The sequence below is a fragment of the Myxine glutinosa genome, chromosome 1 (genome assembly GCF_964187855.1).
Source record: "Myxine glutinosa chromosome 1, kmMyxGlut1.1, whole genome shotgun sequence".
Taxonomy (NCBI): Eukaryota; Metazoa; Chordata; class Myxini; order Myxiniformes; family Myxinidae; genus Myxine; species Myxine glutinosa.
The window spans coordinates 424,845,331-424,973,750 of NC_136261.1; the positions used below are offsets into that span (position 1 = coordinate 424,845,331).

General features: G+C 45.7%; 2 protein-coding genes across 4 annotated transcripts in view; one reads left to right on the forward strand and one right to left on the reverse strand.

Annotated features, from left to right (window-relative positions):
• The first annotated feature begins 15,295 nt into the window (after nt 1-15,295).
• On the forward strand, nt 15,296-84,658 carry LOC144888186 (uncharacterized). Of its 2 annotated transcripts, XR_013621944.1 has the most exons (5): nt 15,296-15,420; nt 56,610-57,042; nt 68,990-69,130; nt 79,762-83,195; nt 83,281-84,658. XR_013621944.1 is itself a non-coding variant. In XM_078770624.1 (4 exons), the coding sequence occupies exons 2-4, from the start codon at nt 56,622-56,624 to the stop codon at nt 81,333-81,335; spliced, it is 2,136 nt and encodes a 711-aa protein (XP_078626750.1). In that variant the 5' UTR covers nt 15,296-15,420; nt 56,610-56,621; the 3' UTR covers nt 81,336-84,658. The 2 variants fall into 2 exon arrangements, 1 of the variants encoding a protein (XP_078626750.1); XM_078770624.1 differs by having other exon boundaries at nt 79,762-84,658.
• A 16,566-nt stretch (nt 84,659-101,224) lies between these two features.
• LOC144888258 (uncharacterized) overlaps nt 101,225-128,420 on the reverse strand; it is a 68,072-nt gene continuing 40,876 nt past the window's right edge. Inside the window, exons 6-9 of one of the 2 annotated variants that reach the window (XM_078770642.1) lie at nt 107,454-107,513; nt 102,265-102,422; nt 101,877-102,146; nt 101,225-101,633 (exon numbers count right to left, since the gene is read on the reverse strand). In XM_078770642.1, the coding sequence (XP_078626768.1) occupies nt 102,421-102,422; nt 107,454-107,513 (62 nt within the window). In that variant the 3' untranslated portion in view covers nt 101,225-101,633; nt 101,877-102,146; nt 102,265-102,420. The remainder of the gene's footprint in view (nt 101,634-101,876; nt 102,147-102,264; nt 102,423-107,453; nt 107,514-128,420) is intronic. The other variant, XM_078770643.1, reaches the window with a different exon arrangement.

Here is a 128,420-nt window from a genome sequence, read left to right on the forward strand (position 1 = left end):
TCGGTCTTTTCGGAGAGACATCATAAGAGTGTGAGATTTATCAGGATTGAAAGACATGTTCCATTTGTTTGCCCAGTCTGTGATTTTGTCCAGGTCTGCAGAGAGTGAGGAGGCTGCAGACTGCCGATCTGAGGGATGAGGAATGGAGCGACAGAGAGTAGAGTCAGTCAGCAAAGAGATAGAGAGGATTTTCAAGAGAGTCAGAGAGATCATTGATGAAGACCAGAAAAAGCACAAGGCCAGAACACTACCTTGGGGAACTCCAGCCTGAACAGGAAGAGGAGATGAGAGAAACCCATTCAGGGCCACACATTGACTATGACCAGAGAGGAAGTCCGCAAGCCATGCGTGGAGATTTCCATGGATACCAAAGGAGGAGAGTTTGGTGAGCAGAGCGGGGTGCCAGACCGTATCGAAGGCACGTGAAATGTCAAGGGAGACAGCTCTAATTTCCTGTTTAGCGTTGAGGACCTCCATCCATTGTTGAGAAAGCAGAAGCAGCATGTCCAGAGTAGAGTGACCAGGTCTGAAACCAACTTGATGATCAGAGATCAAGCCATTGGAGAAGAGGAAAGATTTCATATCTGAAGCAATGATGGATTCCATGACTTTGATGATAATTGGGAGAAGGCTGATTGGTCTGTAGTTGCTGGGATCGGTTTTTGCACCTTTTTGTGCAAAGCGGTGATGTTGGCTGATTTCCAAGCAGATGGCAGATGACCTTGAGCAAAAGAGAGGGTGAAGAGAACAGAGAGAGGGAGGTGAAAAAGCGGAGGAACAGGATTTTGGACCCGTGGGCTGATGCCGTCAGGACCAGTTGCAGAATCAGAGTCGAGGGTTGACAGAAACTTTTCCACCTTGTCAGGAGGAAAGGACACAGAGTCCAGGAGCAGCTGGGTACGACTGGGTACGGTGGGTACAGAGAGGGATGGTTTGGGACACAAGATTTAGAGGCAAAACACAGAGTTGAGCATTCAGCTTTTTCACGTGCGGAGTCAGCCGTTAAGCCGTTTGAAGTGAGGGAGGGGATGGAGGGGGAACAAACACCAGAAACAGATTTGACCAGACGCCACCAGGATTTGGAAGAGGGAGACAGATAAGAGAGTTCAGTCTTGAGAACGGTGAGATATTGTTTTCCTGGCTCTCGTGGGGGGTGGACACACACTTGTTTCGGGCTTTGTGAAGGAAATGAGATTTCCTTCCATTGGATTTGCTTTCCACGAGACGAAAGCAAGTTGTTCAGGGCACCAGCCTCGCCACAAGATTCTGTGTACCATGGACGGAGGATGGGTATGACAACTGAAGACGAGATGGGATAAATCTGTGCATGAGAGAGAGCAATTTACCTTGAAAGAATTCCCAGGATGAGTTGATGTCAGAGGCGGTAGAGATGGGAGACCAGGCCAGATGATTGATGCTGCTTGAAGACCGTGCCAGAGTTGGCCTGAGTGAAATGCCAGACTCGTCGACGCTGAGGAGGCTCACTGAGAATGGTCAGAGAGATGTCCACTTTGACAAGCACATGATCAGATGAGCCGATTGGAGCAGAAGAAGAGCAGCAGACATTTTCAGGGAAGTTTGTCATAACCAAATCCAGAAGAGCAGATGCTCCGTTGACTGAGATTTGGGTCGGGAAATTGACAGATTGTGTCAGTCCCAGTGAGTCGCAGAAGTCCTTTGCTGAAGAGCCATGGCTGGTGAGAGAGGTACCCACACCCAGCCAACTGGCATGGTGACAATTGAAATCACCACATATGAGGAAGAGAGAGTTGGGATGGGTAGATAGAAGTTGGTCCATATTATCAGACAGCGAGGTGTAGATGGAGTCATCGCTGTTTGGTGGACGGTACAACACACATATGAACAAAAGGTGGGAGCGAAGTGGAAGCCGTAGCCAAAGGTTATTCCTGGGGGTGAGGTGGAGAGAGGGCAGTGGAGGGCGAATGAGGAAGAGAGTTTTTTTATAAAGATAGCAACCCCACCTCCAGGACGAGGCTCAGGTCTATCATATCGGAGGAGGGAGTAACCTGGGAGAGATACCAAGGCATCAGAGACATTATGAAGGAGGAAAGTTTCTGTTAAGCAGCTCACATCTGGTTTGTCAGAAGCAACCTGTATGGAGAGATCAGTCAAGTTTGAGCGGAGGCCCCGGATGTTTGAGGTCCATACCGTTAATGAAGAGGAAGGGGGAGCATCGGGTCCAGAACAGGGGGGTGGAGGGGTAGGGTAAGATGTGGAAGAGGAGGAAGAGGTAGGGAGAGCTGTTGAAAGTGTGTCAGAGATTTCAGAGATTTCAGAATAGCTTGGAGAAAGGGAAGAATGGGGCGGACAAAAGGTTTGATGAAGATTGGGTGAGTTTGGTTTGATGAAGACGTTATCTCTGATTATCCCGTTCAATAAACAAACTCGTTCTCATCTCGTTATCATTTATCAAAACAAACATCATTCCCGAATCCCGATCCACGGATTTCTCTTATCGATGTTCGAGGAGGAGGAGGAGGGGGAGGAGGAGGTGGAGGAGGTGGAGGAGGTGGTGGAGGAAGATGGTTGAGGAGGAGGAGGAGGGGGAGGCGGGGGGGAGGGGGGCGAGGAGGGGGGAGGAGGGGCGAGGAGGAGGGGAGGAGGGGTGAGGAGGAGGGAGGAGGAGCGAGGAGCGGCGAGGAGGGGGAGAGGAGGAGCGAGGAGGGGAGGGGGGAGGAGGAGCGAGGAGGGGGAGGGGGAGGAGGAGGGAGTGGGAGGGGGGCGGAGGGGAGGGGAGGAGGTGGGGAGGAGGAGGGGAGGTGAGGCGGTGGGGAGGGGAGGAGGAGGGGAGGGGAAGGAGAGGAGGAGGGGAGGGGAGGGGGGAGGAGGAGGAGAGTGGAGGGGAGGAGGTGGGGGGGAGGTGGTGAGGAGGAGGAGAGGGGAGGGGAGGAGGAGGGGAGGGGAGGAGGTGGAGAGGAGAAGAGGTGGGGAGGAGAGGAGGTGGGGAGGGGAGGAGGAGGGGAGGGGGAGGAGAGGAGGAGGGGAGCGGGAGGAGAGGAGGAGGGGAGGGGAGGGGGATGAGGAGGGGAGGGGAGGCGGGGAGGGGAGGAGGTGGAGGGGAGGAGGAGGCCGTGGGAGGGGAGGAGGAGGACGTGGGAGGGGAAGGAGGAGGACGTGGGGGGAAGAAGAGGAGGAGGCGGAGGAGGAGGAGGGGGTAGGAGGAAGACGGAAGACGAGAAGGAGGGGGAATCATCAATGATCTCTCTGACTCTCTTGAAAATCCTCTCTATCTCTTTGCTGACGATTCTACTCTCTGTCGCTCCATTCCTCATCCCTCAGATCGGCAGTCTGCAGCCTCCTCACTCTCTGCAGACCTGGACAAAATCACAGACTGGTCAAACAAGTGGAACATGTCTTTCAATCCTGACAAATCTCACACTCTTACAATGTCTCTCCGAAAGGACCGACTGGACAACCCTCCCATCTACTTTCTCAACAATCCTCTCCAAGAAGTTCTGTCGCTCAAGCTTTTGGGTCTCACTATCTGCCATGATCTTTCTTGGGAAAACCACATTTCCAAGCTGTCCTCCAAAGCCAGTCGCCGACTGGGCATCCACCGTCGTGCGAAGTCCTTCCTTGGCACACCTGAGCTCCTCACCACATACAAGGCTTTCATCCGCAGCTCAATGGAATACTGTTCCCCCCTCTGGGCTGGTGCTCCTGCCTCACACCTTGCTCGGCTTCACGCTGTTGAGGCCAAAGCTTTCAGAATCATTGGAATCTCCTGCGATGTAGTCAACGCCGAGGGCCTTTCACTCACTCACCGCAGGCAGGTTGGTGGTCTTTCTGTCTTCTACCGACTCCTCTCCGGCCTTGCTCCCCCAGCTCTCTCTGTGCTCTGTCCCCCCAATATTCCTTCAGGTCGCACAAGATCTGCCTGCAACCCTCTTCTGGTTAAACTGCCAAAGTCTAGGCTCTCTGCTCACCTTCACTCTTTCATTCCCCTTTTCTCCCGCCTCTGGAACAAACTCCCCCACTCCCTTCAATCCCACTCCTCCCTCCAAGTCTTTAAAACAGCTGTTCACCACCATCTCTTGTCTTCCCCCATCGAAAACCTTGATCTTTTCTACCCCCGGTAATTCACCCCAGAGTCCTTGCAGTGTTCATATGTTTTAATCCTCTCCCACCTCCCCCCAAGTCCTCCCGATGTCCCTGCTCTCAAATGTTGTGTTTGTGTCCTTCCCCCTCTCTTTTGTGTCCTTCCCCCTCTCTCCCCATCTTGTCTACCGCTCCCCTTGTTTTTTTGTGTTTTGTGTGTCGGTTTGTCTTTCTGTGTGATTAATGTTCGTTCTTTCACGAGCCTCGATCTTGTATACAAAAAAAAAGAAAAAAAAGAAAAAAAAAAAGGAGGCGGAGGAGGACGACCGCACTCGGCGCACAGTGGATGTGGCGCCAAATTACACCCTCAAAAAACCGTTTTCACGCTCCATTTGTTTGTATTGTTTATCTATCTATAATTCCAGTAATCTCTGTGTGTATGTTTGTTTGTTTGTTTGTTTGTTTGTCTGTGACCGCTGTTTCTCGACAACTACCGGTCCGATATACTTGAAACTTGCCAGGTATATTGCTGGGGACCCGAGGATGTGCCTTTTCAAGGTTTTAAATTAATCGCAGAAGTAGTTACCGAGCTATGTCCAAAAAACGATTCAACCAATCAGAGAGCAGCGAGCTATCACGTGTGCCGAACGTGGCGAACACACTCTGCCTCGGATGGCACATTTGAGAGCGTATTCATTTATTTCCCGTCGGCAAACTATGTTGCCGTTAAACTATGTTTTAAAACTAATTATAAAACTAATTAAAACTAATTTGCGATTCATCGTAACTGCGATTTGCGACCTTCCGGACAGTGAGGACTGCACTTCCGGCATCCAATCACAGAACGCGTTATTGCGTAGGCGTGGCCGATGTGAGAGCGAGCAGCGAGCCGAGCCCAGCGCGTGCGCCATTACGGTACGTAATTCGATTTCTTCCGGAGAAAATAATAATTTCTCGATTTCTTATGCGCATTATTTCTCCCAATTCAGTCAGAGCGAAGGGCGGAAGCGAAGAGCGTTGTTTTTTTTGTTTACGGGCGTACGGGCGCGGTAGAGCGTACGGGTAGCGTTTTGTTTTTTTTTGGCACATTTGAGAGCGTATTCATTTATTTCACGTTGGCAAACTATGTTGCCGCTATGTTGGCGTTAAACTATGTTTTAAAACTAATTAAAACTAATTTGCGATTCTTTCGCTTCCCTGCGCATTTGTGCACGCTATGGCGATTTCTTTACCAAACTCCGCTAGCCGTTAGCTTTGGACCAAACCATTTCATGTAAATAGAGGGGGGGGATTGTCACCGTACTCGCAAGCCGTTAGCTTTGGACCAAACCATTGCATGTAAATAGAGGGGGGGGGGGGGGGATATACTTTTAGATATATATATAGTACGGGCATGCCCTAGTCTATCTATAATTCCACTAATCTCTGTGTGTATGTTTGTTTGTTTGTCTGTGACCGCTGTTTCTCGACAACCACGGGTCCGATATACTTGAAACTTGCCAGGTATATTGCTGGGGACCCGAGGATGTGCCTTTTCAAGGTTTCATATTAATCAGACAAGTAGTTACCGAGCTATGTCCAAAAAACGATTCAACCAATCAGAGAGCAGCGAGTTATCACGTGTGCCGAACGTGGCGAACAGACTCTGCCTCGGACGGCACATTTGAGAGCGTATTCATTTATTTCACGTTGGCAAACTATGTTGCCGCTATGTTGGCGTTAAACTATGTTTTAAAACTAATTAAAACTAATTTGCGATTCTTTCGCTTCCCTGCGCTTTGTGCACGCTATGGCGATTTCTTTACCAAACTCTGCAAGCTGTTCGCTTTGGACCAAACCATTTCATGTAAATAGAGGGGGGGGGGATTGTCACCGTACTCGCAAGCCGTTCGCTTTGGACCAAACCATTTCATGTAAATAGAGGGGGGGGATTGTCACCGTACTCGCAAGCCGTTCGCTTTGGACCAAACCATTTCATGTAAATAGAGGGGGGGATATAATTTTAGATATAGATATAGTACGGGCATGCCCTAGTAAATTATAATACAACGAACTCGTGAGATCAGGAAAAGCAACTTTCAGAAACACATTTTGCAGTTTAAACTCCGTGCTTCGTGTAAATGTGTCAGGTCGATGATTACAAACTCCTTTACATCCGAATTCACTTTTCTCCGAATTCCTATTTCCATCACCTCGCACAGATGTCCGTGAAGATAACACCATTTACCCTTTACCCGTTACCCTTTACCCTTTACCCGTTACCCTTGACATTATACCCTTTACCCTTTACCCCTTACCATTTACCCTTTACCCGTTACCCTTTACCCGTTACCCTATACGCTTTACCCTTTACCCCTTACCATTTACCCTTTACCCGTTACCCTTTACCCCTTCACCCTTTACCCTTTGCCCGTTACCCGTTACCCCTTACCCGTTACCCTTTACCCTTTACCCTTTACCCATTACCCTTTATCCTTTACCCTTCACCCGATTCAAAGTTAGGTTTGTACCATTACAAATATGGGGAGTGTTGTGGATATCTTTGTGAAAAGGGTGGATGCGAATGCGAATGTGCAAATAGGGTAAATTATGGACTATGGTAATCCGATAATGGTTCGAATCGTGTAATGGACTGAATCTGGTAAACATTTGTATCAGTTATCGGTTCGAATCCGGTAAACGTTTGTATCAGTTATCGGTTCGAATCCGGTAAACGTTTGAATCGGTCAATGGTTCGAATCCGGTAAACGTTTGAATCAGTTAATGGTTCGAATCCGGTAAACGTTTGAATCGGTCAATGGTTCGAATCCGGTAAACGTTTGAATCAGTTAATGGTTCGAATCCGGTAAACGTTTGAATCAGTTAATGGTTCGAATCCGGTAAACGTTTGAATCAGTTAAAGGTTCGATTCTGGTAAACGTTTGAATCAGTTAATGGTTCGAATCTGGTAAACGTTTGAATCAGTTTATGGTTCGAATCTGGTAAACCTTTGAATCAGTTAAAGGTTCGAATCCGGTAAACCTTTGAATCAGTTAAAGGTTCGAATCCGGTAAACGTTTGAATCAGTTAATGGTTCGAATCCGGTAAACGTTTGAATCAGTTGATGGTTCGAATCCGGTAAACATTTGAATTGGTTAATAGTTTGAATCTGGTAAACATTTGAAATTGGTTAATGGTTCGAATCCGGTAAACGTTTGAATCGGTCAATGGTTCGAATCCGGTAAACGTTTGAATCAGTTAATGGTTCGAATCCGGTAAACGTTTGAATCAGTTAATGGTTCGAATCCGGTAAACATTTTAATTTTTTTAATGGTTCGAATCCGGTAAACGTTTGAATCGGTCAATGGTTCGAATCCGGTAAACATTTGAATTGGTTAATGGTTCGAATCCGGTAAACATTTGAATTGGTTAATGGTTCGAATCCGGTAAACGTTTGAATTGGTCAATGGTTCGAATCCGGTAAACGTTTGAATCGGTCAATGGTTCGAATCCGGTAAACGTTTGAATCAGTTAATGGTTCGAATCCGGTAAACATTTGAATTGGTTAACGGTTCGAATCCGGTAAACATTTGAATTGGTTAATGGTTCTAATCCGGTAAACGATTGAATTGGTTAATGGTTCGAATCCGGCAAACATTTGAATTGGTTAATGGTTCGAATCCGGTAAACGTTTGAATTGGTTAATGGTTCGAATCCGGTAAACATTTGAATTGGTTAAAGGTTCGAATCTGGTAAACGTTTGAATCGGTTAATGGTTCGAATCCGGTAAACGTTTGAATCAGTTAATGGTTCGAATCCGGTAAACATTTGAATTGGTTAATGGTTCGAATCCGGTAAACGTTTTAATCGGTTAGTCTATTCGAATCTGAACCTGATTGTATGTTCTTCCACAACAGGTAGGGTGATATCAATGCGCGTACCGTCCCTCGGATTCGCGTTAAACGGGAATCCCGTCTGCCGACCTGAATCGGTGGACGTCAAAGATCCCACGGTTTCCTTTTGAAGAGTAGGCGAACTATCGCCGGCATCCTGAACAAATTACAAATTCCTGACCGAACTTGCACCTAGTTCCTAACCGAATTCCTAACCGAGTGCAGGGGGTGCCCAGCAGAGCCTCCGTTAGGCGCCCGCGGAGCCGGCAGCCACAGGGGGTCACCCACAAAAAGGGGCCACCCACAAAGAGGAGCCACCCACAAAGAGGAGCCACCCACAAAGAGGAGCCACCCACAAAGAGGGGCCTCCGCCAAAGAGCAGCCTCCCACAAAGAGGAGCCTCCCACAAAGAGGGGCCTCCCACAAAGAGGTGCCTCCCACAAAGAGGAGCCACCGACAAAGAGGAGCCACCCACATGGAGACCCCACCCACAAAGAGGGGCCACCCACAAAGAGGAGCCTTCCACAATGAGGGGCCTCCCACAAAGAGGCGCCACCCACAAAGAGACGCCTCCCACAAAGAGGGGCCTCCCAAAAAGCGGGGCCTCCCACAAAGAGAGGCCTCCCACAAAGAGGGGCCTCCCACAAAGTGGTGCCACCCACAAAGAGGGGCCTCCCACAAAGAGGGGCCTCCCACAAAGAGGTGCCACCAACAAAGAGGTGCCACCCACAAAGAGGTGACAACCACAAAGAGGGGCCTCCCACAAAGAGGAGCCAACCACAAAGAGGAGCCACCCACAAAGAGACCCCACCCACAAAGAGGGGCCACACACAAAGAGACCCCACCCACAAAGAGGGGCCACACACAAAGAGGAGTCACCCACAAAGTTGGGCCTCACACAAATAGGGGGCTCCCACAGAGAGGCACCACCCACAAAGAGGGGCCACCCACAAAGAGGGGCCACCCACAAAGAGGGGCCACCCACAAAGAGGAGCCTCCCACAAAGAAGTGCCACCCACAAAGAGGAGCCACCCACAAAGAGGGGCTACCCACAAAAAGGAGCCTTCCACAAAGAGGAGCCACCCACAAAGAAGAGCCACCCACAAAGAGACCCAACCCACAAAGAGGAGCCACCCACAAAGTTGGGCTTCCCACAAATAGGGGGCTCCCACAGAGAGAACCCACCCACAAAGAGGGGCCACCGACAAAGAGGGGCCTCCCACAAAGAGGGGCCTCCCAAAAAGAGGAGCCTCCCACAAAGAGGAGCCTCCCACAAAGAGGCACCTCCCACAAAGAGGCGCCACCCATAAAGAGGAGCCACCCACAAAGAGGTGCCATCCACAAAGAGGAGCCACCCACAAAGAGAAGCCACCCACAAGGAGGGGCACCCACAAAGAGGCGCCACCCACGATGATAATCCACCCACATAAGGAATCCACCCACAAAGAGGATCCTCCCACAAAGAGGCTGTGATGCATGAGGCAGGTGTGCGCATGCGCGATACATGGGACCAGGAAAATGGAGCTGAGGGCAATGCTAACTAGAACGCCACCCAGTAGAGCGCGTACTCCCGCCGTGGGTGGCCGCTTCTGAGCCCTATCTTCCAATGGTAAAAAATCCTTCAAAAAATTCCTGGATCCGGAATAATATCCTGAGTTTCACCAAAAACTAATCAATTCTTCATTATCCCAAGTGCAATCATCCCACCAACTTTCATCCAAATCCGTTCAGAACATTTCCAGATATCTTGTTCACAAACACACGAACACACAAACACACGAACACACATACACGCACGCACACACACACACACACACACACACACACACACACACACACACACACACACACACGGACGGACACGGCTTGACGAATAACTCCCTAGCGGGAGTAAAAAATCGGATATAAAGTAGAGTGCTGAAGGAACTGCGCTCCAACGCGAGTCGAAAGAATTGACGCGACCAAAGACGGAATTCGTCCGAGTTGCTTTATTGAAACAAAACAGCTCAGGTATTCTGACAAGCCCGTTTTTCGGGCAACAATATATATACACATTTATGTCGGGAAGTTTGCCCGGCAAAAGCTATACCGGGCATGCCCGGGTATCAAGGGCGAGCCTTGGAAAGGCGAGTCTGGACCTGCCCGGGCGTGTTTGGCTGCGGCCTGGCAAGTCGAGGCTGGGCGTGCCCGGGCGCTCTGGGCGAGCACTGGAAAGGCGATAGCGGGCATGCCCGGACGCTCTGGGCGAGCCCTGGAAAGGCGATAGCAGGCATGCCCAGACGCTCTGGGCGAGCCCTGGAAAGGCGAGAGCGGGCATGCCCGGGAAAGATGAGACCGGGCGTGCCCGGGAGGTTCGGGCGTGCCCGGGAACAGTGAGTCCGGGCATGCCTGGGAGAGGCGCGTCTGGCCGTGTTCTGGCCGGTGCAAGGCGATTATGTACATCCAGCGGTAACCGCTACACACGCCCCTCCAGAATCGACCTGCACCGGCAGGGTCAATTTAAGGGGGGTCCGGATGACCCGGCCGAAGCGACCCCTGGAGGGTCGTGGGGAGGGGTCTGACGTGGTGGTGGGTGGTCGAGCGGGGGGAACTGTGGACGGGGGGCGGCCTCGCCACGGAGGAAGGGCCAACCGTGGTGGCCGGTCGACGTCCATGTGCGCCGGTTTGAGGCGGTCCACAGAAATCCGGTCCGGCCGGCCGCCGAAGTCGACGACGAAAGACTTGTCGCCCCATCGCAGGACCCAGAAGGGCCCGTCGTACGGCGGCCGGAGTGGCCCCCAGTGCGCGTCATGACGCACAAAGACGTACTCCGCTGTGCGAAGCGCCGGGGGGACGTAGGACTGGGGGCCACCGTGGCGGGACGTCGGCACGGGGGCAAATCGTCGGGCGGCCTCCTGGAGGTCCGAGCGCTGGCGAGCGGCGGACCAGGGACTGGTAGCGTCAGGCACGAATTCGCCCGGGACGCGGAGTGGCTGGCCGTAGACGAGCTCGGCGGCGGACGCCTGGAGGTCTTCCTTGGGGGCCGTGCGAAGGCCCAAAAGGACCCACGGCAGGCGGTCGGCCCAACCGTCGTCCTGAAGGCCGGCCATGAGTGCGGCCTTCATGGAGCGGTGAAACCGCTCGCACAACCCATTGGCTTGGGGGTGGTAGGCCGTGGTGCGGTGCAGCGTGACCCCCAACAAACGGGCGACCGCGCCCCAAAGCTCAGACGTGAACTGTGGGCCGCGGTCGGACGAGATGTCCGCTGGTGCGCCAAAGCGCGCGACCCAGGTGGCGATGAACGCCTGCGCCACGTCGGCGGTGGTGGTGGAGGTGAGGGGCACGGCCTCCGGCCACCTGGTGGTCCTGTCCACCATGGTGAGCAGGTGGGTGAACCCCCGCGAGGGGGGCAGGGGACCCACCAGGTCCACGTGGACATGGTCGAAACGCCGTTCAGGCACGGCGAAGGGTGCCAGCGGGGCCTGGGTGTGGCGGTGGACCTTGGCTCGCTGGCAGGCCGTGCAGGCGTTGGCCCAGTCGCGGATGTTTCGTCGAAGGCCGTGCCAGACGAAACGCGCCAACACCAGCTTCTGAGAAGCTTTCCGGCCCGGGTGAGAAAGGCCGTGGATGGAGGCAAAGATGCGGCGCTGCCAGGAAACGGGCACGATGGGGCGAGGCTGGCCCTGGGAGATGTCGCAGAGCAGGACGGTGCCCGCGAAGGGGATGTCGGCCAGGCGGAGGCCCGTGTCCGCCACGCGGAGTGCCTGCACCGAGGCGTCGGCGGTCTGGTCGGCTGCCATGAGCGTGAAGTCCACGCCGAGGTGGACCGCGTTCGCGCTGGCCCGCGAAAGGCAGTCGGCCACGGCGTTGTCTTTGCCGGCGACGTGATGGATGTCCGTGGTGAACTCCGACACGGCGGAGAGGTGGCGCTGCTGGCGGGCCGACCACGGCTCCGTGACCTTAGCCATTGTGTAGACCAACGGCTTGTGGTCGACGAAAGCCTTGAACGGGCGGCCCTCCAGGAGGTGTCGGAAATGGCGAACGGCCAGGAATAGCCCGAGCAGCTCGAGGTCGAACGTGCTGTAGTTTAACTCGTTCGGCCGGAGTTGCCGGCTGAAAAAAGCGAGCGGCTGCCAAACCCCGTCCACCCATTGCTCATGGACGGCGCCCACCGCGTAGTTGGAGGCGTCCGTAGTGAGGGCGATGGGCGTGTTGAGCACCGGGTGAGCCAGCAGTGTTGCGTCGGCGAGGGCCCATTTGGCACTGGCGAAGGCCGCGTCCATGGCCGTGGACCAAACAATGTCATGCTTGGCCGGCTTGCCCCGGAGGGCCTCGTAAAGGGGCCGCATGAGCTGAGCAGCGCGGGGCACGAATCGGTGATAAAAATTCACCATGCCGAGGAACTCTTGGAGGGCCTTAATGGAACGGGGACGCGGGAACGTGGTGATGGCCTCGACCTTGGTCGGCAGCGGCACGGCCCCGGTCTTGGTGATGCGGTGGCCCAAAAAGTCAACGGTCGTCGCGCCGAAGTGGCATTTGTCCGGGTTGACAATTAAGCCGTGCTCGCTGAGGCGACCGAACAGTGTTCGGAGGGGGAGGAGGTGCTCGGTGCGGGACGTGCTGGCGACGAGGATGTCGTCCAGATAGACGAAAAGAAACAGCAGGTCGCGCAGCACGCCGTCCATGAAGCGCTGGAACACCTGGGCCGCGTTCTTGAGGCCAAACGGCATCCGCAAAAATTCGAACAGGCCGAACGGCGTGATGACGGCCGTCTTCGGGACGTCGGCCGCCCGGACAGGTACCTGGTGGTAGCCCCGTATCAGGTCAATTTTCGAAAAGATGACCCGTCCCGCCAAACGGGTGGAAAAGTCCTGAATATGCGGAATCGGGTACCTGTCGGGGGTGGTAGCGTCATTGAGACGGCAGTAGTCGCCACACGGGCGCCATCCACCCCCCGGCTTTGGCACGATGTGCAGTGGCGAAGCCCACGCGCTATCGGAGCGCCGCACGATGCCGAGGTGCTCCAACGCGTCAAATCGGCCTTTGCCACGGCGAGCTTGGCTGGGTCGAGGCGGCGGGCCCTGGCGTAGACCGGAGGGCCCGTAGTGGGTATGTGGTGCTCGATCCCGTGCCGCACCGCGACGGCCGAAAACGTCGGCTGCGTGAGGGCCGGGAATTCCACGAGCAGGCGAGGAAACTCGTTCGTTGCCGGGAGGGTGCACGCCAGTTCGGTCGGCGCGGAGCTGCTCATTGTGCACGCCAGGGAGCTGAAGGTCTCGGCGTGGACAAGGCGACGTCGTTTGACGTCGACCAGCAGCCCGTGCGCGCAGAGGAAGTCGGCACCCAGCAAAGCCACGGGGACGCTGGCGGTAACAAAAGTCCATTGAAAGCACTGGCTGCCGAAGCAGAGGGTGACGACGCGTGGGCCGAAAGTGCCGAGTATGGCCGAGCCATTAGCAGCGACCAAAGAGGGGCCGCAAACTGCGTCCAGCCTGTCCTGCTCGGAGGCAGGTATGACGCTCAGTTGGGCGCCGGTGTCGCACAGGAAACGCCGTCCAGACACTTTGTCCGGAATAAACAGCAAGTTGCCCGAGTGGCCGGCGCTCATGGCTGGGAATGAACGCCGGCCCGGCCGTTTCCCGACCTGCCGAAAGTGCACGGGGGCCGGCACGTCCGAGCCTTGTGTCCGAACCTGGCGTGGTAATAACACCACGCCCGGTCAGGTGGAGGCCCCGGCCGTCATGTCGGAAGCGGGCGGTGCGGCGAGGCGGCCGCCAGTTGCACCGGCAGTTCGGCCTCCAACCGCGCAGGGCGCTCGGGCGTCGTGGGCGTCGCCTCGGACGGCGGCGGGCTCCAGGTAACCGCGCCGATGTGCTGGCCCGCCGATGAGATCTTATCGGCTTCCCTGGCAAGGGAGCGGGAATCCGTGATCAACGTGCCAGCCAGGGCGAGGCGTACCGGGTTAGGCAGCTGACGGAGGAACAGCTCCCGGAACAGGAATGCCGGAGAGTGCTCACCGAGCAATGAGAGCATATAGTCCATGCGCTCAGACGGGCGCGTGTCACCGAGCTCGGGCAGGTCAAGCAGGCGCCGTGCGCGTGCTGCCGGTGAGAGGGCGAAAGCGCCGAGGAGGAGCGTATTCAGCGCGTCGTATTTGTCAGCAGCCGGCGGGTGCTGGAGGAGGCTCAAGGCACGGGCCACGGTGGCGGAACCGAGCGCCGCCACAACATGGTGGAAGCGGGTGTCGTCCGCAGTGATGCCTCACAGGGCGAACTGGGAGTCCGCCTGGGTGAACCAAACAGCCGCGTGAGCCTCCCAGAAGGTAGGCAGTTTAAGCGTCACTGCCGTATCCATGTCGGTAGGTCACCAATGAAGGAACTGCGCTCCAACGCGAGTCGAAAGAATTGACGCGACCAAAGACGGAATTCGTCCGAGTTGCTTTATTGAAACAAAACAGCTCAGGTATTCTGACAAGCCCGTTTTTCGGGCAACAATATATATACACATTTATGTCGGGAAGTTTGCACGGCAAAAGCTATACCGGGCATGCCCGGGTATCAAGGGCGAGCCTTGGAAAGGCGAGTCTGGACCTGCCCGGGCGTGTTTGGCTGCGGCCTGGCAAGTCGAGGCTGGGCGTGCCCGGGCACTCTGGGCGAGCACTGGAAAGACGATAGCGGGCATGCCCGGACGCTCTGGGCGAGCCCTGGAAAGGCGATAGCGGGCATGCCCGGACGCTCTGGGCGAGCCCTGGAAAGGCGATAGCGGGCATGCCCGGACGCTCTGGGCGAGCCCTGGAAAGGCGACAGCGGGCATGCCCGGACACTCTGGGCGAGCCCTGGAAAGGCGAGAGCGGGCATGCCCGGGAAAGACGAGACCGGGCGTGCCCGGGAACAGTGAGTCCGGGCATGCCCGGGAGAGGCTCGTCTGGCCGTGTTCTGGCCGGTGCAAGGCAATTATGTACATCCAGCGGTAACCGCTACAACACGAATGTAGGTACACGTGGTCATCATGGGGAGTGATACATTTATTTTATATCAATAAATTATAAAAAAACGGGGAATATCAATTAAATATTTTAATTATAAAAGGAGAAAGTATCAATTAATTATCTCATAATTTCTACCTCAAATTCAGTGTTACGTCACATAATGTCGGATATGATTTTACATTGAACATTTCACAGGGAAGCACCTGATGATTAGATTCGATGAAACTTGTGTTGTAATGCAAATATACAATGTATTATACAAATGTACAATGTACAATGCAAGTATGCACGTCACGGTCGTTGTTACGGATGTTAACTTGTTACATTACGCATACACCGCCTGGTGGGTGATTATGGCATGCATGGTAATACGGTGGGGGATGTACTTCCGGCGTCACTTCCGGGCTTGCCGTGGACAATGGCTTGCTTGAACTAACATCGGCTCCGTGGCCTTTTCCGTGCATCGGCGCCTTTTCCACAAGCGGCTGAAACAGTGATCGGGTCGGAACTTCTGAGGAAAAGGTTTGTTCGGAGTTTCTCATTTTATTATATTAATACTGAGAAAGATATTCTGTAAAACGATCATTTGATGTGATTCTTCATAATATTAATGGAGAGATAGGACGAACATTATGATTATACATAGCACGATATGACGAAGAGATGTGGATGGATTATGACGAAACGAGGGAATGAGATGGGTAGCGGAGAAGAAGAAGAAGAAGAAGAAGAAGAAGAAGAAGAAGAAGAAGCTGAAGCAGAAGCTGATTAGTATTAGGTTCAGGGCCGAATCCAGATCCGGTCTATCAGTGGATACAAAACGTTACCTGTTTATCCTGGTGGAGGTTTGTGCGATACCGAGTGTCGTTATACTTCGTTACCTGTGAAACTAATCCTGTTGTTGGCTTCATGTTTAATGTGGCTGGTTTAAGATGTTAGGGTCACGCCGTTAAAATAACACTAGGTAGGTTGAGTCAGCTCGTCCTCCTTTTGAAGTCGGCAAAATGAGCACCAGGCTCCCGGAAACAGGGGGCACTGCATCAGCGGCGCGCGAAACTGGAAGTGGGTTGTTTTTGAGGCAACAAGTCTTCGGTCACGTGACAAATCATCAATTTTCAACATTCACTTAATGTGTATTTATATTTATATTCTTGGGCAAAATGCCAGGGGTATAGAAAAGGCCCCTCTATATGGTACGTGCCATGTGACAAACCATAGAAAAGGCCCCTCTATATGGTACGTGCCATGTGACAAACCATAGAAAAGGCCCCTCTATATGGTACGTGCCATGTGACAAACCATAGAAAAGAAGGGACATTCAAAAAAAAATTCGTGTACATGCTGGACTACCCTCATGTTATTAGGAGGAACCAAGTAATGCTCTCGTCTAGAGTCTAGGATAGGTTACGAAGTTCACATAAAGGGGCGCCCTACATCTGGCAAATAAAATACATTCATGTATCACGTCACTTCTTCATGCAGCTGCATGAATCAAATTGGCATTTTCCCCAAGAATTAATGCGAGCAGAACGGACAGCCCGACAAGCCCTCACCACATTGGACTAAATACAAAATAAAAAACAAACTTCTCTGTTTCTTAAAATACACAGTTTTGTCAAAAAAGGGTGACTTTTTATTAGAAAGGGGATTCTGGTGTGTGTGTGTGTGTGTGTGTGTGTGTGTGTGTGTGTGTGTGTGTGTGTGTGTGTGTGTGTGTGTGTGTGTGTGTGTGTGTGTGTGTGTGTGTGTGTGTGTGTGTTTGTGTGTGTGTGTGTATCTATGTTTGTATGTGTATATATATCTATGTGTGCGTGTATGTATCTATGTGTGTGTGTGTGTGTGTGTGTGTGTGTGTGTGTGTGTGTGTGTGTGTGTGTGTGTGTTAAAATTGGCGTATTATTTATTTATCATTGAAAAAGGAACAATTTCATTTATCACTCATTTTGGGAACTCAAATGGTGAGTGTCGTTCAAATTTGATGTGATGTTCGATAACATCTGGTGATGATGTCACGGCCGACACATTTTTGCAGGGCTTTGGTACCTCAAAATTTGGCCCAACACAACTGTGTACATTACTCATAATGATGCTGAAAATCAGGTTGAAGAATTAATACGTTTTAAATACGAACAAATTGCATTTTGTTTATCGTTCAAGACTTCATTCAAGATGATATAAAAGATTTGAAAAATAAAGAAGAAAAAAATTATTCAACACAGATGGGACTTGAACCCACAATCCCCATCTTGAAAGTCTGATGCCTCATCCATTAGACCAATAAAGGGGCGCCAATTTGATTCATACAGCTGCATGAAGAAGTAAATCTATTTTATTTGTCAGATTTGATAATCTGCCGCTTCCGGTCTTGCTGGCGAGGTTTCGTTTATTCGCAGCTGTCTATGCTCTCCATCGAAATCGAAGTTAAGTAATTGTTCCCATTTGTATTTTCGTTATAACTGTATTTATTTTATGGTGTTGTACGTATCGTGTGTCCCGAGGAAGATTTTCGGTGCAAATCTTTCATACCTGTATAGAAAATCGTGTTAATTCGTGTCGTGTCTTTTGAGGCCTTGTACAGTGTCCAACCTTGAGGATTTGTTTTCCTCTCAGTGGTCCGTCGTTTGTGCTCTAATAACTTTCGTTCTCTGCTTTTCTCAGTCTTTTCACCCCATAGCCTACTTCCTTGTTTCAAATCTCAACTCCAAAAAAAAAAAAAAAAACCCCAAAAAATTTCCTTCTCTGTTCTTATTCGTTGTTCTCATTCCTTTATTCGTTCTTATTCGTTCTTATTCGTTCGTTCGTTCTTCGACCATGGGTTTCTCCCCCATTTCCCCAGATAGTTTTCACTGTTATTAACCTTAAAATGTTTACACTTTCCCCTCAAATTCTGTAGTCTGTCGTATATTATAACACCTTTTTCTTCTTCGTCTTTAAAAGGCTGTTTTCGACTTGCTCACCAAATCTATTCATCCCAAAAAAAAATTCCATCTCTTACAGTGCCTCTTTTCTACATTCCCTAATCTCTCCTGCACTCCATCCTCCCTCCAGCGTCCTTAAACATATTTTTGACTCGAAGATCACAAGAAACTCATTTTGCAATAAATGTTCGTTTCCCATTAATCGTACACTTTCTAAAATCCAATCTCACCCCTCCCCTCCAAATCTTCCCCATAACCCCTCCCATCCAAATCTTCCCCCTTGCCACTCCCCTCCTAATCCTCCCCATCACCCATCCCTTTCAAATCTCCCCCCTTGCCCCTTCTCTCCTAAACTCCCCCCACACCCCTCTCCTCCAAGACTCCCCCTCGCCCCTTCCCTCATAGACTCCCCCCTCACCCCTCCTCTCCAAATCTCCCCCATATCCCATCCCTTTCAAATCCCTCCCCTTGTCCCTTCCCTCCTAAACTCCCCCCTCGCCCCTCCCCTTCAAATCTCCCCATCCTCATTTCTTCTCAATTTTCCCCCCTCTCACTCCTCCTCCTCAAAGCGTCCTCCCCGCTTCTTCCCCCTTCCAACTCTCACCTCCATTTCCCCCAACCTTCTGCCTCGCTCTTCCCCTCCTCAAATAACACCTCATTGTGCCTCACCCAATCACCATCAAACCTTTTGTCTGCCCCATCCTTCCCTTTCTCTGAGCTATTCTGAAATCTCTGACACACCTTCAACAGCTCTCCCTACCTCTTCCACCTCTTCCACATCTTACCCTACCCCTCCTCCCCCCTGTTCTGTATCCGATGCTCTCCCTTCCTCTTCATTAACGGCATGGACCTCAAACATTCGGGGCTTTCGTTCAAACTCAACTGATCTCTCCATACAGGTTGCTTCTGACAAACCAGACGTGATCTGCTCAACAGAAACTTACCTCCTTCATGATGTCTCTGATTCTTTAGTATCTCTCCCGGATTACTCCCTCCTCCGGTATGATAGACATGAGCCTCGTCCTGGAGGTGGGGTTGCCATCTTTATCAAAAACTCTCTTCCTCACTCACCCTGCACTGCACTCTCTCTACCTCACCCCCAGGAATACCTCTGGCTACGGCTTCCCCTTCGCTCCCACCTCTTGTTCACATGTGTGTTGTACCGTCCACCAAACAGTGATGACTCCATCTACATCTCGCTGTCTGATAATATGGACCAACTTCTGTCGACTCATCCCAACTCTTCCCAACTCTCTCTTCCTCATATGTGGTGATTTCAATTGTCACCATGCCAGTTGTCTGGGTGTGGGTACCTCTCTCACCAGCCATGGCTCCTCAGCAAAGGACTTCTGCGACTCACTGGGACCGACACAATCTGTCAATTTCCCGACCCGGATCTCAGTCAACGGAGCATCTTCTCTTCTGGACTTGGTTATGACTAACTTCCCTGAAAATGTCTGCTGCTCTTCTTCTGCTCCAATCGGCTCATCTGATCATGTACTTGTTAAAGTGGACATCTCTCTGACCATTCTCGGGGAGCCTGCTCAGCATCGACGAGTCTGGCATTTCACTCAGGCCAACTGGCACAGTCTTCAAGCAGCCATCAATCATCTGGACTGGTCTCCCATCTCTACCACCTCTGACATCAACTCATCCAGGGAATTCTTCCAAAGTAAATTGCTCTCTCTCATGCACAGATTTATCCCATCTCATCTTCAGTTGTCATACCCTTCCTCCAGTCCATGGTACACGGAATCTTGTGGTGAGGCTGTTGCCCAGAAACAACTTGCCTTCGTCTCCTGGAAAGCAAATCCAATGGAAGGAAATCTCATTTCCTTTCACAAAGCCCGAAACAAGTGTGTGTCCACCCTCAGGAGAGCCACGAAACAATATCTCTCCGTTCTCAAGACCGAACTCTCTTGTCTGTCTCCCTCTTCCAAATCCTGGTGGCATCAGGTCAAATCTGTTTCTGGTGTTTGTTCCCCCTCCATCCCCTCCCTTACCTCAAATGGCTCCACAGCTGACTCCGCACGTGAAAAAGCTGAGTGCCTCAACTCTGTGTTTGCCTCCAAATCTTGTGTCCCAAACCCATCCCTCTCTGTACCCACCGTACCCAGTCGTACCCAGCTGCTCCTGGACTCAGTGTGCTTTCCTCCTGACAAGGTGGAAAAGTTTCTGTCAACCCTGGACTCTGATTCTGCAACTGGACCTGACGGCATCAGCCCACTGGTCTTCAAATCATGTTCTTCCGCTCTTTCACTCCCTCTCTCTGTTCTCTTCACCCTCTCTTTTGCTCAAGGTCAACTGCCATCTGCTTGAAAATCAGCCAACATCACCGCTTTGCACAAAAAAGGTGCAAAAACAGATCCTAGCAACTACAGACCAATCAGCCTTCTCCCAATTATCAGCAAAGTCGTGGAATCCATCATTGCTTCGGATATGAAATCTTTCCTCTTCTGCAATGGCTTGATCTCTGATCATCAATTTGGTTTCAGACCACGTCGCTCTACTCTGGACATGCTGATTCTGCTGTCTCAACAATGGATGGAGGTCCTCAATGCCAAACAGGAAATTAGAGCTGTCTCCCTCGACATATCACGTGCCTTCGATACACTCTGGCACCCCGCTCTGCTCACCAAACTCTCCTCCTTTGGAATCCATGGAAATCTCCACGCATGGCTGGCGGACTTCCTCTCTAGTCGTAGTCAAAGTGTGGCCCTGAATGGGTTTCTCTCATCGCCTCTTCCTGTGCAGGCTGGAGTTCCCCAAGGCAGTGTTCTGGGCCCTGTGCTTTTTCTGGTCTTCATCAATGATCTCTCTAACTCTCTTGAAAATCCTCTCTATCTCTTTGCTGATGACTCCACTCTCTGCCGCTCCATTCCTCATCCCTCAGATCGGCAGTCTGCAGCCTCCTCACTCTCTGCAGACCTGGACAAAATCACAGACTGGGCAAACAAGTGGAACATGTCTTTCAATCCTGACAAATCTCACACTCTTACGATGTCTCTCCGAAAAGACCGACTGGACAACCCTCCCATCTACTTTCTGAATAATCCTCTCCAAGAAGTTCTGTCACTCAAGCTTTTGGGTCTCACTATCTGCCATGATCTTTCCTGGGAAAACCACATTTCCAAGCTGGCCTCCAAAGCCAGTCGCCGACTGGGCATCCTCCATCGTGCGAAGTCCTTCCTTGGCACACCTGAGCTCCTCACCACATACAAGGCTTTCATCCGCAGCTCAATGGAATACTGCTCTCCCCTCTGGGCTGGTGCTCCTGCCTCACACCTAGCTTGTCTTCACGCTGTTGAAACCAAAGCGTTCAGAATCATTGGAATCTCCCACGATGACGCTATCTCCGAGGGCCTTTCACTTACTCACCACAGGCAGGTTTGTGGGCTTTCCGTCTTCTACCGACTCCTCTCCGGCCTTGCTCCCCCAGCTCTCTCTGGGCTCTGTCCCCCAAATATTCCTACAGGTCGCACAAGATCTGCCTGCAACCCTCTTGTGGTTAAACTGCCAAAATCAAGACTCTCTGCTCACCTTCACTCCTTCATTCCTCTTTTCTCCCGCCTCTGGAACAAATTCCCTCACTCTCTTCAATCCCACTCCTCCCTCCAGGTCTTTAAAATGGCTGTTCATCACCATCTCTTATCTTCCCCAATCCAAAACCTTGATCTTTTCTTCCCCCGCTAATTTCACCCCAAACCACTTTTTTGAGGTGACTTTTGTCTTCTTTCCTGGAAGTCCTTGGTGTCCTTGCGTTTTATACCTATCCTGCCTCCCCCCAGGCCCTCTCCCTCCCACACATCTCCCGATGTCCCTGCTCTCAAATGTTGTGTTTGTGTGCTTCCTCCCCTTCTCTCCCTATCTTGTTGACCACTCCCCTTTTTATATACTTTGTTTGCTTGTTTGTTTGATTTGTTTCTTTGATAAATGTTAGCTCTTTCATGAGCCTCGACTCTGTATACAAAAAAGAAAGAAAAAAAAGAAGATGTAGGGTGCCCCTTCATATGAACTTTTCTGGAGCAATACTTGGTTCCTCCTAAGAACACAATGGTTGTCCAGTATGTATATCAATTTTTTTGGAATGTCCCTACTTTTCTATAGTTTACCACATGGGACATACCATATAAAGGGGCCTTTTCTATACCCCTGGCGTTTTTCCGAATAATTCCCCTTCTTGTAACATGTTAGAATGATAAGGTGGTGCAATAGCCGCTGGATAAAATGGTGCTAAATACTGGAATAATTTTGCATTTACACCTTTAAACCTTTAAATTAAATTGAATCTATATTATAATAGGCGTAGGTGATTCTGTCTGTCTGTCTGTCTTTTGGACGTCTGTCCGGGGGTGTGGCTTACTCGGTTTGCAGAGTAGCTCCACCCACTCCTCCTTCTCGAATAGCTTTGAGGCCTGTTTAGTTAGGCCCGTGCTGTCTTTATCTCTCACACAGGTTTATTTAAATTCTAATTCGATATATCATTTCATTTTTCGCAGTCGCTAACATGGTTTTAGACTCGGTTGAAAAAAAAACGGGAAGAAAATCCGATGAAAGTTTCCGTTTATAGAACGAAATGAAATCTCAAACGCCTGTAACTTCAAGGCCTTCTTGAGTCTCTCTCACGCCTTTATCTCCAATCTAACTCACCATCTGATTTCATTTTTATTGATGGTTTTAGACTCGGTGTCAGCAACGCTGGAAAATGCAGAGATATATTTTTTAAAATACACCATATCACCGCCCAACTGCCAACAACCGCCCAATATGTATCATACACCGCCAAACATGACACAGACGGCAACATGTCGACATTATCGCTTTTTCTTTAAACCGAGTGAACCGAGCCGAACCGAATAAACCGAGTGAATTCACCGAGCGAATTTCATCCAATTCCACCGAGTTTCATGAAATTACCGAGAGATATTTCTTCGTTTTTATTTTATTAGTTACCAGCAGAAGTACCCAGCGTTGCCGGGCGGGGGAGGTGGGAAGGGCACGTACACTTTAAACATGTATATACATGTGGGATGTGGGATATATACATGTGGGACAATGGGACGTGTGTGTGTGTGTGTGTGTGTGTGTGTGTGTGTGTGTGTGTGTGTGTGTGTGTGTGTGTGTGTGTGTGTGTGTGTGTGTGTGTGTGTGTGTGTGTGTGTGCGCATGTGTGTGTGTAAACATGGGCCGGTGTGTGTGTGTAAAGTGTGAGGAGGTATTGGAGAGGAAAATGCAGAGATATATTTTTTAAAATCGTGCCATGATGATAAACGAAAATACACCGCCTAAAATATCAGTCGAGATATATTTAAAATTCGCTTTTTCTTTTCCGTTAAGATATATTACTTTTACTTTTGATGACAGTCGTCACAAAACGACATATATTTCTTCGTTTTTATTTCATTCAACATTATTAGCCGGAAGTAAAATATGGTTCAGGAAATTACCGAGAGATATTTCTTCGTTTTTTTATTTATTAGTTATTTGCGCATACACTTTAAATATGTTTATTTGAAATCTTTAATTTTCACAATGTAATTTATTTGTCATTTGATGATGACGAGACACTTCCTCTTGACGATCGTGACAATTCATGCGTTGCGTGGAAACTTCCATTTCCAAAATGAATGACGCAGTTGATGAAGAACGCAGACTTGAACAGGATGCAGGAAGAAAACGAATGAGAAGGGCGAACGAGTCCGTCGTCGAACGTCAATGCAGACTTGAACAGGTTGCAGCAAGAAAACGAATGAGACAGGAGAACGAGACAGTTGAGGAACGTGAACACAGACTCGCACAGGATGCTGCTGCAACAACGATGAGGAGGGAGAACGAGACAGTCGAGGAACATGAACACAGACTCACACAGGATGCTGCTGTAACAATGATGAGGAGGGAGAACGAGACAGTCGAGGAACGTGAACACAGACTCGCACAGGATGCTGCTGCAACAACGATGAGGAGGGAGAACGTGACAGTCGAGGAACATGAACACAGACTCGCACAGGATGCTGCTGCAACAACGATGAGGATGGAGAATGAGACAGTCGAGGAACGTGACCACAGACTCGCACAGGATGCTGCTGCAACAACGATGAGGAGGGAGATTCAGACAGTTGAGGAACATGGACACAGACTCGCACAGGATGCTGCTGCAACAACGATGAGGTGTGAGAACGAGACCGTCGATGAACGTCAACACAGACTCGCACGGCATGCTGAGCAACAAAGACGTTGGAGTGCTCAGCAAACATATACAACCGCAGCCATAATGAATCCGGCCGAAGTATCCGATAATATTGTTCAAGAGCATAATTGCGGTCCAATGACGTCACCATGTGTGTACTGTTCTGCACACCATTTCACAAATGAATCAACAGGACAAGGGGATGGATTTACACTGTGTTGTTCCAAGGGGAAAGTTTAATTGCCTCCACCATTTGCTGTACCTGCTCGACTGCAACAACCTTATCAGGGTGATGATGGAAAATGTCGCAACTTCCGAGACAATATCCGGAATTACAATTCGGCATTAGTTTTTGCATCAATGGGTGCTCAGATCTCATCTCCTCCAGGAAATGGACCGTACTGTTTCAAAATCCACGGTCAAATTTACCATCGCTGTGGTCCATTACATCCATCACATGTACATGAACAAGCACAATTTGCACAATTATTTATTTTGGATACAGCTCAAGCTGCAAAGGCATCTAACTCAATATGTCGAAATGTCACACACATCCATGCCCGTGGGATTCCCACGGGTGACCCCGCCAGTTACATAATATTCTGTCCGTCTGTGAAACGTCTGTCCATGGGAGTGGCTACACCCAGTCTGGGAGGGGCTTCATAAACAAGTATCCACCTTATTTTTTTAGTTTTTTTTGTACACAAGATCGAGCCTCGTGAAAGAGCTAACATTAATCACACAAAAAGTGATACCGACACATTTCAACACGAAATAAGGGGAGCGGTAGACGAGATGGGGAGAGAGGGGGAAGGACACAAACAGAACATTTGAGTGCAGGGACATCGAGAGAAATGTAGGAGGGAGAGGGCTTGGGGGGAGGTAGGAGAAGTATAAAACATGAACACTGCAAGGACTTCCAGGAAAGAAGTTGGAATTTTAAATAAGTGTATTTGGGGTGAATTAGCGGGGTTAGAAATGATCAAGGTTTTGGATGGGGGAAGATAAGAGATGGTGGTGAACAGCTGTTCTGGAGGGAGGAGTAGGATTGAAGGGAGTGGGGGAGTTTGTTCCAGAGGCAGGAGAAAAGGGGAATGAAAGAGTGAAGGTGAGCAGAGAGCCTAGATTTTGGCAGTTTAACCATAAGAGGGTTGCTGGCAGATCTTGTGTGACCTGTGGTGAATATTAGGGGGACAGAGCACAGAGAGAGCTGGGGGAGCAAGGCTGGAGAGGAGTCGGTAGAAGACAGAAAGACCACCAACCTGCCTGCGGTGAGTGAGTGAAAGGCCATCAGAGTTGGGTTAATCGCAGGAGATTCCAATGATTCTGAAAGCTTTGGTTTCAACAGTGTGAAGCCAGGCTAGCTGTGAGGCAGGAGCACAGGACCAGATGGGGTAACAGTATTCCATTGAGCTGCAGATGAAAGCCTTGTATGTGGTGAGGAAGCTCAAGTGTGCCAAGGATGGACTTCGCACGGCAGAGGATGCCCAGTCAGCGACTGTCTTTGGAGGCCAGCTTGGAAATGTGGTTTTCCCAAGAGAGATCATGGCAGATAGAGAGACCCAAAAGCTTGAGCGACAGAACTTCTTGGAGAGCATTGTTGAGAAAGTAGATGGGAGGGTTTTCCAGTCGGTCTTTTCGGAGAGACATAGTAAGAGTGTGAGATTTGTCAGGATTGAAAGACATGTTCCACTTGTTTGACCAGTCTGTGATTTTGTCCAGGTCTGCAGAGAGTGAGGAGGCTGCAGACTGCTGAGCTGAGGGATGAGGAATGGAGCGGCAGATAGTGGAGTCATCAGCAAAGGGATAGAGAGGATTTTCCAGAGAGTCGGAGAGATCATTGATGAAGACCAGAAATAGCACAGGGCCCAGAGCACTACCTTGGGGAACTCCAGCCAGAACAGGAATGGGAGATGAGAGAAATCCATTCAGGGCCACACGTTGCCTACGACCAGAGAGGAAGTCTGCAAGCCGTGTGTGGAGATTTCCATGGATACCACAGGACAGTGGCTCTTAAAGTTTTTAAAGGCGTCAAACCCTAACGAAAACCACCGAAAACTCACAGACCCCTCAAATTTGACAAAAAAAATTAAGAAGAATTGCATCTTAATGCGTTTTCTGTTCTTCTTTTCGGAAAGCGATCTGGGAAATGCGTGGTTTTGTTTTGGCAAGGGCCACCCTCAAATCATTTTCGCATGCAAGCCTACTCCTTTTGTTTTTTTAATGTCCACCAGTTTCGAAAACGCATGCTCGCAGAGATACGTTGTGCCGAATGGCATGAGGATCTCAAGGGCAATTTTAGCGATGTGAGGATACCCTTCCATTTGGCGGCACCAAAACGTTGAGAACGTTGTTGTGCCGAAGAGTCGTTGTTGAGTCTGGCTCTGCTGAAGTTTGATGAGGTCGTCGAGGTGTTGGTCGTTGACATCTGCCGTTGCAACGTCAAAAGTAAACTGCTGCCGCACCCATGCTGGGTATTGCTCTTGTTCGGGGAAGTGGCCGTCGAATGACTTTCCCAGCTGATCCAAGTGTGTGGCAATCACTTGCTTCAGCTCCCCCGGTACAGCAGTGCCTCCAACTTCAGACTCATCTTCGATCCCGCTCACGCACTCGTCCAGTTGCGAAAACTTCGCAAAGTTGTCATTCTCTGTTCGCCGCCTCCACAACGGTAACTTCTTTCGGAAAGCGCTCAGCTGTTCTTCAGATTCGATGACATTCACTCCACCGCCCCTGCATCTGGCAATTGAGATGATTGAGTGTGTCGAAGATGACAGCCAAGTACGCCAATGCAAGGGTGAACTCTGACTCTTGGAAGTGCGTTGCATGGCAATGCTGGTGTTCTCACAAAAACAGAGCTAATTCTACACGCAAGGCAAAAACACGGCTCACTACCTTCCCTCGTGATAACCATCGAACATTAGAGTGGTAGAGAAGGACTTCGAATTCAGAGACAATTTCATTGCACAGCTCTTTGAAGATGTGATGATTCAGAGCAAGGCTTTGCACGTAATTCACAGTTTCAACGACGATTTTCAGAACATTGGCCAGTTTTGGAGGCAGGGTTTTTGATGCCAGCGCGTGTCTGTGCAGAATGCAGTGCATGACGATGATGCGTGGTGCATCGGCCTTCACCAGTGCTCCAATACTGGAGTTGCATCCCAGCATGGCTGGAGCTCAGTCTGAGCAAACTGCAGACACCATGTTCCATGAGAGACCGTTGCTTGTGAAGAAGTCGTCCACAAGCTTCTTCACATCAACTGCCTCCGTCGTTGTTGTGAGAGGCTTACAGAACAGAAAGTCTTCCTTGATCTCATCTCATTTGACATAACGCACAAATAAGATGAGCTGGCTCAAATTCGAAACGTCGGTGGTCTCGTCGAGTTGAAGGCTGAATTTTGTCGGGCTCCCAGCTAAATCTGCAACTACCTGGGCGAGGATTGCATCGCTCATGTCGTCGATTCTGCATTTGATGGTGTCATTTGAGAGTGGAACGAGAGACTACTTGTTTTCAGCAGCTTTTCCCAGCATGATGTTGGCCATCTTCAACGCGGCCAGTTTGATGAGTGTCTTGCCAACGGTGTGCGGTTTGTCCTGCTTTGAGATCAGGTACGCAACTTCATACGACGCGGTGAGGATCGGTTTGTCAATTGGAACAAAGCCGAGAGTGGGCAAGGTAGCACTTGTGTCGAATCGGACTCTCCAATTTGAATTCATCCAGCATTGCGTCTTTGTACTGCCCCATGCCATGCAGTTTTTTGAAGTGTTCCCATAGTTTTGCTGTGGCAACGTTGGAGTTGCTCAACTTGACATTGCAAAGCATGCATTGAGGACGCCGACTTCCGTCCCATTCCATCAAACACGTGAACCTGTACCGCACGTAATCCTCCGACCACTTCCTTTTTTTGCTCGACATACTGCCAAACCAAAAAAAAGTAACAAACTGATCTTAATGAAGTTTGGGCAAATACTTATATGACAAAAATTATAAAAGGAACATGCTTAAATATAATCAGTACCCCTCTGAAAACTGAGAAATTTTAACGAAGAAAACATAACTTATAGTTACAATGACGGGATTTATTATCTACTCACCTCCACCTAATTTTCTGAGTAATTCAATCATATTTTATAATGACCATCCACTTTTGACTTTAATATAACTCGGAACCCACCCTGCATATCCACAAACATTTCCAAATTACTTTTCAATTAATCAGTAACTCCAAAATAAGGCATGAGCAATGACGCACGGCACACGGCAAGCTAATCAAGGCTATTAACTGGAATTTCCGAACACCTGCAATGTCCAAAATCCAGCAAGTAAGTAAGCAAATAAGCACCATCAACAGAATAATTAGCAAGTTGCTCATTGATTCTACTTACTACAGTCAGAGTACAACAACAACAACAACATGCATTTTAAGGCCATTTTCCCTGCAAGAGCGGGGGTTAGCCTTGCGGTCCCCATGACGATCTTCTCCATTTTGCCCTATTTTCTGCATCTCTCCTTGTTAACCCCCTTGCCCGCATTTCTTCTTCCACCATCTTTAGCCAAGTCTTTCTCGGTCTTCCCCGTCCTCTACTTCCTTCTACATTTACTTCCATCACTCTTCTCAACCAGTCACTTTCATCCTTCCTCAACACATGACCAAACCATCTCAACCTGTTCCTCTTCACAGCATCAATCACAGGCTCTATTCCCATCATCCTTCGCAATTCATCATTTGTCTTCCTCTCTCTCAACGATACTCTGCACATCCATCGAACCATTCGCATTTCCACCCTTTCCAGCCTTCGTTGCTGCTCTATGTTCATTACCCATGTCTCGCTCCCATAAATCACAACACTTCTCACACGTGCAGCATACACCTTTCCCTTCAGCTTCAGCGACACTCTCCTCCTCATCAGCACGCCACTTAGTTCCCGAAACGTCTTCCATGCACATCTCACTCGAGCAACCGTTGCCGAGTCTGATCCCCCTCTCCATTCAGCACGTCTCCGAGGTAGCAAAATGTTTTCACACCTTCCAGCTTCACGCCGTCTCCATGATCCAACTCAACATTTCCTCCATCTGCAGCTCCCTCTGTGCACACCTTACATTTGAATGTAGCTGCCACACTGGTAAATGACCCTCTCAGACCACTACATTTTTGATGTTTATGACAATCTTCTCCACTCAGCGCACATTGTACATTGAATGGAGTTCACTCCGACACCCTTCCTGCACACAGCACACGGCCACTTCCCAGTTCTTTCCACCTCACCACATGCTTTACCACTTGCCATCACCTTCGTCTTTCCGATATTCACCTTCAGACCTTTTGTCTCCATACATTCCTTCCACTTGTTTATCTTTTCCTTCAGTCCATCCATACTTTCTGCAATCAACACCAGATCATCTACATACAACAACTCCCACGGTAAACCCTCCTTTACATTCTGAGCCAGCACCTCCATCACAGCTTCAAATAGTAGTGGACTTAGTACCGACCCCTGATGCACTCCCACCTTCACCTCAAACTCACCACTGTTCCCGTCCTTCGTCCTTACAGCTGTGCGCGCTCTTTTGTACATTGCCATCACTACTCTGATCAACCATTCCTCCACTCCTAACTTCCTCAATGCCCATGTCAATACTTTGCGTGGAACCCTGTCGAATGCTTTCTCCAGATCAACAAACCCAAAAAACAACTTCTTCCTCTTATCCATGTACTTCTCCTGCAACTGCCTCACAATGAAAAGCGCGTCTGTCGTTCCTCTTCCTGGCATAAATCCAAACTGCATTTCGTCGATCTTCACTTTCTTCCTTATCCTCCTCTCCAACACCCTTTCCAATACCTTCATTCCATGCTCCAATAACTTTATCGCTCGGTACGAGCCACACTCCAGAGGCACCTTTCCCCTTGTATAGAGGGACGAGGGTACTCAGTTCCCAATTCACTGGAATGCAGCCTTCTTTCACGACCAGATTACAGATCTTTGTCATTCTATTCACACCCCAACTTCCTGCTGCCTTCAACATATCTCCCACAACTCCCGTCGGCCATCCCGCTTTTCCACTCTTCATTGCTTTTATCGCTTCCTCAACTTCCTTCTCAGTTATCTTCTCTGCAGGTCCTAAAACTGGGTTACTCTCTATGTTGTCATCCCATTCATTCTCTGTATTCAACAGCATTTCCATATATCTTTTCCATCTTCCTTTAATTCCATCTGGGTCGACAACGATTTGTCCCACTTCATCTTTCAAGCAACTCACCCCCATCACATCACACCTCTCTTTCGCTATGTGCTTTGCAATCCTGAATACTGCTTTCTGACCCTCTTCCGAATCCAAGCGTTCTCCGAACATTTTCCTACATGCCTCCTGCGCCTTTGCTACCTCTTTCTTTGCAGCCTTCCTGGCTGCCTTATAACTTTCATGCTCTGCTGTTTCTGCTCCCGTACCCTTCGCCTTCTGTCACTCCTTGAACTTCTTCCTCTTCTCGTCAATCCTCTTTCCAACTTCAACATCCCACCACCATGTTTCCGAGTGCCTCGGTTGTCCTTTTGTCCATCCACATACCTCACCATCGGCTCCCAACAGACTAGCTTTCATTGACATCCAACCACTTTCAAGCTCAACCACATCATCCTCTACCCTACTCAGCCTCTCTTTTAATGCCTCCCTTGCTGTCACCTCTTTCAACCTCCACACCTTCATTCTCGGTTGGTACTTCACCCGCCGAGCTCTCCTCGCACCTTAGTAGGGTAATAATGTTGCTTCTGGGACACCTCGTTTAACATGGGAAATCCCTATCTAATGTCGTTTACCCCTATTTAGGAAAACACCCATATTAATCCAAAAGACTATGGGCCCTTTAACCTTATGAACCATGAGCCAATTAATCTACTTGGGCTAATACATAATGAATATATTTTAATTGAGCTAGGGATGGGATTGGGTTGGGGGCTGTATATTATTATGACTCACACATACACAAAAGTTTAGCCTCAACTTTAGTTGAGGTTTAACTTATGTGTATGTGTGAGGGATAGGGGTTCACAGATCTCTAGTGTGAACCTGTGATCCTTTTGAACCATGAGTCAATTAATCTACTTGGACTAATACATAATGAATATATTTTAATTGAGCTAGGGGTTCACACATACTGGAAAGTTGTGGGATCCTTCTGACCTTATGAACCTTTTACTCTGGTGAATATAACCCACTCAAACATCGACCCGACAAATATTTGTTTATGCGTGGGAAATAATTTAATTCTCCTACAACTCTCCTCACCGTCTAATATATTAACAAAAAATATGTTTGAGTTTGGTTCTTTATTAAGATATTTTAACTGAGCTAAGATAAAATGGTAAACCTCCCTCAATGTTCTTGTTTGAGCGCCTCCAGTGCCACATACCAAGGTTGATTACATGGTACTTGGTTCTATCATTTATATACTTATGGTAGCCCGTTATCTTATCACTTATATACTTATATATGGATGGTTGTTGTTTAATGGCTTATCAGTTTTGTTTTTTGTAATTCTTGTGAGTAAAATGAACCCAATATTTCTTCCTCATTCATATCATATAATTTGTAAGTCCAAGGGACTGTATCCATTACATCAATGATTTTAAATAATTCACGAGTCCATTTTTGTGTATAACCTTTCTCAAAATGGCTTTTCCATCTGTATATTCTTACAATATCACCAACTTTAAACTTGGGCTTTCTCAAATTAATCTCCTTCTCATATTCTAATTTTGTAAATGTTTCTGATGGTTTTGATTTTGTTGATGAATGAACTGTATTATTGTAATTATCTACAATATCCTGAATTAAATAGACCCATTTTTGAGAACCGAGTTGTGTGAATTTTTTATATAATTTCTCTTTTAAAGTACGATTAAAACGCTCAATAACAACTGCTTTTCCTTCATTAAAGGTGCTGTATAATTTAATACCCTTCCCCTTAAGAAATTTCATGAATATTTTGTTATAGAACTCTGTTCCCTCATCGGTCCACAGTTTCTTTGGTTTTCTTTTACTTTTATCAAATATTAGCTTAAAGGCTAACATTAAAGTATCACCTCTCTTGTTTTTTAAAGGGACAACCCAGGCAAATCTACTCCTCAAATCAATAACGGTTAAAGCATACTTGTATCCCTTATCATTTTTTAGTTCGATTAAATCAGCGGACCATATGTGGTCGGTGTATTTAGAATAAACTTTCCTTCTTTTAAACTTTGTGATTATAGGTTTATGTAATTCTTCAGCCAAAAGCTCCTCAGTCTTGATGACATCATTAGAGCCTAATAGTTTTTTGAGGGTGAATAACCAAGACCAAGTTTCAATTTAACACTTATCATTTTTTTCACAATAAACCTATCAACTTTCTCTCTCAATGTCGGATTTCGTATCAAAGACAAATTATACAACATTTCTCTGTCTGCTTCATGTTTTTCATCCAATGTGGTGGTATCCCCATAATCAATATCATGCTTCATACACACTTCATCAACCCTATTTTTTGGTCTGGACCAAGGTTTAGGATTGTCAGTCTCATCTAATCTTTTATCCAGGTTTGTTCCAGGACCACAGAAAGAATATCCAGGTAGATGTAGTTCCCCTGGAATTCCAGTTGTTGTAAATTTACTTCCTGACAGAAACTTTTGTATGTCTCCTCCACTTTTAGGAGAGATGAATTGACACTTTTTAGAGCCACACACTTGACATATTCCTTTTTGATAAACTCTATTATTTTTAGCTTTAACATACAATACACTTTTAGATTTAGTTTTCTTTTTACATTTGAGACAATAACTCATATTTATTTATCAGAAAAATTCCGACAGAGTATCAAAACCTTTTTGGTTTTCAACATATACATTTCAATCTTTATTTTTAAAACATAAAGAATCCTTAGAAATGTCTTCACTTTCTCCTCCATTTATTTACAAATAAAACTAACTAAAGTCAATACCACTTTCTCGTTTAGATCTCCTCCCTGAAATTGAACTCATCTCATCCGTTTTTAAAACCAATTTCTTCACAAGAGTCATTCTTTCTTTATTTTCCTCTTCGGTGCGTTGAGATTGATTTATTTGTTGTAATACATTTAATCTTTTACGAATCTCACTGATTTCCATCTCCCTCTCCTCCCTCTCCTCCTCCTCCTTCTCTTCTTCAATTCCTTCCTCAGCCCTTACAACCCTTGAGCTTGAGCCCCAAATAATATTATGCATATACTCATCTGGATTTTGAGATATTCTTGTATCTATAATTATTTTTCTCATAATAGGATACCAATAAGATTTGTTGACGATTTCTAAAAGAGTTTTATATTTCATAACTTTGAGAAGTTCATTTTTATTTAATACTTTAAACAAGTCTCTATTTGTGGGTTTAACAATATCAGTATAAGGCCAGTTTTTAATAACAAAATTTCCATGTGTATGTTCCAATTCGTACGGTATGTAAAACCGAGCACCCTTTTCTTGTAGGTATCCTTGAATACAAAAATTATAATTCTCTTGTAGTCTTATTCCTGCCATTTATGTATCAGAAATATATGTGAGATTAATATTATGACAGGTAATACCACCCCATCTTCCCACTACCAAATCGGTTTGTATTCCTCGGCTTTCTATCCTTATCTCATTACCTTCCTTCTTTGTCATGCGAATCATCGCTATACTATCATATATTTTTATTTTCTTAAAATCACATATTTGTTGTTTACTAATTGTACTTCCACATAAATCCTTATCTTCACCAAGTGGATAATATTCTTCTTTACGAGACTGATTTAAATCATGTAGGTCTTCTAAGTTTATTGAAAAAGACCAATTATACCCTAAATCAGGCATATCATACCCCCATTTATTAATTCGCATATTAACTAAATGTCCTTCTTTATAAAATTCAATTGTAAGCAGGTAGTTAAATTCAATGAGGAAAGGTGTATGGTCAGTATAACCAGGTGTTGTGGTTGTAAATTTTACTTGTTTCACAAAACGTGCTGTTTTATTTAACAAGTGTGATAAATCACTGAATCTAATTAAGTCATTCGCATCTGTAGGGTTTGGATAATTGATTAATTTATAAGTATTCTTCATATTAATATTTTTACTTATACTATATTTTTGTCGTTCAGCCTGTGCCTTTGTATAATAATTTGATAAATCAATATCCTGGGAGGATTTTCCAAAGATAGAACCATCCTTTCCAACATAAGTCATTTATATTAGATTAAAAATGATATCATAAAAATTTTCATTATTGTTGAGTTGAAATAATACATATAAACATAATTGACCACAACATTTAGAATTAATTTCTTGAACTTGAAATGTTTGATAAACACCATTCTGTAAGAATTGTATTACTTCAACAGGTGGTGGCATACCATAACTATCAAAATAATATTTATCCTGACTATTATGAATACAAACCCAATGAGAACCATTCTGTGTGTCTAAATTCATAATAATATTCTTTGTATTCTTATTTATATGTATTAATTCATCTCTCATACAGATTACCACATTATCAATTTTTAGTGTTTTACAATACTTAGATAGTTCTATATTTGACGTTGTATTCTTTCCAAATTGTTTAAACCATTTATCCATTTATTTATGAGAAAGATACAATCCATTACCCCGTTTAGTTAGTTTAACACCCGCTTGAGCGATAGAGGAAAGCATATCTCCAACCAACAATCTAGCTTTATCAGGCAGTGGGTGAGTAAAATCTACAATTACACCACTTCCACTAATTTGTTTCTCCAACTCCTTGTTATGTCTTTCCAATTCTTTTTGAGCTTTTAGTTGTGCCTTCCTTTCGTTAGCAGTTTTTACCGCTGCTGAAATACCACCAGTCAATGCTCCCGCCGCACTTAAACCAGCAAATAAAGGAATTAGAAACGGGAGAAATCCTCCTCTTGACTCGTCTATTGAATATTTCTTTAACATAGGTTTCGTCATTTTAATTTTAAGTGATCCAACATCATTTAGTGTTTTTGCTTGTGTGTGAGTGAGTAAAACATCAATTCTTACAGCTCCTTTTCTTTGAATTGTATTAACATTAATAATACAAGGCTTTTGATTTTGAATACAAGATGTTAATTTATTAAGATTGATTTGATTAACATATACCCCTACCATTTATTTATTAGAAAAAACTTTTGAGAACTCAGGTCAATTGCGTAGATTGTATATAAACCTTTAAATGCAACCATATCCAAAATAGGATCATTATTACCATTACTTTCACACACCTTTTGGTAGGACTTGTAGGCTTCCGCATAATCATTTTTTTCCCAATCAATTTCCAATCTATCTCGCGGATAAAATGTGCCATCAAGAGAAACCCGAAGTTGTTTCACCTTAGCATTATCACTCAGCGCATTATTCTTATTAGTACCCTCCTCTCCATCTGGTTTTTAAAAAATGAGCCATAGGTATCGTGGCTTTCCTTCAAGAACACCCAAATTCCAAGTGTAGGTAGTGTGTTCCAGTTTAACGTGTTGACATCTTCTTTTAAGGTATGATACATTTAGCGGTTTCTTTGAGTTAAGTCTTTTATTTAACATCTCTTCCGTTTTAAGATTAGGAGTATATTCACTGATATACCAACACAAATCATTAATAACAAATTTATTATTGTCTCCAAAAGCATTTTCAGCCCCAAAAAGCAATCTATTTACATTATCATTCCTTTGTAGTTGAAATCTAATTTTAAGACCATACAAAACTTTATCATAATCACAAAATCCAAATATACCTTTAAGAGGTACTGCTACGGTAAAACTATTCTCAGCTTTTGCATCATCATTATACATTGACTTCCTTTGACTATAACCAGGGTCTGTGTTTGTTCCCGTTGACATATCAGGAATAAAGCCTTCAACAGCTCCCTTACCCATTCTATCACCAAACGAATATAGTGTAAATTTCATCATTTCAGATGTAGCAGAGACATAATCAACCGCTTCAACCTCTTGTGTTCCAATATACAGGCGGACACTGTCAAACATTTTCCAGAAGAAATCATTTACGAGTGTAGCATTAGTATTATTCGCAGCCTTAGTGAATTTAAATTTACACAGCAAGAAACTATCAGCTATATTCAAGTAAGTTTGTTGATTATTTATTTCAAAACTTTTTGTTCCGTTTGAATTCCAGTCGGTTCCTGTAATAGCATTTACCTTAAAATAGTCTTCCTTTTTAGTAGAGTTTGAAATGATAATCGTATCATCCAAATCATAGATACTATCAATCGCTTCCATACTTGTATTTATATAGTATTAAAATTGTTGAAACCCTGACCCAAGTATTTTAATGATTTTTTGTCGTTCTTGTGAAGATAGTTGAGTTTTACCTTTTTTAATTTCTTTGATTGCTTGTAATTTATGGGACTCCTTTTGAGCATCTTTTATACTCTTTACAACACCCGCTACATTTCCCACGGCAGAAGCAGTTGAACCAATTAGGTCTTTATGTTTAAGGATGGTTGAACCAATACCCATTAGAGTATCAATTATCCCATCTCCTTTATTTCGAAATTGATGACCCACACCCCGTTGTCTCTTAGGTTTATAGTATCCTTTACCCACATACCTTGTATAGTCTGGTGAAAGGAACATGCCCTCCCCTGTAATTATTTTATATTTTCCCAACTCGTGTTTTCTCACAATAACCATTATTTATTTATTGAAAAACTTCACGTAGGTGAATTCTGATGGATATAATTTCATCATTAAAGGATATCATACGATTATCTTGGTCGGTTATCCTAAAATTTACTCTGTATATGGTTTTTCCTGACACAGGTAAATAGACAAGATTTTTTGGTTCCATATTAAATTTATAACCAATCGGGGTTGAGTATGCACTGAATGAAAATATTGTATTTGTTCTTATTCCATCGTTATAAGCACCATCAATCAAATCACAATGAATTAATACTGAATTTATACCGGAGGATATTTGGATAACATTATCACTGTAAAACGTCCCGTTATTTTCAATCTTTTTTGAAGAGAAACCCAATAGCTCTCTAAACGAATTTTCAATCGTGAAATCAACTTTATAATTATTTTTAAGTTTAATAGTTGATTTTGAAGTGTGTGTTTGAATATCTATTACAATATTTTTTGGTTCATCACCTTTTTCTTTCATAAGGCGAGAGACTTCTGAAGATATTTGAGAAATCTCGTAAGCTCCAGGTGAAACAGTTATAGTTTTGTAGGCAGTGCCTGGATTATAACTAAACTTGTTGTTTTTCTCTGTGATATTAAAAAGGGTATTGTAAGTTTCCATTGACAACAAAGATGCCTCATATGAGGTAAGGGGGTCAAGTTGTAGTGGGTAAGGGAATGAAGCTGTGTAATCGCTCGTTGTGAAATTAAAACTAAGAATTGTGCTTCTCATCTTATTTAATATCTAATAAAATATCTTTGTATTGACATTTATTAATTATTTTCATGTTCATCAACTGATCTAAAATGGCTGAGGATTCATTAAAACAATTGTTGTTTCCAGCCTTCTTACTACCTAATAACAATAATAGCCTATTAACTAATTGTGATGGGTCATTTGGAAGAAAACTAACACCCGAACCAAGCTTACTTAAAGCATCAATAATATGTTTCTCCTTCTCATTCTTCTTACTTTTACCCGCAACAGAAACTCCATAATCAAGTGTATTTAACAACTCAATATATACCCTATCTTCCTCTCTTTCCATATCAAGTGGTTCCTCAAAATATTTTGAACCGCTGAATCCGGGGTTTGTTCGAAGAAACATTAATCTTGGAGTTAATTTAACATTTGGTTGAGTAGAACTCAAGAACATCAATTCATCATTAAATATCAATACCTTTTCTTCCACAAGATGAAACACTGCTGGTTCTTCTGTTGGAATGAGACCTGCTCTGGTTTTTGAACCCGCCGAATATTCATTGTTTTGAAGAGCTTCCACAACATAATTAGGGGGTTGATTTACCTGCTCAAGTTTCCGAAATAATCCCTCGTCATCATATTCTAATTCACCAAGTTCTTGTTTTGTTATCTGACTAAAATCTTTGAGCATTTGAAGTTTTTTCGGAGTAAATTCTACCGTGGGAACTGTAGGGTGTTGAGTTTTCAAAAGTGGTTTAAAGAATTTCTCTTGTTTTCTTTCAAAGGCTTCTTCACCAGTTAGTTTCTGTTTCCGTTTCTTCTTTATCTCTTCCTGTTGTTTAACAACTTTTGAAACTAATTGTTGATGTTCCTTAAACTTTCTTTCTCTTTCTTCGGTATTCATTTAGTATTGAAAAATATCATTTAGTATCTCATCTTGTTTCACAACAATATATTTATATTTTCCAATCGTGTGTTTCATATAATTTTCAAATTCTTTTTTACTACATAACGTAGAGCAATTATCTCTCCAAAAATTATTTACATCTATTGAATTTAACTTAAATAAAATAAAAGTATTGGCATTGTTTCTTATTGAGCGTCGAGGGAGTTGAAAATATGATTGACTAAGATATATACAATTACAAGAAGAATGTCTACCTCTTGTATAGTAGCTATCCATTACTGTTTGGTTTCTCTCATTAACACAATCATCAAAGATGACGAGGTTCTTTTTTGATTTATCTAAATCTTGAGGTGAAGGTATATCATCCGTATTATCACTGAGAATACAAGTTATGGGTTTCGATTTTGATTTCTGTGTATCACAAAATAATTGTATTATATCATCAATATTATAATCATTTAGTTTGTTTTGAAGTTTAAATAAACCGATAATGTCTTCCTTTTTAAGACCCGCATTAAAACCCTGTGAGAGTAGTTGATACTCGGGTTGAAAACTTGACTTTGTAAAAATTATTAAATTATCATAATCTAAAAAATTAGGACCAAGGAGCATCTTTAAAAGTAAACAGGTTTTTCCACATCCGCTTGAACCAACTATTAGACATCTCAATGAATTTGGAATGTTTTTATGGTTATTAAATTTTATCTTATTTTCCCAAACGGGTAAAAAATCATTCATTTATATATTTGGAAAACAAGTCATCTAACTTTTTTTGAGCTATTTTAGAAACTCTATATTTTATCCTGAGTTCAGGTTTAATTTCAAAATAATTCATTATTTTATTTATATAGTATCTTGTATTAACATTTCCATTAAAATTATTTTGAATAATAAATATCATTAAACCCTTATACATTTCCACAATACAAATAGTCTCTTCCCTTGTAAGAAATGGTGTATTATCATCACAATACTTAACATTCATCTCTCTTATTAATCTTGTAAAGTAATTCATTTTTGGTTCTAATTTAAAAGAGTTATATATTTTTTTATATTTTTTATTATCATTAATTAAAATTAAATCACAGAAAATACATTGTTTATATGAACCCTCATTATTAAGCCCTATTCTATCACAAGCCGGACAATTCTCTAATTTATCATATGGAGAGTCTGGAAATTCTAAATATCCTTCAGAACTTATCATATTTATATAGTAAATTTTTACTTAAACTAAATGCAAGTTTATTCATTAATAAATACAATGTTTCACAACACAAAAGACCAATTTCAATCTATTACCGAAGGTTCTATTGATTGTGTCAAAGATGTAAAGTTGAACAAAGATAAATATGGTAATTTTTGGGTTTATCCCGAATTAAATGATAATATTAGTCCATCAATTATGTTTAAAGGCCGCGGATTTTCTATTCCAGCTAAAAAATCGATAAAAGTCCATTTGGATCATGTCTCCCCCCTTCTAATGGCTATTTATGAAAAGATTGGTGAAAAATTAGACGCCACTTCTTTGGAACTTAATGATAAGACCATCAACTCAAGTAAAGGAGATGTATGTATATTTTTTAAATAAAACAGATATTGATGTTAATAATAAAATCATAACCGGGGAGATGACATTTAGGTCAATTATAATTAAAGATTATTTGAAGATAACTTTTAATGTTAAAAATATTATTATCCAAAAGGATATTGAAAGAAAAATTATTGGGCTCGATGGAAATGTAATTTAGTTTAAGTAAAGTTTTCATATATAAATGGGGCACACAATTCAAAACACAATTGAATCTCTTAACAGAATTCTTAGAGAGCCTATCGGAAGAACTGATACTCTGCTTGGTTATCATCGTGAAGACGAATCAATAACAAACTTAAATTGGTCCGATGGAAGAATTAAATTTAGGATGAGTTGGAATAAATTAATTAGTGTTGATTCAATAATTATTGACCAAATTAAAAAAGTTTTAGATTTGCTTGATGATGATGAAAAAGAATATACTGATAGATCATTCCGTGTTAATTTATATTTTAAATTTATTGCAGACATTAGATCTGCTACTAATTATAGATTATTAAATGGAGAGAATCCAATTACTGGAGAAATTAAATGTGATTTTGATGGGATAATGCACCTAAATAAAATTATTATAAGACATGAAAGTAAAGAAATTTTTTTTTTGTTTAAATTGGATAGATGTTTAAGAAGACATAGAATATTCGAAGATATTTCATCTGACTCTGACTCAGAAGATCATGGTGATTATGATATAGTACTATGTTCAACTATTCCGCTAGGGTCAGGAAATTCATCTGACTCTGAAGATTCATCTGACCCTGAAGATTCATCTGACCCTGAAGATTCATCTGACTCTGAAGATTCATCTGACTCTGAAGATTCATGTTGTAATCGAGATGGAATGCCTCCAAGATATACGAAACTCGATAATGATCTTTTTAAATTAACAAAGGAAATATTAAATCCAGATCAATTAATAATTCTTAATGAAAAAATAAATAAACTAATTTTGGACACAATAAACTCTTTGTGTCCCTATAAATATGAGTCAATACAGCAGTGAAGATTTTACTATTTCATTGAACACAGATGATAGTTATGATACTAATAGTTTGTGCTCAAATGATAGTTATGAGAGTAGCTTTATTGATGACTCTGAGTATAATTCTGATAGCTTATACTCAAATGATGAATATGAGTCAAGCTTTATTGATGATGACACAACGAGTGATTTCTCGAGCTTCCTTGAATCTCAAAGTTCTGAGTCAGATTAAAAGTTGGCTTGGTGCCAAATGTGCGTGGCTTTAAGGAAAGATTCATAGTTAAATGAGTGTCAAAATCTCACAAGATTGTTCACCTATAAATATGGTTTATTGTGATACTTGCGAGAAGGAAGTAAAATATTATAAACAACATATTCTCACCGCAAAACATACATACAACATTCTAAATCAATTATCACCATTTCCTAAGAACAAAAAAAATTGTATTCACTGTAATAGAGATATCCTAAAGAAGGGGTTCAAAGCCCATCTTAAAACAAACAAACACTTGTCAAATTTAATCACTATTAAAAATACTGATGGAGCATTCAAAGGACATATCAGGATTCGAATCTTTAAATTCAAATCTCCTACACCAGAGTCTATAGTTGAAGCTGTAGAAATAGTTAAACCTGCTGTTCAAACGTTGATTGAAAAAACACTAAAAGAAATGAAACCACTTAAATTTTATATGGGAATAAAATTTGAAATGATGAGGGATACAGGAGAAATATTTAAACCATACATGAGAACAGAGCCACACTTTATTTCTTCATATCAAGATTTTAAAACATCAGGAGTCTATGGTGAACTTATTAAACAAGAGGAAAGTGTGGGTAATTCACTCGTAGGAAGTGGATTCACTATAGGAGAAATTATTTACATAGACATTCATATTCTTAAATCAGATCCTCTAAAAGCTTCTTCTTACATTGATTTACCCAGTGTTATCAAAAATAGAAAAGCAGTTATCAATATCAAAAATAAAGACAATAAATGTTTTCTCTGGTCTATTTTAGCACACTTACATCCTCCACATTTTCATGATGAAAGAGTATCTCATTATAAAAAATATGAGAATACATTAAATACGAAAGATCTAAAGTTTCCGATGACTTTAAATGATATTCCTAAATTTGAAAAGATGAATAATTTATCAGTTAATGTTTATGGTCTAACAGAAACAAACAACATTCAGGTTTTAAAGCTTTCTGACAATTGTAAACAAACTCATATTAATCTTCTATATTTTAATTCAGACGAAAATTCACATTATACATACATCAAAGATATTGCTAAATTAATAAAACCACAAGTCTGTAAGAGAACAAATAAAATATATATTTGTTTGCGTTGTCTTAACTTCTTCCATACACAAGAAAGATTAGATAAACATTCAAATTATTGTGGCGAACATAAATCAACGGTAATCAATATGCCTAAAGAAGGCTCAAAGATCACATTCAAAGATGAAAAGAAAAAGATCAAACATCCATTTGTTATATATGCTGATTTTGAAAGTATTCTAGAAAAAATAGATACTGCTTCTCCAGATCCAAAAGAATCATACACAAATAAATATCAAAAACATACTCCTTGCGGTTTTTGTTATTATATCAAATCATCCGTTGGTGATAAATATAACAAGTTAGAGATGTATAGAGGCTCAAATACCCCAGAGGAGTTTGTGAAACGACTAGAAAAAGACTGTGTTCGATTAACCAAGATAATGAGAGAAACCAATAAACCAATGTCCTTGACGAGTAAAGAAAAAAGAGAATTTAGACAACCAAAGGCTGCCTGTCATATTTGTGAGGAAAAAATTGGTGAAGGTCTAAAGGTTAGAGATCATTGTCATCTCACTGGTAAATATAGAGGTCCGGCTCATCAAAGTTGTAATATTAATTATTATCAACTCCCCTCTTTCATTCCTGTCTTTCTTCATAACAACGCCCATTATGATACACATCTATTTATCAAGGAACTCTCAAAGACTTCTGGAAGTATCTCAGCAATTCCAAACACGGATCAGAAATACATTTCATTCACAAAAACAATTCACACATCTCCTATTACTCATATCAGATTTCTTGATACATTTAAATTCATGGCAAGTCCATTGGTTAACTTGGTTCAAAATCTAAAAGAGTTTCCATGTCTTTCAGAGTATTTTTTAGATAAAGATTTTCTAACACAAAAGGGAATTTACCCCTATGACTATATGGACTCATTTGAGAGATTCAATGAAACACAACTTCCTTCAAAAGAAAATTTCTATAACAAATTAAACAACAGTAATATATCTGATAAAGATTATGTACACGCACAAAATGTTTGGGAAAAATATAACATCAAGAATCTTGGCGAGTATCACGATTTGTATCTCAAAACTGATGTGCTTTTATTGACCGATGTATTTGAAGCCTTTAGATCTGTTTGTCGCACTGGATATGGATTGGATCCTGCTCACTACTACACAGCACCTGGATTGGCCTGGAGTGCGATGTTGAAAATGACAAAACAAGATTTGGATTTGATAACCGATGTTGATATGCTTTTGATGATTGAAAAGGCAAAGAGAGGAGGAATTTCACAAGTCTGTTCAAAGAGATACGCAAAAGCAAATAACAAATATCTACCAAATTATGATTCAACGAAAGAGAGTTCTTACTTGATGTACTATGACGCAAACAACCTGTATGGCTGGGCAATGTCTCAGGCTCTTCCTTATGGAAAACTTAGATGGGTAAAGGAAAAAGATTACAAAAAGGTTTTACAAGATGTATGTATCTCTACACAAAAAGAATTGGATGATTCAAAGGTTGGTTATTATTTTGAAATTGATTTAAAATATCCAGAGGAACTCCATAACCTACACAAAGATCTCCCATTTGCTTGTGAGAAAGAAAGTCCAAAGAAGGAGTGGTTAAGTGATTATCAACGATCATTTAATATAGGTGAATCAACAGAAAAATTACTTACTACATTATATAACAAGAAAAATTATGTTCTACACCAAAGAAATTTGCGACAATATTTATCAAAAGGTCTAAGAGTAGAGAAGATCCATAGGGTTCTAAAGTTCAATCAAAGTCATTGGTTAAGGGAGTACATTGATTTCAATACACAAAGAAGAACAGAGTCAAAAACCGATTTTGAGAAAGACTTTTATAAATTGATGAATAATGCGGTCTTTGGTAAGACCATGGAGAATGTGAGGAAAAGACAAAATATCAGACTATCAACATCTTGGGAACAAGCATCAAAATTAATTAATAGACCGAGTTTTACTAGAGCTGAGGTCTTTACTGAGAACTTTTGTGCGATCCATTTGGTTAAAGAGAGTATTGAAATGAACAAACCTATTTATATTGGAACAACAATTCTTGATTTATCAAAGTCATTAATGTATGATTACTTTTATAATAACTTGAGGAAGAAATATCAAAATGATGTTAATCTACTTTATATGGATACAGATAGTTTTATTTTGCAAATTAATACTGATGATGTTTATTCAGACATGAAAAAGGACATTAATATCTATGACACTAGTAATTACAGCCCAGAGAGTGAGTTGTTCTCCTCCAAAAATAAAAAGGTGATTGGAAAGTTTAAGGATGAATTAGGAGGAAATGTCATGAGTGAATTTGTGGGATTGAGGTCTAAGGCTTATGCTTATAAATATATTGTGAATAACGTTGAAAAAACTGATAAGAAGTTAAAAGGCATAAAGAAAAATGTCATAAAAGAAACAATAAACTTTAAGGATTATTATAACTGTTTAACAACAAAGAAAGAAGAGTTTAGAAAGATTAATGGAATAAGAAGTTATAAACATCAATTGTATTCAGAAGAGATAAATAAGAAAGCATTGGGGGCTTTTGATGATAAGAGGTTTATTTTAGAAAATGGAATTGATAGTCTCCCTTATGGTTATATAAGTATATAAGTGATAAGTTAATGGGGTTAGGGATTTTAAGGGCTACCGCCGCCTTTTTTACTATTATATAAATGATAGAACCAAGTATTAACCAGACTAAAGAGTGGAGGTGTAATCAACCTTGGTATATAAATGGAAAACATAATGAATGTGAAAAATATCAAATAGGTATAATTGAAAAGGCAACTGGTAAAAAAGTTCACAAAACAAATAAGAGAATTAATTTAAATACCGGTGAATTGGGTAAAAAAGATGGAAATATTTTTGAGTGGACGGAAAACTTTGATGGTTGTCAGGAAAATATATACTTTAATTTAAAAATGGTATGTGGCACTGGAGGCGCTCAAACAAGAACATTGAGGGAGGTTTACCATTTTATCTTAGCTCAGTTAAAATATCTTAATAAAGAACCAAACTCAAACATATTTTTTGTTAATATATTAGACGGTGAGGAGAGTTTTCGGAGAATTAAATTATTTCCCACGCATAAACAAATATTTGTCGGGTCGATGTTTGAGTGGGTTATATTCACCAGAGTAAAAGGTTCATAAGGTCAGAAGGATCCCACAACTTTCCAGTATGTGTGAACCCCTAGCTCAATTAAAATATATTCATTATGTATTAGTCCAAGTAGATTAATTGACTCATGGTTCAAAAGGATCACAGGTTCACACTAGAGATCTGTGAACCCCTATCCCTCACACATACACATAAGTTAAACCTCAACTAAAGTTGAGGCTAAACTTTTGTGTATGTGTGAGTCATAATAATATACAGCCCCCAACCCAATCCCATCCCTAGCTCAATTAAAATATATTCATTATGTATTAGCCCAAGTAGATTAATTGGCTCATGGTTCATAAGGTTAAAGGGCCCATAGTCTTTTGGATTAATATGGGTGTTTTCCTAAATAGGGGTAAACGACATTAGATAGGGATTTCCCATGTTAAACGAGGTGTCCCAGAAGCAACATTATTACCCTACTCACCTTTCACCCTTATGTCGCAGACAACCAATTGGTGCTGTGAAACAGCCTCCTCCCCCGGGATCACCTTTGTGTCCCAGTGGTGCCCCCTATCTCGCCTACGCACCATCAGGTAGTCAACGGTTGTCGTTGACCCACCTGACGTGTATGTAACAAGCTTATTATCCTCTTTCTGGAACTGAGTATTACAAATCAACCAACCAGCTCCATCAGCAAACTCCAATCTCCTTTCACCTTCTCCATTTCTCACACCATATCCGTAACCCCCATGAACTCCCTCAAAACCATCCATACTCCTTCCCACATGTCCATTTAGGTCTCCTCCCACCACAACAACTTCCTCATCTTTCACGTTTTCCATCAGCTTCTCTATCGCACACCAGAACTTGTCCTTCTCTTCATCGCTTCGGCCAACCAGCGGAGCATATCCCGAGATGACGTTCACCAAGAGCTTTCCAATCATCATTTTCACCATCATCAACCTATCACTCACTCTAGTCACACTCACCACACTGTCTACAAACTCTTCAGAAAACAGGACACCAACACCATTCACGCCCTCCGGGCACCCTTGCCACACAAACTTGTATTTCTGTCCCTGCCTCTACCCTTCACCATTCTGACACCACTTCCCTTCCATCTCGTCTCTTGCACACAACATATGTCCACTCTTCTTCTGACCAATACTTCCACCACTTCTCCTGATCTCCCTGTCATTGTCCCTACATTCCATGTCCCAAACCTCAGAAACCGATCTCCACTTCGGGCTGCACCCTGCCCATGTGTACTTGTTATTGTCATGGTTCTCTTTTTGAGGCAATGTTTTTATGGCCGGATGCCCTTCCTGACGCCAACCCTCTTAGTCGTCTCTTACGACACGCAGGGATACAGTGTACCTATTCTGACCAGGGTACACACTGGGAAACGTTTAAAACATGGAAATTCGGGGGGGGGGGAGGGGGGCGGCGTCAGCATCACGGCTGCGGTTGAAACATATTCCAACAATATCCAAACAGAACCATGAAAACCATGAAAAACAATCCGGGAAAAGTCTCCAAGCGAGAACGTGGATTTGAGAAAGAAGGGGCAGAGGCGGAAGAAAACGAGATACAGGGGGCGGGGCACAAGCCGAGACGAGGAGGAGAGCGAACAAGCACGTGTCTGGGAGGAGAGAAAGAATCAATATAGAATTCTTTGTCTAGGGAGGTGAGGTGGGGGGGGAGAAAACAAAATAAAAGAAACAAGCAATACAGCGAAGGAAATAACCCAAACCGACAAAACACCGACGGGGGGAGGGAAGCCCCAAGTCACCAGGCCACGCACGAGGTGCGACCCAGAAAACGATTAATTACACACAAGTTTGGACGAACCACAAACCAACACCAACTAGAAACACACAATAACACGTACACAGCAAAACAACCAGTGGGAATTTGACAAAGTCAAGAATGGGAAAACACTCAAACTTCGATGCCGTGGAGAGCTCGAAGCACGCCTCACTCGCCCGAGGAACCCTTCTACAGTCATAGTGAAACAACTTATCTTAAACACAGACCAGAGAAACCATGAATGGGATGGGAATACAATTACAAATAACATTTCCATTCGTTCGTAACATACATAGCAAAATAATAATAATCTATATTATAATAGGCGAAGGTTTTTCTGTCTGTCTGTCCGGGGGTGTGGCTTAATCCATTTGCAGAGTAACTCCACCCATAGCTCCACCCATTCTTGGAGAGGCTTCATGCAAACAAATATCCACCATTTTATTACCTCAAATGGCTTTGAGGCCTGTTTTGTTAGGCCCATGCTGTCTTTCTCTCTCACACAGGTTTATTTCAATTCTAATTCGATATATCATTTCATTTTTAACAGTCACTAACATGAAAAAAAACGGGAAGAGAATCCCACGAAAGTTTCCGTTTACAGAACGAAATGATTTCTCAAAGGGCTGTAAACTAAAGCCCATTCATTCAGTCACCCTCACGATTTTATCTCGAATTCACCATCTGATTTAATTTTTATCGATGGTTTTAGACTCGGTGTCCAAAATAAATGAGAACATTCACACACACATGGGAAATTGCCGAGATATATTTATTAAAATCGCGCCACGATGATACACGAAAATACAGCGCCTAAAATAACATTCGGGGAAAATGTCGACATATATTAAAAATTCGCTTTTTCTTTTCCGTTAAGATATATTACTTTTCTCTTTTATGAGAGTCGGCACAAAAACGACATATATATCTTAGTTCTTTCTTATTTCATTCAACATTATTATCCGGAAGTAAAATATGTTTCAGGAAATTACCGAGAGATATTTCTTCATTTTTTTTTTATTAGTTATGTGCGCATACACTTTAAATAGGTTTATGTGAAATCTTTAATTTTCACAATGTAACTTACTTGCCATTTGTCATTTGATGATCATGAGACACTTCCTCTTGAGGATCGTGACAATTCATGCGTTGCGTGGAAACTTCCATTTCCAAAATGAATGTGACGGTCAATGAAGAACACAGACTTGAACAGGATGTAGCAAGAAAACGAAAGACGGGCGAACGAGTCCGTCGACGAACGTCATTGCAGACTTGAGCAGGATGTAGCAAGAACCGCACAGAGACCGCAAGAGATGGGAGAACTGCACAGAATGCTGCTGCAACAACGATGAGGAGGGTTGGAGAGGACCTAGGGGTTGGAGAGTGAGGAGCGAGGGGTTGGAGAGTGAGGAGTGAGGAGCGAGGGGTTGGAGAGCGAGGAGATAGGGGTTGGAGAGCGAGGAGATAGGAGTTGGAGAGCGAGGAGCTAGGGGTTGGAGAGTAAGGAGTTGGAGAGTGAGAGCCGATTGGAGCAGAGAGTGAGGGGCGATTGGAGCGGAGAGTGAGGGCCGATTGGAGCGGAGAGGAGTGTGAGGAGGTATTGGAGAGGAGTGTGGGGTATTGGAGAGGATTGTGAGGACTTGCAGAGGAGTGTGAGGGCTTGGAGAGGAGTGTGAGGGCTTGGAGAGTAGTGTGAGGGCTTGGAGAGGAGTGTGAGGGCTTGGAGAGGAGTGTGAGGGCTTGGAGAGGAGTGTGAGGGCTTGGTGAGGGGTTGTAGAGGAGTGTGAGGGGTTGTAGAGGAGTGTGAGGGGTTGTAGAGGAGTGTGAGGAGGTATTGGAGAGGAGTGCGAGGAGGTATTGGAGAGGAGTGTGGGGTATTGGAGAGGATTGTGAGGTGTTGGAGAGGAGTGTGAGGGATTGGAGAGGAGTGTGAGGGATTGGAGAGGAGTGTGAGGGCTTGGAGAGGAGTGTGAGGGCTTGGAGAGGAGTGTGAGGGGTTGTAGAGGAGTGTGAGGGGTTGTAGAGGAGAGTGAGGAGGTATTGGAGAGGTATTGGAGAGGAGTGCGAGGAGGTATTGGAGAGGAGTGCGAGGAGGTATTGGAGAGGAGTGCGAGGAGGTATTGGAGAGGAGTGCGAGGAGGTATTGGAGAGGAGTGCGAGGAGGAGTTGGAGAGGAGTGCGAGGAGGTGTTGGAGAGGAGTGCGAGGAGGTGTTGGAGAGGAGTGCGAGGAGGTGTTGGAGAGGAGTGCGAGGAGGTGTTGGAGAGGAGTGCGAGGAGGTATTGGAGAGGAGTGCGAGGAGGTATTGGAGAGGAGTGCGAGGAGGTATTGGAGAGGAGTGCGAGGAGGTATTGGAGAGGAGTGCGAGGAGGTATTGGAGAGGGGTGCGAGGAGGTATTGGAGAGGGGTGCGAGGAGGTATTGGAGAGGAGTGCGAGGAGGTATTGGAGAGGAGTGCGAGGTGTTGGAGAGGAGTGTGAGGGCTTGGAGAGGAGTGTGAGGGCTTGGAGAGGAGTGTGAGGGCTTGGCGAGGAGTGTGAGGGCTTGGAGAGGAGTGTGAGGGCTTGGAGAGGAGTGAGGGCTTGGAGAGGAGTGTGAGGGATTGGAGAGGCGGGTGAGGGATTGGAGAGGCAGGTGAGGAGCGATTGGAGGGGAGTATGAGGAATTGAAGACGAGTGTGAGGGATTTGAGAGGAGTGTGAGGGATTGGAGAGGAGTGTGAGGGGTTGTAGAGGAGTGTGAGGGGTTGTAGAGGAGTGTGAGGGGTTGTAGAGGAGTGTGAAGGGTTGTAGAGGAGTGTGAGGGGTTGTAGAGGAGTGTGAGGGGTTGTAGAGGAGTGTGAGGGGTTGTAGAGGAGTGTGAGGGGTTGTAGAGGAGTGTGAGGGGTTGTAGAGGAGTGTGAGGGGTTGTAGAGGTGTGTGAGGGGTTGTAGAGGTGTGTGAGGGGTTGTAGAGGTGTGTGAGGGGTTGGAGAGGAGTGTGAGGGGTTGGAGAGGAGTGTGAGGGGTTGGAGAGGAGTGTGAGGGGTTGGAGAGGAGTGTGAGGGGTTGGAGAGGAGTGTGAGGGGTTGGAGAGGAGTGTGAGGGGTTGGAGAGGAGTGTGAGGGGTTGAAGAGGAGTGTGAGGGGTTGGAGAGGAGTGTGAGGGGTTGGAGAGGGCGAGGGGTTGGAGAGTGAGGAGCGATTGGAGAGGAGTGAGGAGCGATTGGAGAGGCAGGAGAGGCGATTGGAGAGGCGAGTGAGGCGCGATTGGAGAGGCAAGTGAGGGGCGATTGGAGGGGAGTATGAGGAATTGAAGAGGAGTGTGAGGGATTTGAGAGGAGTGTGAGGGATTGGAGAGGTGTATGAGGATTGGGGAGGAGTGTGAGGGATTGGAGAGGAGTGTGAGGGATTGGAGAGGAGTGTGAATGGTTGGAGAGGAGTGTGAGGGGTTGGAGAGGAGTGTGAGGGGTTGTAGAGGAGTGTGAGGGGTTGTAGAGGAGTGTGAGGGGTTGTAGAGGAGTGTGAGGGGTTGTAGAGGTGTGTGAGGGGTTGGAGAGGAGTGTGGGGTTGGAGAGGAGTGTGAGGGGTTGGAGAGGAGTGTGAGGAGGTATTGGAGAGGGGTGTGAGGAGGTATTGGAGACGAGTGTGAGCAGGTATTGGAGACGAGTGTGAGCAGGTATTGGAGACGAGTGTGAGGAGGTATTGGAGAGGAGTGTGGGGAGGTATTGGAGAGGAGTGTGAGGAGGTATTGGCGACGAGTGTGCGGAGGACTGGCATTGGAGAGGCGTGGGGGTGGAGAGGAGTGAGGGGTCACATATTATGGGAAATAAATAAATTGTGTTCATTACACCATTTTAACCATTTTGTAAAATTTAATGTGCAGCATGTAAATCAAGATGTCCAAATGTCACACACGTCCATACCCATGGGATTCCCACGGGTGACCCCGCTAGTAATCTATCTATAATTCCACTAATCTCTGTGTGTATGTGTGTGTGTGTGTGTGTGTTTGTCTGTGACCGCTGTTTCTCGACAACTACCGGTCCGATATACTTGAAACTTGCCAGGTATATTGCTGGGGACCCGAGGATGTGCCTTTTCAAGGTTTGAAATTAATCGGACAAGTAGTTACCGAGCTATGTCCAAAAAACGATTCAACCAATCAGAGAGCAGCGAGCTATCACGTGTGCCGAACATGGCGAACAGACTCTGCCTCGGACGGCACATTTGAGAGCGTATTCATTTATTTCACGTTGGCAAACTATGTTGGCGCTATGTTGGCGTTAAACTATGTTTTAAAACTAATTAAAACTAATTTGCGATTCATCGTAACTGCGATATGCGACCTTCCGGACAGTGAAGACTGCACTTCCGGCAGCCAATCACAGAACACGTTGTTGCGTAGGCGTGGCCGATGTGAGAGCGAGCCGAGCCGAGCGCGTGTGCCATTACGGTTCGTAATTCGATTTCTTCCGGAGAAAATAATAATTTCTCGATTTCTTATGCGCATTATTTCTCCCAATTCAGTCAGAGCGAAGGGCGGAAGCGAAGAGCGTTGTTTTTTTTGTTTACCGGCGTACGGGCGTACGGGCGGGGTAGAGCGTACGGGTAGCGTTTTTTTTTTTTTTTGGCAAGGAACGGGCACCCACGTACGGGCACGTCCTAGTATTAATAATAAGCGTAATTACACATAGATTCAAAATTGATACCAAACCAAAAAAAAGGGGAAAAAAACAACTTGCAATGCGTTTCGGAGGAACCTCCGCCGAAACCCTGAGACTGGCTCACTGAACCCCTGTGGTTCGGTCGAACCCAGGTTAAGAACCATGGCCATAGGAGGAGAGTTTGGTGAGCAGAGCTGGGTGCCAGACCGTATCGAAGGCATGTGATATGTCAAGGGAGACATCTCTGATTTCCTGTTTGGCATTGAGGACCTCCATCCATTGTTGAGACGGCAGAAGCAACATGTCCAGAGAAGAATGACTTGGTCTGAATCCAAATTGATGATCAGAGATCGAGCCGTTGGAGAAGAGGAAGGATTTGATATCCAAAGCAATGATGGATTCCATGTCTTTGCTGATAATTGGGAGCAGGCTGATTGGTCTGTAGTTGCAAGGATCTGTTTTTGCACCTTTTTTGTGTCAAGGGTTAATGTTTGCTGATTTCCAAGATGTTGGCAGATGACCTTGAGAAAAAGAGAGGTTGAAAAGAACAGAGAGAGGGTGAGATAGAGCGGCAGAGCAGGATTTTAGGACCCGTGGTCTGATGCCATCTGGTCCAGTTGCAGAATCAGTCGAGGTTTGACAAAAACTTCTCCACCTTGTCTGGAGAGAAGGACACAGAGTCCAGGAGCAGTTGGGTTCGACTGGGAAAGGTGGGAACAGAGAGAGATGGCTTTGGGACACAATAATTTGAGGCAAACACAGAGTTGAGGCATTCGGCTTTGTCACGTGCGGTGTCAACTGTGTAGCCATTTAAGTTATGGGAGGGGATGGAAGGGAACAAACACCAGAAACGGATTTGACCAGACGCCACCAGGATTTGGAGGAAGGAGACAGGTTTGAGAGTTCAATCTTGAGTGTGGGGAGATAGTGCTTCCTGGCACTCCTGAGGGTAGACACACACTTGTTCCAAGCTTGGTGGAAGAACTGAGATTGCCTTCAGTTGGATTTGCCTTCCAAGAGGCAAAGGCAAGTTGTTTCAGGGCAAATGCCTCACCACAAGATTTAGCGTACCATGGATGGGAGGAAGGGTGAGACAACTGAAGACAAGATGGGATAAATCTGCATGAGAGAGAGAGCAGTTTGCATTGGAAGAATTCCCAGGAAGAATTGATGTCAGAGGCAGTAGAGATGGGAGACCAGTCCAGGTGATTGATGGCTGCTTTCAAACCGTGCCATTCAGCCTGAGTGAAATGCCAGACTCGTCGGCGCTGAGGAGGCTCTCTGAGAATGGTCACAGAGATGTCCACTTTAACAAGCACATGATCAGAAGAACCGATTGGAGCAGAAGAAAAGCAGCAGACATTTGCAGGGAAGTTTGTCACAACAAAGTCTGGAAGAGAAGATACTCCATTGACTGAGATCCGGGTCGGGAAATTGACAGATTGTGTCAGTCCCACTGAGCGTGCGTGAGGCGGCCATTGTGTGCCCGGCACTCTCAGAACCAGCTGTCTGCATCGATGCACCACATTATGGACCACATGTCTGTGGCCGAGCACCACTTATGGACCCCATGGGTTGGGGCATGGCCCCTCTGCTGGAACCGGCCATGAGGGCCCGAAATCTTGCTGGCGGACCTTGGCCACAGGGCACCGATGCCCCACAGGTGAACCACATGTAGTCGGCCCTGTGGGCCATAAATAAAGAAAATAAAATGGACACGTTGGGCACACTTTATTGCAAATAGGCCGCCAGTAAGAAAATGAGAGAGAATGACAACAACTGGAAGACATAATAATAGCCAGCAGAGGGAGCCGAAGAGCAAGAGATCACCTGCAAGGTTATGGGTTGTTGGTTTTATTTTCTTGAACAATGGTGACTGCACCGATTGGTGCTTGGGTGTGTATTGGTGCGTTTTTGGGTGCTTTAATGGTGCATTGATGCAGAGGAGACTGTCTCCCCCCCAGAAAGAACAATTACAGGTCCTGGGTTAGTCTTGTAAATAAAAGCAGAGTCATTGTAAATAATGCTCCCCACCATCAATGTATAGTTTGAAGACCATTCCGCAATTCGGTTAACTGTGGGCATAAGTCTGTTAGGCAGGGTGCAATGGAGCAGCGGGACACATTTATTTATGTTTTAAAAACTGTCGCACTCAGGGTCAGGTTAAAAGTAGAGGGAACTACACCTACGTGTCACACTAAATAAAAGTTGTAGGCCCGGGACGTGCCTAAGAGGAGGAGGGTGCAGTGTTGCGGATATGAGGACTGTTTTTTTTGATTGTGTGCTTTATTATTATTATTATTGGTTATTCTGCGCCTCCTGCCTCCGGAGCTGTGCAAAGGTCAAAAGGGCGTCCCATAATTAGTCCACAAGCATACACGTCAGCCAATCATAGAATACCCCTGTTCGATAGTTATATCTTATTCTGTGTTTTAGGGTAAGGCTGTGTCTCCCATTAATAGAAGTACTCCATCGCACCAAGTGAAAGAGATAGATTCCCTTCATTCCCATTCCCAAAACCTCCATTCCCCCTTTTCGTCAATTGCCAACTGCATTTTGGGCGGTTTTCCCTTCATCCGCCATTGACCACGAGGCAGGGTTGGGGAAGAAAGGCGGGTCCCCACCTCGTCATAGAGGGGAGGAGTGAACCAGCCCTTGCCGACCAACCCAGAATGAGGGGTTGGCTTTCGAGGGCGGAGAGAGAACGTTTTGGGGAGGTTCGCAAAGGGTCAAGGGTGGGGCTTATATAACCCGAGGCAGAGGCCCCCGGAGAGAGTCGAGGAGGGAGGAGATCAGAAGACAGAAAGGCCTTGAGTTGGACTAAGCAAGAGAGGAAGTTGTTGGACTGGGTGGGACTAAGAAAGAGAGAGAAAGAGTCCTGAAGCTTGTGAGGGAAGGAGAGAGAACCCGTCACACCAACCCCCCACCAGCCGCGTTGGCTCCACCAAGCGTTCACCTCCACCAAGGCTCCACCAAGCTCCGCATTGGCTCCACCATGCGTTCACCTCCACCAAGCTCCGCGTTGGCTCCACCAAGCGTTCACCTCCACCAAGGCTCCACCAAGCTCCGCGTTGGCTCCACCAAGCATTCACCTCCAGCCATCCACCTCCTGCGATTCCTGTCATCATTCCCCGCGTGAGTCTGTCTTTTGTTTGTTCTGTCCTGGGTTAATTAAGACTGAAGGTAAGCTAGTATTTTCACTGTGTCACCTGCGTCTTATGTGCTGTAAATAAACGTGACTGCTTTCTTTTTGCTTATGTGTGTAAATAGTAAATAAATTTAGTAGTATTTCCAAACCTTTCTTTGCCTTCGTCTTCCTCTTTGCATTCGTCGTTTTAGTCTTTTCCCTCATTGAGCAGCCGCGGTGCGATCCGGCCAACGTTTGGGTGGAATCGGGTTCTAATCGGGGAATAACTGTTCGGTCGCGGTAATACCAACCGCTCGGTAAAATAACATCTTTAACCGCGTCCGCAACAATATAATACCTGAGCTTCCGCCTCAGAGTTAAAGCCTTCGTGATCGGCATCCGCGATCGCCAGATATTAATTTCCGCGGTTGCGCGACAATATTTAAATAAAACCGTGAAGAACAGTCTTATATTCACAAAAATACCAACGGGGAGTGGGAGCCTAGAGGGACAACCACGAGTCACGTGAACAGGGGAAAAGGTGGAAGGCAAGGAGATAATGGGGGTGGGGTGAGACAGCGCACGTGGACAGAAGCACACGATGGGACAACTTCACACGTGGAGAATGGGAAATAAATGTTGCTGTTGGTTTTTTTTTGTTTTGGTTTTTTTTGGGGGGGGGGGGGTTAAAACGTTAGATAAAGAGTGGATGTTTGAGGAAGTTTGGGGGAGAAGGGAAAATCGAAGAACCTAGCAAAAACAGCGAAGAACGAAACAAACTTCGACGGGGGACCGGGGAAGCCTGAGTCAAGGCCGCACATGCAGCAAACAGAATCGATTAATTTATGAAAGATTAACACCGAGAAACTTCCTTGGGACACACTATACGTTCACACACCGAATGATAAATACAGTTTCGACAAAATACAATTGTGAACAATGACAACTTCGAAAACGTGGAGAACGTGTACAGCTTCGAAAATCTGTGCTGTCGCCTTCAAGATCTCACGAGATCTCCCCAATCTCATGAAGTCGTGACTAAGAAACCAAGTAAAGTTATTATAATTCTTATTATATTTTATTTAATCCATTGCTGCAGACAGCTACATATAACTGTAAGTTTCTGAGATGACAGGATTATGCGTGTTGAACCTGCAAAGTTCAACTTCCAGCAAAGTGGAGACTCCTTGGTGCATGTGTGTGAGACAATTGCAGTGAGAGGAAAATAAAAACAGGTTTTATATGTACGTGTGTATTAAAAAAGAGAACCAACTCTGACCCTGAACGTGACAATCGCGACATGATGATGATGTCATATGCATAAATTATACTAACACATCACCTTCAAACTAGGATAGCATCCATGTGCTACTCAGGTCTTTGAAGACAGAGATTTTTGGTCACAAATACATGGAAATAGAGCGGCCGTCGGCCGATGCAGCTTACGCCCATATTATGGGCACATCAGGATAACGTTCTGGTCAATCATTTAGTTGTGACCATGCTTCACAGCTCCAAGGTGAGTGTGGCTGTTTCTTAGGTAGACTGTCAGTCTAAATGTGGTGATCAAGCTGGATACGTTTACCGTTTCGCTGGATACGTGATCAAATTGGATAAGATAATAACTCACAAAAAATTCCAAACAGAGTAAAGAAAATAACATGTGTAACTTTTCTGTGATTAACATAAGCATTGTATCCTTGGCAGGTCATCGGTGAAATGGAGAGCTTCTTGGAATGGCTCAAGTCCCAAGGCCTGAGAGCAGAAACAGCACGAGCAGTGATTGATAAGCTTGGAATTGAGAATCAGAAGGTTATTCGAGCTTGTACTGAGTCGGATGCATTGCGGACCGAACTCCTATCTCTCTCCAAAGATAAATTACAATTTGCAATGTATGCTGACTTCTGTAAATTTGTGAATTCTTTTTCGAAGCCACAAGATGTCCTGATTGCAGGTTCTTCTCTTTTGGGAAGTATTTTCGTCAACTTGGAGAATGTTATTCTGGAACTTTCCAGTTTCTGTGAAAAGATTTTCAGATCCCAAAATGTGCAACGGGACAATGTTTCTGGTTTCTCTGGAATCGGGTTCAGTGATGTTAGCAGCCTCCACTCTCAGGATGATGGATCAAGACCCATGTCTGGTATGTGACTTTTGAATATGACATCGCATGTCATCAAATATCTTGATGTTCCACCATTGTTTTTTTTTCTTTTAACTTGTATAATCTCTTTTGGTGCAGTTTTGTATTGTCTAATATGAATGTATTTTTGATGGAGGGTCCAAGGTAAATTTGAGCTCACCTGGAACATATTTCCGGGGAGCTTATGGGATGGCGCGTCGTCAACCTCTTCTTCTCCTTCACTTGCAACTTCTTCTCCACAACTGCTGATGGGATTGTGACCAAACCTGGCTAAGATTATGTTTTGTGTGTTCGAACTCAAGTTTTTTCACGGCATTATAAAAAAATCGAGGTTTCAGGGTGCAGCAAAAAATGTAATTTGAGGCACATTTTAAACATTTTTTTAAATGTAGCCTTGGACATGCAATCAGCATTGGGGGACACGTGAAATATCAACCTTTTTGTTGACTTCTGCTTCATGTCCCAGGATTTAACATCACCGGTCAAAATGGAAAGGAAACCCTCAATTTGATTTTGGGTCTTTCCTGGTGGAACGTGTTGCCATCTTTCAACTTTGCTTTTGTTGTGAAGCGTAGGGATTTGCGATGGCGTGCCATGCTTTGCTCTTGTAGTTTTAGTACCTCTCTTTCGCCATGGATGGGCTCAACATTATTGTTGTTGTTGTTGTATATCCCTGGATAGTTCTCTTGAACAGGCCCACTGCACGGAGACATCCAATCAATATCCCAGGAGTGACCCAGGGATCCCCCACATCGAATATGATGTGCCCCACCATCTGTTATCCTTGTTTAAACAATGAAATTCATCGTATAATTCTTTATATCTTAGAAATATTTTGTTGAACAATGTGAACGTTAACAAAAACTTTAGTTTGAAAACAAACTCCAACCCACTCATTAATAAAACAAACAAAATGTGGAAATTGCTTTTTTCCAAAAACAATTTGGTCTTCTAAAGAAAAAATTATTATTAAATTTTGCAATGTTTATTTAAACCTAAATCAAGGTTTGAGTTGTGATCAACTAAATTTCAGGAACTGCAGTTTGGAGGTCGACCACCTATGTGCAGTATTGAGTAAAATATCTTATCTTCTCTTATCCACCATCTCTTATCTTATCTTATTCACCATCTCTTATCTTCTCTTAAACACCATCTATCTTCTCTTTTCCAACATCTCTTATCTTCTCTTTTCCACCATCTCTGTTCTTCTCTTATCCACCATCTCTGATCTTCTCTTATCCACCATCTCTTATTTTCTCTTGACCACCATCTTTGATTTTCTCTTGTCCACCATCTGATCTTCTCTTATCCGCCATCTCTTATCTTCTCATTCACCATCTCTTATCTTCTCTTTTCCACCATCTCTTATCTTCTCTTTTCCACCATCTCTTATCTTCTCTTATCCACCATCTCTTATCTTCTCTTACCCACCATCTCTTATCTTCTCTTATCCACCTGCTCTTATCCACCATCTCTTATCTTCTCTTATCCAACATCTCTTATCTTCTCTTAACCAACATCTCTTCTCTTCTCTTATCCAACATCTCTTATCGTCTCTTATCCAACATCTCTTATCTTCTGTTACCCACCATCTCTTATCTTCTCTTATCTACCTTCTCTCATCTTCTCTTATCCACCATCTCCTATCTTCTCTTTTCCAACATCTCTTATCTTCTCTTTTCCAACATCACTTATCTTCTCTTTTCCAACATCTCTTATCTTCTCTTATCCAACATCTCTTATCTTCTCTTCTCCAACATATCTTAGCCTCCCCCATCCAAAACGATGATCTTTTCTACCCCGTTAAACAACCCAAAATCCACTTTTTCAAATTCCATTTTTCTTAACTGAAAGTCCAAATAGTGTCCATTTGTTTTATACCACTTGCCACCCCCCTCTCCCTTCCACAGATCTCCCGATTTCCTGCTCTTCTGTTGTGCTTCCCTGTCTCTCCCCCTCTTGTCTCCCACTCCCTCTATTGTATGTTTTATGTGTTTCTGTTTATGTTTTGTGTCTTATGTGTTAGCTCTTACACGAGGCTCGACTCTGTATTTTCAAATGGTAACAATGTGTTGGCTCGAGTGAGGAACATCGTTTGTTTCACCTTTCAAGCAACCACTGCTGATGAATGTTGGAGAATGCTAATCGATGATATGCAGAATCTGTTTGTAATTATATCTCAAATAAACAGCTCAGTTCTTTGTTGCGGATTTGTTGCGGAAACCAATTTGTTGCGGACCTCGAGCCCGTCGACATACAGAGGGGGGTTAAACCCTTTTCCCCCTTGGGCCTTCGAGTCCACGACCCACTTTACACTCGTGGGGTGGATTGCGGAGCAATTCCAGCCGCCACCCCCGTAGCGAGCTTGCGGAAGGGTATCGGGTGGAATCCCCACGTACCTTCTATACACACGCTGCCATGAAGACGGGTGCTGGACCTCGCACGGGTCACGTTGGTCTGATACGCCCGAGCGGTTTGCGTGTCACGTGACTCGTGTGCCGTTAATTCTTATTGAACCCGATTGAGCGGGTTTATTCATACAGTGCGAAGCCAATGGTGGGAAATGACGTGAACAGCCAAATGGATGCGAAAGAACACAGGTTTATTATACAATTTATACAAATGATCAGGGCAAAGAGACACAGAGCAGAAACGTATCGTCCTTAATCCCTGGACAAGTGCCCACTCACTCACGTGGGGAAAAGGATGAAGAAGGACGACTCGCTCCAAGCACGGTCGTTGGTGCTGTTCGCCCCGATCAGCTCGTTTGGCGTGTCCCTGGGATGTTCGCGGCGCATGCAGTGAGTTCAGGCAAGGAGATCGTTGGCGTCTGTGGCCCCGGGAGAGATCGTCCTGGCAAGCGCTGTTAACAGGCAGCAGAGCGCAGGGCAGGGAGAGTTCGTGCTTTCTCTTTCGACACACCTCTCTACGACCGAGGGAGTTTAGCATGGAGGAGATTGTTCGGGGGCAACGAGCAAGAGAGCCCGTTCACAGAGAGAGCTGGGGGCAGAGAGAGTTTGGGGGCCCGGGGCAGGGTCTTATAGCGCCTTCCCAGAGTCTTACCCGAATGTTCCAAGCCCCTCCCCCGGCTGCCGTTGTTAGTCACCCCCCTTGAGCGTTCATTGGCTGCCTGCCGCTTACTGGCCACTCCCCTGCAGCTCCTCCCTTGGGCCTTCTAGGCTTGTTCTGGGCAAAGGACATGGCATTCTAGCCCAATTGAGGCCTACACTTACTGGCCTGCTCAACGCATACTAACACAGGAAAGGAGACTATGCTTACATTTAAGAGGAAATAACTGAACTAAAGCGAGGCTACATGTTGTGGTGCAACTACCTACGAGGGGGGTCATCCTTTATTCGCAAAACTGCAACACTACCCACCTCTCTCACCAGACTCGTCCCGAGTCGACCCCAACAGTGGAACGACCGGTAGAGCCTGGCATGCAAATTTACCATTACTTTTACATGTGACACATAGGTGTAATCCCCCTAGCATTTATTCTGACCCATGTGTGCGACATTTTTAACACTAGATATGTCCCCCTTAATGCGTTGAGCAGCTACTCTAACAGACTCACACCCACAACTATCTGGGTATTTTCGGAATTTTCAAATTAAACACATAGCCGGTGGGCAACATTCTTATGTTTACAAGCACATATATTTACAATACTACGACCCAGGACCTGGATTTAAGGAAAGAATTGGAGGAAAGAAAATCAAACACTTGATATGGCACTTGCTGCTTGCATCTTGCATCTTGCATCTTCCGTGTGCAGCTAACAAAACGGGCTGGCCCTGACCAGTATACAGGCCATATGAAGCATCAGGGCCATCTAAATCTTCATGTCTTCGCACTTGGCACACAATAGCACACAATTTCCTTTTATTTTTCATTGCCAAGCAGGGCCACTCTCACGTGGTCCAACTGTGTGGCGTCAGTGCCACTCAAACAGTGGTCCGAAGGTGCAAGATGATTTGCAGCAAGATGCTGCACCGCAGAGGTGCGAGCCACAAGGCCTGTGGTCCACAAGTGCAGCAAAGGTGCAGCAAGGTGGGTTTGGCAGCAAAGTGCTGCACAGGTCGGCAGCACAGGTGTAACATGGCAGAGTGGATGCTGCACAGTTCGGCCTCCAAAATGGTCCTGGGGCGGGGAGGGAAGACGAGGCACAACAAGCAAAGCGAAAGGCACGCGGTAGCGCACGCAAAACAAGGTGACCAGGCACCACCATACCTGGTGCGGTGCGAGGGATGCGGAAGAGCGAGCGGAGCAAGCTCGTCCCTAACCGTCCGTACCCCCCACCGTTGGCTACACTACCCTAGCCCCCCTTGTATTTACAATTCGTCTCTACGTCTTGTCTCCCATATCCCCCTCTATACCAAATTCGTCTCCAAATCCCTCCCAGGAAGGAAGGGATGGAACAAAGCAATGTCTCACTTACGTCATGATGCGTCTTACTTCCAAACAGCTTACAGAGCTCTGGTGTGAAGCTTGTCCTCCTCGGTGACTGGCTGTGGATGGTGCGAAGGGATATCTCATCCTAACTACACTAATAACATTACTCATTTAAACTACCCGGGGTCGTACCCTGCCAATCGGCCTCTTTAAACTATGTGGTTCTAAGAACCCGAATTTCCACTGCCCACACTGTGTTGCCCTCCGAATTTGGGTCTCACCCCACAAACTTTCTCACTGTGCCCTCGCACAATTTCGGGACTGAGTCATGTGGCTCTACCAGCAGGTCTACCTACCTGCGCACCTCTGCCACTGAAGCCACCTCCCGAGCTCGCCTGCTCTTCACGACTACTCTAACCGGGGAAGGCCCTCCCTGGCACTTACCCCCTATCTGCCCACCTCAGCATCGGGTAACCCGGATCCTTCCCTTGGATCCTCGGGCCCCACTCACACACTATCCTAACCGGCTCCCAGAGCCTACCTGCGGCCTTACCTGGCTGACAAGCTACCAGTGACGGAGTGCCCCAATAACCACACGCACTAATTAAGCCACACGCCTAGCCATTCCACAGTCTACTGCACCCTACAAAACACTACTTTCTACTACCTGCACCACAGGTGTCAATATCCATGCAATTTACCTCTGCCCGCTACCTGGCTTTACACTACCCCCCCCCCGGGCTTTCGTGAATGGGTTCCACTCCCCCCCATTCAATCCTTCGCACCATGCATTCCACACGAAGCATTCCACACCTTTTATCTTGCACACACCTCTTATTCTTACACCTCAACACTATTCCATCCACACTACTACACAACTCCGTTTATTCTCACTCACAATTCCTCAAACACCCAGCATCATCTACCTAATTAATTTCCCCTAAAACTCGTGCTTCCCTCGTCAGCCCTTTACACTATGCACACCCTTTTCTTTAACACCCACCTAAACTCTCTACGTCCCCTCTACAGTTCAGGTGTCACTAATTAATTATTGTCCCTAAAGTCGCTCTAAATCCCTATCATTATCCTAGCCCTCCCTCGGCTAGCTTCGGTGCCCCATGGAGGCAACCATTGCTGGCCCCTCCATGTGCCTAATACTGCAATCCCCCTAAACTAATGCTCATGCCCCCCCCACCCCGTGTGAGGAATGGTCAGTACCACCCCCCACATGGCGTGCAATACTCTCACAGTCCTCTAAACTACGAACCCCTCCATGTGGAGTTACGTTGTCACGGCTCAGCCTCGAAGGGCCGAGCGTTCCATGCCGGTGGTTGGTCGCCTGTATATGGTGTCCGTCCGGCATTGACGAGCCGAGGGGGGAGGGATTGATGGGCCCAAGTGCCGGGCTCCATTCCTGCGCGGGGCCTCGCGGTCCCATGCACGATGACCCAACCGGCCATCATCCGAGCACCTCACCCAATAAGGTGCATGGCTCCGAAACTGTAAACCACCCCTCGATCCCGGCCAACCGCCCTTGCCACCATACAGCGCCAACCATATGGTACGGGGGCCGGAGGCACGAATTGCACGCCGGTCATTGTGAGACCGATGCAGCACCGATCCCTTCCGGTCCCTGCGGCACGCAACTCACTGGGGGCTCGCGTATGCCACCCGTCCCACTAAGCGCTACCCCGGTCAGTGTCGATGCTTGAGCCGCATCCTCACCACTCGCGACCCACTCCGCACTCGCACACCCTGGTGCACATGCACCCCTCACACACTCTGCTATCACACACTCTGATGCACACTCTTCCCACATAGTGGGGCGGCTTAGCCCAAATATTCAAAAGAATTGTGCATTTTGTGATACAAGCACCAAATTTGGCACACTAGTAGACTATCATATTATGAAAAGATCTGGATATTGGGCCATCTCAGATTCAGAGATTTGATTTTTGCAAGATTTGCAGATTTTGCAAGCTGAGATTGTAACTCCAGGGACGGCCGACTCCTTCCTACGAGCTGCCCACGTCACCCGCACAAGAAGAGCTCATCAAATCACTGCAGCGGCACTGCACATCCTGCAACACCGTGCGTATGAACGCCACTGTATGACATATGCTGATGATGCAGAAGACCTGCCTGAGTTCGAAGACTGGTGTCACCAGAGAGGAGAAGACATTCCCAACTTTCAGTACTGGGCAACTGTGCTGGAACTAGAGATGTTGGTACTGGTCTACGTGCGTTCTCTGTGGCAGGCTTCATTCACGACGTACCTTGATGCCCTGACGGAACTGGTCCCATGGTTCCATGCCTTAGACCACACACACTATGCCAGGTGGGTCCCTGTTCACCTGAGGGACACGGTTGCACTCCCAATGAAGCACCCAGATGTAGCCAGAGAATTCAGGGCTGGCAACTTCACTGTACAGAAGACGAAGAAGGTGTTCTCTTCGATCCCAATCGAATCGAAATCTTGCAAAAATCAAATCTCCGAATCTGAGATGGCCCAATATCCAGATCTTTTCATAATATGATAGTCTACTAGTGTACCAAATTTGGTGCTTGTATCACAAAATGCACAACAGGTTTGCTATGCTGCTACACTAACACACACTCCAGTGCACACTCTTCCCACACACACTCCGGTGCACACTTCCCACACACACTCCGGTGTGCACTCTTCTTTTCACACACTTGGCCATCGCACACTCCAGTGCACACTTTTCTTCTACACACTCGGCCATCGCACACTCCGGTGCACACTCTTCCGTTACACACTCCGGTGTGCATTCTCGCTCACACTCTGGTGGGCACTCCCGCTCCTCGCACTCTGGTACGCACTCTCTCTCACACTCCGTACCATCCTCTCGCTCCACGCACTCCGGTACGCTCTCCCTCTCACACCGCACAATGGGCCCTTTGCGAACGCCCGGGTCTCGCCTCTCTCCCAAGCTCGCCGAGCACCCGTTCACGCCAAACACATTCCCGCCATTAGCGCCACTCACCTCGGGGCTCTCCTTCCCCTGCTTCTCCACCAGCACCTGCAAACTTTTTGTGGGGTTACCAAGCACGGCATCACGGTGCAAACACGAACTTTGCGCGGATTCCATCTCTTCTTTCCGTGACTCCTTCTCTGTCTCTCCCGTCTCTTCAACCCCAATTGTTTCTTCTTCTAACACGACGATCGTCGGCGCCACTAGAATTTCCTTTTCCAACTCGACCTTCGCCGGCGCCCCCAAAATTTCCTTTCCCAATTCGACGATCGTCAGCGCCTCCACACCCCGCGTCACTGCTCCCATAGCCCCAGTCAATTTGGCTGTGCTCAGCTTTAACTCGCCCCCACGCACTCGTCGTATCGCTTCACCCCTTCACGTACCACCGCGACCTTCTCGCTCATCTTACGCCCTATCTCCTCCTCTGCCTTTTTCATATCCCTCTTTGACGCTGCCCTCATCCTTTGCCTATCGCACCTGGCTTCGTCCCTCTGGGTATCCATTTTGTTTTCCAACCCATCCTTCATTTCCTTCATGTCTCTTCTTGATTTGTCCCTCCTGGGTATCCAATTTTTCCTTCATTTTATTCATTTCTTCACCCATATATGCCCTGAGTTGCACCATAAAAAGGCCCATATCCATTGGCACTGTGGGCTCGGCTTCTGCCGCCACGTGTGAGGCGCTGCCATTTTCTTCCCCTACTGCCGCACCCTCATCAATTTCCTCCCCTACCAACTCTTCCTGCTGGTCCTGGGCCATTCGTTTTTCCTAATTTATTATTCCCACCGGCATTTGGTTGCCTTGGCCAGCCATTGTACGAATTTAGTTTGATTTTAAAAACTAAATTTTGTCCACTCGTAATTTTGAGCACGTGAAGCGCACTCTAGGTCCAAATATCCCACTCCTGGACACCAATTTGTTGCGGGTCTTGAGCCCGTCGATGTACAGAGGGGGGTTAAATCCTTTTCCCTCTCGGGCCTTCGAGTCCACTAGGCCGCGACCGACTTTACACTCGTGGGGCGGATTGCGGAGCAATTCCAGCCGCCACCCCCGTCGAGAGCATGCGGAAGGGTATCCGGTCGAATCCCCACGTACCTTCTATACACACGCCACCACATGAACGGGGACTGGGCTCTCCTTAGATATATATGCAACATCTGCTCGCGGTCCACGATATGCGCTCACTGCCTGCCAGGGTTTCCCGCCACGACGCGTGTCCACTCCTGGAGCTGGACCTCAACACCCTACCGTCTGACGGGACCTTCTTTTCCTTCCAGCCATTCCTTCCTGCCATTCCCTGTCGTGTAAGTCTGTTTGTTTGTCCGGGGTTATAATATAAGACTGTTTTAAGGCTTGCCCTGTGTATCTGCTTCTTCCTCTTCCTGTACAGTCTTACCTTTCGTTTCTTCTTCATTGCATGTGCATAATTAATAAATAACTGGTATTCCTTTACTTTGGTTTCTTCTTCCCCACGATCGCTTTAGTCCTTTCCCTTTCCCGATTGAGTACCTGTTGCGCGATTTGGCCAACCGCTATAGTCGGGTTTAGTCTTTTGTTAACGGCCTGAGTCGTGGCTCGCTTCGCTCGGCGTGTCCATTACAGCCGCAGCTCGGGTGGGGCTCATTTCCTCGCTTACCGGAAGGCGCTGGTACTTAGGTCATAGGAATAATTGGCCTACTACCCTATTCAGCACTGACCGGAAGTGACATCATAGCTCCAGGACTCGGACGGCCGAATAAGAACTAAAACTCCCTCTAATCTTAGAATAAGAACTAAAAGGGGAAAAGCGGAAAATAATAAAGATAGAAAAATGAAAAGGATAAAAGCAAAGAAGAATGATTAGAGACAAGTGAGAGGGCAAAGAATGTTGAGGAGTAGATCGTGGAATGTGTAGAAACAATGTGTAAGGATCGGGATAATGCATGACAGGTGCAGGTGGAGAGGATGTGAGCGATCAAAGTGGATCACGACGAGGTGTGGCTGTGTAAGCTGGAGTTAATGCATGATGTGAAAGGGTGCATGCTGAGCTGAGGTAGAATAAAGAACCCGGAATTTTTTGAGTGCCGAGCCTGAGTGTAACGGAGTGTATGCCACGAACGTGCAGAGTGGAGTGCATGAACGAGCGAGAGTACGGGTCATGTACCGATTCAGTCGAGGGTAACCGTTACCTTGACTGAGGGAAGGGGTGAGGTTACCGAGCAGGAAATATTTTAAATGCTGGGATGTTCTGGTCCTGTGCGAGGGAGATTAAAAAGAACAGGTTTGTAATCCGTACCGGTCCAAAGAGGTCAGATTTCGAGGCATATTGCCACTGTGTGTTAACGGTCCGTGCCAGCAAAACGTCCGAATGCAGATGATTGAAAAAAAATTCCCAAGGAATGGTGTGCAGCTGAGTGTGCGCGGCACAAATGGCAAATTCAGCTGCGGGATCTCCGCGGAAAGGCTCATATGTAAAGTAGTGTGTAAACTGTCATGGGGTGACCCATGTGTGTGAATGGAGTGAGATTGACTGTGGAGTGGATCGTGTGAATAAATGGTGTGCGAGAGATCGTGAGATTGTCGGGGTGTGTATGTTGTGTGCGCTGGTCCGCGAGGCGATTTGGGGATGTGCCGGATGTACCACGGTGCGGGAAGGGGCGTGGTGAAGGTTACGGAGCTGCGCATATGTGTGTGACGTCTGTGGAGGTTCCACAGCATGAGCAGTGGATGTGGAGAACACGTCCGGGTTCCCTGAAGGAAATCCGCCAAATGTGAGTGCGAACATTTAAATGAAATGGCAGGTTATGGATGTGCTGCCGAACTTTCCCACAGGGGGAATTACATGCGATAGAATATTTAATGCGGATGCGGATTAAAAGCTGCAACACCAGAGCAGGGCAATAGCTGCTGTTTGAACGCGCTGGGCACCCGAGCAAAAGCTGCCTACCTGTTTATGCCATGGGAGGATCACCTGCCGAGATAAATTGTGTTGCCAGGTTTGGCGGTCTCAATCGGTGTCAGTCGTTGCTTACCATCCCGTTAGGCCGCAAACCTATACACGGCACGGCGACCTGCGGGTCCAGAGGTCGGGGAGAGTCTGAGAAGTCCCACTCGTGACGCACCCCAAACCCAAAACCCCGAGTCTGCAACAATATTTTCACTCTATCTGCTGCTTCGGAGTCAAACAAAATTGCAAATCATTCCAAACCAGAGAGTTGCTGTTTATAATGACATTATAAAGGACACAAACAACAGGCACAAATAACTAATGTGACGTGTTGGATTGAGTGATGTAATAGACACTGTTCAACGTCAGTAAATTCCAGGATTTTTTAAAGATGAATTTTACAATGTTTATTTTATTTTTTTTGAATTAAATACTTGAACACTGTTGAACACAAATCGCCTTCTTGTTACTTCCACGAACCTTCAGGTTAGCATGCTTCAATAGTGCTTAACATCCGGAATTTTTATTTATGACAATATTTAACTTCATTTTTAACTTGCCTGAAACGTAGTTCCTGGGAGCTTATGCGGTGGTGCGTCGTCAGTCCGTCCATCCATCCATCACTCCGAAAACACTTGCAACTTCTCCGCAACCGCTGATTGGATTGTGACCAAACTTGGCACAAATTATATTTGTTAGGGTATGACTACAGTTTGTTGATGGCATTAAAAAAAGTCGGTGTCTAAGGGGGTCTACCGAGGATCCATCCAGACTCCCCCCCCCCCCCCCCCACCCTCCCCAAAATAGTAATTGTATTTTCCTCTGAAATTACACACTATTTCGATGAAACTTGACCACAACCTTCATCACTTGGGATGTACCAATGTTTGTTCACAGCACTAAGAAAATCGAAGTCTAAGGGACTCAACAGGGGGTGGGGGGGGGGCATTTGGGTCCTGGTTTGACCCCCCGAAATAGATATATGCTTTCTTCTCTGAAACTACACACACAATTTTGATGACACTTGACCACAACCTTCACCACCCGTGCTGTACAAAAGTTTGTTCACCATATTTTAAAAAAATCTGCCCCTTTGGGGTTCTATGGGGGGGGGGGGCAGGGGCTGCCCTCCAAAATAGGTATTTGCTTTCTTCTCAGAAACTACACATCCAATTCCAATGAAACATGACAACAACATTCTGTTCATTGCCTATGATGTGCCAACGTTTTCTCCTGGCATTAAAAAAATCAGGGTCAAAGGTAGTCTATGGGGGGGGGGGGGGGAGGCAGGGGTCGGGGGAGGTGGGTTCGGAAGCGTGGGAGGTTGCTCCTCAAAATAGTTTTTTTTTCTTTTTGTTTAAAGTCTTGTGATTATGTTAGTATGATTGCACATGCTGCCCTGTCTTCCAGCATCCATTGAAATTGGTTAAAAATGCCATGATACGGTTTAAAATACCTATAGTCAGTGTAGTGTACTGCTTTATTCTACCAGGTGAGCACCCAGAGGTATTGTTCCGATGGTTATTTTTAAAGTGAAGTATACATTCCATGATGTAACATGTTCTATGAACTCTCAAGATGGTTCTCAATCCCATTTCCCTGCAAAGGACTGACGCTGATTTGTACACAGGTGATGTCTATCCTGTAAATGTGGAAGGCAAACAACACAACAACGATTTATCTGTCACAGATGATTCAAAATGTGCTTCTGCAAAGAAAGGTTCAGATGATATTCACATGACAAATGGAAGTGCCTCCTGTTTTGCAACTGGTGAGTGGAAATGTAAAAAATTAACATACTGTCGTGTGGTTTGGCTCAGTTAAGACCGAGCGTCACCACGGATGAATCAAACAATGAGGCATCCGAGTCAATGGCGGATTTGCAATACACGAGCAGGAGGAAGGGGTAGGGGAAAGGAAGAAGCGGCGAGATTACCTGACACGATCTCGCCGGCAGTCTTCAACCTGCAGGAAAATAAATCAAGCGAACGAAAACCTAATTCAATGCACAAAAAGAAACACATTTATTGAACGGAACCCGAGAACAATGGACGAGTCAGTAAATAAATGTCCTTAATTGGGATCCCACACACAGCACTTACACAACAGCACAGGGGAAGGAATTAAATAAAAGAATCGTCGCGTTATGTTCTGTGGTGCGTCCTATATGTCTCTGGATGTGTAACATCCGTCGTCCAATGCGGCTCTGGTTGGCGCGAAGAAAGGCCTCGATGCGCCCCCGTTTGCGCGCTGCTGGGCCCACGCCCGCCCGTGCGTGGCAGGCTTCGCGTCCGCGCACGAAGCGGGCGAGCGGGCGTGCAACCCGCCTCCGCAGCCATGCAACGTCCTCCTCGGGTTCGGCACGGCCCTCCGATGCACCCAACATTCATGGCGAGTGAGTCGCAGATGAAGGGACCAAACGAGGAGGGCGAGGGAGGAAGGAAGGCCTGGGAAAGCAGAAGCCAAAGCGAGAAGAAAGGTCGAGATGGAGGTCCGGGCAGAATGGATCCAGGAACGAGAAGGGAAAATGTTGGCACACATACGTTCACCACCAAAGCCCGGACTGAAGTGACAAAATGTCCGCCGCTCCAAGTCTCTTGTTCGGCGTGCTCTGACGTCAGCCGGGCCTCTCCCAAATTCTCTAGTCCCCTCCCACCAGTCGTGCGACCCAACCACCAACCCCTCACTGTCCATCCATCGCGCAGTGGGTGTGATCTTAGCCTGCCTTGTACGATGTTCCATTGCCATGGTGGCACACTGGGCGGCCGCCTCCTGCTTGTTGTCCCCCGTCGCACCGCGTAGCGAAAGGGGGACTATGGTTTTCCCCTCCGTCTGTGTGTCCTTCCTTCCGTCCGTCCGTCCGTCCGTCCGCGCGGGCTTGCGTGCGTGTGGGTGGGTGTTCATGCATGCGTAAGCGAAGGACCGCCTTCGAATTTGGTGTGTGGGTGCAACCCACGTCAAAATCCAAGATGGCCGCCGCCATGTATGTCTGATGCCATGTATGTCTGAACCTTTTGAGCTGAATATCTTGAAAAATAAGCGAAGTACCAACTTCTAATCTGTTGGGTGGGTGAATCTAGGCACAAGCAAGAACGCTGTTTAAAATTGGGTTGCCACATCAAAATCCAAGATGGCCGCCGCCATGTATGTCTGAACCTTGTGAGATGAATATCTTGAAAAATAAGCGAAGTACCAACTTCTAATTTGGTGTGTGGGTGTATCTCGGCATAAGGAAGAACGCCATTGAAAATTGGGTCGCCACGTCAAAATCCAAGATGGCCGCCACCATATATATGTCTGAAATTTGTGAGCGAAATATTTTGAAAAATAAGCGAAGTACCAACTTCTAATCTGGTGTGTGGGTGTATCTAGGCACAAGCAAGAACACTGTTTAAAATTGGGTCGCCACGTCAAAATCCAAGATGGCCGCCGCCATGTATGTCTGAATCTTGTGAGATGAATATCTTGAAAAATAAGCGAAGTCCCAACTTCTAATTTGGTGTGTGGGTGTATCTCGGCATAAGGAAGAACGCCATTGAAAATTGGGTCACCACGTCAAAATCCAAGATGGCCGCCGCCATGTATGTCTGAACCTTGTGAGATGAATATCTTGAAAAATAAGCAAAGTACCAACTTCGAATTTGGTGTGGGTGTATCTCGGCATGAGGAAGAAAGCTATTGAAAATTAGGTCACCACGTCAAAATCCAAGATGGCCACCACCATATATATGTCTGAACATTTTGAGCGAAATATCTTGAAAAATAAGCAAAGTACCAACTTCTAATCTGGTGTGTGGGTGTATTTCAGCACAAGCAAGAACGCTGTTTAAAATTGGGTCGCCACGGCAAAATCCAAGATGGCCGCCGCCATGTAAGTCTGAACCTTGTGAGATGAATATCTTTAAACAGAAGCGAAGTACCAACTTCGAATTTGGTGTGGGTGTATCTCGGCATGAGGAAGAAAGCTATTGAAAATTGGGTCGCCACGTCAAAATCCAAGATGGCCGCCGCCATGTATGTCTGAACCTTGTGAGCGGAATATCTTGAAAAATAAGCGAGGTACCAACTTCTAATCTGGTGTGTGGGTGTATCTAGGCATAAGGAAGAACGCTATTGAAAATTGGGTCGCCACGTCAAAATCCAAGATGGCCGCCCTCATGTATGTCTGAACCTTGTGAGCAAAATATCATATCATAGAATGTTTTCTGCGTCTTCCACTTTGTCAACTCGCATCACTTCACCGACGGGGGACCTAGTCGTATCGCTTGTCTTTCCGGTTCGTTTTATCGTCAGTCATTGTATGGGGTGGGGGGGGGGGGGGGGATGGCGGAATTTAATCAATGTGGTGCACTAAGGGCCTATCTAATGTCTATGGGGTGTATTGCCATAAGGGACACAGGTATGCTCACAGAGGGAACGACACACAATGGAGTTAGCATTTTCCCTACAACTACTTAACATGCCCCTCTCCCTCGTGGCGGGGACGAAGATACACTTAATCCGACATACGGGCTACAGGTCCTCTACTTATTTACATCGAGGTGGTTCTAGCTACCCACGACAGACGAAGCATGATACCTACACAGATCTACCTAGATCTAGATATTCCCGAACCCCTAAATTCATAACGCAGCGCCCCCCACCCCCTCCCCCCTGGAGCCATAGCCCCTGCAAGGTACACTGCAGGCACTACCATTCCAGTCTTAGCACTTACCGTCTCACACTCAATTAGCCTCTGAAATAAAGCAGGAGGGCTGTGGGAAGTAAGCCAAATCTACCTACCTATGCTCCTTAACATGTTATCCCCCTTAATCATTAGAATTTGTTGTTCCTGCGGAGGGAGGAAACAAACAACAACATGCAAAAACTAACTTCACCACAAAACTTAACCTTATCCAAACCTTCAAAAATTCGTAAACTCTAATAAAACATTTGTACAAACCCCTTCCTACAGACCGCGTCCCCTTGTGGATGCCACAAGATGCAACATTACTTGCGGGCCATCCCAATGTACCCCTAAATTTCCACGGGCCCTGTCCTGGTGATACAGGTGAGTGACATAGCTTGGTGGATTTCGCCCACATTCATTCAACACAAATCCCATAACCATTCATTCCCATTCCAAAAATCGTTACAACACTAAATCACTACCAAGCACTTATTTCACCCCCCCCCCCCCCGCCCTGCAGAACCATGGCATAGATGTCGTATCACATGTGTGCATTTCTCTCAACTAGGCAGCGGGGAGGAGGTACCGCACAATCATGATGGTGGGGGCGCTTCAGGCTGTGGTGCCCGCAGTCCCAAACACAAGTCACTTGGCTTACAAATTAATTGCACCCCCCACTCCCCTTTACCTCTTGATCCCGTGAAAGTTAAACAGCCCCTTTCCACCATTACCCCGCCGGTGGGGGTCTCCACACACCAGGGTCTGTTGCCTCCTGCTTCTGCACAGCACACGGGTCGCCGGGAGTCTCTTACCCCAGGGCACCCAAACAGACCCTCCACTGACGGCTCCAATTTCCAGATACCACTGGCTGCCAAGGGTAATTGCCGCAGAAGGGGGTCACAGTCATCACTCCTCAGAGCTTGATCTGTACCTGCGGACACGCACACCTTCCCCACCCACAAAATTCCCAAAACACATTGCCTCCCCCGCTGCCATTCAATTCTCAACACATATTTCAGAGAAGATGGTACCAAAAAGATGTTACAAGAGTTGCCATGGCCTGCTTCATGTGAAATCCCATTCACATTTAACCAACACATTTCAATTATAACAGTCACTCATATTTCTACTTCCAAACTCACGACCACATAAAAACATATCACCTCAACACATAAACAAACGCCACCCACAAGACCCTGTGATACACATTCCATCTCCCTCACCGGCCATGTCATCACTCTCACCCGCCCCCTACTCCAGATTACATGTCCCCAATTCAATAAGCAAGTCCTGAAGCCTGGGACAGTAAACATAAAGGCCTTACCTCGACCTTGATGTGCAGGTAATTGCAGGTATTTACAGTTGGTCAGGTCCAAAAGTGCCATCCACAATAAAAAATCCTCCAAATTTATCATTGGGTCAATCAAGTTCCACCAAATTTTACTTTTGTCCCCACTGTACTGGCAGGTATGTGGATCCGCATCCAATGGTGAACTGTTCTAAACTACATGTGGCCACGACAGCTCCACACCTCTACGTCCAAGGGTCATCGCGACAAGCTGAGCAGTCGAAACGCCAACATGGCCCATGAGTGTCCATAAGGGTGCGCCCCACCATCCATCTTTTGCCCCCCCTGCGAGGAAGACAGCTGCTCCAGCCCCAGCTGGCCAATGTGGTGAGCACCTGCTGCAAAAAACACAACCACAACCACACTCACAACCTCGGCCCTGGGGGAGACGGTCACAGTGCGTGGCATCCACCCTCACGTCACCTACGCCTCCCTCATCCCCCAGTCCACACAACTGCAGCTCCCAGTGCCCACCCACACTTGACCATGCCAAGGTCCAGCAGACAGCCATGCTCCACCAAGAGACTCACCCAGAAGACATGGTCCACACACCTCGGACACCCATAGCACCACGTTGACACCCAGGCTACCCAACACCATCCCCCCCATAACACAGTGTCCAAAATATCGGCATAGCCAGTTGTAAGCTGTGTCTTGCTAATCTATCAATTTTATCACAGCCTCCAACACTTTGGTCCAACACACCGGGATCAATAATGGTGCCATTGATGTCAGTGACCACCACAGCCTCACAAAATTCACCCTTAAATTTGCATCTAACCCTCAGATTACCCATGCCAAACATTTTTCACATTTTACTAATCTCACCAAAGAAGGATGCTTTTCCAAACACATGCCAGCAGAGCTTGGCCCATATGCTCGGCACGTTAAACATTCCCAATTCAACACTCCCATGGCTCTCTTCACAAGCCGAAAGTCTACAAATAATAATGGAACATATGTGGAAGATCACTCTCACACCATCATGTTCCACAGATGCCCTCATCGTTGTCCAGTAGGCTATGTCCATGTGGTTCAACCCACGTCCATAGACCAGCACAGCATGGCAGGTCACCACATGCTGGCTGCCCCAGAGTTTCAGCGAGAGGGTGTCAGGCTCAATGCCTGGGCGGTCACCACATCAGGCCCAAGTTGGCTGTCCGCAATGCCACCACCAAGGCACGATCCACAACACCTCCCCCTAGTAGTCCTCAATATATGCCATCCCAGGCTTGCGAAACCACCTCTGACCCCCCCCCCCCCCCCCCTGCGGGAGGTCTTAACCCTGACCAGGGTCTGGTGACCCTATCGAGCTGAGCCACCCACTTGGGCGGCGCCCCGATTGACAAGGGACGCCACACTACACCAGACCCCCTCGTGGGGCCCAAGTCGTACTACGACACCCACCCATGGCTGGACCCCATGTCCAAATCCCGCCAGCCCAGCCCCCCTGCTGGCTGGCATTACAAAATTTTGAAAGGGGCAACTTTTCCCCGAGGCCATCCCCAATGACCTCTCCTCGTCCAAATTCCGCAGCCCGGGGACCAACTCCCCCCAAGGCTGCTCCAAATCCAACTCCCATTTAAATGTAATTTTCATTTTTCTTTTAAAAATTTTCACCACCTGTGCCAAAGCGCAGTTGCAGGTAACAACTCCTCCCTCAGGTTGTTCTGGCCCTCACTGCAACTGTTCCAAATTCCCTACAGGGACCAAATCATCTGAGGCTCGATCTCCCGACTCATCACCATCCGAATCCAGCTCGGAGCCAAAACACTCCCCCTGCTGTGTATGTAATTTCAGAGCCTCTTTTACCCAATTGTTGTGCATGGTGGGGGTTGCCTCGGTCCCTTCAATCTCCACCTCTAACCGACTCACGCCATCCTCCAAGCTCCTTTGGGCCTGGAAAACTCCATGCTATTGTCCCAGGTATTCAGCTGCTGGGTCACATCATTTACATCCCCATCAATCATGTGCGGCCCCCACAGGCCTTCCCAAATAAATACCCGGTCCGGCTCCATTACTCACCCCCCCCCCCCCCTATTGTTACCCCATCTTGCTCTGCACCTGTGCAGCAAGGATTCCAATCCATCCCCAGGTTGGGGTGTTGTGGCATCCACCCGGCCCTGACAACCCTCCAGGCCTCCATGTGGGAAACATTCCCCATTAAAATTTTCACATTCCCCATTAAAATTTTCACATTCCCCATTAAAATTTTCATTCCCCATTAAAATTTTCATTCCCCATTAAAATTTTCACATTCCCCATTAAAATTTTCACATTCCCCATTAAAATTTTCACATTTCCCATTAAAATTTTCACATTCCCCATTAAAATTTTCACATTCCCCATTAAAATTTTCGCATTCCCCATTCAAATTTTCACATTCCCCATTCAAATTTTCACATTCCCCATTAAAATTTTCACATTCCCCATTAAAATTTTCACATTCCCCATTAAAATTTTCACATTCCCCATTAAAATTTTCATTCTCCATTAAAATTTTCACATTCCCCATTCAAATTTTCACATTCCCCATTTAAATTTTCACATTCCCCATTAAAATTTTCACATTCCCCATTAAAATTTTCACATTCCCCATTAAAATTTTCACATTCCCCATTAAAATTTTCACATTCCCCATTTAAATTTTCACATTCCCCATTAAAATTTTCACATTCCCCATTAAAATTTTCACATTCCCCATTAAAATTTTCACATTCCCCATTAAAATTTTCACATTCCCCATTAAAATTTTCACATTCCCCATTAAAATTTTCACATTCCCCATTAAAATTTTCACATTCCCCATTAAAATTTTCACATTCCCCATTAAAATTTTCACATTCCCCATTAAAATTTTCACATTCCCCATTCACTTGTATGCACTCCCCATTCACCTCCAAACATGGAGTCTCCCATTTTAATTTGATTTCAATTGCAATTCCCTGCTCCTGAGCCCCATGCACATCAGCATGGGCCGCAATCTCTTCCATTCCATTTATCAATTCCCCCTGTTCAGATTGAATATTGGCCACCCTTGGCTTCTCCTGTATTTCCTTCCCCTGTTCACTCATTCCCTTCAGTTCGTTACTCATTCGCTCACTCTGAGCATCCAGTTTAGCCAACCATCGTTCCTTACGCTCCTTCCGAGCATCCATTTTCTTTATCATTACCTTCATTCCCATCATCATTTGCTCAATTGCGGCCTGGAAAGACATTGGAGACGTCTCTGTAGCAGGGGAAGTTCCATCCCTGCTCTCCACCCCATCTACATCTGACTCACTTCCAAGGCTCTCTGCACCTTCCACCCTTTCTTCTTCCATATCATGTGCCTCTTCCATCCGTGGGGAAGAGGTAGCTTTCTTGCGCGTATTTTGCCTCGGGAATCGATTTAAATTTAATGGCGTGCCTTTCGCATCACGCAAGCCCAATCGACTATTCCAATTTATCACCTCGACTAAGAAAAAAAATTCTCAAAATTCTCTTCACTCTTGACACCAATTATACTGTCGTGCGAATGCCCTCAGTTAATACCGTGGGATCGCGGATGGCCAAACCGGCTTTAACTCCGAGGCGACGATCAATTGCGGACTTGACTATGCAAGCACGGAAGGAAGAAGGAAGAGGAAGAAGCGGTGAAAGCTCTTTCCTGTAGTGATCTCACCGGCAGCGCCGATCCTGTAGGAAATGAACTCAAACGAACACGGCGGTAAAATGTACAAAAATAAACGATTTAGTATGCGGAACCCGAGAACAATGGAAGCGACGGAAGAAACTAAATCCTAAATCGGGATCCCGCACACCTCACTTCAACATCAGCACAGGGGAATGAATTAAATAAAAGAAACCGTTTTGTGCACGTTTGTTGATGTGAGCTTATCTGTGTCTGGCAGTGTAGCGTTGGGGCGATGCTCGAGCGCGTCGTCCGACGCAGCTCCTGCTGGCCCGAACTGCCCGGTCCACAGCATGTAGCGGCCCTCGGCGCGCCTGCTCGTCAGAGCTCCAACGCAGGCCCCGCTCGTCATTCGTCGTTCGCACACCAACGCAAGGCAGAGAATCGACGGCGTTCCTTCTCACCACCGTCTTTTGAACTGCTTGTTCCTCCACCAGGTCCGAAGCAAGAGAAGGCCCAGCGCGAAGGGACAATGAGGAGCAAGAGGCCAAGGGAAGAGAAGCAAAGACCCAGCCAGCGAAGAGACAGCCAAGAGACAGCCACGAATAAAAATGCCGGCGAGCCAGTCGTTTTGTCACTCGCGGTGTGACGTCAGCCCTCTTCTCTCCCAACGAGTGCCTCATTTCTTTGTGGTCTTTCGCGCCTTCTGACGTCACCGGCGCTTGTCCTCCAACCAGCAACCTGCTTCTAAGTTGTCGATTTGCACCTTCTGCACTGAATGGCTGAGGTGTCAACGGTCGGTGGCCAATCAGTGTGCCGCCTCCTTCCACCTTCCTTTCACCAATCAGTGGCCAGACTCTTACCCCAACCAATCACACGTTCTCCTGGGTGTGGCTCCAGTCTGCCTGGCACGATGTTTGTCGCCCATGGTGGCGTACTGGGTGGCTGCTGCCTGTTGGCTCTTCCAAAGTCATTGTGGTGGAGGGGGAATTATTTAATGTGTGGTGCGCTAATGGACCTATCTAAAGTCTATGGGATGTATTGCCATAAGGGACACTGGGTTGCTCACAGAGGGAACGGCACACAAGGGAATTGTACCCATAATCCCTGTAAGGATTAGCATGCTCCGCCACCTCATGGCGGGAACACAGCGACGCACTTACTCCGACATACGGCTAAACACAGAATTTATTACAGGTGAGGTTCCCTTTCACGACAGTAAGACACCTACCTATGCAGATCTACCTGAATCTAGATATTCCTCCACCCCGAATTCATAACAATACTATAGGGTTCAATCCCACTCCTGACTACCAGTTGTCATGTGGTTTGGCTCAGTTAAGACCGAGCATCACCATGGATGAATAGAGCTTAACGAGGCGTGCGGGTCAATGGTGGATTTGCCATACACGCGCAGTAGGAAGGGGGGAAGAGGAAGAAGCGGCGAGATTTACCTGACACGATCTCGCCGGCAGTCTTCAACCTGCAGGAATTTAAATCAATCGAACGAAAACCGAATTCAATGTACAAAAAAACACGTTTATTGAACGGAACACGAGAACAATGGACGCGCAGGTAAATAAATGTCCTAAATCCGGATCCCGCACACCTCACTTCAACAACAGCACAGGGGAATGAATTAAATAAAAGAATCGTCGTGTTATGTTCTGTGGTGCATCTTATCTTTCTCTGGATGTGTAACAACCATCGTCGAACGCGGCTCCGGTTGGCAAAAAGAAAGGCCTCAATGCGCCCCCGTTCGCGAGCTGCTAGGCGCACGTCCGCCGGTGTGCGGCAGGCCTTACATCCCCGCGTGAAGGGAGCGGGCGTGCAACCCGCCTCTGCAGCTGTGCAACATTTTCCTTGGGTTCGGCACGGCCCTCCGATGCACCCAACGTTTGTGGCGAGCGAGTCGCAGATGAAGGGACCAAACGAGCAGGGCGAGGGCGGAAGGAAGGTGTCTGGCAGCAGCAGCCAAAGCAGCCAAAGCGAGAAGAAAGGTCGAGATGGAGGTCCTGGCAGGATGGATCCAGGAACGAGAAAGGAAAATGTTGGCACACACGTTAACCACCAAAGTCCAGACCAAAGTGACAAAATGTCCGCCGCGAAAAGTCTCTGGTTCGGCATGCTCTGACGTGAGCCGGGCCTCTCCACAATTCACGAGTCCCCTCCCACCAGTCGTGCGACCTTCCCACCAACCCCGCAGTGTCCATCCATCGTGCGGTGGGCGTGGCCTTAGCCTGCCTTGTATGATATTCCATCCCTATGGTGGCGTACTGCGCGGCCGCCTCCTGCTTGTCTTTGTGGTTTGTTTTATCATCAGGCATTGTGAGGGGGGGTAGGAGGGGGGGGGGAGGATTTAATCAATGTGGTGCACAAAGGGCCTATCTAATGTCTGGGGTGTATTGCTATGAGGGACACAGGTATGTTCAGTTCACAGAGGGAACGACAGATAATGGAGTTCACATATTCCCTCCAACTACTTAACCTGCCCCGCACCCTCGTGGCGGGGACACAGATACACTTAATCCGACATCCGGGCTTCAGGTCCTTTACTTATTTACATCGAGGTGGTTCTAGCTACCCACGACAGACGAAGCATGATACCTGCACAGATCTACCTAGATCTAGATATTCCCCAACCCCTACATTCATAACAATACATATGATCTTTTGTGTTGAGGAAATATAGAATTTTCGGAAAAGTGTTAAATATTTTGCATTTTGATTTTGACAAAAAAAAGAAAATTGTTGTGTTCCTTCTTTCTGTAGAACAATCCAGAAGTAATATGGGACAAATATGGTTCAGTCGCAGTTTGACAGTGAGTAAGAAGCCTTTTTTGAAGAAACAATCACGAAAGCAAGACTCACTTCCTATAAAATACAAGTCTGGGCCTCGCAACACCAAGATTAATGTTAAATTAAACAAACACAAAAAGGTTGTAGAAAGGCGGCTACATTATAAGTGTAATGTGTGCAGAATGGATTTTGCCTCAACACGTAACATCAAAATACACATGAGGATCCACACTGGAAAACGTCCCCACAAGTGCTTTGCCTGTGATAAAGGTTTCTTGACAAAAATCAATTTTAAGAAACATATGAGGATTTATACAGGAGAGCGACCGCACAAGTGCTCGATATGTGATAAGGGTTTCTCTCGAAAAGGCCATTTGAGATCACATGTGATGATCCATACAGGAGAGCGACCTTACAAATGCTCGATATGTGACACAGGTTTCTCTCAAAAAGGCAGATTGAAATTACATATGAGGATCCATACAGGAGAGCGACCGCACAAATGCTCGATATGTGATAAGGGTTTCCTTCAAAAAGGCCATTTGAGATCACATGTGATGATCCATACAGGAGAGCGACCTTACAAATGCTCGATATGTGACACAGGTTTCTCTCAAAAAGGCAGATTGAAATTACATATGAGGATCCATACAGGAGAGCGACCGCACAAATGCTCGATATGTGATAAAGGTTTCCATCAAAACAGCAAATTGAAATTACATTTGAGGATCCATACAGGAGAGCGACCACACAAATGCTCGATATGTGATGAAGGTTTCTCTCGAAAAGACAGGTTGAAATTACATATGATGAACCATACAGGAGAGCGACCTTACAAATGCTCGAAATGTGATAAAGGTTTCCTTCAAAAAGGCCATTTGAGATCACATGTGGTGATCCATACAGGAGAGCGACCTTACAAATGCTCGATATGTGACACAGGTTTCTCTCAAAAAGGCAGTTTGAAATTACATATGAGGATCCATACAGGAGAGCGACCACACAAATGCTCGATATGTGATAAAGATTTCTCTCACAAAGGTAATTTGAAATTACATATGAGGATCCATACACGAGAACGACCGCACAAATGCTCGATATGTGATAAAGGTTTCTCTCAAACAGGCAGTTTGAAATTACATATGAGGATCCATACAGGAGAGCGACCTTACAAGTGCTCAATATGTGATGAAGGTTTCTCTGAAAAAAGCAGTTTGAAATTGCATAGGAAGATCCATGCAGGGGCCAGACCTTACAAATGCTCGATATGTGATAAAGATTTCTCTCACAAAGGTAATTTGAAATTACATATGAGGATCCATACTGGAGAGCGACCGCACAAATGCTCGATATGTGATAAAGGTTTCTCTCAGAAAGGCAGTTTGAAATTGCATATGAGGATCCATACAGGGGAGAAACCATACACATGCTTGATATGTGATAAAGGTTTCTCTCATAGCGGCAATTTGAAATCACATATGAGGATCCATACTGGAGAGCAAACTTACAAATGCTCAAAACAACAACAACAACAACAGGCACTTTAAGGCCATTTTCCCTGCGAGAGCGGGGGTTAGCCTTGCGGTCCCCATGACAGTCTTCCCCATTTTGCCCTATTTTCTGCATCTCCCCTTGTTAACCCCCTTGCCTGCATTTCTTCTTCCACCACCTTTAGCCAAGTCTTTCTCGGTCTTTCCCATCCACTACTTCCTTCTCCATTCATTTTCACCATTCTTCTCAACCAGTGACTTTCATCCTTCCTCAACACATGACCAAACCATCTCAACCTGATTCTCTTCACAGCATCCATCGCAGTCCCTATTCCCATCATCTTTAGCAAATCATCATTTGTCTTCCTCTCTCTCAAAGATACTCCACACATCCACCAAACCTTTCGAATTTCCACCCTTTGCAGCCTTTGTTGCTGCTCTACGTTCATTACCCATGTCTCCCTCCCATAAATCATAACACTTCTCACACATGCAGCATACATCTTTCCCTTCAGCTTCAACGACACTCCCCTCCTTGTCAGCATGCCACTCAGTTCCCGAAACTTCTTCCATGCACATCTCACTCCAGCAACCATTGCCGAGTCTGATCCACCTTCTCCATTCAACATGTGTCCTTGGTAGCAAAATGTTTTCACACCTTCCAGCTTCACACCGTCTCCAAGATCCAACTCAACATTTCCTCCATCTGCAGCTCCGCCTGTGCACACCTTACACTTGAATGTAGCTGCCACACTGGTTAATGACTCAGACCACTACATTTTTGATGAACCCACTATGCGAACATTGTACATTGAATGGAGTTCATTCCGACACCCTTCCTGCACACAGCACACAGCCACTTCCCAGTTTTTTCCACCTCACCACATGCTTTATCACTTGTCATTACCTTCGTTTTTCAGATATTCACTTTCAGACCTTTTGACTCCATACATTCCTTCCACTTGTTCATCTTCTTCTTCAGTCCATCCATACTTTCCGCAATCAACACCAGATCATCTGCATACAACAACTCCCACGGTAAATCCTCCTTTACATTCCGAGCCAGCAGCTCCATCACAGCTACAAAATAGTAGTGGACTTAGTACTGACCCATAATGCACTCCCACCTTCACCTCAAACTCACCACTGTTCCCATCCTTCGTCCTTACAGCTGTGCGCACTCTCTCATACATTGCCATCACTACTTTGATCAACCATTCTAAACTTCCTTAATTCCCATGTCACTACTTCACATGGAACCCTATTGAATATTTTCTCCAGATCAACAAACCCAAGAAACAACTTCTTCCTCTTCTCCCTTTACTTCTTCTGAAACTGCCTTACAATAAAAAGCACGTCTGTCGTTCCTCTTCCTGGCATAAATCCAAACTGCATTTCGTCGATCTTCACTTTCTTCTTTATCCTCCTCTCCAACACCCTTTCCAATACCTTCATTCCATGCTCCAATAACTTTATTGCTCGATACGAGCCATCGTCCAGAGGGTCACCTTCCCCTTGTATAGAGGGACAAGGGTACTCAGTTCCCAATCCAATGGAATGTGGCCTTATTTCACCACCAGATTACAGATCTCTGTCATTCTCGTCACACCCCAATTTCCCGCTGCCTTCAACACATCTCCCACAACTCCCATCGGCCCTCCCGCTTTTCTAATCTTCATTGCTTTTGTCGCTCCCTCAACTTCCTTCTCAGTTAACTTCTCTGCCCGTCCTAAAGCTGGGCTAATCTGTATGTTGCCATCCCATTCATTCTCTGCATTTGTAATTCTATGTTGTCATCCTAAAACCTTACAAATGCTCGATATGTGATAAAGGTTTCTCTCATAGCAGCCATTTGAAATCACATATGAGGATCCATACAGGAGAGCGACCCCCACAAATGCTCGATATGTGAGAAAGGTTTCTCTCAAAATGGCAGTTTGAAATTGCATATGAAGATCCATACAGGAGAGTGACCCCCACAAATGCTCGATATGTGATAAAGGTTTCTCTCAAAATGGCAGTTTGAAATTGCATATGAAGATCCATACAGGAGAGCTGAAATCTGAAATACCAGGATATGAAAAATGATGTGAAGTGGATTTCGAAATTGTAGAAACCTGAAATTGTACCTGTGATAGCTGGAGCAACAGGGAAGGGATCCAGATGATCAAGAATACCCTAACTGAGTACTTAAAAAGCATTCTGGGGAATATTTCGAGAAACAAGCTCCAGGTGGAATCTGTCAGACGTTCCATATGGATTCTAAAAGGAGCCCTTAGAACAAACTATGAGAATGAAGTTTCTCAAACTGGTTCATGAATGATGATCCTTTTCCGAAAAAGGAGGTGGAGATGTTGAATCCTGGGAGAACTGCCTCCCACCTCCTAAAACCCACGTTTTGAGATAATAACCAACTAGAGCATCATGACAAATATTTTATTTGTGACAAGGATTTTATTTCCAAACGGAGCTTGAACTTCCATAGTGCAACCCACACTGTTGTGCTCACATAAAAAGTGCGCTGACTGTGAGAAAAGTTTTGCTGATAAAATTTGTTAAATTCACATAGCAATACCCATACCGGTTGTGCGTGCCCCCCTTGTAAGCGATCCTCAGCAGAAGGCAAGGTATTCAGTGAACCAGTAAGGAGAAAGTTATCATGAAAGCGTATAGCCCTTTGGGCATCTACCTTGAAAGCACAACTCCTCAGAGTACCGTCTGTAACCCCTGGCAACCAGCCAGTACCCCATATCCCCTGATGAAAGCCATACGTCTGGCTGTCACCAGAATGTCCACAACAATGACTGCAAATTGCTGCAAAAAGACAGCAATGCTAACCTCAAAATGCTAACCTCAAAATGCTCCAGTTTAAAGAAAATTACAGCTTATAAAAAAAATGTAAAATTTATCAATGTGGTTCTCCATATTCTCATAATAGAGAATTGTTGAAAATTTGATGTCAATAACTCAAATGGTAACAGAACTTAATCTCTCAATCTGATCTTGGATCTCATTATGCTTCCTTCAGGGTCTTCCTTTGGTTGCCAGTTTGTAATTCCTGTCTCTGTCCTTGCCATGTATCCAGCCAAGTTCCATTTGAGTTTTTTCATTTGACCAGTGTTTAGGAATTTTGTTTTCTGTCTGATTTGGTTGGTTTTCTTGTCCCTTTTTGGTTATGCCCAGATGGCATCTTTCCATGGCATTTTGGACATCAATTGTTGCTCTATCTTTGCTGTAGTCCATGTTTGATTGACATGTCTGATGTGGGGAGAACACCCTTGTTGTAAAATTGTTTATCAGAAGAAAACTCCTGCCTATATTTTTTGTGAAACTTGAATTTGTGAAAGGTTTCATAATAAAGAGAGGTCATCAAAGCACAATTTCTCTGTCTGTGTTATTACCCTGTGCTCGCAAAGCGAAAAACGGGTTTAAGCAATTTATTGGTTGTGTATGTGTGCCGTATGTGTTCCGTGTGCCATACGTGTGCCGTCTGCATTTAAAAAAAAATCATTTTCTCAGCAAACGTTGGTGCGATTGACATGAAATTTTACCGTAGGAGCGCCTCTGCCTGTAGATGTTTTTGCTGATAATTATGACGTCATAGTTCACGTGGTATGGACTCCATCTTGGAAAATCGATAAACCTATATCTCCCAAACCGCTTCATGGAAAAAATTGAAACATGGCTCATTGTCAAGTACACCCCATTAGGAATAAGATATGTTAATGATGATGTCATCGGTGCCTCCATTATGACATCATAATTCGACAAGTACACGCTTGATCTGATCAATATGAAAAAAAAATTGCCTCTGCAACTGTTAGTCCAATGAAACGAAATTTTCAGAATATGAGCGGCTCCTCCTGTAGAATTGTTCTAATGATAATTATCACGTCATTGGTCACATGGTACAGGCGCCATCTTGGAAAAATCGAAAAATGTTGCACCTCTTTATCTCCAAAACCACTCCATGGAAAAAATTGAAATGTAGCTCAATGTCAAGCACTCCCCTTGGGGAATAAGATATGTTAATGATGATGCCATCGGTGCCTTCATAATGACGTCATAATTTGACAAGTACAACGCTTGATTCAATAAGTATTTTTTTCTTTTTTTCTTAGCAACTGTTGGTCCGATGGACACGAAAAATATATCCGAAACCTTTACATGAATGGAAAACAAGAAAGAGCAATCAGAGATCGCAGACCCTCGCCAGGATGTGTTTATGTTTTTTTTTAAGGCTTTTGTGTCGAAACAAATATGGCGCCCGAGACACGTCACCGATAACGTCATCATTTTTTTTTTCTCCACTAATTTATCCCCAGATGACGCTCAATAAATTTCATCTTGATCGGATGAAGTTCTGTACTTGTCGAATTATGACGTCATAATGGAGCAACCGACGTCCACACGCAAATCCGATCAATGCAAATCTTTAACTAATTGATCAACTACCTATGGGAAATATCGTTTGATAAAAGTGACATCATCAGTCACTGGTCTGGCAGCCATATTGGATAAAAAAAACCCTTAAAAATGGAAGAGTTGGCTTGCACTAAGTCCTTCTCAAGACTGCGCAGGGTAAGTATTCCATGAATACCATCTAGTGAATATGTAATGGCACATTATGATCAATTTATCAGTTAGCGGAGAGTTTGGAGTTGTCTATATCCCCAAAAGTAATCCTGATCAGACCGAGAGTTGATCATCAAACCAGTTGAAAGCCTTGCATAGCATTTACCATCATGGCATGACTGCACTTCATGCCATCACTGATTGCTGCCAAGTTTAAATTACAAGTTTAAGTTATCTGCAAACAGTTTCAATGCATGGTTTAACAGGAAGTCCTGGAAAATAGGATTAAGTTTTTAGTCGTCGGGGCTTGTTTTCACTGGGTCGGTCTCAACCAGTGTTGGAGAAGGCGAGTGTTCGTAAAGATATTCAGGATCTGCATGATAGATACGTCACAGTTCCAGCGGATAAAGCTGCTAATAATTTTGTGGAGGTTTTATAAAGGGAGTTCGGCTTCGATATGGTTACCTTCACTGGTATAGTAAATAGCACATGTTCCTTGTCATAAGTCGCTCCAGGATATTATCTCTGAGCATCAGGAAGTTTTAGTTAATAATATCAGCATTAAATGTAAAGGTAAATATTTGTATTCCTCGGCTTTTCTGGATCCCAAAGTTTCCTAAGAACCCGTACAAGTAGAGGTTTATAGCTGGTCCCAGGCAATGCACCATCAAACAGTTATCGGTTATAGTTAACTCAGGATTATAAGTTGTTTGGGAACAGTTCAGGAAATATTGTTTGGCAATTGAGAAGAATTCTGGTGTTAACACTTTCTGGAGCATTAATTATACTTTGAAGTTCTTAGATAGGATTTGATGCCTCAATATCAAGTCAGTTGAGGTTTTTGATTTTTCAACTTTATATACAAATTTGGATTTAGCACTAGTAAGGGATTCACTCTTCAAAGTAATTGACAAGGTTTTAGCTCTTTTAATAAGTTTTTATGTGTCAGGTTTGAAAGAACATTCTTTTCGAAAAATAAAACTCAAGTTTTCATTGTTTTGAAAAGCAGAAGTTTAAGGATGCTATTAATTTTATTTTATTTTATACTTTTGTGTCCTTTTGTGGGATAATGTTTCGACAGATTAAGGGTATTCCCATGGGTGGGAATTGCAGCCGAGACAGGTCCAGATTTGAGAAAAATTGAATGTTGTAGGCATTTCATGTTAAAAGTGGGAAAACAAGTTTTTTTAGGATAATTTGAGGGTGCTAAATTCAAAAACATTGTTTGCCAGGCTGAATTTTGAGATTTTGACCCTCAGATTTGAAAAAAAAAATAGCCGCAATTTTTCATCTTTTTTGCCTTATTGTTACGGGGTCCTCCCCTATTTACCTGGTCTCGGTGACCTCCGACCCTCGAGAGGAGCCCCGACAGAGAAACCTGTTATCCTTGGGGAAATCAATCAGATCATTAAGGAGACCACACCAAGGGTTATGAACGAACAAGGATATATTCACAGTCCCAAACACATAAAGGGTGAATACATCAATCCACAATTACAGTCACAGTATTTGAGGTGGTACCACCTTATATATATATCCCTCTAACCCAACTCACGGCACTCCCCCCCAATGCCTCTGGACTCCTCCAAGGCGACGTCGAGTCGCTCCGGCGATCGTCGGATCAATGGCCGCTCAAAGTCAATTGAGGCTTGGACGAGTGAAACAACCCCGAGATCACGTGATCCAGTTCCCGCACAATGGCGGTGGTATGGGCGCTTTCCCAAGACGCTCCAAACATGCACGTACACCGTGCAGCCGCAAACCGCACCGTCCGCACTGGTATGGGCGCGGTGGTATGGGCGCTTTCCCAAGACGCTCCAAACATGCACGTACACCGTGCAGCCGCAAACTGCACCATCTCCTTCAAAGGCCGCTGGCGCGCACACACGTCCTTGGCAACCCACCGAGGAAGGCGAACCCAGCAGATGCGGCAACCTTATTCTGCGAACGCCGCGCAACGCGCGCGAGTCCCAATGGCGGCGGGCTTGTATTTGCGGTGAACTTATGCGACGAGGGTTCAACCGAATCCGACGTCGACGTCGATCTGACACGCAGATGTGAACAGTCCCAGCGATCACACCGCTGAAGGCAGGACTTCCTTTAGGCTCAACCGCACCATCTCCTTCGACAATGCTCGCTCCAGAGCTTCAACCACCTCCTTTTCTTCGCTCCACCTCTTCCGGTTCACGATCCGATTTCCGGCCACATTTTACCAAGAGCGCTTTTAAATCGTTTACTCACAACAACCCTTTCCCTTAAGTCACAATAAGCCTACTATCAATAACACTTCGAACCAGCAACAACACTCATCACCACAATCATTAAGGCCGAGTCCGTAACACTTATAACTCGAAGCTCATATAACTAAACATTATTGAAATTTTAAAATGGTGACAATACTGATGTTTTTGATACCAATAATTCCAAATATGTTGTCACCTAAGTTGTATTTAGTTTGGTTTATCTGGCATCTTGAATTCCAAGATGGCCGCAATTATTCACCTAATGAATTAATCAGCCCATAGGCAACAATAACACTTATGTTTAAAATGATGACAATACCCATGTCTGTAAAACCAATGTTCCCCCTCCTCCCCCCCCCCCCCCCCCCAAAAAGAAGCTTCCGCATAAGTTGTAACCTGTTTGGTTTGCCTGCCATCTTGAATTCAAAATTTTATGATAAATTAGTATGACGTGAAATCATTCTTCAAAGTACATACATTAATTAAGCACTTGCTGCCTGTTAAAGTAGATTCCAGCGATCCTGGCAGATGAAGGTGCATTTGAACTTGTCCATTTGGTGAAATTTGGGGTACCGCGGTATGATTTGGTTTGAACTTTAGCAATGCTTCAGAGAGATCATCGGTTGATTGCTATGTGTCAATGATAATTAATATCTACCCATTGTCCATCAAATCAAAACGTAACCTACACCAGAATGGTATCTTGCACCTGGTACCCGGGATCTAGCTGCAAAGTAGCTGAATTTTACTTTAGCAGTGCTTTACCTGTGCAATACCCCTCATTTACCGACATGGAGTTTCAGATACATAAGATTAATATTGGAAACAGTTGTTCCGGAAAACCAACACCTTGCTTTGTTCTGTAGTACACTCGGGTGTTTTGTATTACTATTTCTTGAAATAAGCACACAAAATCATTATTAATATTGTTCCTCCTTTCTGTCCATCCACTCATTGCTTTGGTATTCATTCTTACTCTGAGTAAGCCCTGGTCTCTTCTGTTTCTGCATTCTTCTTGGCCATATGCACATACGCATCCTCCAGTGCAAGGTAGCTTCCCTATCCTACAGCCACAGTTGTTGCTTTGACAGGTTGTGGTGCAGCTGCATGTGACAATCTCACGGCACATCTTAGGAATAGGAGGAAGTGTCATTAACTTTGACACCAAGTGCCCATCGGCATGTGTCCAACCTGTGTCAGTTACTTGGGGGAGTGCTAGCGTAGAGATGTTTGCTTGCTTCCATATTAAGGCCTGATAATGTGTAGTTTCACTGCATCAGATGTTGGTGGAAGTGCTTCCTGCGAACGACCCTTGCAGAAAAGCATGACACGTGCCTTGTCACAAGTGTCAACATTATCAGGCAGCTTGTACAAGCAGCATACAAACTTCTCCGCAGCTTTGATTACATCCTCCGTGGCATCTCCTGTACCTAGGTCTGTCAAAAGTCGACTGTCTTTCTGGAATACTTTCCAGGCTGCCTTCTTACTATGGCCCGCAATCTGTGACACACTGTCACAGCCCGTAATGGCGTGAAATGAGAGCAAGGCTTCCCCCTGACTAGAGGGTAGTCCCTGGTTGATATTGTGGATGGGAATGTATTTAGGCTTCTTCGAAGTCCCTGCCTTCATCCACAGCTGAGCTGAGTGCATTGCATCTTATCAAAATGTGCAATTAGCAAGACAAGCACATCAGTGTCACGTGCTGAAACCACAACTGTTTCGGCATTGGTGTGAATGCAATGCAGAATAAGGCATGCATCCACCTCCCCATGTGTAGCCTGTAGGAGTGATATGTCCATCCCAGGATATGAAGATTTCAAATCTGTTATCTCCTTGAATCCTCCAGCCACTACAAGTGTTTTGGATACAAGAGAAGAAGCATGTGCCATGAGCTGCTCAGAAAGAAACTCTGCCAAATTTGCTTTATTCTCTCCAAGTGACAGAAAGTTGGACCATTTGTCCGGTAGAGGAACAGATTCATTTTCTATTACCCTGCATATGGGCCGAATGCCATGTGTTCGTTTCATTCTAGTGCCGGTCGTGATCGAATCCTGCTGGTATCTGTCAAAAGTTACATCAATCCTGTCAAACGCTGCACTCATGTCAAAAACTGACTTCACGAACACATCTGCATATTCACCAAAAGTAGTTACTCCGCGGGGCTTTCCAAGGGCCATCACTTGTGCTTGGCATTCGATCACGAAGCAAGTAGTTCCACTAAGCGTTACCTTTGCAGGGGTTGAGACATCGTTGGTCAACACATCTGCTAGAAGAGATTTATTGCCTGTGTGAAGACTTCCATTCATTGCAGCAAGTGAAATTGGCACAGGCAATTATCATTCATGCTGTAGTCTCTGGTCTTGGTTTATGGGGCGTCCTGCCTTATAAGCTGTCACAAGTCGCTGTGGAATGTTTCTATCAGCTTTGATGGTTGTCTGCTTTGCTGTGGTTTGTTTGGAGTCGACAGCAAATAGCGACAAAAAGGTCTCTGCCTTGTTCCTATGCAATGGAGCATTGAAATCAGTATGCTGTGCATTATCAGGTGGCTCAATGAGACATTGCTCAACAAACTGGTCCAGCTGCCTTTGCCCAAGTTTCTCTGCATTAAGCAAAGAATTCTTGATGCTCTCAGATGCCAGATCCTTGGTAGCGATATTCTGCAGTTCAGGAGAAGCCACGCCCTTGCTGAATACATTGAATCGCCGGCGTCTTTTTTTTTTTTTTTTTTGGATACAAGATCGAGGCGGTAGACAAGAGCTAACACTAATCACACAAAAAGTCAAACCGACACATAAAACACAAAAAATAAGGGGAGCGGTAGACAAGATGGGGAGACAGGGGGAACGACACAAACACAACATTTGAGAGCAGGAACATCGGGAGAAATGTGGGAGGGGGAGGGCTTGGGGGGAGGTGGGAGAGGTATAAAACATATGAACACTGCAAGGACTTCCAGGAAAGAAGTTGGAATTTCAAAAAAAATAAAATCTTCATCAAGATTGTCACGGTGTTTCCTGGATGGTTTGAGCTCATTGTGTGCATCGTCCTTGTCCAATTCAATCATCAGCATTCGGTGAGTTAGAGTTGATATGCAACTTCTCAAGTTAAACGACAGAGCCCATCTGCTTAATGCTGTGATTGTTCTGGTTATCCCCACAATGCCTCCACTCTTCTGCCCGATGCCATTCAGCCATTCTTGTCTGTGATCGGGATCCAACTGTTTTTTGTTTTTTTTCTTTGTATACAGGATCGAGCTTCGTGAAAGAGCTAACGTTTATCACACAAAAAATCAAAACAGACACACACAGTTCACAATAAGGGGAGCTATATAATAAGGGGAGCGGTAGACAAGATGGGGAGAGAAGGGGAAGCACACAAACACAACATTTGAGAGCAGGGACATCGGGAGATCTGTGGGAGGGAGAGGGCTTGGGGGGAGGAGGCGGAGGAAGGGGGTGGGGGTGTGAGAAGTATAAAACACAAGGACACTGCAAGGATTTCCAGGAAAAAACTTGGTATTTCAAAAAAGTGGATCTGGGGTGTAATTAGCGGGAGTAGAAAGATGAAGGTTTTAGAATAGGGAAGATAAGAGATGGTGGTGAACAGCTGTTTTAAAGACCTGGAGGGAGTGGGACTGAAGACAGTGAGGGAGTTTGTTCCAGAGGCGGGAGAAGAGGAATGAAGGAGTGAAGGTGAGCAGAGAATGTTGCAGAGAGCAGAGAATTTGAACTTTCGGTCTGATTCCTTCACTGCAAAGTTTCCATTCTGGAATTCCTGAAAGACTTCTGGTGGAAGGCGGTTCATTTCTGTCAGGTAAAAGGTTCCCCATCGAAATAAATAAATCTTTATCGTCCCATTTTCAGGGAAATGATTATTTGGTGACACCGTAAGTTGACCATCATTAAAACATAAAACACAAAGGGAATAAGAAAACAATATAAAAAGATATAAAATATAAAATAAATATAAATTATGGAAGATTGACTAAACAGCAAAATGTCTAGGAATTTGAATTTAGCATTTGAATTGCACATGGTACAAATGACCCTTTTAAAAATGTTCTTCTTCATCCTCCTTGCACAAAAGCGTCTCCCTGATGGCAGTTTTTCAAAAAGTCCGTTCAAGAAATGACTTTCATCAGTACACACCTGCACCGCCTTCCTTTTCAATGAGTGTGATCTAGCATAATGAGTGTGATCATACCTGAAGAAGAAAGGGAGAATCCTTCGGAAGGCATACATGTGCATGTCCCATATACCATCACGCTGTGCTCTGATAAACATCAAGAGGATGCTCACCATATCCATAAATTGCCACCAGAACTGTGCATTTGGATCGCTTTCCTGTAGTTTCATACCAAACGCATCCATGTGCTGCCATAACCTATCTGTAGGTAGTATGTTCAGCAGCTCTGCAAAATCATAGTTGCTTGATGGCATAGTGCTCTGAAGTTTGTCTTTCAACTCTTGATCATGTTCATCTAAGTAACTAGAGTTGAGGAAGAAGTAGCTGCCACAGGGCCAGTAATATGATCTTGTGAACTTTGATAGCACGTGCATATGCTTTGCCACCAATGACATGCTGTGCTGCATTGGCTCCGAGAATTCCAGTTTCAATCCACACATCAGTTAAACCAGAGTCTTGCATGTGCTGCCCAATGACCCGAAGGAAGTTTATTGCAGTATGCAGTCCACCAAGGTGTGGTATGAGGATATTCTCATATTCTAATACTGACCACTTAAACTCCATTAACTTTGGAAATAAGGCTTCATCAACTGTTAGTACCACATATTTCTGCGCGCCCGGTGTTTATCCTGAGGCCACGCCTACCCCTCGGGGGTGGCCGCCGCCCACTTGGTGCGCGGAATGATGTCACCACGCCAGTGGGCTTTCGTGTCCGCCACAACACTTTATTTAAAAACGTTCTCTTGGTAGTCACCACACCATAAAAAGCCCTATAAAAATGAAACTCACACTTTATTTCAAAACGTGGTCTTGGTAGTCACCACAACATAAAAAGCACTATAAAAATTAAAACCCACACTTTATTTAAAAACATGCTCTTGGTAGTCACCACTCCATAAAAAGCCCTATAAAAATTAACTCACTTTATTGTAAAACCTGCTGTTATGTGATTTTTTTTTTGGACGTTGCTAATTTATGCAACTTTCGGTCGGTTGGGAGTCCCAATATGGCGGCCGAGTAGCTTCATGAGCAAACACACTCATCGGCTGGTCGTTCCTCCATATCATGGAGCTGTGAGTGGATACCATGTCGGACCTGTCATCTGTGCTCTGCCTGCGATTGACGTTATTGAGTGTCTTCGATTCAATACATTTTAAATCCTTTCCCTAATCGATTGGTGTATCAAATCAAGTAGCACAGCAACCTGTCATTTTTAAACGGATGATGAGCTACCGTATGCTTGTGTGATAAGCGATTGATGGATATAAAGTGAAGCGTTTCATATTATAGTGGTGGATCTGGTTATTGAACATTTTTATAGCAAATATATTTCCCCTCAATCTCAGGTCCCTGGTCACGTGCCCAGTTTGCCCATTGGTTAATCCGCCATTGGGGATGAGGTTAGTATTAATAGGAAAAGCAGGTTTAGTAAAATAATAACTTCCTTTAATGTATACGAATGCAACCATAACCACAATAAAAATTGTATAATTCCTAATGTTAATACTTACCGATACTATTTAGCAAATCTAAACTCTATTATATTGCACTGTCACAAAACACCCCCCATTAGTAAATGGACCAACCCGTGATCATGGCGGAACATTGCGGTTTTTTAAACCAGAACACCTGTCCCAAGGTGAAACAAAACTACTCCAACGATGTTTAAAAGGGAAACACAGCTCAACGAGAACGGCATTCGTTAGAGAGATTACCTGAACCAGGTGAACACCTTATGTTTTGTTAAGTCGGACACTGTAAGGTTGAATCTAGATTCGACTTGAACCAAAATCTATTCGCTTGTTCTTGTCGCTTAGCACTCAACTCATAGTTTTGTCATAATTCGTCCACAACTTTATGAGATATCGTGCTATAATATATCGTTTTTGGCCCGATCTCTCATTGGTGAAGAATCGTTTACAAAATTAAAAAATTATCCGACCCGGATTCGGATTCGGACCTTCACCCAAATTTTATCGGTTCTTCCTTGTCACACACACAACTTGTCCACCAAATTTCGTCCGAATCTGTCCACAATTATTTGAGATATCGTACTATATTATCGTTTTTGGCCTTGTCTTTCAATGGTGAAAAATCACTTTAAAAATTTTCAGACCCAGATCCGGATTCGGATTCGGATCTTCACCAAAATGGAATATTTTCGTCCTTGTCACACGCCCAACCTCTGCACCAAATTTCGTACGAATCTGTCCACAATTTTGTGAGATATTCTGTCCACAATTTTGTGAGATATTCTGTCCACAATTTTAACAAACAGCCAAACAGACAAACAGGGGTGAAAACAAAACCTCCTTGATGATCCACCTTCGGTTGTGGAGGTAACAAAAGGTGAAAAGGGTCGAACATCACCCGAAATTAACTTTGTTCATTACACAAGCAGAAGAATCGCAAAAGGGTCTTCGGTCTGTCTAATTTGTGTTTTCAGTCACCAAGCAGCTTGCTATCGCTTGCCAAGCCAGCCGTTCCTTACCAACGGTTTTGATGAAGTGCTTGATTGTGTGCTTAAACCACTTGGCGAGCACTCTAAAATAAACTTTTTGTTCTTCCACGAGCCTCGTCCATGTGAACAAAAACAAATAAATAAACAAGAAAGACGTTGTGCAGAGCACAATACTTGATAAAATCCACCCCCAAACCCACCCCAAAAAATTTGCCATTGAGACATCAAATTGTTCATTTCATTGAGATTAAAGTTGAGAATCTTAATCATAGCTCATTGAATTTCAGATGAAAATTGATGATTTTGAGAGCTTGACCTTTAACCTTTTTACCTTAAAATAGTTTGTCTCCCAATTCAGTGAGGCACTTTGCAATTGCTCTTTAATGTTCAGGTTAATCGGATGAAAATTGATGAATTTTTAGACAAATTGATGATTTTAGAAGTTTGACCTACAGTTGACATTTGACCTTTTAACCTTAAAAAATAGTTGATTCCCCAATTCGATGATTAAATATGCAAATGCTGTTCAACGTTTATGGCAATCAGATGAAAATTGACTTTTAGAAAGTCGACCTCAAGATGACCTTTGACCTAAAAAAACAAAAAAAACAATGGGCTTGTCAGTTGTGACTACCTCTACGACTTGGTAAAGTTTCCTGACAATCAGGGTAGAATTATAACTTGTGGGCAATTGACATAAAAACAGACAAACAAGAAATCTGTCGTGCATGGAACGATACTTGCGAAATCCCTAAAACAGGTTGTTGTCCTTTGGCCGATGTTGACCTTTTGGCTTATGTTGACGTCAAAAATAATTCGTGGCTGAATTCATTGTCCCGATATGCAAATCCTCTTTAAATTTCAAGTGAATCGGATGAAAATTGAGGATTTTTATAAATCTGCCAAAATTGTTGACCTTTGGTCTATCCTGACGTTTTGACCTCAAAATTAATAGGTTTGCTTTTCCTTATGGCCAACTCTATGATTTGGTAAGGTTTTCTAAAGATCGGTGGTTTGTGCCCAGGGCCCCAAAAAATGTTAATCCACCTCTGCCTGACTGACCACTCACTGACTGACTGACTCACTCACTGTGACTCACTCACTCACTGTGAATCACTCACTCACTGACTAAGTGACATCGTCACTCACACAACGACTCATACTCTCTGACTGTCTCTCTCACACCCACTCACTCACTCACGTACATACACATTGGCTCACACTGACTCACTCAACTCAATGACTGAGTCACACAATGCACTCACTGTCTGCCTCACTGACCCACTCACTCACAGCCTCACACTCACTCACTGACTGACTCCCTCATTGACTGACTGACTCACGCTGACTGTCTCACTTACACCCACTCACTCAATGACTCACTCAATTCACACTGACTGACTCTCACTCACACACACTCACACTCTCACTTACCTTCACTCACTTACCTACGGATGGACACTGCTTGATCGATACGTTTACCGGACTAAGGTCCAGGGCCCGTATTCATAAACGTACTTAAGTCTAAGTTCAACACTTACAGTCACGTGAAAAAGTAAGTACACCCCATGTAAAGTTTTGACTTTTTCAACATATTTCAACATACAGCTATTTGATCTTCATTTCAACAATATTGATAGATAAAGGTGATATAATATAACAAATATCATGAAACATTTACATTTTGTAGTCCATTGTATAATTTAAATAAACATAAATGCAAATTTCACATGTGGAAAAAGTAAGTACACCCCTACATTTATCACTACTTCAAATAGCTAAAATTAGAATCTGGTGCACCAGCTCAGGTGCAAATGATTAGAACATCGTTAGAGAGGATCTTGGAGGAACCTGTCTTATTTAAACCTCAGACATTTAGTTCGGTTTGCTCTTTGTTGTTGAAGTGTGCGGCGTCACCATGCCTAGATCAAAAGAGCTCTCTGAGGCCTTCAGAGAGAAGGTTATAGATGCCTTCGAGTCTGGGAAGGGATTTAAAAAGATCTCCAAACAATTTGAAATCAATCATTCGACTGTCCGGATGATCATCTACAAGTGGAGAAGATTCCAAACAACTGCCAACTTGTTCAGGCCAGGCCGCCCCAGCAAGATCAGCCCGAGAGCAGACCGCAAGATGCTGAAAGAAGTCTCTAAGAACCCTAGAATGTCATCACGGGACCTACAGGTAGCTCTTGCCACTGTTGATGTCAAAGTGCACGAGTCGACCATTAGAAAGAGGCTGCACAAATTTGATCTACATGGGAGGTGTGCCAGGAGAAAACATTTGCTGTCCAGAAAGAACATCAGGGCAAGACTAAAGTTTGCCAGTGAACACCTAGGCAAAGACCAGCACTTCTGGAACAATGTGCTCTGGAAAGATGAGTCAAAGGTAGAGCTATTTGGCCACATTACCAGAAGACATGTTTGGCGAAAGCCAAAGACAGCATTTGACCACAAGAACCTGATACCAACTGTAAAGCATGGTGGTGGAAATATTATGGTTTGGGGCAGCTTTGCTGCATCAGGGCCTGGGCAGCTCACCATCATAGAATCCAATATGAATTGTTCATTGAACCAGAGGGTGCTTGAGGATAATGTGAGGCCATCTGTCGGAAAGTTGAAACTCAACCAAAGGTGGAACTTGCAACATGACAATGACCCGAAACATACCAGTAAATCCACCAAGGAATGGCTGAAAAGAAAGAAATGGAGGGTTCTGGAATGGCCAAGTCAAAACCCGGATGTTAATCCCATCAAGATGTTGTGGGGGGATTTGAAACGAGCTGTGCATGCAAGAAACCCCTCAAACATTGCACAGCTGAAAGAATTCTGCATGGAGGAGTGGGCAAACATTTCTCCCAGTCGATGTCAGAGACTGGTAGACAGATACAAGAAACGCCTACTTGAGGTTGTTTCTGCCAAAGGGGTCAATACCACCTTTTAGAGCCAAGGGTGTACTTACTTTTTCCACATGCGAAATTTGCATTTATGTTTATTTAAATTATACAATGGACTACAAAATGTAAATGTTTCATGATATTTGTTATATTATATCACCTTTATCTATCAATATTGTTGAAATGAAGATCAAATGAAGAAGAAGAAGAAGATCAATGAAGAATGTTTCTGGTGTTTGTTCCCCCTCCATCCCCTCCCTCACCTCAAACGGCCACACGGCTGACTCCACACATGAAAAAGCTGAATGCCTCAACTCTGTGTTTGCCTCTAAATCTTGTGGCCCAAACCCATCCCTCTCTGTACCCACCGTACCCAGTCGTACCCAGCTGCTCCTGGACTATGTGTCCTTTCGTCCTGACAAGGTGGAAAAGTTTGTCAACCCTCGACTCTTATTCTGCAACTGGACCTGACGGCATCAGCCCACGGGTCCTAAAATCTTGTTCTTCTGCTCTTTCACTCCCTCTCTGTTCTCCTCACCCTCTCTTTTGCTCAAGGTCATCTGCCATCTGCTTGCAAATCTGCCAACATCCTCGCTTTGCACAAAAAGGTGCAAAAACAGATCCCAGCAACTACAGACCAATCAGCCTTCTCCCAATTATCAGCAAAGTCATGGAATCCATCATTGCTTCAGATATGAAATCTTTCCTCTTCTCCAATGGCTTGATCTCTGATGATCAATTTGGTTTCAGACCTGGTCACTCTCCTCTGGACATGCTACTTCTGCTTTCTCAACAATGCATGGAGGTCCTCAATGCCAAACAGGAAATTAGAGCTGTCTCCCTTGACATATCACGTGCCTTCGATACGGTCTGGCACCCCGCTCTGCTCACCAAACTCTCCTCTTTTGGTATCCATGGAAATCTCCACGCATGGCTGGTGGACTTCCTCTCTAGTCGTAGTCAACCTGTGGCCCTGAATGGGTTTCTCTCATCTCCTCTTCCTGTTCAGGCTGGAGTTCCCCAAGGCAGTGTTCTGGGCCCTGTGCCTTTTCTGGTCTTCATCAATTATCTCTCTGACTCTCTTGAAAATCCTCTCTATCTCTTTGCTGCTGACTCTACTCTCTGTCGCTCCATTCTTCATCCCTCAAATCGGCAGTCTGCAGCCTCCTCACTCTCTGCAGACCTGGACAAAATCACAGACTGGGCAAACAAGTGGAACATGTCTTTCAATCCTGACAAATCTCACACTCTTACGATGTCTCTCCGAAAAGACCGACTGGACAACCCTCCCATCCACTTTCTGAATAATCCTCTCCAAGAAGTTCTGTCACTCAAGCTTTTGGGTCTCAATATCTGCCATGATCTTTCCTGGGAAAACCACATTTCAAATCTGGCCTCCAAAGCCAGTCGACGACTGGGCATCCTCTGTCGTATGAAGTCCTTCCTTGGCACACCTGAGCTCCTCACCACATACAAGGCTTTCATCCGCAGCTCAATGGAATACTGCTCTCCCCTCTGGGCTGGTGCTCCTGCCTCACACCTAGCTCGTCTTCACGCTGTTGAAACCAAAGCATTCAGAATCAGTGGAATCTCCCTTGATGAAGCTAACTCCAAGGGCCTCTCACTCACTCACCGCAGGCAGGTTGGTGGTCTTTCCGTCTTCTACCGACTCCTCTCTGGCCTTGCCCCCCCCCCAGCTCTCTCTGGGCTATGTCCCGCAAATATTCCTACAGGTCGCACAAGATCTGCCTGCAACCCTCTTATGGGTAAACTGCCAAAATCAAGCCTCTCTGCTCAACTTCACTCCTTCATTCCTCTTTTATCCTGCCTCTGAAACAAACTCCCTCACTCTCTTCAATCCCACTCCACCCTCCAGGTCTTTAAAACAGCTGTTCACCACCATCTCTTATCTTCCCCCATCCAAAACCTTGATCTTTTCTATCCCCGCTAATTTCACCCCAATTCCACTTGTTTTGAAATACCAACTTCTGTCTTGGAAGTTCTTGGTGTCCTTGTGTTTTATACTTCTTCCACCCCCCTCCCCTTGCCATGCCTCCTCCCCCCAAGCCCTCTCCCTCCCACACATCTCCCTGCTCTTAAATGTTGTGTGCTCTCAAATGTTTGTGTGCCTCCCCTTCTCTCGTCTTCCGCTCCCTCTTTTTATATATTTTGTTTGTCTGGTTGATTTGTTTGTGAAGTAAATGTCAGCTCTTTCACGAGCCTCGATTCGTTATACAAAAAAACAAACAAAAAAAAAAATTGATGTATGTTGAAAAAGTCAAAACTTTACATGGGGTGTACTTACTTATTCACGTGACTGTAAGTACCTCCTAAATTAGGTTTTAAGAACAAGTGGTATTCAATATGCTAGTTACCTAATGTATTACACTCAACTTCATGCTTATATTTCAGACACCTCCAGGGGTGTCTTAAATGAACGTAAGTTGGCCACACACTGTAAATTCTGTCCACTTTCGACCAGACAGCGAAGAGGAATGGCTGCATTGCTTCTGATAGCACAAGAACGGCTGGTTCGACGCCGTGCAATTCGTCGAGAACGAGTATTTCGTGACCGACTTCATCCGCTAGATGAGTCCGATGATGTCGAACTATACCAACGATACCTCCTTGACCGTCAAATGATTTTGGATGTTATTGATGTTATAGAAGACAATCTTCATCCATTGACATTGCAAAACCACGCATTGCCAAGGGAACTTAAGGTTTTGGCAGTTCTACGTTTCTATGCGACCGAAGCCTTTCAGCTGACAGCAGGAGATGCAGTGCATGTATCACAACCAACGATGAGTCGAGTTTGTCTCTCAAGTCACCCATGCATTGCTTGCTTTACTGCAGGCTGTCTTGAAATTTCCAAAGGATCGAGACATACCTACCATAGTTGAAGAGTTTCATGAAATTGCAAATTTCCCCGGTGTTCTTGGCCTAGTTAACGGGACACATGCTTGGATTTTAGGTCCCACCCAGCACGTTTGGCGACATGTTAACCGGAAAAACTATTTTTCAATAAACACCAAAGTAGTGATGGATGCTAGATACCGATTCATCAATGTCGTTGCCAAGTGGCCGGGAAGTACTCACGACTCAGTTATTCTGAGGGAAAGTGGACTTTCCACAATATACGAGGAACGGAATGGTGTTGAAGTGCTATTAGGTGACAGTGGGTACCCCGTGCGACCATGGTTAATGACGCCATTTCTCAATCCAAATACGCCACAGCAATGTTGATGCAATAGAGCTCACCATAAAAAACAAGGTGTTTGGTGGAAAGAGGAATGGGACAGTGGAAAAGACGCTTTCATTGTCTTCACGTGATGTTGAGATACTCGCCACAAAAATCTTGTGAAATCATTGCAGTGTGTGCACTTCTTCACAATATTGCAATTCACAGAGCTTTGCCTGATTTTGATGAAGAGCCAATCACACTGCGGCCGCAACCCGAAGATGACCCGGAAAATGTAATTGTCTTACCGGACAGGAACAATGGGGCTACAAGAAGAGATCAAATTGTCAATGCTCACTTCTGATAGATGTAAGTGAAATGAAAAGCATAAAACAAATTTGATAATGCTCATTCATGCATGTATTTCATATGTTCACCTTAGTCGTTACAGTATTAAATCAAAGATTAGTATAGACATGCGGAACCGGTACATCATTACTTCCATAGGTCGCCGGCATGAAATTTCCGAGATAAGCTAATTTTTGCTTCTTCAATTGCAATACCTCTATTTCTAACGACAGCTTGTCTTTTCCAATCGCAGTTTTTCAATTTCTAATGTTGCTCGAGCCTTCTCAAGAGACAAAAGATCTTTGTGCATCTCTGTGATATCTCCGGCTTCATCAGCTTTGCGCTTCGTTTTCTTTTCAGTTTCCTCGGCCAAAGGCGGGCATGGATTCGGCAAGCAATGTTGCAGGGGGTTTGCGGCTTCTTGTTGCTGTGAGACGTGCCATGGAGGCGTCACTGTTTGTTGATGGACTGTAAAACAAATACCTTGTCAACTCGACCATCATTATAGGACATTCCATGGTATATCATATAGCCTACATCATTCTACCACTGTACATATCACCAAATACGACAGCTACCTTGTATAAGTATACCTAATAAGGATATTGTAATTTCTGATAAGAGGACAATCGGAAAGTGGCAGCAACACACTCTAAAGTGAGTAAGGAAGAGGGGTTAGGGGGGTGATTTGTAGAATAAACAAATACTCACCGGTACTTTTGAACGGTGCTGGGTACAGTCGATTTCGAAGGAGCATCCCATGTCAAAGGAGCATCCGGTGACAAAGGAGAATTCGGTGTCAAGGGAGCATCCGGTGTCAAAGGAGCATCGGGTGACTTGGCGTGGTCGGCATATCCTGCATCTTTTCTTGAACTGTCCACACCATCTTCTATACCGTGTACAGTTGGATCGTCTTCTCGTAGGATCGCGCCGACCTTCTGCGATATTAGGGACGGCTGTGCTGGTGCTGGTCCACCTCCTCTAAAAGGGAAAATGGTTTTGTAACAATAAAAAATTATTTTGCAATTAATGTAAAATCAACTACAATACAGAAACCAACTGAATATAAATGGCATGACAAGATTGAAACCATTCTCACCTGTTTCAGCAAGTTCTTTTCTGTACGCTCGGGATTCATCCTTCATAACTGAGCACATGTTCTGCCATTTTTTCTGGTAGTCCTTGTCACTCTTTACCACGGTAGGATTTCTTCTGTTCATGGCCTCGGTTATCTTAACCCATGCGTCTTGCTTCTTTCTGTTCGAAACGGCGGCAGAAAACTTCGATACGGTGACACCAATATGCTTTTCATACTCTTTGCACAGCCGAAATTTTTCAGCATCAATGAAATTTTTCTTTCGCTTCGTGGACGTCGTGTTCCCTGCCATGATGAAAGGTGGAAAGAATGCCTCAGGTCTTCCTAGCGACTTAGAACAGCATTGAATAATCGCATTTGGTTTTGAACCCAGTTATGTAGTCCTGAAGGAGCTGGGGCTCCCACGTCGATCGGAAGAATGGACGCGACAAAAAGCTGGAATTCATCCGAGTTGCTTTAATCAAACCAAACACTCAGGGACTCTGAAAAGCCCGTTTATCGGGCAGCAATATATATACATATTATCCCGGAGCGTTTGCCCAGGAAAGGCGAGAGGGGGCGTGGCCCAGCGTCCTGGCTGCGGCCTGGCAAGTTGAGGGCGAGCCTGCCCGGGCATGCCCGGGCGTCCCGACCGAGGCCTGGCAAGTTGAGTGCGGGCCTGCCCGGGCGTCCTGGACGAGCCCGGCATGGTGATCGCTCCGCGTCCTTGATAGGTGCAAGGCGATTGTGAAAACCCAGCGGTAGCCGCTACACATGTCCCCCCAGAATCGACTTGCACCGGCAGGGTCAATTTGAGGGGGGTTCTGATGACCCGGCCGAAGCGACCCCTGGTGGGTCGTGGGAGGGGGTCCGGTGTGGTGGTGGGCGGTCGAGTGGGGGGCACCGTGGATGGGGGGCGGCCTCGCCGCGGCGGAAGGGCCACCCGTGGTGGGTGGACGACGTCCACGTGCGCCGGCTTAAGGCGGTCCACCGCAATCTGGTCCGACCTGCCGCCGATGTCGATGACAAACGACTTGTCATCCCGTCGCAGCACCCGGAAGGGCCCGTCGTACGGCGGCCGGAGTGGCCCCCGATGTGCGTCGTGACGCACAAAAACATACTCCGCTGTGCGAAGTGCTGGGGGGACGTAGGACTGGGGGTCACCGTGGTGGGATGTTGGCACGGGGGCAAACCGTCGGGCGGCCTCCTGGAGGTCCGAGCGCTGGTGAGCTGCGGACCAGGGACTGGTAGCGTCGGGCACGAATTCGCCCGGGACGCGTAGCGCCTGGCCATAGACAAGCTTGGCGGTGGATGCCTGGAGGTCCTCCTTGGGGGCCGTGCGGAGGCCCAAAACGACCCACGGCAGCCGGTCGGCCCAACCGCCGTCTTGAAGGCCGGCCATGAGCGCGGCCTTCATGGAGCGGTGGAATCGCTCGCACAACCCGTTTGCTTGGGGGTGGTAGGCCGTAGTACGGTGGAGCTTGACCCCCAGTTTGCGGGCGACCGCGCCCCACAGCTCGGAGGTGAACTGTGGTCCGCGGTCTGACGAGATGTCCGCCGGTGCGCCGAAGTGGGCGACCCAGGTGGCGATGAAAGCCTGCGCCACGTCGGCGGTGGTGGTGGAGACGAGGGGAACGGCCTCCGGCCACCTGGTGGTCCTGTCCACCATGGTGAGCAGGTGTGTGAACCCCCGTGACGGGGGGAGGGGGCCCACCAGATCCATGTTGACGTGGTCGAAACGTCGTTCGGGCACGGTGAAAGGTGCCAGCGGGGCCTGGGTGTGTCGGTGGACCTTGGCCCGTTGGCAGGCCGTGCAGGTGCTGGTCCAATCACGGACGTCCCGACGAAGGCCGTGCCAGATGAATCGCGCCGACACCAGCTTCTGGGAAGCTTTCTGGCCCGGGTGGGAAAGGCCGTGGAGGGAGGCGAAGATGCGGCGTTGCCAGGTGACGGGCACGATGGGGCGAGGCAGGCCTTGGGAGACGTCGCAGAGCAGGACAGTGTCCGCGAAGGGGATGTCGGCCAGGCGGAGGCCCGTGTCCGCCGCCCGGAGGGCTTGCACCGTGGTATCGGTGGTTTGGTCCGCCGCCATAAGCGCAAAGTCCATGCCCAGGTGGACCGCGTTCGCGCTGGCCCGGGAAAGACAGTCGGCCACGGCGTTGTTTTTGCCAGCGACGTGCCGGATGTCCGTGGTAAACTCCGACACGGCGGAGAGGTGGTGCTGTTGGCGGGCCGACCACGGCTCCGTGACCTTGGCCATGGCGTAAACCAACGGCTTGTGGTCGACGAACGCCGTGAAAGGTCGGCCCTCCAGGAGGTGGCGGAAATGGCGGACGGCCAGGTGTAGACCGAGGAGCTCGCAGTCGAAGGTGCTGTACTTCAACTCGTTGGGCAGGAGTTGCCGGCTGAAGAACGCATGCAGCTGCCAGGCCCTGTTTACCCATTGTTCATGGACCGCGCCCACGGCATAGTCGGAGGCGTCCGTGGTGAGGGCGATGGGAGCCTGGGGTACTGGGTGGGCCAGCAGTGTGGCGTTGGCGAGGGCCCGTTTTGCGCCGGGAAAAGCAGCGTCCATGTCCGTGGACCAGACAACGTCGCGTTTCGCTGGCTGGCCGCGGAGGGCGGCGTACAAGGGCCGCATGAGTTGCGCAGCTCGGGGCACATAGCGGTGATAAAAGTTCACCATCCCGAGGAACTCCTGCAGCGCCTTGACGGAGCGGGGGCGCGGGAAAGCGGCGATGGCCTCGACTATGGCCGGTAGGGGCACGGCGCCGGTCCGGGTGATGCGGTGGCCCAAAAGGTCGATCGTCACCGCACCAAAGTGGCATTTGGCCGGGTTGATGATCAATCCGTGCTCGCTGAGGCGGCCGAACAGCGTCCGGAGGTGGAGGAGGTGCTCGGCTCTGGACGTGCTGGCGACGAGGATGTCGTCCAGGTAGGTGTAGAGGAACGACAAGTTGCGCAGCACGCTGTCCATCAGGCGCTGGAACGCCTGTGCCACGTTTTTGAGGCCGAAGGGCATCCGGAGGAATTCAAAGAGGCCGAAAGGTGTAATAACGGCCGTCTTCGGGATGTCGGCTCGGTGGACGGGCACCTGGTGGTATCCCCGAATCAGGTCCACTTTTGAAAAAATGGTCCGCCCCGCCAACCGGGCGGAAAAATCCTGGATGTGCGGGACGGGGTACCTGTTGGGGGTAGTGGCGTCTTTAAGGCGGTGGTAGTCACCGCATGGCCGCCATCCGCCCCCCGGCTTTGGGACGATGTGCAGCGGCAAGGCCCAGGCACTGTCGGAGCGTCACACGATGCCGAGGCACTCCAGCGCGGCGAACTCGGCCTTGGCGATGGCGAGTTTGGTGGGACCGAGATGGCGAGCCCGGGCGTACACCGGCGAGCCCATAGTGGGGATGTGATGCTCGATGCCATGACGCACCATGATGGCCAAAAACGTCGGTCGCGTGAGGGCCGGGAACTCCGCGAGGAGACGTGCGAAGTCGTCTGCCAATGGGAGGATGCAGGAAAACTCGGTGGGTGAGGAACGGCTCAAGGCGCATGCCAGGGAGCTGAAATTTTCGGCGTTGATGAGATGCCGGCGTTTCACGTCGACCAGCAGTCCGTGGGCGCACAGAAAATCGGCCCCGAGCAAAGCCATGGGAACGTCCGCCGTCATGAACTCCCAGTGAAAGAGCTGGCTGCCAAAGCAGAGGGCGACGGTGCGTGGGCCGAAGGTGTGGATGGCGGAGCCGTTGGCCGCGATTAAGGAGGGGCCGCAAACGGCGGCCCGCCTGTCCTCCGCCGAAGCGGGAATGACGCTCAGCTGGGCACCGGTGTCGCAGAGAAAGCGCCGCCCCGACGCTTGGTCCGTGATGAATAGCAGGTTTCCGGAATGGCCGGCGTTCATTGCTGGTAGGGAACGCCGGCCCGCCCATTTCCCGACTTGCCGAACATGCACGGGGGTCGACATGATCGGGCCTGCTGCCCGAACCTGGTGTGGAAATAACACCAGGCCGGGTCCGGCGGGGGCTCCGGGCGATGCCGCTGCCAGTCGCGCCGGCCTGGCGGCCTCTGGGAAGGAAACTGCATCGCGGGTGCCGGGCGGGTGGGCGGGAGGGCTCCCAGCTGCCACCCCGACGAGCTGGCTCGCTGCTCCGGCTGGCTGGCTTACCGAATCGATCTTGTCGGCCTCCTTGGCGAGGTCGCGGGGGTTCATCATGGTCGTGCCTGCCAGGGCAACCCATACCTGGGCCGGGAGCTGGCGAAGAAAAAGCTCCCGAAACAGGAAATCCGAGGGATGCTCGCTGAGCAACGCGAGCATGTAGTCCATGCGTTCGGACGGGCACGTATCGCCGAGCTCAGGAAGGTCGAGCAGGCGTCGTGTGCGCTCAGCCGGGGAGAGGGCGAAAGCGCCCAGAAGAAGTGCCTTGATGGCGTCGTACTTGCCGTCAGCGGGCGGGTTCTGGAGGAAGCTCAGGCAGCGGGCGGCGGTCGCGGAGCCAAGCGCGGCAACCACGTAATGGTATCGCGTGGCGTCCTCCGTTATGCTACGCAGGGCGAACTGGGCGTCCACCTGCACGAACCAGACGGCGGCATGTGCTTCCCAGAAGGTGGGCAATTTGAGGGACACTGCGGTGTCCATCGCGTGTCGTAAATTCGGGGTCACCAGTCAAGAGCAGGGCTCTTGCTTGAGATGGACGAAGTGACGGGCAAGACACAAACTCGTCTGAGAAGATGTTTCTTGTAAAAAACCAACTCGGGAACTCTAAAAAGCCCGTTTATCGGGCTGCATATATATCACAACCAGAAAGCACAACCGAAACCGAAAGCCCCGCCTCTCAGGTGTGGCGCGCTTTGGTGGTCACGTGACCGACAGGTGCAAAGGATTATAACCGCATGCGTGGCACGCTTTGGTGGTCACGTGAACGGCCACCCCGGCGCCGTGGTTTGCCCGCCGGTTACGTCACCAGCTGGAGCAAGGAAATTCTGTTGCTGGTCTCGCTTGGGGGACCCATGGGTCGCTGCAGTGTCTTGTGACACTTGACAAGAGGAAAAATCGAGTTGGAAAATAAATAAGTGGAATAGAGTGAAGTAAAATATAAAGAGGGAAATAAAACAGAAGAAAAAGGAAAGAATGAAAAGGAGGAAATATGGCATTTTAAATAATCTTTGAATGTAGGGAAGGAGAAGAACCCCACCCCCCACTTTTTCCCTTCACTTACAAAGATCTCTCAACTTGTTCTGATCCAGCTCAAACTTCTCTGGATGCTCCACTGGTCCTTCTGTGGAAATGATTAAAAATTAACAAAAATTATAAGATGTAAAATTCTCTTGTTTTTATGTTTTGAAGATTTAAAAAAATATTTTTACCAAAAATCTAAAAATAACAAACATGGGGGAAGAGAAATGGAACCCCCATTTTGTATAAAAATAAAATATAATTTTTATTGATTCATGAAGAGAATTTCACAACATTGTTCTTCCACTTCCCTCCCAAGTACTAAAATTGAGTGATCGCTGATTCGTTTTCTCCACAAGATAGAATGAATCTTTCGTTCCTCACTGGAACCAGAGGAAGAACTCAAGTTCCTGTTAACTTAGAATCCAGAAGAAAACACAAACAACTGAATTGAAGATCATATCATTCTTGGAACACATGAATGATTCAAGGTACATGTGAATGATTCTAGGTACATGTGAATGATTCAAGGTACATGCGAATGATTCAAGGAACATGTCAATGATTCTAGGTACGGGTGAATGATTCTACGTACTTGTAAATGATTCGAGGAGCATGTGAATGATTAAGGAACACGTGAATGATTCTAGGTACACGTGAATGATTCAAGGAACACGTGAATGATTCAAGGTACACGTGAATGATTCAAGGTACACGTGAATGATTCAAGGAACATGTGAATGTACTTCTTTTTTCACAATCTCAACTCATGACCTCATTCACCTGTAAAATGTTTGTTCTCGGCACAAAATAAGATTTCTCTTCCTCACGGTCCGGTTCCCCTACAATCCCAGATTAGAACTTTGTGGACTTCATGTTATCCATTTTTCAATTCATGAAAAACGATTTAAATTCTGTTAGTTTTGTATTTCTGGTCCATAATGTTTCATCATAACAAAATTAACCAGAACGGCACCGGATAGAGCACGTAGCTCTGCCAGACTGAACAGTTTACGTTTTGTATACCACTGAAAGACAGGATCTGGATCCAGACCTGAACCAAAGTCGAATCGGCTTGTTATTGTCACCCAACCAACTCATTCACCAAGTTTTGTCATGACTCATTCACAACTTTTTGAAAAATCGAATGAATTCGTCCTTGTCACACACCCAACCTATCCACAACATTCCATCTGAATCGATCCCCAACTTTTTTAAATATCGTGGTAGACAATATATCGTTTTTGGCCCCAACTTTCAATGATGAGTCAGTTAAAAATTCCCTGGATCTGAATTCGGATCTTCACCAAAATCTTATGAATCCATCCTTGTCACACACCCAACCTATCCACAACATTCCATCTGAATCCATCCCCAACTTTTTAAAATATCCTGCTCACAGACAAACAGAAAAACAAGACAGAAACAAACAAATAGACATTGGTGAAAACAATCTCCATCCACCTTCAGAGGTGGAGGGAAGAAGTGGAATTTAAGAAAGTTACTTCCTGGAAATTTATATTTCGGGAGTAGAACATATTGTTACGTTTGTGGGAATGTCAATCATTTAGGAGTCGTGTTGTTTAGGGTGTATTGCATAGAAATGCCAGTTCAGCTATGGATCCCCAAATAGGACCTTTTCGTATTTATTTTTCCTTTTTCTTAAGGTTTACCACATATCCACTCCCTTTACCTCACGTGATTTTGTCTGTTGGTGGTGGTGCAAAAAGCAGCTTAAGAAAGGATTCAACCCTTTTTCTTTCAAGCAAGAAAGTGTGGGAAAAAGCATAAGAGGAGGAAGAAGAGCGTCTCTTGGCAGTGCAGTAAAAAAAGGAACCTTGCTTGTGGTGTGAACGGCTTCATTGAGGTGTTGTTGTGAGGGACTCGATCTCTACGAACCTTCTGAAGGATTTAGTGTACGTGAAGCAGGTGGACAAAAAGGAAAATAGTATATTCTGTGGAAAAAGATGCTTCTTGGGTCTCTGAGGAAACCGAGAAATGCTTCATGCTGTGAATGGGTTCGGCATGTGCTACATGAAGGAGTCGATCTCCATGAACTTCCTGAGGGATTTGTTGTGCTGTATGAAGGAGGTTGACGAAAGGAAAGGGATGAAAGGAAAAAGGAATTGCAGAGTGTGATGACTGGTCCATTCACATTTGTTCCTGCCAAGCCCCGCTCTGACGAACTTTGATGAACCGTTGTTCCCGCCAAGCCCCGCTCTGACGAACTTTTATGAACCTTTGTTCCTGTCAAGCCCCGCTCTGACGAACATTGATGAACCTTTGTTCCTGTCAAGCCCCGCTCTGACGAACTTTGATGAACCGTTGTTCCCGCCAAGCCCCGCTCTGACGAACGTTGATGAACCTTTGTTCCTGTCAAGCCCCGCTCTGACGAACGTTGATGAACCATTGTTCCCACCAAGCCCCGCTCTGACTAACGTTGATGAACCTTTGTTCCCGCCAAGCCCCGCTCTGACGAACTTTGATGAACCTTTGTTCCCGCCAAGCCAGACTCTGACGAACATTGATGAACCGTTGTTCCTGCCAAGCCCCGCTCTGACGAACGTTGATGAACCTTTGTTCCTGTCAAGCCCCGCTCTGATGAACATTGATGAACCTTTGTTCCCGCCAAGCCTCGCTCTGATGAACATTGATGAACCTTTGTTCCCGCCAAGCCCCGCTATGACGAACATTGATGAACCGTTGTTCCCGCCAAGCCCCGTTCTGATGAACGTTGATGAACCGTTGTTCCCACCAAGCCCCGCTCTGACGAACGTTGATGAACCTTTGTTCCCGCCAAGCCCCGCTCTGACGAACGTTGATGAACCTTTGTTCCCGTCAAGCCCCGCTCTGACAAACGTTGATGAACCTGCTCTTCAAACAGGCCTGAACCCCATTCCATTCCCATCCTCATATCCTGTTTTATTTCAATTCCCTGCAAATATTATCTTACTATAATTCACCAAATGTCTGTCCATATGTCCGTCCGTCTGTCTGTCTGTCTTTTGTCCCGTACCGCAAAAACGGCTGAACTGATCGCAACGAAATTTTGGGTGGGTAATCCTGAGACCCATTGGAGTAAAATATGCTGTATTGTTTTTCCAATTTCAGGTTTGGACTCCCACCTAACGTTATTTTCCCGGGTACCACAAAAATGGCTGCACCGATCGCAACGATTTTTTGTGTGTATCCCTGGAACCCATGCAGCAAAATTGGCATAATGCAAATCTTCCAATTACAGGTTTGGTCTCCAGCCTAACCTTATTTCCACACACCTCTGGATATGCTTCCTTTTCTTTCGACCTTACTGGTTGTGATGTGAAACGCAATCGGTGGATAACTCATAACACCCAGGAACATATCGTGCTTGCCGACTCTGTTCACATCACTTTGGGGTACACTTGACATAATTATAATTCATGGACTGGCGTGTGTATGTGTTTGTGTGTGTTTGTGTGTGTTTGTGTGTGTGTGTGTGTGTATATGTGTGTCTTGTGTGTGTGTGTGCGTGCGTGTGTGCGTGCGTGCGTGTGTCATTCGTGTTTGTGTGTGTATATGTGTTTGTCACGCTACTCCTCCTGCAGTTCTGGGTCAATCACACCCAGACTTGTAACCATAGGTGTAGTTTGGCTTCTCTATTAGGGGGAGGGGGGGGGGGGGCAAGGGCTTAATCTTATTATAATAGAGTAAATGTATATGGTTATGTCGGTTTGTTTGTATGTATGTATATATGCATGTTTGTTTGTATGTATGTATGTTTATATGCGACCAAAATGTCTTCTTCTTCGTCAAATATAATGACCACCCACTTAATTTACGGTTAGACTGCTGAGACCCATCAGAACTTTGACGACCCTTTAAGTCCCCTGAGACCCTTAAGAACACCAAGACCCTTTAAGACCCAAAATACCTTGAAGACCCCCAAATAACCTTAAATACTCCGAGGAACCAAAAGGCCCTTAAGACCCAAAAGCCCCTGAAGACGCTGAAGTCCCAAAAGACCCCAAACACACCAAAATGGTCAAAGATGCCTATCCCGCTGAAACGACGTGTGGTGAGGCTCGCGGAGTCACACTCACACAAATTTTCAAACCGAGTGAAACTGAGTTTTCTCACTGAGTCACACTAGTTTTATAAATTTGCTTCCCTTCCCTGGGTTAGATAGAGTGTTGTGTGTGTGTGTGATGTTGTGTCGGCCTTTCTTATTGGATGTATGTGGCCTGTGTTAATCGTTTCAGTCTGTCATTATTAATTAATTAAGTTAGTCATACTTATATGATTTGCTTATTGTATTGTTTTGCATTCTGTGAACTAAATTGATTGTATTTCATGTTGTTTGATTGACATTTTTCGGAATGGGTTGCATGCTCCCCTGAGCTGCCTGTGTGGCAGTTTAAACTCGAGAGCCCAAAACATGCCCAGAGACTTCTGTAACTAGGTTGGAAAGAACCTTCTGTAACCAGAGATAGCGTGCCCCTTATTATTATTATTTTGCATAAAGCCAAAGGTTCAAGCTTCCAAAAACTGCTCGGCCAGCTTGCGGGATTCGGCCTGGCGGGTTGGAGGTAGGACTTAGGGTCGCTAAAATAAGTCACCCGACAACACACTTAGTCTGGAGTGATATTTGGGACTCTGGTCCTCATCCCCGAAGCCCGTAACAATATTTTAGTTCCTCATTCGCTTCATCACTGATTTTTCCAATCACAATACTTTGATTTCCTGACTCCATGCTGGAATTCCAACCTAGTTCTTTGATTTATCAAAAGTGAGAGTTCATATAACACGATACTCCACGCAATGTTCAAGTATTGTACACGACACCTTTCCTATGCCATCTCCAGGCACTGCATGACGTCATTATCGGGCACTGAAGGGGGCTCGGCAATGACGCACACTGAAAGGGAGTACTCAGTTTTCACTCTGGTTGTTTTCTTGTTTTCTTTCTTTCTTTCTTTCTTGTTTGTCCAGGCGATATCTCAGCCATCCTTTGAGCTAGGAAGCTGAAATTTCGGCACAGTAGTGAGCAAGTCCTTTCTCAAAAACTCAATTTTTTGTTTTTTGATTCATCAATTAATTGATGTTATTTAATTATTAGCGATTAATTAAGTACTTATACATTTCCTTTCTCTTCTAGCCATTATCTCAGGAACCTTTTGAGTTAGGAAGCCGATATTTGGACATGCCAATGACCAAGCGATTTGGCTGTAAAGGCTATTTTCGATGTATTGATTAATCAATTAATCGATTAATTATTTAATTATTCAATTAATGACTAATTTATGATTATTATTATTATTATTTAGTTACAGATTCGGATGAAATGGTGGTGGTTTATGTATTCTATTAGCCAATTGATTAACTATTTAAATTTTGTATGATTATTATTTATTTATTTTAATTATTAATCATTTATTTATTTTCTTTCTCATCTGGCCAATATCTCAGGCACCTTTTGAGCTAGGAAGCTGATATTTGGACGACAATGACCAATTAAATTTGTCTGTAAAGGGTAGTTTTGATATATTGATGAATAAATTAATCTAATAATTATGTATTGATTCATAAATTAATTATTAAAATTTTTTCTTAATGACATTGAATTAAATTTCTAAAAGTTACATCTTCGGATGAAGCACTAGTGGTTTAGTTATGCTATTAGCCAATTGATTAAGAAAATATTTTATGACAATCTTTTGTTGATTTTAATTATGCAATTAATCAATCAAATATTGTGCACTTCTCCCTCCAAATACAGTCTCTATGAGCTGCACAGTGGTATTTCCCAGGTGGCTGAGGCACCCTGGCAATGCCGCGCTTGAGGATATTTAATTATTTGGCATGGGTGAGGTGTACTTTGAATGTGTCTGTACTTGTTTACTTCAATTTTAATAAAATAATGATTTTAAAGATCATGTAAAAAGTTTAGCACAACTACACTGTACTAAGACGATGAACCACAGTTGAGGAGATGGAGGCTTTCTTGATCACCATAGAACACAGACAGCGTCAATCGGCATCATTCAGAAGGATATCGGTGGCCTCTTCTTCACCCTCTGACATGGCACTCCCTCTCATCATCATCATCAGCGATATTGATCTTTGCATGGCTGATGACCCCATAATGATCATTTCCGTGGATGGGTTTCACAAAGTACACTTATGCAGTAATGTGCCGACACTATTTATTTATTTGGCATGGGGGTGGTGTACTTTAAATGTATCTGCACTTGTTTAGATTTTGCGAAAAATATTTTTTTAATCTTCATAAAAATAAGAGAATTTCACATCTTGTAATTTTTGTTCATCTTTAATCATTTCCACAGAAGAGCCAGTGGAGCATCCAGAGGGTTGAGCTGGATCAGAACAATTGTGAAATCTGTGTAAGTGAAGGGAAACGGAGATGGGTTCTTCTTCTTCCCTGCATTTACAGATTATTTAAAATTCCATATTTCCTCCTTTTTATTCTTTCCCTTTTCTTCTATTTTATTTCCCTCTTTATAGAACGGCTTCAGGGTCTCGAAGAAAATAAATCTCTTGCTAGATGTCGACATATATCATGGTGCTTGGAGGTATTATGAAGGTGATTTGTGTTATTGTGTTCAAGTATATAATTAATTCAATTTGAATAAAGGTTTAAAGGTGTATAAATGAATTGATTCCGGCTTTTTACCGCCGTTTTACCGAGTGTATATTACATCACCCTGTCTAACCCGCTACATTAGTTATTTATGCCTGTTATTTGTGTGATTTTTAACTTCTTTGAAAACAGAAGGTTTTCTGTTTGACATGATTTTCACTTTTATTTGATTGCCAGACAGGTAGACAGAATAATAATATTGTCTCGCTCCGCTCTGCACATGTGCGATTGGGCCGAATTTAAAACCAAAGCACCTGCAAAACTAAAGACTGGTCTTCTGATTAGTGTTCAAAATATCACGTTTAATTTAAATAAGTAGTTCCTCGATCATAAACGGTTGATGATGAACTGATCAGAGGGACAGGCGAACCGACATTAATCAATTCCCTAACCACGCTTTTCACATCATGTGCGCGGGGTAATTAAAACTACTCACAACCAACACTGTTTTGTCCATAGCACTGTAGAAGAAGAAAATTAATTTGCGTACGTAATTTGTGTAAATCAAGTAGATTTCCCTGAGCCTCGACCATGCCATTGAAAATACGTGAAGTTAATGAATATATATATATATATATATATATATATATATATTGTTACGCAACCGCGATTAACACCACAGTTGCGGATGGCCGATGACGAGGCTTTAACTCCCGAGGCGAAAACTCAATGGCGGATTCCAAATCAAACACAAGGTTAAACGCGCGCAATGGCGGACACAGCAAAGCTCCGCAGCCTTTCCTATTAAAATCAACACCCAGGAAACTGCGTTCAGATATATACAGAAAATAATATAAGGATTTATTATTGAAAAGTAATAACAGTGAAAAAGCACGCGCCGGTAATACTAATAACTCCAATAAGCCTAACTTGGGATCCCACACACAACAGATACCAAACACGATACGAGGGAGATGAATACGAAAATAACACGTCTTTTAGTTTTATGCAAAGTGTATTTGCGGGTACGGCCTTATCTCGTCCTTGTCGTCTTGGTGGCCGCCGTCCAACACCCGGCTCCTTTCGTCCCGCGGCACGCCTCGCTCCAAGTTCCATGGCCACGAGCACCACCAGGCCTCGTCGGTTCAACGGCACACCCACACCACGAGCTCCCTTGCTCCAAAGGTCCCACGCAGGGCTGCACAAAGCAAACGAACTCCACTTGACTCGGGACAGGAAGGACTCCTTTGAACTCCACTCGACTCGACTCTCTGCGGGAGTGCTGGCAGCCAACTGCCAAGTGCCAACTGTCAACTGCCAACTGCCAAGTCCAACTCTCCAGGTCCAACTCTCCAGGTCCAACTCCCAGGTCCAAGTCCAACTCTACAGTGCCCAAAAAGCGTCCGACCGTCGATAATATCTCTGGCCGATGACGTCACATTGGCGCACTCCTCAGCCAATAAAAAGCCTCCCAACTCGCCGGCTCGCCCAGGTCACTACCTCTGCGGCATCACTCCACTCTCCCGTCCCCGACCCCCGCGGTCCTTGTGTTATAACACGTGCCAGGCGAGGTTTGTAGGCCTTGGAGGTGTAAACGGTGGCGGCCAATTGTGGCGGTGGTTTTGGCCTGGTTTCCTGTCCGTTTGTTCCGAAGTCATTGTCAGGGAAAGGAATTATTTAATGTTGCGCTAAGGACCTAACTAATGTTTATGTGGTTTGGAGTGCCATAATGGACAAAGGTTTGACTACTAGGTGAAACTCACAGGGGCGTTACCTTTAATCCCTCACTATTTAACACTCGAATCTCCAGGTAGATCCACAATCATACATATTACCCCGACAAACGCCTAAACATCAAGAACCTATTACATGTAGAGTCCCTGTCACGACAGTCGAATACCTACCTATACAGATCTACCTAGCTCTAGATGTTGCTCTACCAAAATTCATAACACAGCCCCCCCCCCCCCCCTGGAACCGTAGCTCCTGCAAGGTTCACCGCAGGCGCTACCATTCCAGCCTTAACACTTACTGTCACATACTTAATTAACCTATGAAATAAATCAGGAAGGGCTGTGGGAAGTGAGTCGGACTACCTACCTACACTTCCTTAACATGCTAAACCCCTTAACCATCATGCAAGTATGTACATTGATCTTCATTCCATCGCTCCTGTGGAGGGAGGAAACAAACAACACGCAACACTAACTTAAGCACAAAACTTAACCATAACCAGAAAATTCCAAAAACTCTATAAACATTTGTACCGACCCCAATCTACAGACCGCGTCCCCCGGTGGATGCCACAAGACACAACCTTACCGGCGGGGCCATCCCCAATGCATCCCCCTAAATTTCCATGGGCCCTGTCCAGATGTTACAGGTGAGTGACATGGCTCGGTGGATTTCGCCCACATTCGTACAACACAAACCCCTTAACCACTCATTCTCATTCCATAGGTCATCAAGGCATTTCAAAAATCAATAAAGTTCTTCTCAATACACCCCCCCTGCAGGACCATGGCATTGATGTCATTCGCATGTGTGTGCATTCCTCAACTAGGCAGCGGGGAGGTACCACACAAAAAGATGGTGGGGGCGCATCAGGCTGTGGTGCCCGCAGTCCCAAAAACAAGTCAACCGACTTACAAGTTCATTGCCTCCCCCCCTTTACCTCTTGGCCCCGTGACAGCCCAACAGCCCCTTTCCGCCGTTACCTCGCCGGTGAGGGTCTCCACACACACCAGGCTCCTTTGCCTCCTGCTTCCGCGCAGCAACACGGGTCGCCGGGGGACATCCTCACCCCGCGGCGCCCAACCAGACCCTCCACCGACGAGCTCCAATTTCCAGTTACCACCGGCTGCCAGGGGTAATTGCCGCAGAGGGGGGCCCGCAGGCATCGCTTCTCAGAGCTTGCTCTGTACCTGCGGACACACACACCTTCCCCACCCACAATACCCCAAAACACACTTCCTCCCCCGCTGCCATTCAATTCTCCACACAACTCAGCACAATTCAGTACAATTCCATATATGGTGTAAAAGGTGTTACAAGGCTTGCCATGGCCTGCTACATGTGAAATCCCCCAGTTCACATTTAAACCATCACACCTTTCCAAAAGCACAATTATCACCCCTCATTATCTCCAATAATCATCACTCACTCTCCAGGTTCCACTCTCACGACCACATCAAAACACATAACCACAACACAAAAACATACGCCACCCACAAGACACTGCGTGACCCCCATTCCATCCCCTCACCGGCCATGTCATCACTCTCACCCACCTCCCAACTCCAAATTACATGTCCCCAATTTCCAAAGCAAGTCCTGAAGCCTGGGACAGTACTCCTTAAAACACTCACCTCAAGTGCAGGTAGTTGCAGGTTGGTCGGGTTCAAAGCGCAATCCACCCTTCACAATCCCAAAATTTCACATCGGGCCTACCAAATACTTCCAAATTTCTATTTTGTCCCCACTACCCTGGCAGGTATGTGGATCCGCATCCAACGGTGATCATCACTACACAACTACCTGTGGCCACGACAGCTCTGCACCTCTACCGTGCATGGGTCATCGGGACAAGGTGAGCAGTCAAAACGCCAACATGGCCCATGAGTGTCCATAAGGGTGCGACCCACCATCCATCCTTCGGCCCCCCTGCGAGGAACACAGCTGCATCAGCCCCAGCTGGCCAATGTGGTGAGCACTTGCTGCCACAACACACACTACCGCACACACAACCTCGGCCCTGGGGGGCACGGTCGCAGTGCGTGGCATCCCTACAGCCACGTCCCCTGCACCTCCCCATCATCCCCCAGTCCGACTACAGAACTGCAGCCCCCCCAGTGCTCACCCACACTTGACCACACCAAGGTCCAGTCAACAGCCATGCTCCACCAGGAAAACCCACCCAGAAGACATGGTCCACACACCTCGGACATGCACAGCACCACGTTGACCCAAAGACCACACAACTACGTCCCCATAACCCCGCTTCCCAAATATCAGCACAGTTGCCCCCGCAACCAGTTGAAAGCTGTGTCTTGCTACCCTATTAATTTTATCACAGCCTCCAACACTTTGGTCTGCACACCTGGATCAATAATGGCGTCACTGTACACTGTACAGTGTCCACCATGACATTTCAAAATCCACCCTTAAATTTGCATCTAACCCACAGATTACCCATGCCAAACATTTGTCACATTTCACTAACCTCACCAAAGAAAGATGCTTTGCCATACACATGCCAGCCGAGCATGGCCCATATGCTCGGCTCGTTACACATCTCCCGATTCACATCCCCATGGCTCTTTTCCAACCCGAGAGTCCATAAATCACAACGGAGCATCTGTGGAAGGTCACTCACACCATCACGTTCCACAGATGCCCCAATGGTTGTCCGGCAGGCTATCTCCATCCCTGTCCATTCGGTTTGACCCGCGTCCATAGACCAACCACCATGCCAGGTCCCCACATGCTGGTTGTCCCAGAGTATATGGAGGAGGGTGCCAGGCCGCATGCCCGGGTGGTCACCACATCAGTCCCAAGCTGGCCATCCGTGGTGCCACCACCAAAGCGCGACCCACAACACCTCCCCCTAGTGGTCCTCAATAAATGCCAACCCAGGCTTGAGAAACCACCTCGGACCCCTCTGGAGGTCTTAACCCCCACCAGGGTCCGGTGACCCTGCCGGCCCGAGCCACCGGCTCGGACGGCGCCCCGACGGACAAGGGACACCACACTCCACCAGACCCCCCGTGGGACCCAGGTCGTACCGCGACACCCAAGGCTGGACCCCACGTCTAAATCTCGATATCACAGCCCCCCAGCTGGCTGGCATACCCAAATTTTGAAAGGGGCAACTTTTGCCTGAGGCCATCACCCATGACCTCCCCATGTCCAGATCCCGCAGCCCGGGGACCAAACCCAACCATGGCTGCTCCAAATCAAGTTCCCATTGTAATTAAATTTTCTTTTACAAATTTTTATTCCCACTGCCAAACCGCAGCTGCAGGGAACAACCTCTACCACCGGTTGTTCTGCCCCTCCCTGCAGTTGATCCAAATTCCCTAAAGGGACCGAATCTCCAGAAGCTCTATCTCCCGATCCTCCAAGATCCAAATCCAGCCCGGAGCCAACACACTCCCCCAACTGGTTGTCCAATTTTGGAGCCTCTGTTTCCAAATAGCAGTGTACGGTGAGCGTCCCCTCGGTCATTCCAACCACCTCCTTGGACCAACTCACCTCTTCCCCCAGACTCCTTTGGGCCTGAACAAGCTCTACCTCCAAGGGACTGTCACAGGTCTCCAGCCGCTGGATCAAATCATCCTCATCATTTCCACAAATCATTCCTGGCCCCGCCAGGCTTTGATCAGTATCCCCAATAAATACTCGGTCCGGCTCCATTGCATGGACCCCCAAAAACTCTACCCCCTTTTGCTCCGCACCACCGCCCTGGTGCTGCACAATTCCAAATTCATCCCCCGGTTGGGGTGTTGTGACATCCACACGGTCCCGATAAACAACCAGGCCAGAATGTGGGAAACATTCCCTTTTTAATCCATTAATTTGGTCACTCATGTCCTTCAGTCCTTCCCTCCATTCATTCCCCTGCGACTCCATTTTATTTTCCATCCCTTCAATTTTATTTTCCAACCCTTCAATTTGTTCCTCCAATCGATCACTCATTCCCTTCATTCCTTCCCTGCATTCCTTCCCCTGGGACTCCATTTTTCTTTCCATTCCTCCCATCTCCTTACTCATTTTATTTTCCAGCCCATCAGTTTTATTTTTCAATTCCCGACTGGCTCGCTCACTGTTCTTTTCCATTCCTTCCATTTTCCTAAGCAATTGACCCAACATCTGGTCGGTTGTCGGGGCCGTTCCTACTGCTCCCGACTCCCCGGTGGGGGAGGGGGGTAAGTTGGTGCTCGGGACGAGGGAGGTTCCAAGGCTAACCTCTGCATCACATTCCCCTATTTCCGGCTCACTCCCAACGCTGACGGAGGCCTCGCTGCGTACTTCCATCTCGTCAATCTCCGACATCCGCTTTCCGGAAGATTGTTTCCCGCGCGCGTATTTATTTTAATAATTCCTGAAACACAATTTAAATTTGACGAAGACGCGATATCGCGCTCCATTTGCCCAATTGATTATTAAATTTCTCTGCCTCGACTATAAAAATCTTGCGTTCTAACGTCGGGCGCAATGCACGCCTGACCGTGTCGATGTCTCGCCGCGGACAAAAAAATTTGTCCGACGGGTTCGAATCCTACACTCCTGACACCACTTTGTTACGCAACCGCGATTAACACCACAGTTGCGGATGGCCGATGACGAGGCTTTAACTCCCGAGGCGAAAACTCAATGGCGGATTCCAAATCAAACACAAAGTTAAACGCGCGCAATGGCGGACACAGCAAAGCTCCGCAGCCTTTCCTATTAAAATCAACACCCAGGAAACTGCGTTCAGATATATACAGAAAATAATATAAGGATTTATTATTGAAAAGTAATAACAGGGAAAAAGCACGCGCCGGTAATACTAATAACTCCAATAAGCCTAACTTGGGATCCCACACACAACAGATACCAAACACGATACGAGGGAGATGAATACGAAAATAACACGTCTTTTAGTTTTATGCAAAGTGTATTCGCGGGTACGGCCTTATCTCGTCCTTGTCGTCTTGGTGGCCGCCGTCCAACACCCGGCTCCTTTCGTCCCACGGCACGCCTCGCTCCAAGTTCCACAGCCCCGAGCACCACCAGGCCTCGTCGGTTCAACGGCACACCCACACCACGAGCTCCCTTGCTCCAAAGGTCCCACGCAGGGCTGCACAAAGCAAACGAACTCCACTTGACTCGGGACAGGAAGGACTCCTTTGAACTCCACTCGACTCGACTCTCTGCGGGAGTGCTGGCAGCCAACTGCCAAGTGCCAACTGCCAACTGCCAACTGCCAACTGCTCAGTGCCAACTGCCAGGTCCAACTCTCCTGGTCCAACTCTCCAGGTCCAACTCTCCAGGTCCAACTCCAACTCTACAGTGCCCAAAAAGGCGTCTGACCGTCGATAATATCTCTGGCCGATGACGTCACATTGGCGCACTCCTCAGCCAATAAAAAGCCTCCCAACTCGCCGGCTCGCCCAGGTCACGCCCTCTGCAGCATCACTCCACTCTCCCGTCCCCGACCCCCGCGGTCCTTGTGTTATAACACGTGCCAGGCGAGGTTTGTAGGCCTTGGAGGTGTAAACGGTGGCGGCCAATTGTGGCGGTGGTTTTGGCCTGGTTTCCTGTCCGTTTGTTCCAAAGTCATTGTCAGGGAAAGGAATTATTTAATGTTGCGCTAAGGACCTAACTAATGTTTATGTGGTTTGGAGTGCCATAATGGACAAAGGTTTGACTACTAGGTGAAACTCACACGGGCGTTACCTTTAATCCCTCACTATTTAACACTCGAATCTCCAGGTAGATCCACAATCATACATATTACCCTGACAAACGCCTAAACATCAAGAACTTATTACATGTAGAGTCCCTGTCACGACAGTCGAATACCTACCTATACAGATCTACCTAGCTCGAGATGTTGCTCTACCAAAATTCATAACAATATTAATTGGTGTTAACTGCATTCTATGAAATATATAACAATTCTTTGGACTCGCATTAGAGGCAGGTATTCAACTCAAGTTGTGATGCCTATCTTGTTTTATAACCACGCAGCAAAGTAAGCTCTATTAATAAATAGAGAGATAAAGTCCTTTGTTAGCCTAATATTGCTTAAATAGTATACTTTTATATGATACGACTTTTCATACGACACCTACAGTCACGTGAAAAAGTAAGTACACCCATGTAAAGTTTTGACCTTTTCAACATATTTCAACATGAACCAATTTGAACTTAATGTCAACGATATTTATAGATAAAGGTGATATAATATAACAAATATCATGAAACATTTACATGTTGTAGTCCATTGTATAATTTAAATAAATATAAATGCAAATATCGCATGTGGAAAAAGTAAGTACACCCCTACATTTATCACTACTTCAAATACCTAAAATTAGAATCAGGTGCACCAGCTCAGGTGCAAATGTTTAGAACATCGTTAGAGAGGATCTTGGAGGAACCTGTCTTATTTAAACCTCAGATATTTCGTTTGGTTTGCTCTTTGTTGTTGAAGTGTTCGGCGTCACCATGCCAAGATCAAAAGAGCTCACTGAGGCCTTCAGAAAGAAGGATAGAGAAGCCCACGAGTCTAGGAAGGGATTTAAAAAGATCTCCAAACAATTTGAAATCAATCATTCGACTGTCCGGAAGATCATCTACATGTGGAGAAGATTCCAAGCAACTGCCAACTTGTTCAGGCCAGGCCGCCCCAGCAAGTTCAGCCCGAGAGCAGACCGCAGGATGCTGAAAGAAGTCTCTAAGAACCCGAGAATGTCATCACGGGACCTACAGGTAGCTCTTGCCACTGTTGATGTCAAAGTGCACGAGTTTACCATTAGAAAGAGGCTGCACAAATTTGATCAACATGGGAGGTGTGCCAGGAGGAAACCTTTGCTGTCCAGAAAGAACATCAGGGCAAGACTAAAGTTTGCAAATGAACACCTCGGCAAAGACCAGCACTTCTGGAACAATGTGCTCTGGACAGATGAGTCAAAGGTAGAGCTATTTGGCCACAGTACCAGAAGACATGTTTGGTGAAAACCAAAGATAGCATTTGACCACAAGAACCTGATACCAACTGTGTAGCATGGTGTTGGAAATATTATGGTTTGGGGCAGCTTTGCTGCATTAGGGCCTGGGCAGCTCACCAACATAGAATCCACTCTGAATTCTTCATTGTACCAGAGGGTGCTTGAGGATAATGTGAGGCCATCTGTCGGAGAGTTGAAGCTCAACCGAAGGTGGACCTTGCAACATGACAATGACCCTAAACATACCAGTAAATCCCCCAATGGATGGCTGAAAATAAAGAAATGGAGGGTTCTGGAATGGCCAAGTCAAAGCCTGGATCTAAATCCCATCGAGATGTTGTGGGGGGATTTGAAACTAGCTGTGCATGCAAGAAACCCCTCAAACATCGCACAGCTGAAAGAATTCTGCATGGAGGAGTGGGCCAAAATTTCGCCCAGTCGATGTCAGAGACTGGTAGACAGTTACAAGAAATGCGACGTATGTGACGTATGTGAGAATATGTTCCCTATCATGAATGATGGTCGATACCGTTGACCGTGGCAGCCCTAAGGCATAGACCTTGTCGTGAATCGGTAAATATCAACAGAGGGCGCTCTACCGCAAAGCATGATGGGATCGAAAAGGGGGCAAAGGTAAACACAAACCCAGAAGAGGAAGCGTCTGTCTACGATCGACGCTGTGTTTACGGAAAGGAAGATGGCTAATGTGAAAGAAATTCAGCGTTTTTTGGCATTAAAATCCAGCGATTTAAAGAAATATTTGAGGGAAAGGGGGGTTCCCATTGGAGAAGAGAAACAACCTGCTTATGCAAGAATAGTTCCTGAATGTTAAATCCTCGATCGGCCATACAAATATCGCCGGGCTGGAACTTGTCTACAATGTTCGTCATCTTTACAATTTTTTTGTCCGACGTGTTTCCTCCTGTAGGTTTGGAAATGTATGAAATTATTCTGCAGGGTGTAATACCTACAAGGCACTTGAGAGTAAGTCTTGACATATTGGCTGTACACTTGCGAACAAAACTTGGGAGACGGTGCTTTTAGTGGGGTACCATAGTGAAAATATCGTGACACGGTGGACAAAAGCACAATTTTTTCACCAAAGCATCTCCATGGTATACCTTCTAGAAAAAAAGTAAGCTCCAAAAAAATGATGATGGGAAGTGTAATATCTGACGTCATTATGACATCATCAGCTAATTATTATGTAATCATATATTTAAAAAAAATCAATGACTTAGAAAAAAGTGTCAAGTGCATTTTAACATCAAAATATATGTTTCCGAGGTCAAGGATTTCAATGCACTTTTCATTTTTTTATTTTAGACAATCTTTAAAAGATGTATGATGTCATTATGATGTCATAAGCGAATTATTTCGCAATCATAATAAAAAAATGAATTAGTTAGAACTAGGCTATTAAGTGTATTTTGACATCGAAATATATGTTTCCGAGGTCAAGGAATTCACTGCAATTGTCATTTTTCTTCTTAGACAATGTTTAAAAGATTTATGACATCATTCTGACGTCATCCAGCAAAAAAAAAACTATTCGATTCGTCCACACAAATTCGTTTGATTAGTTAACATCCACATATCGAGAGTTCATAATAATCTTCCCATTGAATTACAGAATTTAAAACACCACCAGAGCTTTTTTTTTCCAGTAATTTAGACTGAGCTATTATTAGTTACACTTCATCATTATGTCGTTAGCTGGTTTAATAAAGTGGTAAATGACACAAAATTATATATGTTGCATCACATGTATATGCATATACATTATACAAATACTCGTGATTCTGTCCCATTTTGTAGCAGTGATTCCTGAGATGCGAAAGAATATTAGCATATCGGCCTACATGTTGTTTCTTCTATCATTATTTTTATTACCTTGTTAAAAACACATAGTGACAGCTCCCCCTTCCTCACGTGGCTGGCAAGGATTGCATATCTCGGAGGTGGACGGAAACCCAACGGCAGTAGTTGTAGTGGTCCAGTGCAAAAAATAGAAACATGAGACTTTGAAGAGACTCAACATAGAGAAGAAAGTCTTTCTCTTTGTGCGCACAAATGAATATCATGATCAAGATCTCTGTTCGCAGCACTATGTCGCAGTCCTGGAAAGTCGGACTCTTCTTTGCCATAGCCAGTCTCCAGGCCTCAAATGTCTCACTGTCACTGGACACAGCAGCTTGCTCATATCCTTCTTGTTGTAACCGTGATAGAGCTAAGGCAGTCACTTGATGGGCATGTCGTGTCCGTGTCACATGAGCGGCATTGATGAAAGAGTTAGCTGTACCAGATGTTGCTACACCTGAATCAGTTGGAGCTACAGTCCAGCCACTCTGATCTAGGAAATCTCCCAGTGCATTCCACAAGGCCTTCTCCAAATGGAACCCGCCAAACATGATCAGGAATTCATTTTCACCATGAGTTGCAAGCCAGGTCCATTGAATATACTTGCAGGTCGCAAAAATTGGACAGTCACACGTGAGTACTGTAATCTGGCCAGGGTTGAGGAACTCTGTGATGGACTTCAACATGTTCATGGCGTGCTTGATCATGGCTGGTGAGTCTGCCTTCTCTTGAAATAGTGGTAGAAGAGCAATCAAGGCAGGGGGATCGAGCACAGGTGATTGCTGAGATGCATGATAGGCAGCCCATGACATAGTGTCTCCCTTCTCACTTGCATTTCCATCGAGAAGCTTGGAAGCATGCTGAATCCATTTCTCCTCCTTTTCTTTTGCTTCTTCAAGCCTCCCATGTACAGGTGTCATGATGACCTGTGGTACACTGGTATTTGATGCTTTCAGATGTACTGATTGAATTATGCTAAACGAATCTAGAAGGTGAGGTTTCTCATTTGGATTTGCAGGAAGAAAGCAAGTTGCCACCGGAACACGTCCGAGATTATCTTGTGTAGGAAATTGGATGACACTTATACCACTTCCATGGAACGATCCTTTGGCTGTAGTGGAAGAGGGATTATGGTCGATGTTATCCAGTGCACCAACAGTGAAGAGACCTTTCCTGAGAATAGATGGGCACACAATTTGGTCAGCAGTGAATTGGTCACACATTGCAGATGACAATTTATTCTCCAGTTGCAGAACCCGGCTGTATGAGATGCTCAACCCGAGTTTAGCCAGTTGATCACTGAGTGTTCTGTTCCTTGTCAATGTGTGGATATTCAAGCCAATGTATACTGGAAGTGGAGGTTTGCTCTCAGGAGACTGTCGTTTGGGAGTAGCCAGTTTCGTACACCTTTTCTTTGAATTGTGGAGGAACAACTGGGCGATTGTTTGAGAAGCCTGTGTGTCATTAACATCGCTCTTCAAGTTTGGTCCATAAAGGATCATTGATGACAGGAGTGTAAGACTGGGAAGCATTGTCTGGCACATAGGGGGGAAACTGCCAGGAAACTTGAAATGTGTTTCTCCAAACATTTCTTCTCTGCATATTTTTGCTACTTTTGCAAAAATTAGTGCTTCTGATTGATAGTCATGTTCATGCAGAGCATCTTTCAGCATTTGTTGCATGCCTTCTGGAAATACAACAACAATGTTCTTGCCATCTGTCTGTTCTTGCACACCGGTGTCAGCAAAGTGCTCAAGAAGCCTGCTTTTCAACCGGCTCTTGTTAATTGACACATCATGCCCAAGATTTTGAAGACAGCATTCATACATCTCATGAAGATCTGAAAACTTGAACAGGTATGTCCCATCCTCAACGGCAAAATCAACATAAGACACCAACTCCACAAACGCTCTGGCATCTGCTCGTTCTCTTTCCGTGTTGGAAGAAACACCTTCACGGCGATGAGCCCGATGTCTGTTTCTGTATCGTGTTAAACAGTTCAGGTGGTGCTTGGCTTCTAGGCCGATTAAATCACCCCCTGTTATTTTGTACAAGAGTTGGTCATCCTGCATATCAGTTGCCATCTTTCTGAGGGACTGATCAGCGCCAAATGTTTGGAAGTTGTGTAATTTTTGGTCGCCTGTTTTTTCACAGAAGATGCACACACCCTTTTTTTTTTTTTTTTTTTTTGTATACAAGATCGAGGCTCGTGAAAGAGCGAACATTAATCACACAGAAAGACAAACAGACACACAAAACAAATAACATCGGGAGTGGTAGACAAGATGGGGAGAGAGGGAGGAAGGACACAAACACAACATTTGAGAGCAGGGACCGAGAGACATGGAGACATCGAGAGAACTGTGGGAGGGAGAGGGCTTTGGTGGGGAGGCATGGGAAGGGGGGGGGGTGGGAGAGGTATAAAACATATGGACACTGCCAAGACTTCCAGGAAAGAAGTTGGAATTTCAAACAAGGTGGATCTGGGGTGAATTAGTGGGGGTAGAAAAGATCAAGGTTTTGGATGGGGGAAGATAAGAGATGGTGGTGAACAGCTGTTTTGAAGACCTGGAGGGAGGAGTGTGATTGAAGTGAGTGTGGGAGTTTGTTCCAGAGGCGGGAGGAAAGAGGAATGAAAGAGTGAAGGTGAGCAGAGAGCCGAGATTTCGGCAGTTTAACCATCAGAGGGTGGCTGGCAGATATTGTGCGACCTGTAGGAATATTTGGGGGACAGAGCACAGAGAGAGCTGGGGGAGCAAGACCGGAGAGGAGTCGGTAGAAGACAGAAAGACCACCTACCTGCCTGCGGTGAGTGAGTGAAAGGCCCTCAGAGATAGCTTCATCGCGGGAGATTCCAATGATTCTGAAAGCTTTGGATTCAACAGCGTGAAGCCGAGCCAGGTGTGAGGCAGGAGCACCAGCCCATAGGGGAGAACAGTATTCCATTGAGCTGCGGATGAAAGCCTTGTATGTGGTGAGGAGCTCAGGTGTGCCTAGGAAGGACTTCGCACGACGGAGGATGCCCAGTCGGCGACTGGCTTTGGAGGCCAGCTTGGAAATGTGGTTTTCCCAAGAAAGATCATGGCAGATGGTGAGACCCAAAAGCTTGAGCGACAAAACTTCTTGGAGAGGATTGTTGAGAAAGTAGATGGGAGGGTTGTCCAGTCGATCTTTTCGGAGAGACATAGTAAGAGTGTGAGATTTGTCAGGATTGAAAGACATGTTCCACATGTTTGACCAGTCTGTGATTTTGTCCAGGTCTTCAGAGAGTGAGGAGGCTGCAGACTGCCGATCTGAGGGAAGAGGAATGGAGCGGCAGAGAGTGGAGTCATCAGCAAAGAGATACAGAGGATTTTCCACTTGGCATCAAATACCGACTGCCGCTTTGACCGTCGCATCTCAAGAGCTTCGGCTTCATGTTTTCTTTTCTTCATTACTTGTCTGTTGAGTTTGGAATTGTTGAATTTCTGATGGCAAGAACGATGCCATGAGGCATTCTTTTTCACAAAAGTTTCTACTGTTCCTTCTGTTACATATTCTACATCAACTGGCAGTGCATTTATTTTTCTGAACTCCTCAACATTTCCCAGGAATGCAGCGTATACTTCTCTGGCATTACGTTTAAATCCTTTCTGTGGACAAGATAGTTTTTCCGGTGTAGTTTTCTTGCATATTATGCAAGCACTCCAATCCATGATGACCTGAAATTGAAAGGAAATAGTCCACATAAGCATAAAAAGTACAATTTCCAAACCAATATTATACGTTCCAATGCTGTAATTTGATAGAAAATTCATAAATACTTTTATTGGTTTCTTGCATTTCTAAATTTGAATAGCTGACTAAGATCGCG

Excerpts from the sequence above, each read along its gene's own strand:
- LOC144888186 (XM_078770624.1), top strand. The coding sequence starts at position 56,622 with ATGGAGAGCTTCTTGGAATGGCTCAAGTCCCAAGGCCTGAGAGCAGAA. Across the intron at positions 57,043-68,989 it reads TGGATCAAGACCCATGTCTG|GTGATGTCTATCCTGTAAAT; the intron begins GTATGTGACTTT and ends ATTTGTACACAG. Across the intron at positions 69,131-79,761 it reads TGCCTCCTGTTTTGCAACTG|AACAATCCAGAAGTAATATG; the intron begins GTGAGTGGAAAT and ends TTCTTTCTGTAG.